Genomic DNA, 133,136 nt, shown 5'->3' with positions numbered 1-133,136 from the left:
AACCTGGCTTACTGAATGGTGGTCCTCTTCTTTGCTGTTTTTATGTTTTGTTCTGTTGGATTTTCCGGATTTCGTTTGAGTGACTCAAACGATTAAGATCGAATCGGTCTCCTTATATTTCAGTAGAAAAACAATATCAAGGCTTGACCGTTACAAGGAACTGGGATTACATAATGGGAGCAACATATGCACACATTTGATAATTTCACTCATATAAAATTCATCGTATCGCGATACGAAGAAACTGAATTGAAAAAATTGCATGGTGTAATAACAAATAACAGTCATTGAAAATAGATAGATAATATTCAAAATCGAAATCAATATAGCAAAAGTTCGTTTCGTCTTCACATTGCAAACATTTTCATGAAATGAATTATATCGAGCAAACTACGTCTTGAGAACTTAATGGTAAGTGCTTGCACATAAAATCTGCTATAACTCTGCGAATGTGTTGCGGAAAATAATGAATATACTTTGTAACCATTTCTTTATTTATTAAAAAGATAGTGTGGATGCTGGAATTGATACACATCTTGGAAAGCTTTTCATAATTGATATTCTAAATTGTTGCTTTTTCCATATTAATTATTTTGATATTATCAAATCAACATCTGCGAATAGATTGGAACTTATAATTTCGCAAAGATAATTGATGCTTTCAACGTAATCATCACTCCTGCTAGTGGAGAGATGATAATAATAACGCACAGCATCCTCCCTGTATAATATTTGAAACAATTTAGTTTCAGTTTTTTAGTGCCTAAAGAATATAGTGCCAATCAGAATAATTCGACCTTGAAATAACGTTGATAGGGAGAAAAAAAAAGAAAGGAAAAAAAGGGTTATTTTCTCTGGGAATGAGAGTTGAGTTTGGTTATCTTCTCTAGAGCAAATATTTTGAGCTCATCACATTGTGGATTTGAAGAAACCAAAATATTCAATACGGGAATAATTATATTTGTGTTATCTAAAGGAATAACTCACACAATATTCCTTTCAAAGAAGATCATAGGCTTCCTTGAAATTTTTATCTCCATTGGAGAAACTATTACTTCATGCCAACACCGCCATGTTCCACAATAGAATCACATTTTTTTTTAACGAAGAAATCAAATTTCTTGGCCTTTCAATGGCACCATTCGTTTCATTATATTATTGCGAAGATGAACTGTTTTGAATTAAGAAAATATAATATCATCTCAAGTTCTACCACGTATTTGAAGAGAAAAATGAAGTGTTTCAAATGGAGAGCAATATCAACTTGATCTGAAAACATATTGTTTGTTTGAATTCAAAACTGTATCCTTTCAAATAACTCAATTCGTTTATGTGCCAGTTTGTGTTGGAAAGTGGCGTTGGTGTGTTGTGATTTTGAGTAGGAAGTGTTTTATGTGTCTGTAGGTGGTACAACTCTTTTCCGATTATTTTGTATCTACCATAATGGAACAGATTTTACAAGACTGGGGTCTTACACAGTTGGAAGATATTTTCATGGGTAAGTATTCAAATTGTATAAAATTGAGGTGCTTGGGTTACTTGAGAAAGAAACTCCGCTATATTAGTAAGTACTGCGTTGTATACCTAGTACCGAAGAGAAAGTGGTAAACTTTAACAGCAACTCTTAATTTTGCCGTCATTATATCAATGCTTGGTAATATTTCACACATGCATTATTACATTTGCCGAGCTCTGCAAGTGTGTATTTATTTGAACTGAAAAATCCTCCACGTTGATTCAAATTCGCCAATCTCTTGTTTTGAACAATTATTTTACTTGTTTTAAATAAGTGCATTTTCTCTGAATAAAATTTTATTTTCTCTTAGACCGAATTCATTTTTTATTGAACGGGAGAGGTAATTATTGTTTCAACAATAAATTATAATACAAATAATCCGAAAATAGGCACCAGTAGGTGTAAAAAGCACCTACATATGACAGCTATTTTATGATTTCAACATGTAAATGTTTGTTGAATCCGAAATGTCTTTGCTTTCTGTAATTACTACCCTACTTAGCCTGAAATAATTTAATATATTTCCTTTAGGAGTGTAAGAAATAGGTAAAAAACATTACCTCACTAGAGAAGAAATCAGAATTTCCGAAAACAGTGAATGTTTTTATAGTTTCATAGTTTTACCTTTCTAGATATTTGAAATAGTGGCTAACGATGATGTGCTGATTTCTTCTTTCGTTTCAGAATCCAAGTGATGTTCCGGCAATTGTGGATAAACAAAAGCAGAATGCAGAACTTGATAGACGATAGTAATTTTTTTAATGTTATTTACCAGAATGGCATCGTATTTTAAAAACTTCATTTGTGTAAAATTACTAATAAATTAATTAATTTTGTTGTCTGAGTTGTAATGTTGTTTATAGGCTTCGATTTTATTTTATTTGTTGATTTGAAATTTTTCAAGAATATGTCACTTTTTTATATATGTTTTCGGATTGAATATTTATTTATGTTATTTGTATAACTGTATGATCTCTCAAAAGTGAGCGGATGGAATATGATATTTAAGCAAAGGTTAGCAAAGAAAATTTAGTTCTCTATTACGTTTTGTAATAGATGTAATAGATAATAAACCAATCATAATATATAATGTATTATTTAATTTCTTCCCTTACTACTTATAGCTGTTCATATTACAGGTTACCTCGTTCACAGGCAGATGGGGCGACGACAAACCTGTTGTTTGTTGTATGCTTCAGCTTAGTTCGAGGAATGATACTCTGACGGAATTCGATTTTCAATTATCGGAAATCATCGACTTCATGTTGATGATATACACTGCCTTGCACTGACGAGTGGCCAAACAGCCCGAAACCGGTCTGCAAATGTGTTCCAATAATTGAAAATCTATTGCGGCAGTTGTATCGCCAACAGCATATGCAGGAATAACTTCAGTGAAGAATCCTGCACTGACACCTGTCGGATATAAACCAACGCCCTTCGTGGTATTAGCCAGGGGAGTTGTTTTCTGATAGGTGTCAGTCCACTGGCCTGAACGAATTATTCTCAGATAATTTGATTTATATAATGTGTTATTATTATGAATATAATTAAAAAAATTCGATGGATAATTTTTAATTCAAGTATTTTAATTGTATTTGTGTGTGTGTGATTGTGTGTACGAAACATTTAATTATCATATCAAATTAGACATTTTTTTTACAAGTTGTCGAGGTCCGGAATACATTTTTTTATCAATAATGAGTAGTTATCATAAAAAAATTTGCGGTGCACAATATCGTAAAAGAAAAGCAGAAGAATCTTAAAAAAAAAGTTTACTAAAAAAAATCCCAAAAATATCTAATTTTATGACAAGTTCAACGAAATTTACAAGTAATGATAACGATCAACATGCATCAGGTTCATCTATCGTAAGTATTTTGATGCAATTGTTGATGCTTTTGCTCGGACAAAAGCCAAAAAGAAGAGATTTACAAATTGAGTAATAGATTATTATTATTTGAGAAAAATGTTTATTATTATCATTTATCATGTTAAAGTTTAATAAAATTTGTTTTGTATTATATATTAATTATATTTGAATGAAATAAAACATTTATTTAATAACAATTGTGAATCAAGATATATATAATTTTGTTGTTCAAAAGGGGCGGCGTATTAGACGGGGCCTAGGGCGGCAAAATGCTTGATCCGCCACTGGTTGCACAGGTGCTTGATGGTTTTACTTCAATTCTCTGCGCGGCATTAGCTGGGTTAGTTGTTGTTCATCACAGAACTTACAGTTTGTGTACTGTTTAGATACCACAAAACTGAACTGTCACTAATGTCAGGAATCAGGATCATGCTGATTTTCAACCACGACACTCAGTAGATGGTACCTAATTTCCTAAATTTACAGCAGTTAAGTTTTGAAAGTTGCCGTCTCGATCAAATATTTCTTAGCTTGTAATAATGATTTTGAAAATTAAAAAGAAATATCAATTTGTTCTCGTACGTATAGTCATACTGAGCTCTTGAACGATCATTCACGACAGGTCTAATCCATCCTTTCAAGTTGGAATCAGACAACCGATGTTGAGAAAAAGTTTGTTTTCAAGATGTTTGTTTTTTTTAACATGTCCCGTTCCCGTCAATTACAACTGCGGCAGCTCTTTCGCTCGAGCTACAATCAGATGAACTATCTTCCTTTTCCACTGAAATTTGTTCCACATAATTCATAATACTCGAGACAGTCGAGACTTTTAGTTCCAAGATATTGGAGATTATATAGTTTATGATAGTAATGAAAATATCAAAACTTATTCTTCTTCTCTTTCATCGTGTAATGGCTTCGGCTACTAAGACTATAATGAATTGACTGTGCATTCAATTATTCAATTGTCAGCTGTCAGCTTCGAGTGCTGTGCACTGCCTCTTCTTCTTCTTCCATATTTTTTTTGTTCAAATCCGCTACGCCGCTACCGTCGAGTAAATTCCGCCACGGTAGCGGAATTCCGCTACGGTTGGCAACTCTGCCCACTCTTACCACCGACTGAGCAGGAATATCACATCAAGCAGCAAACACCGTCAAATTCTTGTAACCAGAAATCGAGATAAATGTCTTCGGCCCAATCTTTCGAACTATAATGACTTGTATTTCTGAAGTTAATTTTAAAGGAATTTCAGCACCTTGTGAAATTGAAAATAACAGGCGTAGTTATGTTACATAAACAAACTATCAACCGGTCTGTAGTAAATGACCTGATTACGACCCACTCAAGTTCGAAACACTTACTCGCTAAAGAAACAAGCCATAAATAAAGCCAACTTTTCCAGTACCTGCCAAACGGAGAAGTTACATTTCATTAAAGTTATTTAAGATTCATGAACATGAACTCTTTCCAGCAAACTTCTCCGGAGTAGGCTCGTAATAATAAATTTTGTTTTATATTCACTTCACTAAGTACTGAAACACAGTTTCAAACAAAAAACTTTAATTCGAAACGAATACAATCAACTTGACAGGGCCGCCTTCAGGGAGTGACTGGGTGACATTTGTTCTCGAATATATTAGGGACTTGTTTGTTTCACATCATTGGAATTTGTATTTTATTACATTTCGATTGATGATTCTTTTTAACCTCCATCAGATGAGAGCAGAATAATTTTAAAATGAATTATGGCATCTTAACAATTATATAATAATCTTGAACTAACAGAACTACGTCTGAAGGCAAAATGCACTGACTTGAACTCTGCAATGTTCAAAAAAGAGGTTGACGATACAAATCTGCCAAAAATATCGCTGCTGTCTGTGAGAGTGTGCAGGAGAATTTGATGCAGTCGATTTAGCGTCGCTCACAAGAAGTAGTTCTTTCGCAGACTACAACTTGATAATTTTGCGTCGTAACTTGGGCGTGCAACCGTACAAAATTCAAGTGACCCAGGAACTGAAGGTAAACGACCATAGACCTTCATCTTTATCACATAGGTCGATGATTACCAACTTCTTCTGGCCTGACCTCGTTTAAATTTTTATTGTGGCAAATATGGAACGGCGTTTTACTTTTTATTGTCACAAATATTCATTCCCCAATTTATTCAACTAACAATTTATTTGTTTGAATTTAATTGATTCATGCATTTGTTCGACACATTAAAAACGATTGTTCGCAAAATTTGTTCTATTTTAAATGACACTTGATTTAAAATGTTACATGAATTAATCTGTTTGATGAAAAGTTGCGAACAGTTATAATAAAGATTCATTGTTTGAAATTTTTGGAAGTAAATGTTTGTCATATATATGTACTTTTTTTGTAACTATCGAATAATTTACTACAATAATTTCTGCGAAACATGAATAAAATTGTTTGTTGATAATTATAGTTACATGAATTAAAACGATTGTTGATAATGTTAATTCGGCGCCAGCGCCGAGCGGATTCTTGCATAAGCTGAATTTTTAAATCTGGTAACATGATAGTCTAGTGATAGTAACACAATATTCCGTCCGACCGCAGCGCCGAATAAAAATTATCAACAATAAATTTAATTCATGTAATGTATCACCTAAAAGCAACAATCAAAACAATTCATTTTTACAAAATGCCAATAGAAAGTAAAACGGCGTGCCACGCCGTTTTACGGCAATATTAATAAAAGTAAAATGGCGTGCCACGCCGTTTTACTTTTTATTAATATTCCTTTGAAATGAGCTGATTTATTTTGTTTGTTGAATTTCAGTGATACATGAATTAAATTGATTGTTGATAATTTTCATTCGACGCCACGATTGAACTGTATTTTGTCGTACTATAAATGAACTTAGCATGTTGTTACATATGTTGCCATATGTGACACTTGAAGTTCTTGATAAATCCGCTCGATACCAGCGCCGAATTAAAATTATCAACATTGGTTTTAAATGTATCTTTCAAATTCAACAAACGTTTTAAATCATCGAAAAATTCAACTCTTTGTCAGAAATTGGATTTTTAAAATATTGATGAAATAAAATGATACTTGCTTGAGAATGTTTTGCACAAAAGTTGTAACCAAATTCTAAAATGAATGCATTAGAGTAAATATTGGAAATATTCAACACTTTTAATAAAATTGAAATTTAACAATCTTTATTATTCATTGAAAAATATTTAGTATGGAAAGTTAATTTGCTATATTTTCAAACAAACGAAAGTCTATTTTTATTACCAACAATGTTTCGTGGGAAAACTTTGACAGTCATTCAAATATATATTGAATTTTATTCCCAAACTTACCTTTGGAAAGTGAATTTGAAGTTTCATTATAATTCAACAGTCATATAAATAACTAACATTTTATTCAAATGTCAAAATTATATGCGTAATTGAAATATTTGTTGAATTTACTCGAATAATACATTCTATTGACTGTAGAATAAAAATGTTTGTTCATTGCTGAGCTGAACTATATGTATATAGATTATTTTTCAGCATAATATATAGTAAATTGGCGTTCCATTTTCCAATACTCTGAATCAATATTTTTTTTCGGAATCAATAAAAGCTTCAAGTTATTTCATTAGTCTTTTTTATTCATGTAACATTTTGAATGAAGTGTCATTTAAAATAGAACAAATTTTGCGAACAATCGTTTTTGATGTGTCGAACAAATGCATGAATCAATTAAATTCAAACAAATAAATTGTTAGTTGAATAAATTGAGGAATGAATTGTGACGATAAAAAGTAAAACGGCGTTCCATACATTTTGTTTTATTTGAATTCAAAAATAGAAAGAGCTTAATGGAAGATTTCAACTCTGTACCTCCTGTAATCCAATCCATCATATTCGCATAAAACAAGATCCCTTGGAGTTCTGGTGAATCAGCTCACCGTTTTTCTCTCACAGTCCCTTTATAAAAAATTTCCCGGATATATTTTCAAGTGAATTTTTTCCAGTACTCTTTATGTTCCTTATTATTGGCCCATTTCTTAATTTCATTCCCTTATTTCATTCCATAAATTTTCGTTTCCCAAGAACACATTCAAGGACCGTATGCGTGTATGAAGTTGATATTTCCAACATTTCGTTGAGGCCGCAAATAAATATTTCTTGATACTGCAAGACTGCATACACATACGCCGAGCGTATAACTGTTACCTACAGTACATTCCACCTCTCATCCAATGATTGATTTAGGATACATTGATTCATGGAGCATTTGGTCTGAGTGATATGTTCCACAATTTCAATTTGGCTAGTTCCTCTCAACTGTGTGAATTTTCAGGTCTGATTTTGCCCGCTTTTGCTGCCTCAGCTATCACCACTGCTATTGGTACAGTTCCCATTGCTCTTGTATTTCCCAACAAAGCAAGACTTTCGGACCTGCGTAGTTTGTTAATGGTAGTAACTTGTGTCATTTTTGTTTATAAAACAGACATGTTTCATCATTGGGTATATTCAAAACATATTGTCTAGCTTCAGCCACCATATCTTGTCGTACGTGCTTGTGGCAAACCTCAATGTTACTTCAACCTTTTCTTGTTATCCTGCCTAAATATTGGTTCTAGATTAGTCTAGGATCTAGTATCACTCCAAAAAACCTAATGTCTTCTTACTGTTGTATCTTTTTGCCTAATTGTTTCAGAGAGGTCCTAACTAGTCCTTCTATCGTGATCCACTTGGCTATTACGGTAGATTTGAATAGGCTTTTGTTGAGCCCTTATTACCCGATCCATCTTGTTAAAATATTCAGGTATGCACTTCCCAACTGTATTATCATATTTGCTTCGAACTAGGACGGCCAACTCGTCTCCGCAGTCTAGTACCTTTCAGAAGACGTAGTAACTCATTCTACAAGCTTCCATAACAGAGGGGATGGTCTTTTCCTCTTCATATCAATCGTGTAACCTTGCAGCTTGAATTACTTTTTTCATTTTTCTTTTTCCGTGTCCCGACATGACACACCTAGCTCAGGGGTACCACAAGGCTCGAACTTGGGACCTCTTTCAGTTCTCAAAGTTTTATTTTAAAATATATTCTCACTAGAACCTTTTAACTGTGATCACTTTTTCTTTTCGCTTCTTGTGATATATTGCTATTTCTACTTATTTTTCTTTTAGTTGTAGCAATCTTTTTTTTTTAAATAATTATACTGTTTTGCATATATTTTCATCAACACCTTTGTACATTTCCTGTAACTGGGTGAATGCCTGTTGGAAATGAAGTGCTGTCAATCAATCAATCAATGAAGAGGTTCAAGGTCACATACTTGACCTTCACTTATGTTGGTCTATCATTCTTAGTTGTCACTACTATACTATCGATCATATCTATGAATTAACTAGATCAAAGAATCGTGTATCCTGTGTAAGGGCAAAATATTGGTTTTCAGTAAACTTGTACACTGTTCAAAAAATAGTATACAGAATATGATTTCACGAAGAAATTCACCATCATGATGAGAAGATTCTGAAGAGTATGTATGATCTGACGATCATAGATACTCATGTTTGAGTTGCTTATTTCCTCCTTTTGCTAGAAATATTTGTCGCATCTGCCAAACTCGTTACTTTGGAGGAAAGAAGGTCTTCGTTCTTTACGTTATCTTGTATTCGTCTATGGCTAAAAATGGCAGGTGTTGAAGGACATCTGCTTCATATTCCATGATGAATACCTCTTGACCCAAGAAAGATGCTGAAATAAACTTGATAAAGAATACCTAATTCCTTAGATTCCTCATATGCCATCAACTGGGTCTGCAGGTTCTTCACAGAGATGATGTTCCCCAACGTCGGTTCCTAATACATCTCCCATATATCTTCTACCACCTTTTGTTACTGACGTGGATAGGCTTCCCTTGAGTTTTTTCTGATGAAAACATTTTATATGATTTTCAACTCTCAAGAACTTGCAGATGCCGAACTTTCATGTTCAAGATTTCTAATTTTGCTTGAATGTTTTTGTTTTTATTGCTCCACACAGTGTCAAAAAAAACGTTTCATGTCAAGAAAAAATCACATTTAATTCCTTAGAGCCGTTCTCAGAAATGTATAGAAAAAATATGAGTATATTAATATTCTGCATGGAAAATAAATTCAAAATATTTTTCAGGAGTCCTGAAGAAGGTGAAATAATAGTGTTAGCGTTAAGTAGATATCTTGGAATGTATCTCACAATCTTTCAATCAATCAACCAAAGTTTTCCTCAATGGGCAGATATGTTCCGGTTGCAAAGTGTGCACCTCTCCGAAACTGAAATCTTTAGCCATAGCTCTGGTGGTGAGAGAACAAAACGTAGCACTTTCAATAATCGCTCGATGTTTTTCGGTCCGGAAATCGAAGGCTGTTTCTCGGTTAATCACTTGTGAATCCAAAGCCACTGCACTCTTGGACTCAGGTCTGGCAAGCCTGTTGGCCGGAGGCCCCCTTTTCCTTCTGAAGTTAACGACTAATGGTCTTCTGTTCTCCTGAAAGTTCGCCATTTCGGCTTCTAGATATCGTAGTGATCGATGGCTCTGGGTACATGAGTCGGAGCTATGGCTGTTCATCTGGGAGGATCGGGCTGAAATTGCGGAGTAGAACTTGCAACCAGCCGATGTGCTCCTTTTCGAGAAGCAATGCTTGTATGTGTTCTGGAAAGAGAGCGCAAACTAGATGATGAAATTGAAGATAACTGAAGCACCAAACTGATTCAAAACGAAAACTCATAATTTTAGGAGATGGTCTGATAAATTTCCGACCTAACAAAGATAAAAGATATTTTTTAAGATGTCTTTTTATGTTTCCTCTCAACTCTATACCCTTCTCCCAACGATGCTCCTATTTCTGTAAGCCGTCCAAATAGTACCTACTAGGCGTTATTCTCTGCAAAATAATTGTTCACAAAGGTGATTGCCTCTTCATTTAACATAAATCGCTATCCTCCGTGCAATTTCCAGATGAGGGAACAAAAAGAAGTCCATGAGGCTAGATCTGATGAGTAAGGAGGATTGTCAAGCAGTTCAAAACGTTGTCTTGTTGAAACAGGATTTTCTTTCTTCTTCTGCAAATGTCACAGTTTTTTCGTCAGTTCTGCTTCCAGCTTGTCAAGTAATTATGCGTAGTATGCCTCTTTGATGTTTTTTTGAAGCGCGGACAGCTTTCTCATGCCTAAATATGTGACAAACACATTCTTTTGATGTGCTATCTCTGCTATCTCTTTCATTTTGATTCAGCGGTCGCCTATCACCATTTGGTGTATTGTTTTTCGAAACAAATATTTGATGACAGCTCGATACTAGATTTTACTCATTTTGCTTTTGTTTGCGAGTGCTGCTAAGTTCATGTTAATTTCGGAAACTTTTCAGACCACCCAGTTATTCTATTATTACTCACTCTGAAAGCTTCTCTAAATTTGTTCGACATTATATGGTAGAGTACAGGATTCACTGTTGTTGAAAGGTAGTAGAGAACTCCACTGACGTAGGTCAAGATTTTGAAAGCCTTTATCATGTGAGCTGTTGTCGGTTCCCCATAGATTGCTAGAAGCCTCTGAGCATGAAAGGGGGCCCAGCATATGAAGAAGGCAACCACAACTGCAACTGAAAATGATTGGTCAGGACATCAAGAAGTAATATTGATCACGAAATTTTTTATGATGAAATGAATACATATGTAATTATAATTTAATAATGTCGCAAATTGTCAAATTACTTGCATTTCTTGAATTCAAACCATTATGAAGAAGTAGCTTTCAATTATTCGCAGGATATCTTGTATAATACGGATGATGACAGATCTTGAAAAACTGTTGTGTAATGTTGGGAAACATATTATAATTACAATGTATGCATATACTTTTCGCAAAAAATAAAAGTTCAGTATAAAATAAATTCAGTTCAATTTGTAAGTTTCGCAGGAAAACACTTCGAAGTGTCATGGCGTCGCTAGTAACGTCATGTTCGAGTAGACTACATGTACACACTAAAAGCTCTTCCATAAATTTGGTGATAACTATCATTAAATATGAATTCAAAAGTATATCGGTGGTGTGAGTTCATTCAGTATAATAATGAATCAACAAAAACTCCGAACAAGTTTTTTGCATTCGTCCCATACAAAAAAAAACAACACGAAATAAGTGGCCCGAATTCGCAAGACGAGATTCAACGAGAATATGGACCAGTGCTCAGCGTTATTTTTGTTGAAATCACTTCAACGTGAGTACTAAGCTATATTTGTGGATTATAAACCAGTATTATCTTCGTCGAGTATTAAAATCTATAATAAACAAACTTTTTTGAGGTTAGGTTCCATCCCTCGTATCTGTCACTCTTGCTATGTTATGTGATGTATGTATTCAAAAGTTATACATATCTGAATTGAAGGGGTTATATTTTTAGGAGTGATTAATTTTTAGGAAAGAAAGTTTTTGGCTTTCTACTACTCCATCTGATACTACATATCATAATGAACTCATCAGTAATAGTTGAGATGTATTTCCTACGTTTCCATTTAGTTACTTTGAACTTTCCAAGAGATTTATCTCTTAGTTCAATCATTTCCTTGATGTTAACGGTAAGCCATGAAGCGAGCGGTTTTTTTGTTCTTATAGACCTAACTGGGGCATGGACATTGAAAAGAATTGATGTGTTTGTGGTGAAAAACTCTAATATTGCATCTACTGTTTCGAAGTAAAAGATTCTATCCCAATCAAAGATGTGGAGATCATTGAAAAAATCATCTTGGTTGAAATTTCGGAAATCTCGGTAGCAAACTGTTTTGTATTTTGATGTTGTTTCCAGTGATATAATTTCACAAGTAATTGCAAGATGATCGGAGATACCAATATCTAAAACTTCAACTAACTGTATATCATCCTTTTATGATGTTACCAAGATATCAATAAGGGTATGAGTATTAGCTGTTATTCTTGTAGGGACTTCTATCCGTTGAGACAGATTATAACTTTGAAGAAAGTTTAGAAAGAATTCTACAGAATTATTCATTCCTAAGAGGTTAATATTCATATTTGCCGCCAAGTTCAAGGAATCGCAGTTCATTAAAAAATTTGACAACATATCTTCGAGTACGGCGATGGAAAATGATACATTAGCTTTCGGTGGTCGGTATACAACTCCGAATATGTATTTTTTGCCAAATTCACTCCCCAATATCCAGATATGTTCAAGATATTGGTTAATCTCAGAAAAAATTACTCGAAATTGTATTGAGTTTTTAATGTAGAAGCACACTCCTCACATTTTATCTTCAATCAAGGACCACCTCACCGGTACTGACGATGCCCAGCAGGCTGAAACAGCTGTCCACCGGTGGCTCTAAAATTGAAATCAATATGAAAATGATCAGAATAGTACTTATTTATTCATCTTTTGATTTTCATGGAATTATTTTTCAGCAGCTTGACTGCATTAACCTATTTCTATTTCATATATCCAAAAATGGTCCAAAAATGTATCCCTGAGGGACTCTGAACCAAACTGGTAAAGAATTCGGTGATCTGCTGTCCATACAAACAATTTGTCCTCAATTTTGTAGGTAACTTTTCAACATTTCAGCGATTTTTTATCGAATCTTTTGGAAAAAAAAATTAATTGTTCACTTTTTGTAGGAATATTTCATACTTTGGATCCATTGAGCTGAAAGGAGCAATTTTTTGAAGCAATACGAAGTCAGGGGTGTATGATCTCAGTCTTGTAATTTCCAGGACCGAGACCTTTCATTTTCATTGAAACAACCCCATTCAACCAATAATTTATGTATTGTATGTACTACATAAGATTCAGTAGCATATGTCCAATATTGCGAAAAATTGGTGAAAGTGACTGTTATTATGAATGGACGGTTTTGGTTTTCTCCTTCTTTTTACAAAAAAATGTGGGAATTTTTTCAGTATACAATTGGGGATGTAGAAAGCCAAAACCCTTTTTTCTCAAACATTAATTTCTCTTAAAAATATAATACCCCTTCCAATTTAAACATGGCTGTATTGATTTGACATTAAACTTGTCGTTACTTTTCCGTACTCGGTAAGTTTTATTTATGAAAAATCAATTTTTGAACCATTAAATGCCTCATAATTCCTCAAAATGGAACTGGAAAAGTAAACGAGTGGGTTATATTTTTCACTTTTGCGTGGGTGGAATGCCAAAAGACCCGAAAGCGTTGAGTTGTGTCTCGCGCCGTTTGTGGCTTTTATTGAAGCCGTAAAGGAATTGCTACTGAAAGCTTCAAACATAAATTGCAAGTTTTGAATTAGTTATTTACTTTTTTGTCATAACTGAAACACCAATAATGTAAGAAATTTTGTTTGAATTGATAAATCAATTTATTCATCGGTTGGGATGCGAGTTAAAAAACATTTAGCATCTTGGTTTTCATCAAGTATTTTCTCATAAATGAAGTTGATGAATATAATTGCTCTATTAACATTGAACTTATAAATAGGCAGCATTTAGCTATTTTTTAAATTATATTAAAAAAATGTATTTATTATTATTAGTTCGAAAAAAAAGTTATTGATTATTTGAAATTTTTTATATTATAGATAGATATTTAAGGTATTATTGATATAGATGTAATTTCTTGAGAACATAGTGAATGTCATATCCATTATAACTTGTAACGAATATTTTATAAATATTGCTGAGTTAGTAAACAAGTATTCGAAAGAATCATGTCATCTCACATTAAACGGTTTAACGTGTTAGGAATCACACGTTAAAAGGTCTTCACGTCGTGAGTTAGAACAGTCTATTGCAGACTTTGAAAACAATAATAAACTGTACAAGTTCATACGATCTAACCTGAACACCAAAATAAGCATTCCGCTCCTACGAAAACCTGACGGTTCCTTGTGTTCTACAGACATCGAATCAACAGAGATTTTAGACGATTCTTTCACAAGCTAATTACCAAAAATTATAGCAGAACGACTACGTGATAATCTGACTAATGTGACGTTTACTTCGGAAAAAATTAAAAATCATTTATTGAACATAAATCGAATTCATCTCCTGATTTAGATGGAATGAGCCCCTTTTTTCTCGAAAAGTTTGCCGAAACTCTCTGCTCTCCGTTGTCAACAATCATGTCAGTCTCTTTCGCAAAATCTCGCATCCCACGGGCTTGGAAGAAGGCATCTGTCACCGCTATTTTCAAAAAAGGCGATAAACTCAATCCAACCCATTAGTCTTTTATCCGTACCTTCCAAAGTAATGAAATTCACCATCGTAGAAGATATGTCAGAATTTTTAACAAAAAACGCAATCATACCACCAGAACAAAATGGTTTCGTCAAAGGTAGATCAACCACCAGCAATCTACTACAGTGTATGAACGATTGGACGACAGCTTATAATAGGAAAATACCGACAGATATCGTTTATCTTGACTTTGCCACTGGCTGAGGCACAAACTTGACACATACGGTATTCGAGGCCAACTAAACCTATGGATTGAAAATTACATGACAGATAGAACTTTCACAGTCAAAGTGGGTCACTCTTTTTCTCCGCACAGACAAGTCACAAGTGGAGTTCCCTAGGGATCTGTTCTCTGCCCGCTCCTCTTCGTTGTTCATGCAAGTGATCTTGCTTTTCACATAAAGTCCAGCAAGTCGTTTTATGCCGACTTTTTATGTATGGAAATGCCTTGGTCGAACATTATTCCCTTCAAGAAGACCTCAACTCGATTAGTTAGTGGTGGCTTCTACCTCTTAACATCGACAAATGCGTCGTACTTCATCAAGGAAAAAACAATCCACTCCATACGTACACGAAAAGCGGTCAATTGTTACGTACAGTGTCCTCGCATGCAGACTTGGGACTGACTATTAATACTGACTTAACTTGGTCCGAACATATAATATCCACATGCAAACGCACAAACACACTGATTCACCTCATCCGCAACACGGTCCCCCATCTATATTATTCCATAAAGTTCCATAAAACTCTACAAAACCTACGTTCGTCCAATCATGGAGTATGCAGATCCAGTGTGGTGTCCTGTTCTGGTACGCGATCGGGACTTGTTGGAAAGTGTACAGCGTCGAGCCACACGTATGACTTTTGGTGAAGTGCGTCCAACTTATCCCGAAAGACTGAGGATGGCACAACTGCTGGCTTTTGACCAACGTCGACTCCGTGGGGACCTCATCATATCTTTCCGTATAGCTAAGTATAACTATGCTAATCAGAAAGAACTTTTTGTTTTCAACAATTTGCAGTTACGTCGTCACACACTCAAATCAAAAGAGGAAAAATTCGCAACGAGGCAGAGACAATATTTTTTGGTGAATCGTATTTTCGAAACATGGAATAACTTACCCAACGATGTTATGAATTCCGACTCAGTGAACAGTTTCAAAAACAAATTAGACATTGGCTTATTTGCTTAATCGCCTCTATGCATATATTAATTATTTTTCTTTTCTTTTTGCATGCATTGTATTAACTTGTTGATATCCTTCGTTTTTAGGCTTACACAGGACTTTGTCCTCAGTCTTTATTTATATGTAATAGTAATAATAAAGATAAATGTCTCCAAACCGGATATAATAATGTCTGGTCAGACAATTCCGCTTTCTGCTCCGATAAGTTTGTTGGGGGTTGGCTGTAGAGAAGCAGCCTTTGAATGCAAAGGCTGCTTCTCAAAAGCTTGGAACACTGTTCCGAACCAGGAAACTGTACACACCTCAGCAACTTTTGATGCTTGATAAAGCTCAGATCAGACCTTCTTTGGAGTGTTGTTCTCATGTATGGAGCTCTGCCCCCAAACATACCCTGTAGTTGCTGGATTTTATCCAGAAATGAGCCATCCGCCTGATTGTAAACGCGAACATCACGTGCAACTTTGATAGCCTGGATCATCGAAGAGAAGTTGGAGATTTGTATCTCTTCCATAGATATTTTCACGGCAAGAGTTCAAGTGACTTGGCACATTAGATTCTACCAAGAGGCGTACATATCATAAATACGCGACAGACTGTGGCTGCTCATCGTTTTGAGGTTCAACTCAGTAAACTTCCTGAGAACGTTTTTCAAAATGGATTTGATCTCCAGCGATCCAAATCCAATGTGATCGATAATTTAGTACAGGCACCGCTCCGAGAGCGGCTCAAGGATTTTCCTGTAGTGCTTGTGTTTTGTCCTCAAAAAAATTAGAGTCCTCAAATGAAATAATTCATACTGATGTCAACGTATTTAGGAAATGGTGTAGCCCAAATAAGCTTCATTTCAATGTCACAAAGACCAATGTTGTCACTTTCAGATTTACTAGGAGATGAATCAATTGAGAACAAACGCCATACAAAATTCCTGGGGTTTCTAATTGATAGCAGCTGAATTTTGATAATTATTTTGAGGTTTTCAGAAGTGAATCAGCATTTGGATGTTATTTAGCTCGTGTTATATCCATAAACTAGGTCTGTCCAACGCAAAAATTGTGCATTATTCAATGCAGAGACCAGCGACAAGACCTGGGGATTAGGCAGATTGGGACTCCGGGGTCAAGTCACAAAACCCTTAGAGCAAGGGTCTTCAACGTACGGCCCGCGGCAGCTTCCTTGGCGGCCCGGCATTACTTTACTCAAAATGAGGTTCATATGTATAGAAATTGTTTTTATGTATTTATTTCTATTATATAATTCAAAAATATATGTTATTTTATTTATTTTATGCATCAGATAGGTTAAATAAAACGCGCGTAGTCCAAAACTGATTTCCGCGCTCGCGCTTGGCAGGTAGGGGCTCACGGTGCGGTGTGCGGGTGGAGGAAGTCGCCGAAACGCAGTGGCGCGCGCGGCCGGCAAGCAATGTCAGTCAGGTTTGCATCTCACAGAACTTCGGACGCGTTTATCTCATTCGCTCGTTCAGTGCGTTAAAACAAGTTGTAACTTGATTTAGTAATATCAAATTATTGTGATGGCAGCAAGTTCAAGTAGAAAACGCAAGGTCGTTGATGAACACAGAGTTTTTCAAGATAAATGGATGAATTTATATCTTTTCGTCTGTGTCGGGGAAAAACCCATTTGCCTCGTATGTAATGAATCAGTTTCTGTGGTGAAAGAATACAATATCAAGCGTCATTATGAGTCAAAACATTCTAGTAAGTTTGCATATCTTCAAGGACAATTACGAATTGATAAGGTGGAGACTCTGAAGAAACAACTTAAAAAACAACAGAATTCTTTTCACAAACAAAATGAAGATAGTGAAGCAAGTGTAAGAGTTAGCTACATAATTTCGGAGAAAAAGTCAAAACCATTTACCGACGGTGAATTCATAAACGAATGTATGGAGGCCGCAGCAGAAGTTTTATGTCCCTCGCAAAAGCAACTTTTTTCCAAAATAAGTCTCTCCGGCGTTACAGTCGCAAGGAGGGTAGAAGAATTGGCTAATGATATCGAACGATCATTAAAGGAACGCGTGTCGCAATTTGTTTACTACTCCATTGCACTCGACGAAAGTACCGACATAACTGACACCGCTCAACTGGCAGTGTTCATTCGCGGCATTGACGTTAATTTTGTCGTTACCGAAGAAATGGCTGCTCTTTTTCCTATGAAAGGCAGTACAAGAGGATGTGATGTGTTGGAATCGTTTAATTCCGTCATAGATAGATATGGACTCAAATTATCAAATTTGGCTGGAATTTGCACAGACGGCGCACCATCTATGGTTGGAAAAAACGAAGGACTTGTTGTTTTAATAAAGAAAAATAATCCTGATGTCTCTTTAATACAGTACCACTGTATCATACATCAAGAGAATTTAAGTGCTAAGTCAGTTAATATTCAAGACGTTATGAGTGTTGTGGTAAAAACCGTTAACTTCATCAAATCTCGAGGTCTTAACCACAGGCAATTTCAGGAGTTTTTAAAAGAACAAGACGCCGAATATGGTGACATTACCTATTTCTGTGATGTTCGTTGGCTTAGCAGAGGAAAAGTGTTAAAAAGGGTGTTCGATTTGCGAAAAGAAATTGCAGCATTTATGCTTAATAAGGATAAAGCTATTCCACAGTTTGGTGATGAAGCATGGCTAAGTGATTTTGGATTTCTTGTTGATATAACACACATCTCAATGATTTAAATAAGAAATTGAAAGGAAAAGATAATATGGTTCATGAACTATTTGACGCTTTAAAAGCGTTTGAAGTGTAGTTGGAGTTGTGGATCAGTTAAAAAATAATATGACCACACATTTTCCACATTTATCGTCATGTCGAATTCTCAACATGGACAAATATATTACCGCGCTGCTGGATCTGAAAACACAATTCGAGTCGCGTTTTACCGATTTCCGAAAACATGAAAAAAGCTTGAATTTGTTTGCTCGCCCATTCAATGTTTCTGTCGAAGATATCCCTGATGATGTTCAGATGGAGTTGATAGAATTACAATGCAACTCTTCTTTGAAAGACAAATTCAACTTAGGATTGTTCGAGTTCTATTCAAAATACATCACTACTACACATTTTCCTAAGATAAGAGACCATGCAATGAAAATGACATCTCTGTTTGGTATCGCATACCTGTGCGAGCAGTTATTTTCTCGGATGAAAAACGTTAAGTCGAAGACAAGGAGTAGAATCGCCGATATTCACCTTGAAAACAGTTTGAGGATTTCAACGACCACCATAGGGACTGATATTGATGAGCTAGTTAAGAATAAACAATGTCAAACGTCTCATTGATTTCAATTTCAATTACTTTCAGTACTGTAAAATCAAGTAATAAATATTATTGTTAGTTTTTATTTCAACATTCTTACTGGAACTGAAAAAAAGCAGATGAAACCGCGGAGCGCAGCTAGTAATAAAAAGTTTTTGTTTTATTGCGGCCCACCGAACAAATATCAAAGTATAGTTGGCCCTTGGCTTCATGAACGTTGAAGACCCTTGCCTTAGAGCGTGTCACTACCTGAAGAGTAGGCAGATTGAGACCTCAATACCCATACCTTCAACTTGCCGAAACGTCAAACAACTGAAAACACCAGACACGGTTCGACACGGACTTCAGATTATCATACAGCGTGTAAAAGCCAAATGAAATAAATTCATTATTTCGGTTACGGTACATATTTTAACAAAATCAACAAAAAATGCTACCCCTACCTTCAACCCCTGTCGAATGACAGGTACAACCCCCAATTTTTCAAATGGAAAGTAACGATATATCTAACGTTTGAAAGGTCTATTCACTCTCTATTCAACAACGTTTATTGCAACAATTAAGATAAAATAAATTAAAATCATGTGGTTACCGAAATTCGATAAAATACACACAAAACTTATTGCAGTATACTCAAAACTTATTCCGTGTTGAGGTACTGATAATAAAGTGAGCAAAAACCATAGCAATGTTCGTTTTAGATGGCATCCTTTAAAAAACTGTAAATAATTTCCGTGGCGACGTTAGTTCAAAACGCCTTGTTAACTTGTCTTGTATGTTACAACATTAGTTGTCAGTATTTTAATTTAAGTTTGAAGTTCGTTAATTTCAAGTCTGACAAATGGTTAGGTTAACGGAAATGTATAAAATAACAATTTTACAAATATTGGTTACGGAGATAAAACTCGAACACAACAGGAAGTACCTCGCCTATTTCATGAAAAATTTCCTAATTTACCGCCCATATCTCAAGAAACAATGAGAAAAACTTGGAAGCAGTTTCGCGAGCTTAGTCATGTGGGGCAGATAAAAAAAGCAGCTGCCAATGCAATGAGTGATGAACTCAAATTAGATGTGATGCTTAAGTTTGAGGAAAACCCACATACATCCAGTAGACAGGCATCAACTACATTCGATGATACCTACTCAGGAGCTCATGGAAGACGATGATTTTGATAGAAGAACTTATTTTTGTGGGCAAATGATGGACATGTTGGATAACAATATCATCCAATTAGAATACGTTATGTTTTCGGATAAGTGTACTTTTTCTCTTGATGGTCATGCTAATCGACAAAATTGCCGCTACTGATCAATGGAAAATGCTCACTGGATGAGAGAAGAACACACGCAATACCCTCAAAAGGTTAATGTTTGGGCAGGGATTGTAGGAAACCATATCATTGGTCCCTTTTTCATTGAGGGCAACTTAAATGGCGATAATTATTTGGCGCTACTTCAAAATGATGTCATTCCAAGTTTAGCAAATTTATATTCTGAGAGGATAAGCAGAATTGGTTCCAAGTACAACATCAGAACCTGCTTCAGATCCAGTAACACTATCCGTACCAGCCTCACGAAAACCAGGCCACCAAACGCGGACTGCGATTCCAAGAATTGCATTTACCGGATTCCCTGTGAGTGCAGAAAATCCTAAATTGGTGAAACTAAGAGGCCACTGAATTTTCGCATTGCCTAGCACAAGAAACACACACAGCGAGGGGGAAACCAGCAAATCAGGAATAGCAGACCATGTTTGGACCCATCAGCACAACATCGAGTGGTTCCAAGCAGAGATTTTACACAGAGAGAAACATTGGTTTAGGAGAAAATTCAAGGAAGCCGCATACATGTTGTCCAACAACGTATTCAGCCAAGCCAGCGTAGAAATACGCAACATATGGAAACCCATCATCAAGCGAAAAATGGCCAACTCCCGCCAAAACGGTTATCTTCCACGGAACCAGTGAAGCAGAAAATGGAAAGCGGGGATAAGTGAAAGTACTCGAACGACCTATAAATAGTCATCTCTCAGAGGAATCAGTCCAGTCATCACCCGAAGACGATTGTAGATACTAACAATCGAAACGTCAAAAACTAACGTGACTTGGAATCTCTCCACTTTTTATTTTTATTTTCTTTCCTTTATTTTTTTATTTATTCAATTGTTCTATTTTTACTTGTATTTTATTTCAGGTTTATTTTGCTTAATATAATTTTTATTTTCAGCTATTCATTTTTAATTATTCTTTTTTAGTTGTTTCAGTATCTACAATCGAAGACGATTGTAGATACTAACAATCGAAACGACGTGAACTAACGTGGCTTGGAATCTCTCAACTTTTTATTTTTATTTTCTCTTCCATTTCTTTATTTTTATTTATTTTTTGTTCTATTTTTACTTGTATTTTATTTCACTATTATTTCATTTCAGGTTTTTTGTTTAATATAATTGTTATTTTCAGCTATTCATTTTTAACTCTTCTTTTCAGTTGTTTCAGGGATTTCAAATCATTTTATATAGTAGACAATGGAAGTCCGAACTAGTGAAATTGAAATAATGAATTTTTTCCATTTGGCTTTTACACACTGTATGTATACCTATGTACTCAAGAAACTGTATCATTGCCAAGTCAATTTGAGATTTTCACTAGACACTTTTACAAAATGCAACAAGTGTGGATAAGTTTATCGAACGCAATTGGATGATCACAACAAGTTTTTGAACTTTTAAGAGTGAATGTAGAAAAAATTCATAAACTCACCCAGCATTTCGACAACATGCTTCGCTGCCTGACAATTCCTGGAAAAATTCTTCCTCCCCTCCTCCTCTAACACTTCGCACTCCTGCAAATGTGTCTGAGTCTTTTTGGAAACAACAGTCCTTGCGGACTTATAAACCTTGCGCTTCATCCTGACACTACCCCCTCGAGCATTTCGCAGGGAAGTTTCGCGCAATTGCACTCCAATCAGGATATACAAAACAGTTATCAGAGTCATCGGCGCCACGAAAAACAAAACGGTGGATATTTCGAAAGCGTGTGGTATCAAAGTTCTCTTCACCATGCAGATGCAGTGTTCTGCCACCACTTGGTCGTTGAATACTTCGCAGACGACACCAAAAGATATGGCCTGCGGGATGGCCAGACATGTGGCTACTATCCATATGTAGACGATGTATTTGATGGCTCGGTTGAGTTTGGACAGTTTATGTGAGAGGAACGGGAAGCAAATGGCGACGTATCTTTCGATGGTGAAGGCTGTTATGGTTAGGACAGTTGCGTTGGCTGATGTTTCGGCTGCCAGGCCCTGGAAAGGAAAGAAAACTGAAAAAATTCAGAAAATTAATCTAATTTCATATTTGATCAGTTGCAGTTGGGGTACCTCAGGGGTCTATCCTAGAACCGATATTGTTTATGTCATGTAAACGCTGTCTTAAAAAAGTGCATTTTCAGTTTTCTCAAAAAATATTCATCTATTTATCAATTTCTATTTTGTCCTCGTATACGAAATTTTACGTGTAACTTCACTTCTACACTCAGTCTATTATCAATTATGTTAAATGAAAACAAGTCCATCATTTATCACAAATGCCTCTGCAATTTTCTATTTTTTCCTATCAATAAATGATGCTAACTAGATATGAAATTGATATCAAAAATCGCAGTAGAAACATTTTCAAGAAATCGATCTGAACATGAATATTCGAATACATATATTTGGATTCTGTCTGTTGACGAACAAACACCAAACAAAAGAAACGAGTTTTTTATTCGAACTTCTGTATTCAGCGAAATTTCATACTTCTGAAGCCATGAAACAGAAGAACTTTTCATATCTGACGTATGTTCCATTATTTACTTTTCACACGAACATTCATAAGAATTGTTCGTGACAGGTTTCAGTTTGGAATTAGAAATGTCTACGCATGGAGTAAACAAAGTGGGAATTTCAACAATCATCCTAGTTTTCTGTTATTGACGTAAAATACCTAGTTGGCGGGAAACGATAAAAATTACAAATTTCTATAATATATTCTAATTTTCATGTATTCTTCGTGTATAATTTGATGTTCGTATAAAATTCGTTGTTTCAAAAGTACTTATTCTTTCGTGTGATTCGATGTTTATATGAAAGAAGTTGTTTCCAGAGGGCTCTTCTATGCACTATGTCTTCGTAAGTAGTTCATTTTGAGATTTTTTTTCTCTGAAATTTTCCACAACTTCTTGTACAAGTATGAAGAAGTGGAAACTAGAAATCTTTTTTTCCTAAAACTAATCTTTCCAAAAAATACTCCTTTCAATACCCAGCCATATAAAGAAAAAAGAATCAGCATATAAAAACTATAAGAAATATAAAACAGCATTTTATCAAAATCAATTCTCGAATCTGAGAACTGTCAAAACTAAAATAAAAGCAGCATATAGTCAATTTACAAACTTAGCTGAAAATAATATTTTATCTGACAGCTCGACTTTCTGGTGTTTCATACACAGTAAAAAAGGTCATTCGCGTATACCGGGTATAATGAAACTTGATGATGAGGTATTTTATATGCCTGGGGATATTGTCAATGGATTCGCCAAGTAGGTACTTCAGAAGTGTATACTTGGTTTCCGACGGGAATATGCTTCGTGAAAATTATCATGATTCTGATTTAGATACATTAAACATCCCTGCCTTCTCTAAAATCGATATTGTTACTGCTTCAAAAACAAGTAGATGTTGTTTATTTAGACTTTCAAAAAGCCGTCGATCAAATAGACCATTATGTTTTTCTCAGCAAATTGACAAAATTGGGATTCTCTAACTGATTGAATCATATCTAGTTAACAGAAAACAATTCGTCGTATACGAATCTTTCAAATCGGCTCAGTACGTAGTTACATCTGGGGTACCACAAGGTTCTAATCTTGGACCTCTTTTATTTTTGATTTTTATTAATGACTTGGCAATCTCTTTGAATATTCCTTGCTTACTATCTGCAGACGACCTGAAACTATATTATAAAATCGACGACATTACTGACTGTCGACGTGTACAACATGAATTAGATGTAATCAAACTTTGGTGTAATAATAATCGTCTACAACTGAACGTATCCAAATGTAAAATAATATCATTTACAACAAAAAAGCGAAGTTTAATGTACGATTATTCAATCAACAAAACTATAATCAACCGCGTACATGAGATAAAAGGTCTTGGTATTACATACGATGCTAAATTAACATTTACAACACATATAAGGAATATGATTGCTGATGTGAATAGTATGCTTGGATTCATTCACAGAAATGGCAAAAACTTCAAAAGTATTGCCACATTAAAATTACTATATTTTGCGTATGCCAGATCTAAGTTAGAGTATGGCTTTGTGTTATGGAATCCAGTTTACGACTACCAAAAAACATCAATTGAGAGCGTGCAAAGAATGTTCCTAAAATACTTATGTCTTATGCTTATGCGATATTCATTTCGACTCTCTGATCGCTTTGGTATCATGTATCCACAATCACTTTTAATAATACTATAAATAACATTTGTGTCAGTACTGTTACATCGCATGATTTGTAAATTTTTGTGTTATATACTCAATTTTTCATTCCTCTTTTGAAATTCTACTTAAACGAATATTTTATATATACTTTGTTTTAGAATTTATAATAATAATAATAATAATATCCCCCGAAGTCCCGAATGTATCGGGGCTTCGGGGGATAGGGCCTGACCAGCGCACACTACGGTGAAAAAAAAAATAATAATAATAAACGGAAACACAAGGATAAGCCAATGCATGGGGTCTTCTTCTATAACATTGGAGACATTGGCTTATCAAAGCGCCTGACCTTCGCTTTTCTCAGGTGGAGTGGGCTGAAGTTGGAAACTAAGGGGTTCATCATGGCTTGCCAGGATGGTGTCTTCAACACCTTAGTCTACCGCAGTCGCGTGATGGGTATAGAGGTTCCTGACACAAAGTGCAGGGCCTGCTGCGAGGCGCCCGAGACCCTAATGCACTTGCTATCAGCATGTCCAGCATATGCGGTCTCGGCCTATATCCATCGACATAACGCGGCCCTAAGAGTGCTATACTACCATCTACGACACTCTTACGGTATTGACGAGACACCGGTGTTGCCCTACGCTCCGGGGGATATTGAATCCGTTGTGGGGAACGAGAAGTGCCGAATTTATTGGAACTATTCGTTCCCCACCTTCAGGCTCATACAAGCTAATAATCCTGATGTAGTCCTTCTCGACCACCAGACCAAGACGATATTTGTCGTGGAGTTTTCAGCTCCTGGCGAGATGAATATCGTCAGTAAAGAGGAGGAAAAACGGATAAAATATCGAGATTTTCTCTTCGAACTCCGCAGACTCTATCCAGATCACTCTGTCAAGATGGTTGTTCTGATTATTGGAGTCCTTGGTGGAATGATGTCCTCTCTACTCTCGAATCTTAAAATCATACCGGCTTGCCGCACTAAGGCAGAAATCTTAGCCGCACAGATGCAGAAGGCTGTCATTCTTGGCTCACTGCGTTTGCTCAGGGCACATGATTCTCGGACCCAATGATCAGTTACCCCACGGTTTGGTGAGTGGTCATTGGTTGATAATGCTGGCGCGCCCTCCCGAATGTATCGGGGCTTCGGGGGATAGGACCTGACCACCACACACTACGGTGAAAAAAAAAATAATGATTTATTAAATCCTTCATGATCACAAGTTGATATAGGATACGACGTTATACATACATAAAAATCTTTACAAAACGTGAGATACAACAAATAAATACATGAAAGTGTCACACAAACACAAGGAAAAAAATCCATTATTTTTAATATTTATTTCATATATACCCTGTAATAATAGCATTTCCTGTAACTGGATACTGTTGGAAATAAATCGTTTTTTTTTCAGTCATTTTTGTTTTGTATCATGTACTGTATCATATATTGTATGATGAATAAACATTATTATTATTGATGATATAATTTGGTGAAGCCATTTATGGAAATGAATGACCAAATTAACGATATTCTCAAATTGTTGATAGTTCACAGTTATTCCAGTCGGATCAATTTTTTAATTAGTTCAATTATCCTCAATGCATTATCAATATTCCATCAAAGAATTATGACAATTTTCCTCAATATTGGGAAGTTCAAAATGTTTACAAGATAAATTCGTAGTTATCGTTCTTTCCAAATGATTCAATGTTTCTATTTATCACTGATTTTTTGTTGACAGATTTTACAGTTCAATAAATGTATTAGATGGGCTGAAAACTTCATTGGCTGACACACAGATGGTGCTATTAGTATTAAATCCATATGATTTTTAGTCGACCCTAACCCTCAAAAGACACGTGTACAAATTTTACAGCTGTCGGACTATTAGTTTGTCAGATAGAACATTTTGAGTGAAGCAACTTTTCTTTGTTTAAAGACAATGGATTAAAAGAAGTTCGTGTGTAAATGAAGCATTGCATTTTGGCGAAGAAATATTGTTGAAGTCAAGGCTTGGCTTGATAAATATGATTCGGTTGGTACATTGCGTTATTGTAGCGTTTGAAGAACGAAATCGGGAAAAATGGCCCCATTTGAGGGAAAAGTAAGTACTGACAGTAACACCGTGTCACAAATCAATGAAAACGATGGCAAAATTGCATGAATTGGAATTCGAATTGCTTTCAAATCCACCATATTCTTCAGATCTGATCCCTAGCGACTTTTTCTCAGGCCTCAAGAAAATACTCGCTGAAAAAAATTCAGCCCTGATAAAGAGGTATTCGTCGAAACTGAGAGACCTATTTCGAAGCTAAAGATAACTCGTACTATCTAATGTTATTAAAAATTGTATGACCGCTATAATCGTTGTACTGTTCTTGAAGGTAACGATATTGAATAGTAAATTGTTAGCCTACGAATTTTTCAGCTTAACTCTCATGTACCTGTAATATGCAAAATTCCTCTCCAAAGACATACGGATACTTGGACCAGATTGAGTAAATTTCCAGAGGCAATCCAGAAGTCAGCAGCAAAAGGTCACTGATGGCCAAACTGAAGAGATAGTAGTTGGTGGCTGTATGCATACACTTATTTTTGGCAATCACAATGCAAGTGCTGATATTGCCAAGTACCCCACTGAAGAAAATGACAATGTAAATGGTGGTTATCGGCAGTACAATGTAAAGTGGATCTCTTTTAGGTCCCCAGTCCTCCGTAGGAGTAACTGAGAAGCTAGTTGTGGTGAAGATTGAAGATATATTGTGGAAGAAGTTTCGGCTTTGGTTCAAGTGGAGGCTGCTTTGCATTCTGGACGGTTTATAAGCCCATGGCGGTGGGAAGTTGAAGGCTAGAATAAAAAAAAGAAACGTATACAATTGTTCATGATGGCTCAAAATATTATTCAACCCGGCCATGAAGAAACCAGTTCATCTTTACTGATGTTTGACCAGGACCTAACAATATAACCTAATTTGCAGTATTATTTTGCTTCACCCGTAAAAACTGCTTCTCCATGGATTCTCCGTATATATCAAAATTTTACTATTCCAAAAGAAGTATATGTTTATAAACTATGAAAACAGTAAAATTGCATGAAAAATTGTCTCAATTCATATTTTGGTCTCTGTTAATAATCTCCTGTATACTCAATTCATTCCTAAAAACAGCAAAAAAATTATTATGATTGGAAGAAAAACATGAAACAATTCACATTTTGTTTCTTATTATGAGTTTTAACTGTTCTTTTCTGAAATAAAACTGAACGTTTCATGGTCCTTTAATAAATTACCAAACTTGAAAACTTATAATAAAAACTTTCCACTTTTCGAAATCAAAGGACGTGTAATAAGCAACAAGTCGAGGTGAAAACTATATGAACACTTATTCAGTAAATCTTCAACTTTTTATATTCCTGTGAAAATTAATTTTTTAGTTAGTATAAGTGTTTCCAAATACATTAAAATTGCGAATAAAACTCCCTTGAAAATGAAAATTTCAAATATTATCAAAGAGTAGATCCAAGTTTTTTTGCTAAGAGTTATTTATAAAATGGAATCAAATTAGGCCAGGCTTCCACAATACGAATCGTTTGGTAACTAAAATTTCATCGATAATTCTCCATTGTTTTAACGAAAACTTTGTTATTCATCATTACCACGAGAGCATCCAGTATCATAAAACCACAATTCACTGAGTCGAGTGGATTTGTTTATCACTGATTGTTCCATTGGTATTGTTCAAAAATAACAAAGTTTGAGTTTCATAGTGGACATTTGACTAAGAAAATGTTTACGTCGGGACATATAAGTAAAGATTGGTTCCTGAAATATTCTCAGCTGAATGCAATTCTCAATTTTTTCATTACCTGGATAATAAGAGATTTCAACAAGAATATGTTTGAAAGTACAATCATGAAAGACACAAAGTTCAAATATATGAATGACTCAACTCGGGCTCAAATAGGAGTTTATTGTTGAAATCTATCGTGTCTTGACAAGAGACCGCAGAGCCAGCAGCCGGATCACCCGACTCACTTGACGCGCATACATGCATCACCAGTACGCCGTGTATTCTTTTCGATTCCAATGAAATTCAGAATGAAGTTTCCATTCAAATTGAAATGTCTTACTATACGAATAAGTTTTTATTATGATTTCTGGAAAACATATGAATTTTATGAAGGCTATTTTCCAGGTTTGCTGGCCGTGGTCTGCAGATTTTTATGCCTGACGTTTCGTCTACTGCTGTGGCAGACATTTTCAAAGGCGACGTGTTAACGGTTGTAATACCCGAGCTGGTGCTCTGGTTCTTGTTCCTGTTGTATCCAACACAATAACTACTATTTCCGTACTGGTCGCTCTATTTATATCATTTATATATCTATTAATTGTCTCTTCTTTTCTATTGAAATTATTCCAATAGAGATTTATAGCCCTATTGCCTCTATATATATTCTTGAGTAGTAATTTTGGATACTGTTGAGTATTACTGTGTCTTCGAATGAGATAATGTACATGATACTAAAACAAATTCAATTCAGACAACCTCAAATACAAACCAAGAAAACCAAGATTCAAACAAAAAATTCCGTAGCCTTCCATACTTCAAGATTTGATTTCAAAATTGATTAATTTTCTAAAGAAAACAAATCTCAGAATTTCTCATAATAATGTTGAAACAACAAATCAATTCTTTTCAAAACTAAAAACACCTGTTAATATTGATTAAAATTATAATATAGTTTATAAAATACCTTACAAAGATTGTGATACAGTGTATATGGGACAGACCTCAAGACTCCTAAAAGGTGGAATTACCTCTCATAAAAGTGACTGCAGAAGAAATGTTTTATCATGTGCATTATCAGAACATGTAAATTCATTAGACTACCAAATAAACTATACTAATGCTAGTATTTTAGAAATTGAACAACATTCCTACAAACGTTCTCTTCTAGAAATGATACATTTAAATAAAGAATTGAAATTCATGAATAAAAAAACTGACTTAAATAATCTCAGTCAAATTTATACTTATTTATTTAAATTAGATAATGATAGTCGAAGAAGAAATAGTAATGCTGATTCATCCAGTATGTAACTGACTGATTGTAAAACAAATCATTATTTTTATGTTATCAACAAATAATTGTCATTTATTGATTATGTCAAAATAAACTTTTGAATTATTTTTCTTTCGATTTGCTGCTAATTTTTTATATTAATCTCATGTTGAGTAAGTTATATCTGTAACGTTTTATACATATATTTTCACAATCACCTTTTCAGTTGTCCTGAAGAAGGAAATAAACATTGCCGGAAGCTTGACAAACTAGCAGAGTTTTCATCCTTGACCTTGACTGCAACCTGCACTCATCAGTTTGAGTAGTGCCTAGATGATGGCAGTACGACCAGCTGTCGAAAGCGCTCGCAGATAATTAATAGAAGATATAAAGCTTCAAATCCTATATATCAAATCCTATATATATATATATATATATATATATATATATATATACCGGGTGTCCCACATTTTATGTGACAGGCAATATCTGGTTTGTTGAAGGAGATACACAAAAATATTTCATACAAAAGTTTTAGGAGTTCATGAGAGCTATATTTTGATATTATTTTTAAATATACAGGGTGTTTGGTGTAGGTGCTACAGACCAAAATTCCATTTTTTAAAATAGAACGCCCTGTATATCATTACATATTCAGATGCTACGTTAAATTCTGATATCATTTCATGTTTGGTTTTTGAAATTCGGTTACGGCGTTGTTGAGTTATTGGCTTAAAATGTAAAGTCTTGAGAACGACTATTATTTTTAAAAATATCTCATACAATTATTCTCTCTGCATCAGATCACATGAAAATTAGTCAAAATTTTGGGTGTTCGAAGTAATGATTTCAATTTTGAGTTGTGGAATTCAGTCAGGAATCATTTTGAATATGAAACAATTGCGAAATTGAAAGAGGTGTATTCGAAAACAAATCTTTAATTAATAACAATGTAAATAATATAACTTGATAAATAATTTCATAAGAATGGTAGATACCTAGAAATAAGTCATAAAAATTGTTCAAAGTGATGCCCATTAGATATTATACAGGCTTCGAAACGTCGAATCACTTCTCTCGTACAAGTCGCTCTTATAATATCAGGCGTAATATCACTGCACGCTAGTCGAATTTTCATTTTCAGATCATCCACATTCAAAGGGGGAGTAGTGAAAACAATATCTTTTAAATAACCCCATAGGAAAAAATCAAGCGGTGATAAATCTGGGGAACGAGCCGGCCACCGAATTGGACCCTTATTACCAATCCATCTATTTGGGTACGTTCTATCCAGATATTCAGTAACAACCTGTGAATTGTGAGGAGGAGCACCATCTTGTTGCCACCAAATTCCTTGTCGTTCTGCTATGGGAATATCTTCCATCAACTGGATCAAATCATTTTCTAGAAAATGTAAATATCGCAATCCATTGAGATTTACATTGAAAAAGTAAGGTCCTATGATGCGGCCATTGAACAATCCACACCATACATTAATACCCCAAGTAGTTTGAAAATTACTTTCGCGGACCCAGTGGGGATTTTCTTGAGACCAATAGTGACTGTTATGTCGATTCACAACTCCATTATTGTGGAATCGCGATTCATCGCTCCACAAAATTTGACTGAATATGTTAGGACTTTCATGTAATATTACCTGAATACAAGCAATGAATTCAAGTCGTCGTTCAAAGTCCGTGGGTTTCAAACCTTGTACCTACTGAATTTTGAATGGGTGATATTTATTTTCTTTCAGAATTCTCTGTACATTAGATTTACTCACACCGACTTCTTCTGCAAGAGTACGGATAGAAACATGTGGATGAATAATAATATAAGCCAACACATTGATCCCTAAATCTTCAGTTCTAACAGATCTCGTATGATGACGATGCTTTATAGTAGAAGGAAATGACCCAGTTCGCAATTTTTCTACAACTCTCGAAAAAGTCATTCGTGACGGAATGGGTCTGTCTGGAAAACGTTCTTGGTATAGACGTTGTGCTTGACGGCAGTTTTTCTGACATTCCCCAAAAATTAATAACATATCAATGCAATCACTTGGACTAAACACGAAAGGCATACTGGAGTTTTCGCACAAAGAACACAGTTACTGTTTTGCAAAGAATCACTGAATCGAACTGACAAGTAGATACAATCCAACAACATTTGTTACTATGGCATCAACAAGCATAAGCTACTTGATGAAATTGTGCAATATAAAGCAATTCACCCTCAAGTTAGTCACATTTTCAAGAATTTCAATATTATATTCAACTGATATCGATATCGTATGGTAGAGGTGAGAATAAAGGTTTGTATCCAGTAGTAGTCTAGTTCAATTTAATAAGAGATATAGACTGGATTCGTGTACGAGTAAATAAGTTTTTTTGAAACTTTATATTTAAGGAAAAGTGCAATAACTCAACAACGCCGGAACCGAATTTCAAAAACCAAACATGAAATGATATCAGAATTTAACGTAGCATCTGAATATGTAATGATATACAGGGCGTTCTATTTTAAAAAATGGAATTTTGGTCTGTAGCACCTACACCAAACACCCTGTATATTTAAAAATAATACCAAAATATAGCTCTCATGAACTCCTAAAACTTTTGTATGAAACATTTTTGTGTATCTCCTTCAACAAACCAGATATTGCCTGTCACATAAAATGTGGGACACCCGGTATATATATCCGTATATAAATAGAGCGCCCAGTACGGAAATAGTAGTTAGTGTGTTGAATACAATAGGAACAGGAACCAGAGCACTAGCTCGTGAATTGCGACCTTTTTTGTCACAACGCCTTTGAACATGTCTACCGCAGCTGTAGACGAAACGTCAGGCATGAAAATCTGCAGGCCACGACCAGAAAATCTGGAAAATAGCCTTCATACAGTTATATCCGGCCGTGCAAGTTTAGATTCTTCCATATATGAATTGTTGATACTGAAGGTGAAGTTTTTTAATGGTCTTTTTACAACTGTATGAAGTTCTCCGTTACAAATTATATTCGTTCAATAAGAAGAGCTTATCACTGGAAAGCCAAATTTAAAAAAAGCACACTGTTCGAAGGAAATTTCATGATAATTGAAAACAGTAATAACGTGTTTTATCATAGATACTATCGATAGTTCGGAGATTTTAGGAAACACAATTTGGAAACTTTGATTACGACTAAATAAAACCTTTACCCTCAAATTTGCTGGAACTCTTCAGAAAATATTCTGTACTATAAAACAAAAGTCTATCAAAAAATTCAATTGACCACAACTCCATCACCAAATTGGCCTCTGTAGCGGCTAATAGTCTCGTACTCACTGCAAATTACAAACTCACCTTGAAAAACCGCTCCTTTCAAAACTCAAAACGCACGAGACTTCCGTATCACATTACTCGCCATCCGAAATAACCGAATCAAGAGGACTTTCGGCATGGACTGACGGAGCGTTAATATCCGGTGAAAAAACGCGCAAGCTCCTCTTTTATTCATCAAAGTTGAAAAAGCGTGCACGCGTTTTGATCTTATTTCGCACGAATTTCTTGAGAGGATGTAATCCGAAAACATGAGTTGTAATAAGAATTCACAGAGCACCTCTTCAGTCTATCAACGTTCCGTATTAGAATCGTAAAAAACTCGGTAGAATTTTTATGAAAGGCTTCTCCAATTATACGTTTTAAATAGTCTCTTGGAATAATACTCAAAGCAAACTTAGCGGTGTGCCAATAAAGGAATGTGATATCATGTCAATTTATATCAAAATTTAATTTTGGAAGATGTTAGAGTTCGAAGGGGAGCAGAAATACACAGTGATCATTTCCTATTGACAATAAAAATCAAAGGAGAAGCAACAGAAAAGAAACAAGAAACGGTGACTGAGAAAGGTGAACACATCACGATCAGATCATATAAAATGAGAGACACAACTGTAGCTACTAGATACAAAGATATTACCAACGAAAAACTTGAAAACAAATACAACGACATTAAGAAAGCAGAACTACAAGAAGCGTGGAACATTTTTAGAAATGTTATCATAGAAACAGCTATCAGTACATGTGGCACCTACAAAACAAATAATAATAGAAAACAGACATTATGGTGGAACGATGACATAAAGGAGGCTATAAAAGAAAAAAAACACAATGGAAGAAATACTTGAACAATAATACAACAGAACAGTATGAAATATATAAAAACCGAAGAAAACAAATAAAAACATTAGTTAATAAAGCAAAATAAATGTCATATATTGTATTCGGTAATAAACTAGAAGAAGACAGTAAAAGTAACCAAAAACTATTCTACAAAGCACTAAAATCCATGAGATCAGATAAACCCGTAAAAGACATACAAATCAAGATGGAAAGAATATTTCCAGACACTACTAGGAAAAGGAAATGAAGAAGGATCAATAGAAACAACAGAAAGGAACCAGTTAAACGAAAGCAAACCATTGATAGAAATGCAGGAATTAGATGAAGTAATTAAAACATTGAAGAATGGGAAAGCACCAGGAGAGGACAAAATAACATCAGAAATGATGAAAAACTTAGGAGAAACTGGAAGAAAGAGCCTACTAGAAATAATCAATAAGGCATGGAAAAAAGAAACTATATTAGAGGAATGGAGAACAGCTCTAATAACACCGATACATAAAAAAGGAGACTACGAAAATTGCAATAATTATAGAGGGATTACGCAACTGAATACCATAACAAAAATAATAGAAAGAATAATTAACAGCAAACTCAGGAATAAAATAGAGTCACAACTCTTAGAACCACAAAGTGGGTTCAGGCCCGGAAGAAGCACAAAAGACCACATCTTCACAATAAAAGAAATAATAGAAAAGAAAAGATCAGAAAACCAAAATAAATATTTGGCATTCATAGACCTAGAAAAAGCTTTCGACATGGTACCAAGAACAGAATTATGGGAGAGTCTGAAAAATAGAAATATCGATGAAAAAACCATAAATATGATTGAAAACATATATAGAAATAATAGAAATTATGTTATCAAGAACAACATGAAATCAGAAGGTTTCAAAACAAAAGAGGGTTTGAGACAAGGTGGATCATTGAGCCCAACGCTTTTTAACATTTTCATGGACGACATCATCAAGGAATGTGATAGAAATAGCAAAAAAATGTGCATTGGATACAAAAATATGCAAAGAGTAGAGATAGCTGAGGGAGCATTTGCCGATGACATAATACTGATAGCTGAAAATGAAGAACGATTACAACATAATATAAAAATATGGAATGAAACACAAAAATGAGAATAAACAAAGATAAAACCAAGGTGATGACCACAGGAGGAGAAGAAATAAATATAATGATAGATGATAAAAAAATAGAACAAGTAAAATATTTCAAATATCTAGGCGTAACAATAGACGAAAAAGGAAGACAAAAAGCAGAAATTAACAACAGAATCGAGAAAATCATAAAATTGTACTATACAATGAATAAGAACTTCATCAATAAAAGAGAAATTTCAAGACAGACAAAACTACAAATATTCAAAACAATATATAGGCCAGTATTAACATATGGATGTGAATCTTGGATATTAACAAAAAAAATCAAAAGTAGAATACAAGCAACAGAAATGAAATACCTGAGGAGAATTATAGGAGTGACAAGGAGAGATAAGATAAGAAATACACGAATAAGAGAAGAACTAGATATAGAAGACATTATTTCATTTATAGAACAAAAACAATTAGGATGGTGGGGACACATACAGAAAATGCCAAACAATAGACCTGTGAAACAAATCTATGAAGCGAAAACACAAAACAAAAGAAGAAGAGAAAGACCTGAAAAAACCTGGAACGACATGATAGGAAAGATTCTACAAGGAAGAAATAAACAATGTAACGAAGTAAAGACACTGACTAGAGATAGAAACGAATGAAAAAAGTTCATAAAGAAACAATAAAATGATAACCCAACACCCTGAGGGTAAAAAGCCCGCTCACACTGGGCTTGTCAGCAGCGCGGCTGGCAAAGGATATGCCACCGTCGTAATGAGCACCAATGATTATGATGAGAAAATTGTCGCCTTTTTCGATCCAGGGGCGTATTGTAGCCGTTAGGTTATCTTGCTATTCTGTATCTGTAGAGTTGGAAGGGTGAGTGTACGCTCACAGCACTCAGGTCACATGTCACCCATTGTACATGTTTCCGAGGAGTTGTCCTCCTAGATCATCGTCCATCCTGTCCTTTCCAGGAAGATGGACAGAACACTTGGATACATCTCCTTTATATCAGCAGGTGTAGGCCAAGACTCGCCGAACACACACTCTCTTATTGACGATAACTCTGGACTCTCGCATAGGACATGCCTGACAGTCTCATCTTCCTGTTCACACATCCTGTATAGAGGTGTGTCTACGAGCCCTATATTATGGAGGTGTTTCTTAAGTTGACAGTGGCCAGTCAGAAATCCTACTGTTATGCGTAGACTTTTCCTGGTCATTCACCAGATATTTCTTCGGCGCCAGCTTCCCAGCGTTGCCCAGGGTGATCCTGGCAAGATTGCATCTTTTGATTCCATCTCATCTCTTTAGGGATTGGGCATGGGTGTAACATTTGGCTGGTTTCGCAATTGTCGAAGTCATCAGGCCGTAGATGCCACTGGATCCTAAAATTCTTAGTCCAGCCGCTTTCTTGGCTAAAGAGTCAGCAATGCGATTACCTTTACTCCTGTCGTGCCCTTTAACCCACCTCAGGATAATGTTATTATCTACCGAGGGTTTGACTAAATCTTGGTGGAACTCTAGTACTAGCCCCGATGTAACACGTTGTCTGTTCAAGGCTGATAGGGCTTGTCTGCTGTCAGTGCAGATTGTTACGTTTTCGCCAGAAATTCCTTTCCTGGTTATTTCTTTTGTGGCGATTGAGATACCAGCCAGTTCTGTTTGAACCACGCTGGTATGTTTTCCCATTCCCCACTTAATCCTTAGGCTAAGTGATCTGGAGTACACTCCACCGTCGTGATGAGCACCAATTATTATGATGAGAAAATTATCTTATCGCCTTATTCGATCCAGGGACATATTGTAGCGTTTAGTTTATCTTGCTATTATTTTCTATAGTTATTGGAATGAATTCAGATGAAGCCACAGCTTATACCAGGACACCATTCAAACACCTATGTGATATGGTTAATTGCCAGCTCGCAATTTATGCGGATTTTTAAATCTTTTTCATTTTTCCGATGACTGAGGTGTATTTCATTCGATTGGTCGAACCAAGCACGTTTATTTTCAAGGATAAGGCTTTAAATAATAATACTAAAGTTTTTTCACAACACCAAACTGTTGTTTTAACACTTCGACACGTGTTTCGATCACCAAGTGATCATCTTCAAGAAGAAGATCAGTTTGATCTCCCCCTTGATCTTCGTAACACATGTCGAGGTGTTAAAATAACGGTTTGGTTTTGTGAAAAAACTCCAGTAATATTCATTACTATACCAAAGGTTCCAAACAGTGCATCACAAGTAGATGAGGCTTCAGTTGGATATTTGTTTTCTGCGAAGGCAGATGTACCAAAGTGATTGTGAAGGACCACAATTTTTTTGATTTCAATTCTTCTTCCTGTTGAAGTTGATAATTGCTCTTTCTGAATTGAGTGGAAATAATATTGTGGCTATCTTGTAAATTAGCACTGGAAATTTCAGTTTTTCGCTTAATCATACCGCGAGGTATGATTAAGCGGTTTTTGATAGGTAAACCGTTCCCTACCCTCTTCAGACGTAAGTCTTTAAGAAAGCCCCAGAAATTGGATAATCCTCTAGATAGCTCGTTTGTGTTAAGTTTGATTTCATTTGAATTAATTTTAAGGGTTGTAGGATAATAATAGACGAAGAGGTAGTTTAATCTGGAGAAAGTGAAACTAATCACCTCACTATCGCATAGGCTTGTAAGTTCATCTCGGCTGAAAGTACAGATCTTTCTGATCGTTTCCTTTTCTTCAATGATGAAGAAACATCCTACTCTAGAAACTTAAACTACGTGTTCTTTAAAACGAATTCTCACATATCTTTCGGTCTGTCCAACATACTTTATGTCGCTGTTCTTGTAATTTCCTAAATCTCATACTTCTCAATTTTTTTCATTCATCAAACCCTGAAACCAGAAGAAACATAAAAAGTGATAGTTCTAACAAAATATTTGGATTTTAATCTTTCCATACACGTAATAAGTTTTCTTTCCAAAAACCACCCAGAGTAGAACATCGTCACTCTGAATTACAAAATAATATGTGTTTTCAATTACAGGTCTGTCAACTTTGAGAAATAAAATTTCATTAGAATATCAAACAGAGAGAGAAAGATCTGCCAATCCGCCATGAAACACGTATGTATATTTTCATACACGTACTGATGAACGTTTCAATACGAAAGTGTCTTGTCTACTTTTTCGAACCTACAGTCGTAGGAGGCTGTGAAATCACTGGTGAAGAAGTAAGCCAATATTTTCATTGTATTGTGAACTTTTTAAAAAATAAGGTGAATGTTCAAATTTCGCGGGCTACGTATATTCGATTAGCGTTTTTTTACGTTGGTACACTCGTCTCGAACATATGTTCATAGTTTCAATTGTTCAGCATATTTAGTTTTTCGGTGAGACGCATTGCCGACTCTTTAGCCAATGAAGCGGCTGGACTAAGAATTTTAGGACCCAGTGGCACCCACGTCCTGATGACAGCGACAATTGCGGAGCTAGTCAAACGTCACATCCATGCTCAATCCCTAAAGACATGGGATGAAATCAAAGGATGCAGTCTTGCCAGGATCATCCTGGGCAACCCTGGGAAGCTGGCGCAGAAGAAATATCTGGCGATGACCAGGAAAAACCTTCGCTTACAGTAGGATTTCTGACTGGCCACTGTCAACTAAGGAAACACCTCCATGTTAGTGCTAGTGGACACACCTCTATGCTATATACAATCGCCTTCAGGTGACGCGAACCAATGAATTGCACAACGAAACATTGTCAACCACCTTCAAACAGGCTGACTTATGTAGTTTTCAAATTTCAAATTGGAGTCCAATATAAAAACTAAACTTTTGGCTTCACTTACGTTTTGAAGTCCTTCATTTTTCATTACAATATTTATACTATCAGAAATCTCATTTCGATTGTTTCTGTTGCCAAAAAGAATAACATATGGTTATGACATTTTTTGAACAGACAGCGTGATTGATATTGATGATTTTAGATTGTTTTGTCAAAAAATATCTAAATTTCCTTATATTGAGATAAAAGGCAGGGTCGGGTGAACAACTTCTTAACTTTTGTAAAAAATAATAAAAAATAAGTGAAAATCTAAATTATTTTCTTTTTCAGACCTTCGATTTGAGCAGCACTTTCCAACTCGACAAATTTCACTTGACACTAGGAGGATTCTACCCTCTGGAGAAAGTTAAGTACAAATACCTATACTATTCTGCCAGAGTTTTCATTCATTTAATCTCCTGGAGCCATCTACTTGGCATGCTAACTTTTTCTCTGGTTCAAGTATCCAACTTGGCTCAGCTTGCGGACACACTCACTTGGAACATGACCCAAATTCCTTATTTGTGTAAATTGGTGAACTTTCATATCCAGATGAACACCGTTTTAAAGCTGGAAGCATGGTTGCGGAGACCGTCTTTCACATGGATCACTGCTGAAGAAGAAACAGCTATCAAGAGCACGATGAGAGGTATGTAGTAAACGGACTTAGGGGGCTAATTTGTATGTATAGGGTCTTCAATTAGGCGCTTCCTGTCACAAAACAAAGTGTGTGTGAGATATTGAAAATTTTTATTTTTCTGAAAGACCTAATGGTGCCATTATGTGTGAAATATAATATCGCATCCGAAACGTCAAATTTTCCATGACTCTGTTTATGGCTGTTTCGCAAACACCTGCGACTTAAGAAAACCCCACAAGGTGTCGTCAACATATCTGAACCAGACTCGAGGTTTCTTGTGGGCTTCTTCAGTGGCCAGAGTTTCAAACCCCTCCATATATATGTTGGCTATGACTGGTGAAGGTGACGATCGCATTGGCAGTCTCTCATTTTGTGTAAAGAATTCGTCCTTCAGGTGGAAATAACAGTTTTGTACACAGCATCCTAGTAATTCCATAAATACTTCTATAGGTAGATTCGTTCTCTCTTTCAGGTTCCCGTCTTCGGATAGCTTTCACTGTATGATTCTGTATTCTTAGACGTTTTGGTGAAGAGGACCGACACTAAGTGGGAAATATCTGTATACCCACTCATTCGGGACAGTACCTGTACCACGAATCCAACCACCATCAATCGACTAAAAGAGGAATCATCAAGACTCTATTAGACCGTACTTTTGGGCTCTGTAATACGAAGGAAGGTCTCGAGAAGGAATTAGACATCATCAAAATTGATCTTCAACGGAATGGCTACTCCAAAGCGATGGTAAAAAATACTTTGGCTAAAAGACAGCAGGAGCCTCGAAAGGAAGAGAAGTCGTCACAACCACTGCTTGCACTTCCCTACATCAGAGGATTCTCGGAGAGGATAAGAAGAATCGGTTCCAAATACAACATCAGAACCTGCTTCAGATCCGGTAACACTATCCGTAGCAACCTCACGAAAACCAGGCCACCAAACGCGGACTGCGATTCTAAGAATTGCATTTATCGGATACCCTGTGAGTGCGGAAAATCATATATTGGTGAAACTAAGAGACCATTGAATGTTCGCATTGCCGAGCACAAGAAACACACACAGCGAGGGTAAACCAGCAAATCAGGAATAGCAGACCATGTTTGGACCCATCAACACAACATCGAGTGGTCCCAATCTAAGATCTTGCACAGAGAGGAACATTGGCTAAGGAGAAAATTCAAGGAAGCCAGCGTAGAAATACGCAACATATGGAAACCCATCATCAAGCGAAAAATGGCCAACTCCCGCCAAACGGTCATCTCCCACGGAACCAGTGAAGCGGAAAATGGAAAGCGGGGATAAGTGAAAGTACTCGAACGACCTATAAATAGTCATCTCTCGGAGGAATCAGTCCAGACATCACCCGAAAACGATTGTAGACACTAACAATCGAAACGTCGTGAACTAACGTGACTTGGAATCTCTCAACTTTTTATTTTCATTTTCTTTTTTCATTTCTTTATTTTTTTATTCAAAGAAACTGTTTGAATCTGTTTAAAATCTGTTTTTCCGTAAATCAGCTGTCGCCCCCATACGAACGACAACTGTCAGAAGTTGAGAAACTTGTGCGAGCTAAGGACTAACGAGGTCTTACCTTTTATTATACGTACGTATTTTATTATACGTATAAATATACGTACCATTGTATGATCATGAAGATACTTTATCATATCGTAAGCATTAATTGGAAAACAAAAATGGTCCATATATGGATCCTTGAGGAACACTTTGTTCTATTGTTATTGATTGTCTTTGCACATATTGAACATTGACTTATTGCTGTGTATTTTGTAGATATGACTTTAGCAAATTCCTCGCATTCCAAGTCAAATTCGTGATCTACATAATCGAACGCTGTTGAAAAATTAATGAATAAATCACATATGTGAAATTTGCAGCCAAGAAAAAGTTATTTAAGTCACAGGTACAAACTGGGAGAAAAAGCCCCCTTTCAAGTTAATCTTTTCTTTTTTAAGTACAGCCCTTATACATACCCAATAAAAACTGAAATTTGATTTGTTATACCGGGTGTTACAGGTGCCAGAATACTCACTACTATCTACAGGTCTTTATGCGTCACCATCGTAAGCTTATTCGCAATCTTCCCGCTGATTGACAAAAACTCTGGAGAGGGAAAGAAGTTGCCGCTGCCAATGTGGTTCCCTTTCGATGTTCAAAACCATTATCATGCGGTATGGTCTTATGAGGTTTTCGGCATTTGCATTTCAGCATGGGCGAATACAAATCTTGATTCGTTGAGTGTCATGCTTATCACCTTGACCGTCTGCCAGTTTCGAATGTTGACGAAGAGGCTGAGAAATGTAGGGAAAGGAACTGAAGACGTGGTGAGGGACGAGGTGGTTCAAAAGGAGCTGAAGGAATGTATCATTCTTTACAACGATATTACAAGGTAAATTGAAAAAATTGTCAAACAAATCGCTATCAACAATAGTTATGAGACTATTATTGACTTCATTCTCTCTAAACAAGTGAAGAAATGAGTTTGGAACAAGGTCTATCCAACCTCAAGAGACGAGGTTAGTCGTCTTAGGAAACAAGTCTATTTTAGTGAACCCAAAAATGATTATTGAACATTTTTCGACAAAAAATATATGATGTAGCTTACAGAACAAACAATTTGAGTAAATTTATTGAAAACAATGAAGACAAAAACATCTATTTTTGTTCCAAATTTCACGTTGTTCAAACGTGGTGAACTGTATAAGAACATAAGCTCTCATGGCCGGACTTCAGAATCTCTATCACACAAACACGAACACTTACTCAATCACTTGCTAACTCTTTCGCTCGCCCTTTTGCTCACTCACCCACTCGCTCTTTTGTTCGTCCGATCGCTCGCCTGCTCATTCCCCACTCACTAACTCATTCAGTAACTCACTCAATGATTCACTAACTCATTCACTCCCTCATTCAATAACTCACTCATTCAGACACCTACTCATTCACTCACCCTTTTTCTTATTCACTCACTATTCACCCACTCATTCCCCCACTTTCTTGCTTACTCACTCACTCTTTCAGTAACTCACACCTTTTCCTCCTCGTTCACTCAATATTTTACTTATTCACTCACTGATTTCACTCTTTCAGTCACTAACGCACTCATTCACTCGGTCTCTTACTTACTCACTCACTGATTCAGTAACTGACTCAGTCACCCACGCATTCACTCACTTTATTACTTATTCACTCACTATTCACTCACTCATTCCCTCATTAACAAAGTCACTTTCCGCTGTCTGTCCCTATGTATGCCTAGATCTTTAAAACTACGCAACGGATTTAAATGCGGGTTTTTTAATAGATAGAGTGATTCAAGAGGAAGGTTTATATGTATATAACATACATAATATAATAGAGAAACACTGGTAATTTTAGAGGTTTCTAATGAGATTTAAATATTCACATTTTTCTGTGCTTACATTGCAAACGCTGGCAGAACCTTAGGAGATAGATCAAAATAATGTAGTACAGTATTGTACACTTTAAAGAGGTCTACAAAAAAGTACACGATGGTATATGTATATCTCTTAGGGATAACTCACAATAACCATTTTTTATCCTTTACTTCTTTACGAAGCGATTGTAAGCAATACAGTGTTAATTCTAATCCAATGAGGTACCTTAAATATATATTACATTCAATATAGATGAATATTTTCAAAGATATCACAGATTTGAAATGCAGGGACATAGTGGTTGCGGCGGTACCGGTCGGGGGCTGTCGGCGCGTTTAGTATAAATGTCACAATAAAGTATTATTGAACACGACATATTATTTGTTACATTCTGCAGTGATTTCATTTCACTGTTGATTCATAATGAGCGTTCAAAAAATCATACAACTTGTTTTTTCATTTTCCAGATTGGTGGAACTTATGGAAACAACATTTTCGAATGGAATTTTTGTACAGTTCATTTGCGGTGTTTTCGTTATTTGCATGACTGGATTTCGAATGATGGTCGTAAGTTAATTAAGATACCTACATATAAATTTAAGATGATATCAATAACTTATTATTCAAATGGAAACTTTTCACGCTCACCCAACTCAAATTTTTTGAAGGAACTGATTTCAAATGAGACTATGTCGAATATTTTTCAACAACTTTTCAAAATGTTTCTTTACAGTGAGAACTATTGCGATTAAATTCTTATAGTATCCCATTATCGCCTGTTGTGTTTACCTTTTCTTTTCCAATTCCAAAGGACAGTACTCATTCAACTTGCGACTAGAAGTCATGTTTGATCATTGAGTTTTTTAGTTGAATTGTTCTAGTGAGAAATGTATTTAAAATGTGTTACGGTTTCAAAATCACTACCTCAATTTTTATTTAACCCTCAGTAAATTTTATAATGGAGAAAGGGAACGTCTATAAAATTACACATACCTAGCTTATATTGTACTTCAGATATAACAAAAACATTTCATTTCGTATTACGATTCATTATAACCTTGTATATGCCAGGAATATGAAACGAGTATTCCTATCATTGTTGGAATCGGCATATTCACAAAGTTTATTTATAAGATATCGTTTTTTTTACAAATAATTCATCTGTCTTTTATGACAGTTCATATCATTCGACATTTCAAGACTTTATAAAAACGTCTCTTCCTTCTTTTTTGGTTTTTGGACCAAACACAAGAAAAGTATCGCGATTTTGCGGATTTAAAAGAATGTTCCAAAGTATTCCTGAATCGAAAATTGATTTATCTCAAGGAAGATAATCAATTATCTACTGTCGTAGGATTTATGTTGGATTTACTCGATACTTTCTTATTGAAGTTTACCTTGTCGAAGAACTCGGACTTCTCAAAGACCACACTCCATCCCAGGTATGAACAAATATTTTGTGTTTTATTGATCAACATGCTTACAAGAAATTATGTTCAGACATGTGTGAATTTTTAGGCCTTCTTTTTACATTTGCCTGTTCGTTGCTAACTGATAACGCCTTTAAAATCTACCCAACTTTGAGAATAGCGGTTGGCGAATCTCCACTTCTTGAACATCTAGAGTACTCACTCAGTGACGGCTCGTGCATTGGAGAACAGGGGAGGCTAAAGTCATAAAGACTATATACACATAGAAAAGCCCGCTGGAGGCGCGAAAATGTTTATGTTGTTTTACGCTTATCTTAATACTAAAGTTAGGGCATGGGCATGACAATGCTTAAAAAGTGCATGAGTAGCATGAGGAGCTATAAACTTTATTTTAGTTTGTAAACCATTTAAATGGCCGGCCATGACCGCAGCCCCATCATAGGTTTGTGCAATTAACTTTTGCCCAAAATTATAGGTGTCACACATACGAATGTGCGAATAGTAAATAATATATGCCCCATAACATTAAAAGTTCCTTGTAATTGCCGCGATTAATCGAATCTTCGGTTTCATCGTGTCCGCGAAAAGCTAATTCTTGGGAACTCAAATAAATCGTAATATCTTTTTAAATTCGACCGATTTTCCCTAACCTGATAATTAAAAGAAATTATGGCCTCTTTTTGAGCTGTATCTAAAGCTGTTGCTATATTTTGTTTTCTAAACAATTTTAATTAACAAAACGAAAATATATGCTCCTTAGATTCAAAATATCTTTCTGTAAAGAGGTAAATTTTTTAAATCGGAGTATCCTATTTTAGACCACGTTTGGTATTCGGTTTGTACGGAAAATAAAACACAGGGCCAATAAAAAAGTTTTTCTCGTTTAATGGAACCGGTTAACCAATCGCATTTATCGTACCAACTAATATTAAATCCTCGATTTTGTCGATTATCTGATGCTTTGATTGAAATCAAATTTGGTTGAGGCCTTCCCAGAGTTTTAATTATGTGAAATTTATTATCATAAAATGAAGACTGAAAATTATTTGTCAGCAACCAATCGACTATATCGTCAGATTTTTTAATTTCGTCCAACTCATCCATAATAAATGAAAAAAAAACTTACCAAAAAAGTGAAAACCTGAAAACACCTTGAAATTGAAAGAAAACACTTTAAAAACACATTGAAAATATTACCAAAAAGCACTGCTATAATACAATACTGCCTGTTTTATACACAAATAAATACACGGTAAATCTTTCAAGAAACACTAGAAAGATTTACCGAAATATTTTTCAGTCCCGGTCCGTCACGGCATCCCTTCCGAATAATTAAATAAAAAACAAACGCAGTCGTACACTATGGAGACCAACTGGAGGCTAGCCTCCTCTAACGCTATAATTTCTGCCACTGAAATTACAAATCGGGACGTATGTCACTGATTGGATCGGTCTCGTGGAGCCTATGTTTTTTAAAGCGGTCGGAGGCTTGGCTCCCTTGCAACGTATGGCATTTAATATTTTGGGTTGATGGTTTATTCGTTATTCGTTCATGGGCGGTACGTTTGAGTTTTGTTGATGAAGGATACAGTGTGGTAAGTACTACGTAGTGAGTGATAGTGTTTTTTCGGGCATATTATGTATTTATATTAAAAATTAATGATAAAGTAATGATACCCAAACATTTTTAGAAAAAAATAATCATAATTATTTGTCAATATCTTTTGATTCATTGCGATGAATAGCCTCAAATTGTATAGGGAGGCTGAGCCCCCCTTGCCTCCTCTGACGAGCCGCCGCTGGACTCACTGTTGGTAGCGACATAAGAGCTGATGATTGTAAGCCTCATGTCTCAAAGAAGGTAATATTGTTCCTTTTTATTGTTCATTTGGGTCTGAACGGGACGCATTGGCATCACAGGAGTAACATTACCAAAACTGTCAGCGCTACTGCGTAACCCACTTCACCTAGTTATAAAGTACTTTTACTTAGTTTCGATTATATTAGTTTAGTGTGTTGTATTGAAATTTCAAAACCTTTTCTTAGCTACCTTTGAACAATTGTAAACCGATGGTATGCATACTAGAGGGTAGATAATTCATCAGTTGAATTAGACAACGAGGATATCATTGTGACAAAATCCTTCATTTTAATATTATTTATTTTTCCTTGTGAACAAATCAAATTTTTTAGATTGGTTACGGAAGTTAGAACTGACAATTTTCGTTACAATTTTTCTTTGTTAAAAAAAGTAACTGTCTTTATATTTGACCGACGCTCTCCCACAACTTTCATCAATAAAAAATTCGCAAATTAATTTACTCCTTTCTTCTTTCTTTATATCCACTCCCGTCTCCACTGTTGAAAAGCTGGTAGGGCATTTGAGGAGGTAATAAATGTAGTGATAGCGATACTTGTCGTTGAACTGAACTTCGTTAAAATCAATTCGAAATTTTGAAGTCGAAATTAAGGTAGCCCCTGAGTTGACATGGAGTATGGTCAATTTTCATACAGTGCATTAAAAAATGTGAACATCAGTTTCTTTTGACATCATGCAAAGAAATACCAAAGCAAATCGATGTATTTAAACAGAGAATATAAAAAAGTTATGAAATTATTTATGTGAATATAAAATTCCTTAAATTATTCCAACATTTTATATTTTTTTGAGTCGACTATGTTTCAGGTAAACTTGAAGAGCATACAATTTTTTCATCTGCTGGCATTTTTCTTCGGTCAAATATGTCAAATATTGATGTACTGTTGGTATGGACAAACTTTGATGGAAAGTGTAAGTGGAAATGTCGTTGCTGTTTAGAGTTGGGTCAATTTCTAACCTAGAACTGACAATTGATGTGGTTTTATCAATATTCAAAATGAGATCATCTAAAAGAACAATTCGTTCAGGCCAGTCTCTACTCCCTACACTGTAGATTAATGGACTGACAACTATCAGAAAACTAATCCTCTGGCTACTCCCACGAAGGGCGTTGGATTATATCCGACAGGTGTCAGTGCAGCATTCTTCCCTGAACTTATTCCTGCATATGCTGTTGGCGATACAACTGCCGCCATAGATTTTCAAAATAGGAAAGATTTAGATCGAACTGACTTTTTCTGCTTTTAAGTCTCATTCGAATAATTTTCATTGTCTCTGTCGATCAATAATCTAACCGAAGTCAGATTTGAATCCTCAGATTTGATAATTTTCAGAGTGACTCTATCAGCGAAGCCTGCTACTTCTCAGATTGGTTCAAATGTAGTAATCAAACTCAAAAATATTTTCTCATAATCATGGAAAGATCCAAACGACCGGTAATTATGATGGCCGGAAAGTTTTTCTTTCTCCACTTGGATACTTTAATGGCAGTAAGTAGCTTTTAAAATTATATGCATACATGTCGTCATTTGAATAGGCTTCATTTCCAATTGTTTGATTTGAACCTTTTGTCATTCCAGATTTTGAAGTCTTCTTATTCATACTTCGCAGTACTTCAACAAATCTACAGTGACAAATAAGAAATCTCAACTGTATTTTGTTCTAATAGCTTCACTATATAGACAGAATTTCATTTGGTATAAACTCATGATATTGAACTCAACGTGTTTGCAAAAGTGAAATTCTGTTTCATCCAACACCTATACATGCATTAATTTTTGCACAGACACATAGTGAATAGTAAATAGCATCAAGTTCAATGAAGGGTGTTTTTTTAATCTCCTCTAACATAAAAGTAATGTTACATTTTCCCCGTGAGTTTGAGAATAATTGACTACACTATACAATTAAATTCAACTTTATTTCACTTGCTACACTGCAATACAACAAACACTTCAACTGAAACTTAGACTAATATTCAAATGTCAATCGCCATCAGTGTTGGTAGTGTTATGGATAATGCTACACTGCAATACAACAAACACTTCAACTGAAACTTAGACTAATATTCAAATGTCAATCGCCATTAGTGTTGGTAGTGTTATGGATAATGCTACACTGCAATACAACAAACACTTCAACTGAAACTTAGACTAATATTCAAATGTCAATCGCCATCAGTGTTGGTAGTGTTATGGATAATGCTACACTGCAATACAACAAACACTTCAACTGAAACTTAGACTAATATTCAAATGTCAATCGCCATTAGTGTTGGTAGTGTTATGGATAATGCTACACTGCAATACAACAAACACTTCAACTGAAACTTAGACTAATATTCAAATGTCAATCGCCATTAGTGTTGGTAGTGTTATGGATAATGCTACACTGCAATACAACAAACACTTCAACTGAAACTTAGACTAAAATATTCAAATGTCAATCGCCATTAGTGTTGGTAGTGTTATGGATAATGCTACACTGCAATACAACAAACACTTCAACTGAAACTTAGACTAATATTCAAATGTCAATCGCCATTAGTGTTGGTAGTGTTATGGATAATGCTACACTGCAATACAACAAACACTTCAACTGAAACTTAGACTAATATTCAAATGTCAATCGCCATTAGTGTTGGTAGTGTTATGGATAATGGAAGTCTCTGGTAGCCGATAGGAAAGTCGCTAGAAGTGTTTCGAAGCGACTCGGTATATAGAACAATTGCGAAGCGCAAGTCGAGTTGAATGCTATCTTGGCCAAGTCACAATCGATTCACGATGACCAGCGGCGGCCGACGATACTTTTTTCGTGGGATAATTTACAACACTAAAAAAATCTATTTTCATTATGGAGTTCATTGAAGTTTACATCTAGCTCATTGACTTTTGCATCTTCTCTGTCAATTATATCTTAATAATATTGTTTGAACAAGGTAATTTTCACTATTTTCTGAAGTGTAAAATTACTGTAATAACTGAATAAATAACTGTTGCTTATGTAATATCTTTCTTCTTCATTTGAATTTCACTGGTAATGGCGAATGATTTGGCAATTAGATGAACTCAAGATCAACGGATGTTAGTGAATATTACCATCTGTGAGTACGATGAAGCTTCCTTATCTACAGTGTCCGCGTACAACAGTATTTGTAAGACGGATATAATGTGCCCTGTTTGTCAATTCCTTATTAGAGGATTGAATGTTTGATAGAAAGAAAAAAGAGGTGATATATCCCGTTGACTAGAGATTGTTGAGATAATTTTGAACATGTCAGTCTTGATAAAGAAATAATAAAAGTTTCAGTCTCTCATACACAGAGGTGCTTAGTACCTACACTTAAAAGTGACACGGCTTGACAATATCAAATTAGTACTTCAATTTTCAATGCTATTTATATTTGAAAATAAATTAATATCAAGTAAAAGATTTTTTTATATTATCGTCCATAAATTAAATATCTGAATAGAATACGAGCCACAGATTTAGATTTTTGCTTCATCTATCAACATGTTCACAAAATTGAGTCAAAATCATTTCTCGTGTCGAGAGATTCTCACAAAAGATGATTGTTGAAAACACCAAGGCCTCTGTGACTAGGGTTCCAGAAGGTCATCTTCAATTCGTTCAGGTTTGGAGTCCAGCTCCCCTACCCTTTCGACTGATTGTTGGTCTCGAGAAGGACCAATGGGTTCATGACTGATTGTATGACGGCATGAAGTCCTTAGACATCAGTGCCGCCCTTCACGGGATACCCCTACCTGGCTGGGGTGGGATGGATGAGAAAGTTGTTCATCCGTTAACGGGGGACATGAGGGCCTCATTTGACAAAGTGTCGGTGCCTTCTATATCGGGAGGGGTCGTCTACAGCATAATCTGTGGCTTCCCTAACCAACGGGTTTTCATGAGTTTCCGTTCTTTCAAAAACTCTCTCATTCCTCGACTGGATGCACTGCCGAATGGAAGGCAACTGCAAATCTCTGCGGATGGCTTCATTCCGCACGAACCAAGGAGCATTCACAATCATCCTAATTAACTTATTTTGCAACCTTTCCAAAATGGAAATGTTGGACGGAACCGCTTGTCCCCAGACGCCTGAAGCATACATGATGACAGGCTAGAACATCGTGTTATAGATTATGATTTCGTTTTTCGTGCTCATTTTTGATTTTCTGTTGATCAGAGGGTACCGACTGGCTATCCGATCCTCGATCTTAGACTTGACGCACATGATGTGCGGGTTCCAAGTGAGCCTGCGGTCTATTAGAAGGCCTAGGTACTTTACCTGCGCTTGCCAGTCAATCTGACACTGGTTAGGTGCCTGCCAGCGCAATTAAGCAATTGCGCTGGCAGTGACCAAAGCGCTGACATCGGTAGCACTGACCCACCGAAGTTTTTGCGTGCTGGGGTTCAACCTGAACCTTCACAGTTAAGAGATCTTTGACCTCAAATATATGCTTCTGGTCTCTGTTTACCAGTACAAGGACCAGAGGCATAGGTTTGCCAGCGCGCTTCACGCGCGTGACGCTGGTGAGGTCAAAGCCCTTTGCTTCGAGCTCCTCATGCACATCGTCGACTGCCAAGTGCTCTGGCACTCCCCTGAAAACGGCTCGTATTTGCCGTTCGTCAGGGAGCGAGTAAGTATGATGAAGGATTTTCTCCTTCACCAAGAGTCTTGACAGTCGCCGATAGTCATCAGGAGATTCCGGCTGAACTTTTATGCCATCATGTAGATTGACGGCTTTTGAGAACTTGATATTCTCTTGGGCCGTCAATTTTAACAGCGATACCCATTTGTCCTTTGTCCTTCTGTCGGACAACAATGGGCGGAATTTTGGTCCAGGTGATCAGAGTTTCTATATATCTTGCCTTTATATATAGAGTCCATATACCAAGACATTGTCTAAAGATCTTGCTTTGTAACTTCAAACAAGGTCATCTATGTGCCAGTAGTTGAATTAAACCAGGTAGTTAACTTGAACAAATGTGACTAATTTTTTTTTTCATATTTATGCCTAATATACCGGTAACGTAAAATTGTTTCAGGTCTTGACTCGCATGAATATATTCGATACAATACTAACTTGGATTTTAATGCTATTAACATTGCAATGGTTATCACCTTTATGTGAAACGGCTGATTGAAAAACACAATAATAATATAGTCACATTTAGAATAAAATACAGATTAACAAAAAAATCATCAATTATGTGACAATTTATTGTTGAATGAGTAGCTGAAATGACACTTATAACTCAAACCTTCGAACCAATTACAGTCGGCTAAATTCATAACTCACCACTACAGGCCAATCACACATGAATACATTTATAACGTTATAGTTGTGTTTCAATAATTTCCAACTGCAAGTGAGCCTCGAAATTTTCCTACGTCAAACTCATTATACTCATATTGAACTGAACATTTGTTTTGAAATATATAGTTTCTAACGTAAAACAAATTAAACATGTTTCGGAAAGTTAAAACGTGTGTATCCTACCAGAAAGTTTTAAATTGCATGAAAGAAAAATATAAATGAAAATATTCGTGATATGTCATAAAAAAAGTAGTATTCTACTCCCGAGAAATTATTTTTGGTCTGCACTTTCATGTTTACAACGACTTTTTTTTCTCACGAGTAGTGTCTACATTTCTTATTCGTTGAATAATTATCATTTTCAATAGCAGCAATATTTTATTGTTATGATTTTAAAACTAGATTTCTCGTTTTCAGGTTAGCAAATACTTAGCATACATTATTTACTTACTACATGTCGCAAAAGATATAGAATGCAGGCGTGACAGTTCTGAGTTCTTGGGTTGATATATTTCCTATTCCTTTAATTCGTTGTGCAAGACACAATTTCTATTTTCGGATTGCCCGGTTGGCGGAGGAAATGATGTTAAAGATACGTTGCTTTTGGGCGGGATAACAGACACTTTATATTTTGTTTTGTTTTATGATGTGAATATGTGAATCATGGTTTGAATTGATAAATATTAAATATTGTTCACGAATGAAAGATAAAAACACATATTACACTTTTGATTATGAAAGAAATACATGTCATAAGGTCAACAGAGATATCCAGAAGTTTAAGTTATTCAAATATTAATAGAATTAATATACCTAAATTTGTTTGATCTTTAATTAAATATATAGGTGGAATTTATAATGTCTCTCAATGTCCTGAGAAAATTATTTGGAAGAATTGGGGAAAATACATGTATAAGTATCCTTTTCAATCAAGAGAAAACTACATCCTACAAATTACAATAAAATCGAATTTTACTGTGGCCAGTTTTACAGTTCTAGTGAATATATTCACCCTATACCATAGATTACTTATTTTATATAATAATAATTACACAGTTATGAAATATTTTCCTTAATTATCTTCACACTAGGATTACTTTCTCAAAAAACCTCCAGTGGTGAGTTGCATTCAATTTCATAAACACAAATTTCTCGATAGTAGAAAAAAATAAATATTACAATTTGTTATAAATATTTTCATAAACTTTAATGAAGTTAATTTGTAGCAGTGCCATTCAACTGGCAAGATCCTCTTAATTTGGAGTCCCTTCTCACTGAAGATGAAAAACTTCTCAGGGACCAATTTAGAACGTATTGCCAAGAAAAATTACTCACCAGGGTTATAGAAGCCAACAGACATGAAAGTAAGAATTTTTCGTTATTATTCAAGTTAGTAATATCTCTAAAGCTGATACAAAGTTTCTATTACAAAAAAAAGAAATTGTCTGTTAGTGCTGCAACATTTGGCTTGATTTTCAGTTTTCCATCGAGAAATTATGAACGAAGTTGGTGAACTTGGTGTTTTGGGTTGCACCATAAAAGATTACGGATGTGCTGGGGTATCGAATGTAGGTTATGGGTTGCTTACTAGAGAGGTCGAAAGAATTGACAGTTCTTACAGGTCAGCAGTTAGTGTCCAGTCTTCCTTGGTTATGGGGGCCATTCATGATTATGGAAGTCCAGAGCAGAAGCAGCAATATCTGCCACTTTTGGGTAAATCTTTCTTCTGATTTTGACATGTAGAGACAGTTTTCCGAATTATTACAGATGTCAAAAGGACAAAAATCTTCTTAGTTGGTTGTGACATTTTTGATAACAGAAAAGGATACAAGAATCGATAATTTCATCATTTGAATAATGTGCTCCTTAGAGGAAATGAAAGTTTTCCTATAGTCCATTTTCAAAAGGCTTGTAGTAATAAATCACTCAACACATATGTGGAAAGCGAAGAAAAATAATGAAAATAACCACATTTCAAATTTTTGTCATATATTCAATTTGGGTAAATTTATGTGAATACTTTTCTAGCAAAAGGTGAATATATTGGATGTTTCGGCCTGACAGAACCGAATCATGGAAGCGACATTGGAAGAATGGAAACTAAAGCTACATATGATGCTCCCTCAAAAACATACACATTGAATGGAAGTAAAACATGGTGAGAAAAAGCATTCAGTGTAATTATTTATTCAAGATCCTCAAAGTGTTTTCATTTATTTATATTCCAAATAGGATAACGAACTCTCCAGTATCGGATATTTTCATAGTTTGGGCCAGATGTGAGGATTCAAAAGTTAGGGGTTTTATTATTAATAAAAAAGAACACGGGAAAGGTTTGGAAGCTCCCAAAATCGAAGGAAAATTTTCGCTGAGAGCTTCAGCAACAGGCAAGTTTTACATTTTATAATATTCATTAAACTAAAAAGTTATTTTAAATGATTGTTTGATGCCATGAGAATTGTTTAAATAAAAAACCTTGGTGGCAGAACAGTGTTTTCACCTGAACTTGGAGCGTGTCATACGCACCTCCCTACCTCTCCGAAATAATAATTATATATATGTTTGTATAACATTTATGTCCTAAAGGTATGATCCTGATGGATAACGTGAAAGTTCCCGAAGACCATCTCCTTCCCAACGTGGTGGGCATGAGTGGCCCCTTTGGCTGCCTCAACAATGCCCGATATGGTATCGCCTGGGGAGCACTTGGTGCTGCCGAGACCTGTCTTGAAATTGCTCGAAACTACACTTTGGACAGGCATCAGTTCAAAAAACCTCTAGCCGCCACCCAACTCATTCAGAAAAAGATGGCTGACATGATGACGGACATTTCTCTAGGGCTAATGGGATGCTATCAGGTCGGGAGATTAAAGGATAATAAGATGTGGGTAAACGTACCAAGTAGATGTCTTTTGTTAGTATTGCCTGTTATTTCATTTTGAAAACTTTTACTCCTCAGGCATACCCCCGAAATGATTTCACTTCTGAAAAGAAACAATACCGGAAAAGCCTTGGAAATTGCTCGAGTGGCAAGGGATATGCTAGGCGGAAATGGTATTTCTGACGAGTACCATATCATAAGACACTGTATGAATTTGGAAGCAGTAAACACATATGAAGGTAGTTGAATTTGAGAATTCATCTTTATATTCAATGTATTTATTGATAAGTGTCAAATCTGAAGTCAAAATTTGTAACTTCAATCTACTTCAAACAGTTTTGAAAGTAAAAACTAAATTTTTGTGCCCATGTCCAAGCTAATATAGTTGATTTTTAATTTTTTATCAAAGTTATTTACTTAGGGTCAGTAAAAAAAAGTAAAAAGTAATACTGAAATAACATATAATTTTAATTTTCCTATAATGGTATTAAAATTTTGCAATCCTAGAATAAGTATGTCACAATCACGTGACAAATGATGTTATAAAAACTTGTACAATATTCTATTCTGTTTCTCTCTGCTGCAAGACCAGTTTCAATGTATTTTCGCAAACTGCAGTTAGACTAATGATGAAAGTACCCGTAATTCAAACTTTTGTTTGACACACTGCTCAAGCCCTCCTTATGTAAGAGGTTAATTATATTTTTGTTTTAGGTACCCATGACGTGCATGCTTTGATACTGGGTCGTGCAATTACAGGGATTGCAGCTTTTTAAATTTTGGATATGAATCGACTAATGGTGCTATTTTATTGTTTTATCTTGTATAAATGAATTCAATTTTTAATTATTTGTTTTATTGAAAAGTATTACCGCTTTCCGGAGAACTCAATAAGTTTTTGTAACTTTGAGTGGTAGAATCTTAGGCTTGGTGTATAAATTAATGTACAAAACTCTGACTAGTAATATACATTTCGAATATTTGAGTTATTTTTGAACAGAATGTTTTTGTATGATTTTCAGAATTTTGATACACGTGTAGTCACTTCAGCTCTACCAGTTTTCAAGCTTGCAGATGCTTTCAAGTCATATTTTTTTCCCGAAAATCTAATGAAAATGTTCATTCCGATTCACTGCTTGATCCATAATCGCCAACTAAACTTGTTTTTGGCTTCTTAATATCTTGATTTGTCACCATTTCTGAACTACTCCTCTTTGGCATGATTCCCAAGTCCTTCTTACTGGAATTCAAAATTTTCATAGCTTTTTCTTCTTTGTGTCGGGAGAAGTTACTTGTCGGTAAAGATGACTGCAATATTATTTCTTTCCTTATATCTTCTGTAAGTTCCAATATGCTTTTGGATGGTGTGAGTTTCATACTAAGTAAGGATGCATATTTTTTATCCTCTTCTCTCTCTGACAATAAAGGAATGTCCAGACTAGATTTTTTTAGAAGTAATTTGTCCTTCAGTGTCTTTTGGTTCAGTTCACAATTTGTTTTCTGCAATGAAAAAGGTTTTTTTGAAAAATTGAACATGAAATGCTAAAATACTGTTGAAAAAATCTGCTCAAAATCTGTTTTTCGTTAACCAGCTGTCGCACCCCAACGAACAACAATCCTCAGAAGTGGAAACTTGTGCGAGCTAAGGATTAACGAGGTCTTACCTTTTAACGTGTGATTCCTAATACTTCAAAAAATGTTGGGCAATTTGAGAGAAAATAACAGAAATGGAAAAGTCTGGGTTTTACAAAATAAGCTGTGATGATTCCACCAAAAAGTATGTTGGTCAAAATAAGCGGACTATAATAACTTGTTTCAAATGCAACGTGTTCCTTGAAACAAGTTATTTGGTTTTGTGAACCATGAAATTTTAGTTACGCTCAGGCTTTAGACAATAAATGGGAAATACTTGAAATTGTTGAGACAGTACATAACAGGTTTTTAGATGCCTTTGGAATGAGATATATAACAAAAGTCCCATTCCAAACAGCTAGTTGTTTACTCTCTTACAATTAACCAGGAAAGTGTTTTCATGAAAATTAATTGCCCGTTTTTTACTGTTGAGTAAACCAGGACATACCCTGAATTCTGCTCTAAGTTTTTGATTTGCGGTATATGAATCTGCCCAAAGATCTTCGTTCCTGTTGAATAATTTTGCCAGCCTGGGTTTCGCACTATTTGCTATATTTTGATCCTCTTCCCCGTGTTCAAGTTTGAACATGGAGTCATCAAACAACCGTTTTTGGGTTTCTTTAGTTTCTGGGACAACTTGTCCATTTTTGGTAGGGTCCCATCGATTCTCTTGTCGTCTTGCTCCAGATTGTATAACATAATCAAGGTTCTGAAAGAAAACAAATTTTCAAACCTCTTGAAGTATAGATTGAATCTCATGTACTTACAGCTGGATCAGCTCTTATAACAAAGTGATTATCACAGAGATGGCATTTCATCTTGAATTCGTATACGGGGGTGGTATAGTACATTCCAACTTTAGTCTTTTCGGCATTGTAGCGCACACCCATTCCAATGTGATTTTTGCATCCCTCGCACCAAATATTGTAAGGCATTTCGAAACGTATTATTATAATACCTTTATCTATTTTCCTCGCTCTTTCTCTTAGAGCATGGGTCCCCAAAAATTTATTCAATCCCCCGGCCCTAGGGTCGTAGTCCGGGGGATAATACTTATTAACGCCTTTTCTCTCACCCATTTTCAGTTACTGCAGATTGCTTCCAATTACTTTATCCCAGATTTCAAAATGCTAAGAGTTGATGTGTTAACCTAATTTTTGTGACATTTCTATTTTTCATTATTCTTTTTTTTTTAATTTCCTTACATTTGGCATTTTCTGTCGGGTGCATTCAACCAATATATATCTATTTTCAATATTTACCCCTATCAGCTAAACGCTTCATTCGAGTTGACACCCAATGATGAAGGCAGACTTTATGTTATTGACACAGTATTCCATGAGCCTTACTGCAATTACAAATGCTATCAATATGACAGGATGCCATTGGAATGGCATCTTATCACAAAGTTTTTTTCATGTCTTGAAAACGCGCGTCTAAAAGATTACTTCAGTTTTGGTCTTTAGAAAGAATGCTTATTTTGTAAAATATTTCAGCATTGACTGATAATATATAATATAAATATTATATATTAATCTTAAGTGTTCCCCATCAAATCTACGGAATTTGGAGATCTGAACTTATAAAGAAAATATTTGTTTTTTTTAGGTTTGTTTGTAGTAGATAAATTCAAAAAATACTCAGCAGATTTCAAACATTCTGCATTAGGAGTCAACAACAATTCATAGAGAAGAATAGATATCATTCGAAAACTATAATAATATTTGAAAAAAGTCTGTTGAAATAAATTTTTTATCGACCAGTTGTTACCACCTGATGAACGACAAACCCCCAAAAGTCTGAACTGGTATCAGTTCCTATCTTTCAACGTGCGATTCCTAGTACAAGTCAGGAGATATGCAGTGAAATTGAAAAATCCTATAGTTGAATTCGAATCACTCTTCACACATTGCTTAATTAAATTAGTAGAATGAACCTCTCATGCTAATCAACTGAGTACAGACTGATACTTGAGACATCAAAAATTTGCATAAAAAAGTATTGGCTTGGAGCTGATCGCTAGCTAGAAATGTTGACTAACTTTTAATGAAAAAATACATAAAAATTAAAAGAGAACTCTTGAAAAAGTATTCAATTTCGGAACTAATGGTGATTCTTTTGGATACCTCGTATGAAAGTCAAAGAAATTCTCGAGAACATCCATAACAAGTCCATAGGAAAATATCCATAGCTGATTCGAGCATCAGAATGCAAAACATAAGGTGGTACTTATTTATGATGTACTGTTTGGAACCTTTGGTGTAGTAATGAATATTACTGGAGTTTTTTTCCCAACACCAAATCGTTATTTTTACATCTCGACACGTGTTTCGATCACCAAGTGATCATCTTCAAGAGGAAGATAAAACTTATTGGTACTTATTGTTTTAGGGTTTTCTGTGTTTTGAGTTGTTTATTTGCACATTTCTAGGAGTAGCTTCTGATATTCTTAATAGGCTGATTTCTGGATGATGAACCTCCCTATCTTACGGAAGTCCATTTCACAAAGCCCTACAAAAATTTCATGGCCTGATCTTGAGAAGAAATCAAAACAGAAATGGTTGTTTGGCATATGAATATGAAATTCTTTCAATTCTATATAGTTAGTTGAATAATAATCTTATTGCATAACGTTTTTTGTAGAGTAATGATATTTGTAACTCAAATTTCAACATATTGTCAGTCAGTATCCCAAGAAGTTTGTTGCTAAATGCAGTCGCATCTAAATAACATGGGGTAATGTCAATAATAGTCTTTGGTAATGTCACCCACACTAAAAAATGGTTTTTAGAATATGACAAAACCATACATCAAAGTATATTGTGGTTTAAATTTTATGTATTCATGTCATGAAAAAGTATCTTTTTCTCTGGAAACACTATAGATTCATCATTCATTTTGATAATATGGGTAATTCTCAGTGCCTATTATCCTTGGCAGTTTTCAGGGCGTGATAAGCTCCGCCACTGCCCTGAAGCAAGAAAAGTTTTTTCCTACCGCACAATAACACCTAAGCTCGCAATTAGTGACCTAGGTCCATGCACCAGAAACGGAGTAAGTCACAAAAAATGTATGATAATAAGAAGACGATATTGTGAATTTAGAGGTTAGGATTTGGGATTTGTTTATTTATGGAAAGATCATAGATATAATTCATAAAGTCTATGGGAAATATTTAAGGCAAATAATTATTTATGAAATAAAACTATATCACAAGCATATTAAAACATGATAGGTGTTCGTGTGAGTGCTTTTAATGAAAATGGATTAGGCGAACCTGACCAAGATGCTAATTCTGCTCTAACAGAATTGGATAAAGGTTACTTTCTAACAGTATAAGCTTTTCCAGAATTACACTATCGTTTTTTTCAGGGCTGAGGTCAGCAAAAGTAGGAGAGCAGTGCGAGGCGATTGTGCGATTTCCAAAACTATTTGAGAAATTTCCATTTCCTATATTGATCAATGCTTCACTTCTAAGACTATCCGATGTGTTTCGAATAGGGTAAGACTCTCAACCAAAGTTCATCTTTTCATGTTCAATAACGTCCATTTTTTAGCAATAATTTTCTACGATTGTGTGTTCTGCGAGTTTGTATCCAGAGTGAAAAACATCTGGATAAAATTTCAAACGTTGACGAATTTGTGAAAAGAGTATATAGCGTTATACACAGTAATGATCCAATTGCGAGGGCTGTCACCTTGAGAATATTTGGTGCTGTGGCTGCTATTATTCCAGAGAGACAACAAATACATCACTGCATAAGAAGTAGCTTAGACTCTCATGATAGTGTCGAAGTTGAGGCTGCTGTATACGCGGCAATACAGTTTGCTGCACAGTCTAAGTAATGTCGAAAAATAGTGTATTTAGAAAGATACTTTCATTTAATTGTTTTCAGATTATTTGCAATCAGTATGTGCAACAAAGTTTCAGATATGATTCAGGGACAGTCTACTCCAGCAAATATGAAATTGCAGCTGATCCCAATTCTTCAGTACATGCATCATGATACAAACACAGCTGCCATGGTCAGATCACTTTGTATTGAACTTCTTCCAGGTGAGTTGAATATTTGCATAAATAATATAATATGGTATTTTGCAGAAAGTTAATTGGGCTTTATTTGAAAGTATAAAAAAGTTTTTCAGAAGAAGAGTAAACAGGTTGTTCAACCTTTGTTGGATGTGTGGAACCTTCAACATACATAATATATTTCAAATTATTTTGTTCAACATATCTCTTGGACATTCAGATAATGGCTGTGCTGTGTGAATGCTTATTTTTCATTATTCAAGTTCTCTTTAAAGAACATTTCCATAGGATTATTGCATTTAAAGATGTTGATACTTATCAACTCCATAAACCATATAGAGTAACTTGAAGATTACTTGCTATTCTAAGAGTACCATCTAATGCATTCAATAGTGTTTGAAGTTTGTAGGGACAAAAGAAAATCCTTCCTGTTTTATATATGAATGCTTGGTCCTCATGAAGAAATTTCCAAAGGTAGTACGATCAGAAATGAGGAAATACATACTTCACACTAGAAAGAAAACTGACATTAGATTACCTAAACCGAGAATAAATCTAAACACTCTTCTAGATATGTGACAATAAACTTTTACCATGCTCACCCATATGATTTGGATGATGAAAAAAATTCTAATTGCACAAAGTTTCTACTCTTTAGAGGAATACTCAGATTTCTTTTCGTATTCAATTAAGTTATTTAATTAAGTTATTCTCATCTTATGAAGTCTTAAAAATGTCATGTTGTTCATTACCCTAGCGTCTACTTATTCTATTTTATATATTTAATTTCATATTCAATTTTTTATCTACATATACCTAGTATTGTTTTTCAATTAACATGTATAACAACGCTCATTTTGAGATATTTTATCATAATATATGTTTTCAACATATTTATTTTTATTTATTTATTTATTTATTTGCCACTGAGGTACAGTATGTACATATGGTATGTCAATAACTTAAAATTAATATATATATATAGAACATAATAACAGTGTGATACGAATAAAATAGGTAGGTATTTCATTTATCATATATGTGTATATACATATATGCATATATATACACATACACATATATACACACATACACACCCCCACATATATAAAAATACACACATACATACACATATATAGACAAGACACGTATATAAATTCCTTAGTAAAAATATGGAACAGGCGTCGAAGATAACACTAAATAATAGTAAGAGGAAAAAAAAATAAGTAAAATCATTGCTCAACGGAAATCATCTTCCAGGAATTCATCACAACTATAGTAACATTTTTGCAGCAGCAATTGCTTTACTCTACCATGAAACACTTTATCAGAGGTAATTTGTTTGATCTGCTCTGGTAATTTATTATACAGATTTATGGCATTATACAAGGGGGACTTTTTATATTTCGTTGACTTATGACTTGGAATACGCAAAACATCACCATGACGTGTGTTGTAACTGTGCACCGTTGCGTTTGTTTCTAGTTCATGGATGTTAGATCTAGCAAATCCTGTACATTTAAGAATATATATGGAGGGAGCCGGTAATAATTTTCCCCTAACGAATACTGGTTTACAGCTGTCTCGGTGTTCAATGCTGAAAATTAGTCTAACAATGCGCTTTTGTGATATGAATACTCTGATGAATTCATTACTGCAACCCCATGCTATGATATTGAGGGATATATGTGAATATGCCATAGCAAAATAGATTTCTAGTAGACCTGCTGTGTCCATGCATGATTTCATTTGCCTTAAAGCAAAGAATGTCTTGTTTAATTTGTTGCAGACATCTTTTATTTGCAGATCCCATGATAAGCTTTCATCCAAGTAAGTTCCTAAAAATTTTATTTCGCTACTAATCTTCATTTCGTCAATAGTTTGTAGGTCATCTGGAACATTATTTTTCCTATTATAGAAATTTACTATTACAGTTTTTGTGGAGTTTAATATTAATCTGTTTCGCTGACACCAGGAGCTAAAACTATCGATTATGCATTTTACCTTACTAAGCAGTACATCAATATTTCCCCCTGTAACTGTGATAGTGGTATCATCCGCAAACATGGTAAGGTGGCAATCTTTCAGATATTCTGACAAATCATTTGCATACAACAAAAAAGCGATGGTCCAAGCACTGACCCCTGTGGCACTCCAAGCTTAACGTCGTTGCACCTTGATCTAACATTTTCACATTTTACAGTCATGGTACGCCCTTTGAGGTAAGATTCAATCCACTGTAACAAGTTATTCGTAACCTAAGTTGGGTCAGTTTTGCAACTAGAAATTCAGGAGACACTGTGTCAAATGCTTTTGTTAGATCAAAAAATAAAGACATCACAAAATTATTCGAATCCACTTCTTTGTAGATATAATTCAGTAAGTGATATGTTGCAGTTTCAATTGATTTACTCTTTCTGAATCCATGTTGATCTTTGCACAGTATATTATTTTCTGACAAATAATGCGTAATCCTATTTGCGACTATTTTTTCAAATAATTTAGACAGTGAGCAGAGCAAAGAGATTTGCCTATAATTTTCTACTACCGAGCGATCGCCTTTTTTGAAAAGAGGTATTACTAATGCCTTTTTGAATTCTTCGGGAAAGTATCCTTGCAAAAAAGACTGATTAAATAAATAAGTCAAAGGGGTAATCACCACATCGATTAATTTTTTATTGTTTCTATTGACATCTCATCCAATCCAGTAGACTTTTTATTTTTTAATATTTTTAGTGTGCTTAGCACCTCAGATTCGCTTATAGGATCATTTTGGAAAGGATAAATTATATGGTGATTCCTTGAGACTGTACAAGGCAGTGACATATTTTGACCAAAGTTTGTATAACAGTTATTGTATAACAGCATGATTGAAATATCTATATGTATATCTATTACCACATCATCAAACTATAAAAATAATGTGACTCTACAGTATTTGCAGTTCAAAAATCATCCCATGACAAAATTTCTCTGAACAGCTAAACAATTACTTTTCACAGGGTTTAATCATAGCATTGAGAAAATTATATCTGATTATAGTATTAATAATATAGAGATACCTTAACTGAATATATTCTTCTTTTTAGGCTATCCTGCTCAAGAATTTGTTCTAGTCACTCTCAATACCTTGACAAAACTTGCAGCTACAACTTTGGTGGATATCCCCAGTCAGATACATTTGCTACTGAAGTATTTGAAGAACGACCCGCGATGGGAGGTAAAGTCAAAAGCTCTGCAGCATTTGTACGAGTTGGCCAAGCCAGGGGCACATTTGTGGCCACCGGGGTCAGTTGAGGATATCATCGATTACGTCTTGAGCTCGAATCAGAAAAAAATACTGTTGCCAGCTTTAAGTGAGTGCAGGATAATTTAACATATTTCAATTTCTGAGGCTTTCTATTTTAATTTCATTCCGCTAATGTATTTTACTTGAAAATAAGTTCATGGTTTTGGATAATTTGAACAATATATATATATATATATATATATATATATATATATATATATATATATATATATATATATATATATATATAGATATATTCATATGGATGTTCCAATTCCAAAGTAATCAAGTATGAATTTGTTTTATGGCTTATGTGCTAAAAGTAATCCAGACCCGAAGGAGCTGAGTGCCAACCTTTTTCTTTTAGGCGCTAAAAACTATGTATATTGATTTTATTGCACTTCAAAACAATCTAAGTCTATATTCATCTCATCAAATATTGTAAACTTGTGCAACAAACACTCTAAGAAATAATTAAAGTCAAAAAAATTAAATACAAGTGTATGTTATGAATTCTTTCAAGGTGTTAAACAACTTTCACACATATTGCATAGAATCTGCATAGAATCTAGTGTAATCTTTATTATTATAGGATACATCCTAATCTTACAAGACATAATAACTAATTAATAATTTAAATTTCCACAGTGCCAAAAATATTAATAAAATTCAAATATGTATATAGATAATAACAATAATGAAGATAAACTAAATAAGAAGATAATAATAAAAAATATACAATTTATAACACCCAATGTTGAAAACCAATATTGATATAGTAACTATATATAATATACATATTTTTCAACTAACTAACGCTCTAGGTATTCCAATAATTTACTTTTAAACCCTCTTACAGTATTTTCCTCTTTAATGGCATTTGGTAAATTGTTAAATTCCCGTAGTCCCTTGTAGAATAAGTTTTTAGTTCCGCCACCAGTGTTGGTTCTATATATATGAAAATTATTATAAGATCTTGTCTCATGTTCATGTATTTGATTATTAAAAACCAAAAATTCATTAAAATATGTTGGTTGGAGACTTTTGGTTATTTTAAATATAAAAACCATTGTTAAAAAGAATAATCGATTTGAAATCGACAGCCATTGTAGTATATTTAACATGTGATCAATGGAAGTATAACGACTGCATCTTAATATAATTCTCATGCTCCTATTTTGGAGTTTTTGAAATTGGGAAAGCCTATTTTGGTTTATTAAATGCATTAAAGTTGGACAGTACTCAAAATGAGGTTTAATTATACAATTATATGTTAATATTCTGGAGTTAATAGTCAAATTATTTGCTATCCTAGAAAAAAAATATAATTTTTTTGAAATTTTTTTTATAACGTATTCAGCATGACTGTTCAAACTCAAAGTGTTATCTACAATAACTCTCAGATACTTTATTTCAGACACAATCGAGTATTGATTACTTTTGAATAAATAAAGTGCTTCAACGAATTCCTTCTTGTTGTCAAACCATAATTCAATGAAAACCTTGATATCTGATTTGACTTTTTGGTGTCAAGGAGTTTTGCAGGTCTTGGTTGAGTCTCCTAGAATGTGCCACGAACATCGTTCATCGGGATCAAAACTCAGAGAACTGTGCAGCAACCATTGTTACTCCCCCGAACCTGGTGTGGCAGCCCAATCGATACAAATACTTACGCAGATACTCTGCTATTGGTGAGAATCATCGGATAGTTATTTTCAAAAACGCTTGATCTGATAGGCCGGTACATTCCGTTTATTTTAGTTACAAAGAAAACTTGGAGACTGATGGCGTTGACGAAGTGATTGCGGCTTTGGAGACGCTGGTTCTGATGCTGACTTTCATCAGCGATAAACATCCAACGCAGCTGAAATTAGTTTTGAAGTGTGCTGTGAGACTGTGCGAAGCTAGACAGCAGTATTGCGAGGTTTTCGTTGAGCTTTTAGGAACCAGACTTGACAATATTGACAGTAAGTTGTATATATCCAAATACAAGTTTTGTATTGCATTGTAGCCATTTTGATTTCATACTTTGTCATTGTGATAAAACATTTCCGACAAACTATATTTTGGTTTATCAGTTTGGAAAAATATTAGGGGTTTATACTGTTACGTTTTTTTCCGTGGGTTGACCAATAATTGACTACACTAAAAAGTAATCCAACTTGACTTTATTTCACTTTGAATACAACAAACACTTCAACTAAGGCTTCAACTATTATTCGAATACCTATCGCCACAATTCTAAAATAATCAGTTTGATATTATATCTAGCACTTTAATGTTAATAGTAAACAACTCTGTAATGAGTGGAACATTCCCAAATGCACTAAAAATCACAAAGTCGATTCCTATATCCAAAAAAGGGGATACACAGTGTGTTGAAAATTATAGGATGATTTGCCTCCTCAGCTGTTTCTCCAAAATAATGGAAACAGCAGTGTACAACCAAATAATCAACTATTTAAACAAATGTAATACTATTACTTCATCTCAGCATGGATTTCGACCTAACCACTCAGTGGAGACAGCATCTGTTGATTTGACACAATATACCGGGTGTCCCACAGCTTTTAGGCCAGCAGATATCTCAGTCACCTGCAGAAAAAAAATTGAAAAAAAATATGTATATCATAGAAGACCACCAGCACTTTCATGTAGCAGAGCAAAATCCACCCCCTCGCGAGCAACCCCTGCGAAACCACCCCTAACTTTTGTTTTTCAAATGGCAACCCCATGTTGTTTGTCGTTCAACTGACAGCTCTTGTTATTTCTCAACCAACGATATATCATAATTGTTCGAGAAAATTGAATACGTTAGTGGGTACTATTAACTGGACTGATCGAATTGTTCTGCATTGTAGACACCAGAAAAAGTGGACACTACGCAGAAAAAGAGGCGTTAAAATGTTAGAACTTTTTGTGCTTCCTTTCATTCCTCTGATATCTGGATGACACATTGCCATCAGTCGTGATATTGTTGTTGTATATCAAAATGCCTTTTACCTTCACTCCCAACGAATACGTTGATATGCTTTTAATTTTTGGTGAATGCCGAAAGAATAAACGTGCTGCGGAGAGGCTGTATGGGCAGCGCTTTCCTGATCGTCGACAACCAGGTCGTAATACGTTTTCGTATGTAGAAAATACCATGCGAACGGGATCATTTCCAGGAAAAACAGATCAAGTACATCCTACTCCCGTGCGAACTGAGGAAAATTGCATAAATGTGTTGGCCTACGCCGAAGCACATCCTCATATTTCGGTTCGTGCATTGGCGGTAGAGATTGGGATCAGTAAGTCATCTGTGCAAAGAATTTTCAAACAGTACAAGTATCATCCCTTCAAAATTCATTTACACCAAGGACTCAGACCTACCGATTTCGAAAGATGAACGGCATTCATTGCTCACATTCAAGTTTTAGTCCATGACAATCTAAACATCCTCAATCAAATCTTGTGGAGTGACGAATCCCGCTTCCATAATAATGGTACTGTTAATCGACATAACATGCACTATTGGTCACAGGACAACCCTCACTGGATTAGAGAAACCAATTTCCAAACAATGTGGGGTGTGAACGTGTGGTGTGGTTTACATAATGGACGACTCATCGGGCCCCATTTTTTCCAAGACACTTTGACGGGCCACCGATATTTACATTTCTTGGAAAATTGTTTACCTGCCCTCCTGGAAGATATTCCACTTGAAGAACGACAACAAATGTGGTGGCAACAAGATGGTGCTCCTGCACATAACCATAATGTAGTTACTACATTCCTCAATGATACTTTTCGAGACCGTTGGATTGGAAATAGTGGACCTGTGCGATGGCCTGCACGTTCTCCAGATCTCACGCCACTGGACTTTTTCCTGTGGGGATATCTGAAACGAGTTGCCTTCGAAACACAACCAATGAATATTGACGATTTAACCCAAAAAATTTTAGAGGCTTGTCATACCGTTACTCCGGAAATGATTAGGGCTTCCTGTACTCGCGCGCTGATTCGGCGACTTGAAGCATGTGTGGCAAGTGCTGGCCAACATTTTGAACATTTTCTGTAGTATCATGTATCAAAATACAGTACTGCATGTCATTCTACCTACCATGATACATCATTGACCGAGAAATGAAAAAGACTGTAAGTTGAACCAAAACAAACATGGGCGTGCCATTTGAAAAACAAAAGTTAGGGGTGGTTTATTGGGGGTTGTTTACCAGGGGGTGGATTTTGCTATGCTGCATAAAAGTGCTTGTGTTCTCCTATGATACATATTTTTGTTTTAATTTTTGTTCTGCAGGTAACTGAGATATCTGCTGGCCTAAAAGCTGTGGGACACCCGGTATATATGATAATGTCAATGAAAACAAAGTTGTAGGAGGACTTTTCTTTGACCTGTCGTGTGCATTCGACACCATAAAGCACGAGTATTTACCAACCAAATTAGAGGCAATAGGTATACGAGGCCCAGTTCAGCAGTGGATCCTATCATATATATCTGGGAGGACGCTTAAGGTGCAGATTGAGGACGAGTTCTCTGATAACTTTGACATTACAATTGGCACTCCCCAAGGTGGTGTCTTAGGCCCCTTGCTATTTTTGCTTTATGTGAATGATTTACCCACTCACATTAAGCATGGACAAACCTTTACCTATGCGGATGATACCACATTATTGTTGTGGCTGACACCGCTACTGAATTCGAAAAGAAAATTAAATTGATTACAGAGGAATTTGCGCACTGGTGTGAGGTGAATCATCTAATTAACAATACAGACAAAATGGTGTTCATAGAGTTTACAAGTCCCCTTAGGCGAACACACAATCTTACAATAAATATTGATGATATTGAAATGAACACATCAGAGTCAGCACGATACTTAGGTATGGAACTAGACTACAAGTTCTTATTTAACAAACAAATAGATTCTATTTGCAAAAAACTAAATAAACTATTTTATGCTTTTTATACACTCAAGTCAAATTTTCATAGACCTTACTTGATTAATTTATATTATGCACTGGTATATAGCACCATCAGCTGCAACATCATAGTATGGGGAAGGTCCACAGAAACATCCAGAGTCTTTGGAATACAAAAAAAGTTCATCAGAATGATATATGATTTAAACTACAGAGAATCGTGTATGAACACCTTCACAAATAACAATATTTTAACATTCACATCTATTTATTTGTATACATTACTGACGTATACCTTTTTAAATAAAGGAAAACTAAACAAAAACAGTGAGTACTACAGATACGATACGAGAAAGAAAAATGACTTTCACTCACATCCCATACTCAGATCACATCACAAAAAATCACCTCTGTATGCAGGGGCATATTTATTCAACTTATTGCCTGAAAGCATGAAATCGGAAACAAAAATAAAAACTTTTAAACTACACTGAAAAAGTTCTTAATCCAAGGAGCATTTTATACTTGGTATACATGGTAAACCATGTCTTTGTGTTTTTGTCGATCTGGCCAAAGCTTTTGATACGGTTTCACATAAGAAATTAATAAAGGTAATGGAAAACATCGGTTTCAGAGGGACATCGCTGAAATTATTTGAAAGCTATCTCTCTGATAGGAAACAGTGCGTCAAAATAAATGAAACACTTAGTTCTTACCGTACCATAAAATATGGAGTCCCCAAAGGAACGGTATTGGGGCCTCTCCTATTTAATATCTACTTGAATGATTTGTTTAGGGTCAATTCAGAAGGTACCATTATTAGTTTCGCTGATGACACAGCCGTACTATATCGCGCTGAAACTTGGAATGAATTGAAGGACAAGGTTGAGGGAGATTTTATAAAAATTGTCAGTTGGTTTGAGAGCAGGTTGCTGACAATTAACACAAAAAAAACTCACTTTGTACCTTTCTCTTATTTCAACAACAAATTGCCAAATTATACCTCGTTGGAAATCGATAATGACAATGACACAATGACTATAAATATGAAAGAACATATAAAATATCTTGGCATAATAATAGATAAAAATGTAAGATGGAGTAAGCACACAGAATATGTTGCGAATAAAATAAGGTTTCTACTGAACAAATTTAAGTTTTTCAAAAATATTTTTGACATAGCACAGCTACGAACATTATATTTCAGTCTAGTACAGTCCCATATCAACTATGGAATAATTGTGTGGGGAGGTATTACTGATGATCATCTCAGGGTTATAAATGTCACTCAAAAATTTCTCATTAAAATTATTTTCAATAGAGATTATACCTATCCGTCTGAAATACTTTTCGCAGAATCTAAATTTTTTACATGTAGACATCTATATTTTCAAAGTCTCGCTATGTATCATAGGAAATATGAAACAAAATTATTGTCTGTGGATCACTTGCACGATACCAGATTCAAGCACAAAACCTCAAGAATTCCTAAAGTAAGTACATCTCGAAGTCAAAGATTTCTCACATACTTGTGCCCTATTGCCTATGCAGAAGTTCCATTCGAAATTAAGTCTATTACAAGTGATAACAGATTTAAAAAAGAACTGAAATTATGGCTAACGAATATAACAATAGGTAAGATAAATGAAATATTGGAACGAAAAAAAAGAAGTAGTGATACAGAAAGAAAAATCACATGTTCTCACAAAAAATAATGTAAATATTTAAAGTATAAATGGAAATAATTTCACAATTCATGATATACACCAGCTTTATACTTATATTTGAACTTTTATTCATATGTTCTAATCCACATCTGTCATTATTGTTCACCATATTCTGTACTGTCGCAATCTTTCTGAACAAGGACTTACCTTATAGAATAGACAGCGACTCTACAGAAGTGCAGTGAACAAGGACCATATCAAGAACAGAACAGTGAATGAAATATAAGATATATGACTTTCATTTGCTATATGTATATGGTGTATGAATGATGAATGTTATGACCGATAGTTTAGTTTGTAATGTTTGTTCACTGATTCATGTTCATGATATCTTTATTTATTTTTCCCTTTCAATTGACATCACACACAAAACGTGTCAACTTAATTTATTGTTTCATTTTAATTTCTTCATTTTTTTGTCATACACAAGCTCTATGAGCTTCAGTGGCTTGCCATGTTTATTTCTGCATTTTTTTTTGTTTATATGTAAATGTATTCAATCTTATAAAATAAACATTATTATTATTATGTACTGTTTTTAATATGTATCCATCCAATATGTTTTAACTTTTATGTGAAATTGACTACTGTTAATGTGTTTGTACTTGTTGTTTGTTTTTCATTTTTTTTTGACATATCTCATGTTGTAAGAACAACCTAAAGAGACAAATATATTATCTATCTATCTAGATCGCTTCCCATGCCGCACTGTAACTTCCACTTGCCGTGGCTAGCGTTTATATTTTGTATATTTAGAAACTTGAGATTCTGCAAGCGCTTTCGACAGCTGGTCGTTCTGTAGTTTTTTTCGGGTATTTCAATTTGGATGGTTGTCCTTGAGCTCTTTCCCTAGGTCTGATAGTCTCTCCTTTATAGCTTTCACTTTTGTAGTGAGTGTTTGGAGATTTTTTAATGCAGGATTAGGACAACTTGAATAAATTACATATGCATATTCGAGAAGTGGACGACAGATCATTTTATATATTTTAGCTGCAGTTTTAGTGTTGATTCCTTTTTTTTAAATATCAGACTTCGAAAGTGTTTTCCTCTATTGATGCATTTCTTTTTAATCATTTTTTTATGGCTGTTCAAGTTGATTTTGTGGTCAATGTTAACTCTCAAGTATTTTACTGTAATTTATTAATATTATATAGTTGTACATTATATTTTAGCAGAAAAATGTTTATCGACAAGATGTATTTCTTATGACATTAAACGTATATGTATCTCTCTCTTTCTCTCAGGCGACTACACAATCACAGTATGTGAAGCTCTTGGTGCCATCGGAAGCCTCAAACCTGAAACCGTACTTCCCCTCGTGGACCCCATCCTCAACTTGCTCACCGCCCTTTCGGAAGTTCCAAATCCGACCCAACATCAGACACACACGAAAACCATGCTGTGCACTCTGATTTTCCAAACCCTGTCCGGTTATAAATGGAATGAGGTTACTTTCAATACCATCCTTAAAGTCGTCTCCAGCAACAACCTGTGGGCCAACTATTGCATCGCCAGGGCTGCGGTAAGGTACGGACATCATCGGGTTGCTCATCATATTTTCTCCGGGCTCACCGAACAAGTTAGCTCCGAGCATTTTCACTTTTGGCTGGTTTGCTTGAAGGAGATGTCTCAAGCAGAGGCCCAGCTGTATAGCGAAGAGACTGAGAGCCTTGTCAGTAGACTGGATAAGGCTATTTTCCACTATAATAAGGCGATAGCTGCTTTGAAGGTAATTTTATATTTTGTTTCCGAAGTAATAGTTCTCAATCGTAATGAGCTAAAAGGAGGCAAAAAATTAAAAATTGAGCTACAAAAACCCATGACATTAAACAGATAACTTTTGAAACAACCTATTATATAATAGAAAAATATTTTTAGAAAATAAAAATTTTCTTCAAATTAAATATCTTCTCATGAAATACTCCTGGAGGAGATCATTTTTCTGCTTCCTAATCCACTACAATCGATCCTAAATAATTTTGATTCGAAGAAGAGGTGTATATGACATGCTGAAGTTTAGGTTAAAATACCAAACCCTTGCCTCTCATGTGAACCTACGACTTCGTAGGTACGTGTGGCAGATATCCAATGAAAAAACAGCTAACCTAGCTAATGTCGAACAGAAATCTGTATTAAAACTATCAGGCACGTCTTCCATTTGGAGAATCTCCTAAGGCAGATAACAAAAAAAATTGACTAATACACTCCACAAATTATGCATATGACACTTCTATTCTGATATCTGACAAAGCAAATGCAGCTTCAGAAACACAATCTAATATTATATTGTCAAATCTTTATGAGTGGTTCTGCAGTACATTTTTATCAAATTGAAAAGGTATCATGTGTGAAATTTTTGGGCCTTCATGTTGATGAGTGTCTTGACTGGAAGAGACATTGTGAGGCAGTCATTTCAAATATGAATTCTGTAATTTATATGCTTCGTAATCCTAGATGTGTTCTCACTCATGTCTGGTTAACTATGCTGTACTTTGGTCAGACAGAATCTCGCTTGAGATATGACATTGTCTTCTGGGCAATGTCATCAAAATTTAAGAAGTTTTCATCTCCCAGAAAAACATAATTCGTTGTATTGCTAGTGCATCAAGTACAACCAGTGTAAGAATTATTTTAAAGAATTTAAAATCTGCTATGTCTGTTTGTTTTTGAAGTCTGTATATTTGTATATTGTAATAAAAACATTTAAAAACGAATGCAGTCAACACAAAACAATGTAATGATCTATATGTACCTTTTTCAAAAAAAAATGTCAAGTTTTTTATTCTGTAGATGAATATTTTTTGCACTGATTTTAGACTTTATATATATATATATATATATATATATATATATATATATATATATATATATAAATATATATATATTTATGTTCCTCTTTTATTTTCACTCCTGGAGAACCTGTACACCAATCTTAATCAAAGAGAATCTGTGGCGGACATGTTTTGTGACCTAACCAAGGCCTTCGCTTGTGTAGACCACATGCTACTTCTTCGCAAGCTAGAAGTTTACGGATTTAGACGATCTGCATTACTTTGGTATCTTTCTCATCGGCGGCAGAATGTTCTATTAGATGGAATTTCATCAGAGGCAGTGGGGTCCCACAAGGTTCCGTTTTGGGACCGGTGTTGTTTCTCATTTATGTCAATGACTTAGTCCATGTTGACATAAGTAGTAAATTCACATGTTTCGCTGACGACACCACTATCCTCTGGCATAGCAATACCGCCTCAAATTTACTTGATGAAATCGTCGTCGACATAAGAAGGGTGAAAGAGTGGTGTGATTCCAATCATTTATCATTCAACATCGACAAAACAAATGTGATCACGTTTAGATGTAACATAGGGGAAGTACACTTGAAAAATGTAAAAATTGAAAATTTGAAGAAAAACAAATTTTTAGGGCTCTTCATCGATGAAAATCTAAAATTTGATTCCCATGTCGACTACTTATGTTAAAGACTAGCAGCAGGATGTCATGCATGAGAGTTGTTTCAAGAGAGTTAGACACTACTATTACAAGATCAGTTTATTTTGCACAAAATGAGTCCTATTTTACGTCATGGAATTTGTTTCTGGGGAAATTGTGCACAATTTCGTTTCAATACGGTATCCTCTCTACAAAAAAGATCCATCAAATATTTATGCAAGGCTAGCTACAGGGATTCATGCCGCCCCTTATTTGTGAAGCAAAAAATTCTGACCTTAGTATGTCTTTTAATTTTGGAAACAGTGTGTCTTATCCACAAAAAATATAAAAATCAATTTAATACCATCTCAACTTATAGTAAACGTCAGTCTTACTTCATTTCCTTTCCAAAACCTACTCTAACCCTTACACAAAATTCTATTATTTTCAATAGCAAGAAGTTATTTAATTACCTTCCCATTAATTTAAGGCGAATATATAATGAAAAGAAATTCAGAAAGAAACAAAATTCCTCGTTGGGAGGCCCTATTATAGTGTGGACGAATTCTACCAAGGCATGTAGCTTTGTGTAAACAAGTTATTGAAATCAACACGAAATGGATATCAATGTTCATTACGTAGCATTTTATATTTACATTTACTCAATATTCATATATTCATGTACTTATATTTGTATCTGTTCAGCTGTGCTTAATATTGTCTCTAAGCATTATTTTGTAGTTTATATTTATTAATTTAATGTCCCATATACACGTTTTACTTTACTAGACTTTGCCCAATAAGATGTTCAGATCTTGGGTAATGAAGCATAATTTGATTTGATTTGTAATGTGAATGTTGTAGACTTAAATTTAGGCTAGGTATTATTTCAACTTTTAGGACATAGACTAATCCTTTACAGATTATTTTGTCATAAGGGAAATAAAGTCCTCCTAACTTATTAACAATGCATTTCAAATTGAGGGAATCGTTGATTAACGCCCAATATGGGCCTCACCGTTAGTCAGAATTCAACAATATTTGTAACAGCAATTGAGATGAATTCGTCAACCCTCCAGGCAGCAGGGCATACTTAACATCGACATCATAGGGATCAATAGGCAAATCCATCAACCTATTTTCATGAAACCTGCATTAATCCCTAAGCTAGAGTATTTCTTTGCACGAAAAATTTGATTCAAAATGTATATCAACATTTATATCATTTTCTATGGCAAGAATGGCCGAATTTGTTAATCTCGAGATAGACATAGTGAGGTTGTTGCCACTTCGTCTGCATTTGACTCCACTTCTCTCGACGCGTCTCTTTCGCACACTTACTTACCCTTGCGTTTGGCACGTACGTAACATTGCGCGCGATTTCGAATGACTAATTTTTTTTACATTTTCCAAAATAACAAATTGGCGCTTCTTGCCGCCCCCTTTCGTATGCCGCCTGGAGACGTGGTCCCCCGCTGTCCCGCCACTGTACTTGTTGATAATTCACTTGAACGTTGAAGTTTAGTTTAGTTTTAGTTTTTTTATTGGTCACAAGTACACCATGGTGTCTGGACAAGTCACATAAAATACACATATATGACATATATAAAATTGTAAATTATAAAGCATTTACATTGTAAAATTACAACATGATTACTAACACATGACATATGAAATAAAATTTAAAAGTGAAACATAAACATATTAAGGTCCATATAGATTATTAACAAATCTGTAAGTCATATTTATAAATAAGAGTTAGGAGTATTATGTAATAATTTGAAACAAATTTAACCAAAAGAATGAAAAAATAACAGGAATTGTAATTCAAATTAACTTGGGACAATTCGAAATCATTTACTTCGTAGTAGGCTTTCCTCAACAGAATACTCTTCAATTTCTTTTTGAATATTTCCAGGTGTGTATCTTTCATTTCAATAGTTAATTTATTGAACAGTCTCATTCCTAGATAATTGCGACTAGTACTTGCTAATTTATGTTGTGGAATCAGCAGGTTGTCTCTATTTCTTGTATTATAATTATGATTATCACTAAGTGTCTGATAGTTGCTGATATTTTTTTTTATGAATACCAAGTTAGTATATATGACTGATGAAGGTAACGTCAAAATACCTAGCTGTACAAACCACGGCTTACAACTTTCCAATCTGTTTAAACCTACAATTGCTCTAATTGCTCTTTTTTGGAGTAAAAAAATAGGCTGTAAGTAGATAGAGTGTCCCCAATTTAATAATCCATATGTCATAACATTATGAAATAGTGAATGGTATGTCATGATAGCCGCTTCCCTACCTAAATTAATTTTAACTTGTCTAATAGCATAAATGGCCTTAGATAACCTACTCGAAAGATTGTCTGTGTGAGTTTTCCACAACAAGTTGCTGTCCAAGTGGATTCCTAAAAACTTTAACGACTGAGCATCATTGACTTGGTTTGAGAATATCATAGAAGCTGTTTTCGCTTTATTGATTTGTAATTTATTTGCATTGAACCAATCATTAGCTGACTCAGTTATGTCCTGGATAACGGACAGGAAGTTTCAAATGTTAAATATTTGTTTCGAATATTTGTAATGGGACTATATAATTTTTTGTGACTTTTAAACCTTGTGTCATGTTATTTACTCTACTTTTTTTTCTTGTTCAATATTTCATTCTGTGTTTCTTGGAATGAAAGCAACTCCACTCAAAAAATCTTTTCTATAAGAATCGTTTCAGAACCGAGCTTCAAGATGATCATTCATTATTTCAGGCCGCCAGCACGCCCCAACATAACCTCACATTCCAGGCTGAATATATGAAAATTAGGACAGAATTCCTTCAGTGTCTTCTCCAGCTAATATACACCTGTAATATATTATGCATAGTACCACCACCAGCCATTGCATCTACGATCGTACAAAATACCAGGGACGAATACCAGAGACACGGTTACATCACGAACCAGCTGAGAAAATCAGTCAAGGAGTTCAAGAATTGTGGAGACATGCATTGGAAGTTGTACCAGACGACTTTCGATGCAGATCCCGCGACTTTGGAGAATATGCAAATGTAGGAGCAGCAGGAATATAATCCAAACTAGACCTAAAGAACATTTTGTTTTAGATTGCAACAGATCTGCGTTTTGATGGAGAAATGCGTGGAGAGCCTTTGTGTCAGCGGTGCTAAAGTTAAAGACGAACCGATAGAATTCGGTTCGAAGAATATCAGGTTGGAATGCCAACAGCTTGTTAAAGCCTGTGAAACCTCTTTAAAAATCGCGCAAGGTATCGTAGAAGACTCTACGAGCTGCACGATTACGCATCACGTAAGTGAATTCTTTGTAACATTTTGGGTTTGGGATTTTTTTATCAGTGGGTGATTATTTCAGCAAGTGGAGATCCTGAAAAAAATCGTTGAGCTATTAGCAAACGCATCTTTGCCGATTCCAAAGTATTTCTTCCAAGTTCTTCAGTCGACCAGTGTAAAACTAGCAATTTCTCCCCAACCTCGGGTTTTGGGCGAATTCATCAGCGTCCAGGCTGGATCGCAGTTGGCTGTTAAAGTCGAGGGAGTAATACAGCACGGTATGAAGCCCGGATTGTTCAGGAGGATAGAAGAAGTTGTTATTACTGTCACCTCGCAGCTGCAGAACAATCCAAAAAATAAGGAGGTTCTGGATCCCAAGGTAAATTTTATATTTGCACTAATAAAAAATTGCATGGCATGAGCCAAACGATATGCCGACCCTCAGTAACTTCTGTAACGGTGATTTGACGGTTCTCAATAACAATTCTCTTCACTTTCTCTATATTTTCTTCAGTTGTACCACTTGTAAACATTTTTCTGACTCAGAGTACAATCACCATATGCCACTGTCAACATTTCAAATGTTTAAAGCACTTCATTACACAAAATTTAATGCAAATTCTTTGAACCATTTCTTTGATAGCAGAAAATCGTCGAACTTTTATGCCTTTCACCAACTAATTTAACATGCTAAACAGCTGAAACAGTGAACATATGGTTGAGACGAGTGTAGCAACATAAAACATTTGAAAAAATCGCTAATCGAATGTACATAGCCGACGAAATTTGAACATTCCCCTCATTCTCTGAACAGTCCACGTATAATAGCCATATCGATCCAGGAAACTTGAGTTTCCTGGATCAGGATATCAATTTGCTAAACTTGAAATGAAAATTATCGTCATTCAAGTTGCCCTCAATGAAAAAGGGACTAATGATATGGTTTCATACAATCCCTGCCCAAACATTCTAATTGAATGATATTGTTATCCAACATTTCCATCATTTGCTCCCAAAAATAAGTTCTTCTATCAAAATCGTTTTCCATGAGCTCCCGAGTAGGTATCATTTTATAGGGATGCATTTTATTTTCTTTCAATATGTTTACTGTCAATGTATGGCTAACTTTGAATGTAATGGATGCCTGTCTACTTGATGTATGAGGGTTTTCCTCAATCTCAAGCATCACATCTAATTTGAGTTCATCACTAATTGCATTGGCGCCTGCTTTTTTTATCTGCCCCACATGACCAAGCTCGCCAAACGGCTTCTCTATTTCACTTATGGTTCCTTGAGTGGTAAATTTCTCATATAATAGGCGAGCTAGTTCCTGTTGTGTTCGGGTTTTATCTCCGTAACCAATCATTTGTAAAACTGTTATTTTATGCATTTCCGTTAATCTAACCATTTGTCAGACTTGGAAGCTAACGAACTTTAAACTCAAATTAAAATACTGATAACTAATGTAATATACAAAACAAGTTTACTAGGCGTTTGAAAGTAACGTTTCCACTGAAATTATTCATAGTTTTTAAAGGATACCATCTAAAAAGAACATTGCTATGGTTTTTGCTAACTTTCTTATTATCAATACCTCAACATGAAATAAGTTTTGAGTATATTGCAATAAGTTTTGAGTGTATTTTATCGAATTTCGGTAACCACATGATTTTAATTTATTTTATCTTAATTGTTGCAATAAATTTGAAAGCGATAACATATTTGAATTGAGAATAGTGTCCAACCGAAACTGGTTTTTACGACCGAAACCGAATTTCGGCAACGGTCTCAGTTTCGGCCGAAACCGAAACTTCTTTACAAGGATGTTTTGAGGGAAAAATAAAGAAAAGGTTATTTTAATCAGTTAGTCTTTATTTTTTTATCTTTAAATCACAACGTTATGCAGTCTTCGACATTTTTACTTATTGATAATCCATAAAAAAAAACCTTTTTTAAGAAAAAATATTAATGGCACCTTTAAAATACTTGAAATAGGTGAGGTATTTATTTGAGTAGGTGTAGATCCTTCTTTTGAATATTATTGATGGGTTTTCAGAAATATTAAACATACAATTACTTATTTGAGTTGCTACCTAACATGGACATGACCGATCACAGCGCGGGAACTCCCGAATGCAGTTTCGGCAGGTTTGCCGTCGAAACCGAAACTAAAGCAAAACCCTTTTTTTGCCGAAACTCCACCGAAACCAAACTTTCGGTCGGACACTAATTGAGAATGAAGAGACCTTTCAAATGATAAATCAAAAGCCTATACTTCCCATTTGTACCTGTCATTCGACGTGGGTTGAAGGTAGGGGTAGCATTTTTCCGTTGAAGTATGTCAAATTGTAATTAAAATTTGACCTGTTTCGGGATTTTGTTAAAATATGTACTGTAACTTAAATAATGAATTTACTCTATTTGGCTTTTACACACTGTATACTGAACACTAGAAAAGAGAAATCTGCTTTGGCATAATGACAGTTGATGAAAATAATCTTGCAACTCCTTAGAGTTCGTTTTGTACTATAAAAAATCTAGATCTGTTGTACCATATTTGGAGTTGAATTGAAACAAAATAGTGGTTGACACAGCATTTTCTAATCAGATACATTTCAGTTTTTATTTTGAATACCATTTTTCAAATGATAAATAAAACTTGCTGTTTTTTACCACTTTTATTTGTAACTAACGTTACTGCAGGTTCGTCCTATACGGATATTTTCAAACTAATACAATAAACTCATTTTTTAAGTCTTTCTGAAAGATGAAGAATCTACAGCAAAATAATGAAAATATAAAATGCGGTGGAGTATATTATTTATCTGATACTGTAGAATGAAAAAAGGACTGCTTTGAAATTTGCTTTTTTTTTTCTGAAAAAGAAAATCTTGGTTGTATTTCCAGAGACTTGAAAATCAATGTCGAAATTGAAAAACAAAACAAAAACCAAAATACCTATATAATAAATTGATGAGGTGAATTGAATTTCTTCTCAGTTTCCTCGAAAATTAATTGAACCTTTTTTACTTTCTACTAGAATTTTCATTTATATTGTTATAATATCACCATATATAAATTGGTGAAAACAACTTCTGCACTGATACTTTTTCAAAATATCATTTTGAGATAAAGGTACCGTAGGAGTTGTTTTTGAAAGCATCAGATAGTTCACTTGAAGTGATACAAATTCATTTCATTGTTAGACAACATACCTTATGAATTACTGTACCAAACTTGAATAATACTATTTCCAGCTCCTGGAACAAGTATCTGTCTTGACTCAAACGGTGACGCCCCACAAGGACTTCTTCAGAGCCCAATTTTTGCTAGCGTTTCCAAGAGGAGGGCAGTACCTCTTGGTAGTAGAGGCGTCAGTGATTGATGAACGAAGTAACACTTGGAAAACGGGTCCCAGGTCGACTTTGACCGTTAAAGTTCCCGAAGAAACTAAACTTGCGCCTATAGCAGTACCAGGCATGGCCAGCAATGCCAACGTGTAAGTTTACATAAAAACAGCCTTTTTATTATTGAAAAAACATTCTTAGTTCAGTTGTGGAAGGTTGGAATTGGCAGTCATCTCCGAATTCTTTGAACCTTCCATTTTTTTGGTATGGAATTGAGCTCTTTTTTCCTTCAACTTCTACACTAACTAACCCTTTGTGAAACAAGAGGATGGATGCCGAATCAAGTAATTCATGGATTCATATCCTATTTGTACCCTGTATCATGACTTTTATGAAGTATCGCCACTTTTCACCATTTAAAAACAATTTTTTATTGTTTAATTACAAAAAAAGACAAAATTGCATTTTTTCTGATTATACTTTTGTTATCTTGGACACGGTAAATTTTACCAGGTTGGTCAAATTAGATAAAAGTGGCCTGCCGGGTAAACTACGGGTGGAACATTTTTTAACCCAAAATTTGCCTCTTTCATGTCAGTCGGTCAAGGTTCAAAGAATTCGGAGCGGAAAACTCTTGAGAGTGAAATATTTGTCGAGTTTTCAAATAAACAATAATTCGTCTTTTTATTTTCAGAATTCTTATGCCTGAGGACAGTTTATTTGTTCGACCCCAACAGAAAAAGTCTACCTAGAAATAAACACTCAATTTTTGTAAATATTTATTGTTAATTTTTATATTGTAAAATTACAAAAATATTTTGTTTCAACAACCATATGTATTGAATTATACAAAAAATAAAATTTCAATAATAACAATTTGTAGAAATTCAGCCTGACAAATGCCCGCCGAAGCCTTGCAAATGATACAAATCCATAGAGAAATCATAACACGAGAGGGTACAGTTATGAACCAGTAACATTTGCTGGAATTACTGCATTTTCAGAATAGAATTTCACATTAATAATTAGATGTAAAACAAAAACAACAAACCATGTCCATAAACGTAATTTTGAATCGAATTGACCCAATAACAAATGTCTTGTTCAAAACGCTGTTCTCAGCTACACCTATAGAAAAAAGTTTGCTCTCATTAATTTTGTCACTTTAGTAAGGTGTCCATTTGCGGAAATAGTAAATTTTGAATTGACGTAAACTGATTACAATTCGGTATGGCATCACAAAAAAGCAAAAAAAAAAATATTAATAAGCAAATCTTCACAATCTCTCCCCTAAAAATATATAAAGCTGCATAAGTAACCTGGTTCAAAGTAAAATTGAAATTTCGAACCCAAACAAGCATCCCAAAACATTCAACTTCTAGTGGAGAATCATTTTCAGTCTTTTTCATTTTCAGATTCCGAAATAGTAACCTCAGATTTTTTAGAATAGAAGGTGTTTACGGTCTTTTAGTCATATATTAGAGATAGAACATTTATATTTCATTTTGATATTTGAATCCTGATTCAGCCAAACGAATTACATAGTCTGTGTCATTTTACTATGTGACAAGTGGGCACGTCTACCGAACCCATTCAGATGGTTCACAATTGGTCAGGTTTTCGAATGGGAATTCGCCGATGTTTCTCAGTTATGAAAAAGTGTACCAAAAATCTGCTACATTTGAGATGCTCTTGATTTGTATAATCATATGCTTGCTTTCGTCTTCTATATGTGGTTATGATTGTTTTACTTTCATGCTTACATAAAGAATTTCAACAAAATATAAGTATTGCAAATACTGAATTAATATTTTGAAGAAACAGAAATCAAACCATATTAAGATGCGAACAAAATCACTTGTATCCCCACACAAGTAGCTTACCTATCACTGTTATCATTCTTACAATCATAATCCTTGGTAATTTTTTTTTTTCAAACAAAAAATTGTATTAAGATTTTTCTATTCTTCACCTGAATATATATGTGGAATTGGCGTAAAGACCGTAAACACCCTTTATAAAGTTTTGGATAAATTTCAAAGATACACTTTTCAAATATACTATAAATTAAAGTTTTCACATTCTGAAGCAAATGTTCCAACCAATATTATTCGAGATATTATTATATTTCATGATTTAAAGTCATCATTGATAGGGATGCTGACTATATTCAAATAAAGATATAATTTTGCTGTGAACCGGTAGTTTCCATAATAGAAATCTTTAAAGTTGAAAAGCTTTTCAAATTTTTTAAAGAATTTGATCTTATATTTAACAATTCAAATGTGTCAGCATCAAAGTGCATGACATCACTGGTTCACAAACAATTCTGCCAGTTTGAAAATGATTCCAAGGAGTTTTCCTAGGATGAAAAGTGAATTTAAGACAAATAGTATGAATTTATCGAGAATTAACTGTTTTACGGTGACTAATTTCTTCACAACAAACAATAACTTCTGCTTTCCACAATTTTGTTATGTGAAGAACTTGTTACATCACTTTGAGCATGTAATGTCATGGCGGTTACATGAAAGAATTATCTTTTTGGAAACACATTTAAATGATTGTTAAAGTAAAAGTTGTACTTGAAAAACTGTTTTAAATATTTTAGGGCCATATTCGATATTTCCAAGAATAGTCAGTATCCCTTTCATTCTAATATCTAATATTTTCCACTTGTAACAATTCTCCCATATCACAATATCAATAGTAAATTTCACTTCCATCATGTCATCTATTATTATATTTTCGTGAACGTTCAAATTTCCATTCACCAGAACATACAATGAGTACACATAACCTATAAATTGAATTGAATAATGTTTTTAGGAACAATTGTCTCATAAACTCCAATCAACTACCTATGGCGAAAATATCCATACCAAATGTATAATTAGCTTTCACGAATTAGTACGCTTTATATTTGCAGATAATTTTTCTTTTGAAGGTTGGTAGTTCTGCTTCAAAATGAAAACACGTCAGCTGTCTGGTGCTACCAACTAAAAAAATCCACTCATACGAGCTTAAAATTCTATGCACCGCAAATTATGCGTTGAGGGGGTCCTTGAAATGCATTGTTTCTAATGAGACAAAGCAGACAATTGGCCGTATATGTGGAATTTTATAGTTTGTAGAATAAGAAGGAAGAGATTTTTTCATTTTGAAGCAGAACTACCAACCTCCAGGTCTTAGTGTTGTTTGGGGAAAGAACATCCTTGCTGTTAACATGTATTTTTAGTGCAGTAAATGTATTAGCAACCCTCTTGCCCTTTATGCTTGTTTGGTTCTTTTCGCGATTTTTTTGTTACATTTAGACTAGATAAAACAGATTTAAAAATGGCACAACTAGCGAATAATTTTTGATTGAGCAATCTGAAGTAACTAACGATGCCACATTACGATGTATAACAATTTTTTTTTTCAACTTCTAACAAAATATCAACAAGGTTTTATGAGACCAATATTCAGATACCAACAGTCAGATAATATCACTAGGGACAATGTGCGTATAACAGAAAATACTCATATTCAGTATTCGCCTGGAGTTAATCTCACGCTTTTATAACTGACATAAAAAGGTTATATAATCACAGATTACGAAACTACTGTAAAAAAATATAGATTAAATGCCGTTAAACGTTAACATATCTACCACACAACCCACCCCCTTCACGCTAAAACCACTACAAGACACCTACCACGGGCGTAAACCTATTGGTAGTAGGCCCCCGCTTATAATCCCTCAGAATGATCTCCTCCCGAGCGTAATCTCCGCTCTTACCGCCAGTCTTGCTTACCAAACGAATATCGCTTATGACTATGGCCTTGCTTACTGCTTTACACATGTCGTAGACTGTCAAAGCAGCAACGCTAACAGCTGTGAGCGCCTCCATTTCCACGCCGGTTTTTCCTTCACAGTTCACTGTGGCTTCTATCTCAACGGCTTGTTTCGTTACATCCAAGTGAGCTTTGATTTTGACGCTAGAAATGGTGATGTTATGACAGAGGGGGATGATTTCAGATGTCTTCTTCGCGCCTATTAGCCCTGCTATTTCGGCCATGGTGAGAACATCGCCTTTTTTAATGGAATTTTCGTGTATGAGTGTTGTTATTTGGGATCCGACCTGTACTGTGGCTGCTGCCGTGGCAGAGCGCTTGGTGATTGCCTTATCGGCCACGTCCACCATCTTGGCTTTCCCTTCTTCATCAGTGTGGGTCAATACTTCTGGGACATTTTGGTTAGTTGAATAGTGCCTTAGGGAATGAAGAGGTTGCTTCAAGGCATGCAAATGGAAAAGGGTTTGATGAATTGTTTTGGGGAAGGGTGATTTTTGGTGTGCTGAATGGACTGGTTGAGCATCTGCAAAAAAAAAACAATGATGAAGGAATCGTTAAACAATGTTTCTTTTTATTTCTCCCGCAAAGCGAACCCCTATTCAAAAACGTAGAATCCTAGATGCTAAAGTCCTTGACATATAGTTCATTCAACCAGGCGCCCTAAAAGTGAATAATCAACGGGAAGTGGCGATGAGAAATGTCACAAGTAAAGTTGTGTTTCAATAGCAAATCAAAAATTTTGATATCAATATCAACTTTAAATGATGGCTACTTGAAAGAACTATCTAAAACTTTCAAATAATTGACTTTTGGATAAGTTGAAGATATATTCTCCAAAACAGTAATTTCTGGGGATATTTAGTTCCAAAGTTGATAACCAAATGAATCAACAAACTTGTATGTCAGTGTTATATCAGCTTTCTGTCACTTGTCAGTCATTATTGGCATTGCCGAATGTATTTTCTATGAATGAGGGCGAATCAACTTTGTCCACCACGAGTAGTGCTATAAATTTTATGAAAAGCTTAGAAAACAATTCTCAATTTCCCTTTGGCATTGAACAAAAGTCATTTTTTTGTGGAGGAATCAGAGTTTTTATTGACCTTTTCTGGGACTCATTTCCCAATGTAAAAAAATAAAATAACTCCTAGTTTATCCTGATAAGTCACTGTGTGAAAAATCATGATAACAATATTCTGGTAAGCTTTGATGTTGAAAGCCTTTTTACCCCCCGTTGTCCTCATATTGCATCTGAAGTTTTTCAATTACAGTTACGACGGTTGCACGAAGATTATCAAGGCTTTGGAGTTTGGATTCGACTTGGAAAGTGATTCAATATTGGTATCGTAGAAGACACAGTATCCAGAAGAGAAGCAGTACAAACTATTAGCCGTGGTATGGCGGGTTGGCTGTCCTTGTACCTCATTCACTGCCTGAACCACTGTGCATGCTGTTTTTGGCGAATGCATTGTCTTGGGATGCCTGCTTCCACGTAGCCCCGCTGGATACGGGAATGACAGATATACTTGTGGCTCTGTTATTCCTTAACTGAATGGCACCCCAACGATGACTTAATCCTAAGGTGTGTGTATCCGTGCCTAGAGGATGAATGACACTGAGCCTATTAGCTGTCTCTAAGGAACCTTCGAAATACCGGGCGCCCTATCGTCGTAGCATCGCCTTGTCACGGTAATGCGGGGCTCTGCTGTGATTGACCTTCTTTCCATAGCTACTCGTGGGACTTTTATGGACAGAGTAAACTCAAAAATTCTTTCTGACGCTGATTCTATAGAGGAGATGGATGTCGAGTTTACGACTCCAACTGACCTCCCTGTAAATTCAGATCAGGAACGAGTCTACAGAAGAGATGGATGTCGAATTTACGACTCCAACTGACCTCCCTGTAAATTTAGTTCAGGAGCGAGTCTAAAAAGGAGATGGATGTCGAATTTACGATTCCAACGGACTTTCCTGTAAATTTAGTTCAGGATCGAGTCTACAGAGGAGATGGATGTCGAGTTTACGACTCCAACTAACCTCCCTGTAAATTCAGTTCAGGAACGAGAGCTTCTCAACTCCCCAACTCCTGATCCAATAACTGAACCATAAAAGAAAAGGTTGCTTGGTGCAGCCAGGAAACGACCGAGTCGTCTCCTCAAGAGCGGGGTAACTTATAAAACTGCCTTGCACCAAATTCTTGAGCGGCGTACACAGAATCTGTCTCAGGTGGAGGAACAAACCCCCCCATGAGCAGGTTAGCAAACGTTTGCGCTCAAGTTATGATTCACCAAAACCAGAGGCGAAAAAGCCCTGCATTGTTGAATCTAAGGCATCGGCAGGTGTCGCTGACGTGCAAAAACCCTCATATGGGAAGGTTGTCGCGGGTATCAAGGTGGGAATCTTGCACCTTGACTATCCGATTACCTCATTAACGATGGAACAGCAGAGCATATACTTTGTGCCTGCCCTGTTGGGACCGAATCAGGTTTCTCAGGTTCTGCAGAGCCGTACTTTTACAACCTGACCTGAAAGACCACTCACCGTACAAACTAATCGGCTTCGTTAAGAAGCTGGATTTATTTGGTTGAGTGTGAATAGGTGTGAGCCACAATAAACCCTTGCGGGTTGCGGTGGAGGGTCGAATAGACCCACTGACTTTGGACCTAACCTAACCAGTATTTAGCAGACTTTTCAACCTGTCGTATAAGGAAGGGGTTTTTCTTTCTAGCAAAGAAGTAGCTTTCAGACATAAACTGAAAGAAAAACAACAAATTTCATGTAATCATTGAATTTTACCAAAAATTATTCTCTCCCAAAAAAATACCCTTTTCAATTCAAACATCAAAAATACAGTAAATGGTGAAGAAACACAAAACAATTAATAAAACTTTTCAGCATCATTTTCTCTTTTACCCACCGGGTTTCACAAAATCAAAGGTACATTGCAGCCTGATGATATTCTATGTCTAAATAAAGTGAAGGCAAATGTGAGTTTGTAGTAAAGTTACTGTTGCAAGGTAAGCATAAGAAAAAAGCTGGTTATGAACCCAATCAAGTCAAGTTAAAACGGAACAGGAGAAAGTCGAGCGCATCTACAATTTTAAGTAACAATGAAATAGGTTAGATATATGGTATTGATGGAGTTAGTTATCTTGTTGACAAAAACATGGATTCAAATGATCTTAAAACAGTTAATTTAGGTTCATGCTTCAATACTGAATCTAACACACTAGTGATGATCGGAATGATAAACGTTCACAAATTGTAATGTACTAGATATCCCTTATCCGATTTACGTCAGAAAACAATCACAAAATGTTGACATTTGATCCAGAAAAGATATGAAATTTCATAACACACGCCAACGCTGCTATCAATTTTTTTTGGTTATTCAATAGAACTTAATATGATTAAATATTGATTAAGTCAATATAACAAGCATCAGAAAGATGGTTATTATATTGTGATACTTGATGAAAATCACTAGTTTATTCAAGTAACGCTTATTCATTATTATTCATCTGATAGAGCAGTGAACACAGTCTCCTTAAAAAGTCAGATTCAGAGTTTTGCCCCTCGATTCATGGGTCATGCGTATCAAGACGCCCATGAGTTCCTTCGTTATCTTTTAGAAGGTTAACATGATGACGTTAATAGAATTATCGAGAAAGCTAAACCGACTTAGACGAAGATTGACGAAAAATTGAGCGACAGCGAAAAAGCGCAAGAGTCATGGCTGATTTATTTGAGTACATATAACTCCAGGATTGTAAATAATTTCGTTGGTCAATTAAAATCCACGATGAAGTGCACACATTGTGGAGACTCATCTTTAACCTTCGATCCTTTCTGGGATTTTTCACTCCCCATACCACAAAGAACTGGCCAATTGAATTTATCACAGTGCTTGGATTTCTTCACAAGAGAGGAAACTTTGGATGAACATGAAAAACCGACGTGTTCAAATTGCAAGGAAAGAAGAAAATGCACAAAGTCTCTATCGATCCATAAGTTTCCCCGTATTTTAGTAATTCATTTTGAAATATTTTCTCAAACAGAAAGATTTAGAGGCAAGTTAAATGTTGCCATCGAATTTCCTCTAGATGGATTAGACATGAACAATTATGCAGTAGAAAATGTGACTCATTGTCGTTATAATCTATATGCACTTTCGAATCACAGTGGGTCTACCTACAGCGGATATTATACAGCATTCTGCAGACTTTCTTATGCTGACACGTGGTACAAATACAATGATTCACACGTGTTACCAATTTCACCAAAATCGCTTGTGAGTGGAGATGCATACATCCTCTTTTATGAAAAGGAGGAAACAAGTTCGCACCTTTGAGCGTTTTGAAATGTTATTTTTGTACTGTTGTTTTTAATGTTATAATGAATTAGTCATTTAAGATTTATGTTATATTATATGTAAAGTATTTTTAACACTTATTGTTAGAAATCAAAAGTGAAAACTATCAAGGAGGGAGACATACGAATAATGAAAATAAATATTTTGAAATAATAATCTCTCCCAACCACCTACACTGTAGGGTCTGGTAAACGTCTGTCGGACGTTCGCGGAACCTTCGCCAATCAGGACTTCATGGAATCCCGGGAAAACAATTTTTATGCTGACGGTATTTACAGACTTGTGTTACGTTGGAAAGGGTGCACTGATTCAATTGACATTTATTTTGATTGAATTGAACAAGTATTTACTGAGGCATTACAGTTTTAGACTCATGAAAACGGACAACACTATTGAAACAGCATAATAATAAAATACGTGCTATTATCTATATTGAGTTTGGTTCAACACTTTCAAGATTTATATTGAAATAATCGTCTTATTACTCAAACATTTTCTAAAAGAGTGAAATTTTGAAACTATTCAGTAATAATGAAAGTGAATAATAATATTCAACATTTGCTTTACATTTCATGAAAGAGAAAAAATAAACGGGGATATCTAGTAAGTTGATACATGATTGCTTACTCTACCTTGAGTAAAAACTATTTCTCATCCACCTATTAGAATCATTGGTCGATTTGCCATTTGTGAAATGTTCATCATGCCTGTAAAAATAGTATATTAACACATACAATTTTTACCCTAAGTAGGCACTCACAATATGAGAAACTGAAGAAGAATGAACATTGTTATTTACATACATCATTGATAAGACAAATAAAAAGATATAACACAAGCGTTAAGTCACTTAAATGCTATTTTATACACAATCTTTACTTTATGTACTGAAATTACTGTCTTTAAATCTGTCTCTTCGTTAGTGTTTTATTTTCTGTATTGTTGAGTATCAATTAAATAAATGAATAAATAAAAATTAATCGAAGCTACTATTCTAAAATTTCTTTTGATTTTCTATGGTAATTTTCCAAAAGGTAAACAGTAAACACATTTTTCAATGATAATATGACATTCAATCCATTCTCTGAGCTTTACAGCCCGGCTTTACGAGAGCCTTGCCTGTGTGAATGAAGCAACTTCCCTTGGATTCAAATCGCTGCATGGAGACTGTTCAAAAAATAAGGCGAATGTTTATACATTCGACTAACGATTTTTCAAATTTTTTTTATGCTGGTACATTTGTCTCTGGATCCCTCGGGAGAAGGAGCAGAGCGGATAGTTGTGGGTTCACAGATGGATCAAAAACCCTTCCGGTTCTGGTGGAGGTGTTTTCAGTTGCAGACCCAGGACAGAGATATCAACCTGCCTAGGAATCTATGCGACTGTATATCAAGCGGAAATTTACGCTATCGAATTGTGTGCGGAGAGATTGAAAGAATCCAACCTCATACACAAGTCAATGAAAATATTCTAGAGCAGTCAAGCGGTGTTGGAAGCTCCTGGCTCCTACTGAGCAACGTCTAAACTGGTAGCATATTGCCAAAAACGGATTCCGATAGGAAGACTTAACAGATTTTCTCTGGTCTGGATGCCAGCAGCCTAGATGCCTTCCAGGCTATACTGGCCTGAAAGGCAATGAGGCTGCTGACTCCCTTGCAAAGGAGGGTGCTGCAAGCAGCTTCATCGGACCAGAATCTGTCATTGGCATCGCTTTAGGCTTTGCCAAACAAAGATTGAACACCTGGATGGCAAGAAGAGTTATGGACTTCTCGCAGAATCTTCCAGGATTGGCTCACTTCAAGGCGTTTATTTACCCTTCGAAGCTTGATATCAAACAGTTGTTGGACTTCAGCAGGGATGAACTACGATGCCTAACAGGCCTTCTTACAGGTCACTGTCATTTGAATCATCAAATGCAGAAACTCGGACTGTCGGAAGGCAGTGTGTGTCGCCTCTGTTTGGAAAATGATGAAACAGCAGAGCACATACTTTGCGCCTGCCCAGCTGGGCACCGAATCAGGATTTTAGAGTTCGACAGAGCCGTACTCTTACCATCTGACCTGAAAGACCACTCTCCATACGAACTAATCGGCTTCGTAAAGAAGTTGGTTTTTTTAGTTGAGTGTGAATAGGTGTGAGCCACAATAAACCCTTGCGGATTGTGGTGGGGGGTCGAATATACCCACTCACTTTGAACCTAACCTAACCTAACATTTGTCTCGAACATATGTTGTATTTATTTTTTATTTTTCAAGTAGGCAAGCCTAATATACAAAAAAAGAAAAATTACAAATTCATAAATATCTCACGACATTAACTAAGTAAATATAGTAACATTTTAAAGTACCTTTCAAGGACAACCAAATATACATACATATCTATAGATTATTAGGTTAGTTCACATTAAAAAATAAAAAAAAATTACAAATATCATAATGAGCTGTCACTAATATACTTCTTTAATGATGACTTAAATTGGTTTATTGAATTAGATTCTTTTACAAATTGTGGTAGTTTATTAAATTCGTTTAAGCCTTTATGAAATATACTATTCATTCCAAATTTAGTGTTAGTTTTATTAATGTAAAAATTGTTATTTCTTCTCGTATTGTAATCATGAACTTCATTATTTCTCAATAAGAATTTTTGAAAGTAATTGGGTAGCAATCCTTTATGCAGCTTAAATATAAAGATCATAGTCATATATAATATACGTTCTTCAACTGAAAACCAGTTTAGACACTGTAACATCGATTCAATTGCTGAGTAACGGCTACATCTCAATATTAATCGCATGCCCCGATTTTAAAGCTTTTGCAATTGCGCTATTTTATTTTTACCAAGTAGAAAAAGTAATGTTGTACAATAATCAAAATGAGGTTGTATTAGGCTTTTAAAAATAGTCAACCTAGCATACATAGACACTTTTTTACATATACGAGAGAGAAAAAAAAGTTTTTTAGATATTTTTTTACAAATAAAATCAGCATGACTATTTAGTTTTAGATTTTTATCAATTATAAAACCCAAATATTTTATTTCAGTCACAATTTCAATGCTAACATTATTAATTTTTATAACAGCATTTGCCTAAACAATTTGATCATACTTATAAGATGATGTCAAAATCATACTTTTTGTTTTATTGACATTTAGTTTCAGTTTATTAATAAATAAATACGTTTCAATGCTATTTAAAGACCTATTCATTTCAACAATTGCCTGATCCAAATTTTCATGTATACAATAAACCAATGTATCATCTGCAAAAAGATTTATACAGTGTGATCCAGATATGTGATTGATATCATTTAGGTAAATAATAAAAAGCAATGGACCTAACACACTACCCTGGGGTATGCCACTCTCAATTATAAGTTCATCTGACAATTCTTTTCCAAATTTAGTTCCAAAAAATATGTTTTTCCGTTAACCAACTATCGCACCCCTACGAACGACAACCCTCAGAAGTCGAAACTTGTGCGAGCTAAGGACTAACGAGGTCTTACCTTTTAACGTGTGATTCCTAACACGGGTTGGACGGTAGCAAATGAAAATCGATCGTTCAGCCTGCGGCTTGAACAGACACATCGACCGATTGACTGAGTCAACAAAGCACCCACGTCGAACCGCCTGGCTACCGACCGCCAGTTTCAGCTGTTTAGCATGCCCTAGTTTGTTGGTGATAGGCATGAAAGATAGAAGTGTTCGGCGATTTTCTGCTACCGAAAAAAGGGTTTGGCGGCAAAGTTAGTTCCAAAATTGCTGAATTTCGACCAAAAAAACCGTAGCATGAGCATCGCTCATGACTTCAACGGCGATCCAGATTTGCTTAAAAGGGTCATAACTGGTGACGAATCATGGGTTTAGGGTTATGACATCGAATCCAAAGTCCTATCGTCCCAATGGAAGAGCTCAAGAGAGCCAATACCAAAAAAAGCTCGCAAAGTTCAACCTGATGTCAGGGTTTTGCTCACCGTTTTCTTTAATTAACGTGGTGTATAGCAAAGAGTTCTTGTCACTTGGCTTTTGCATCACGATAATGCACCTGCTCATTCGTCATTGCTTGTTCGTTGGCCAAAAACAATATCACAATCATGCTTCAGGCACCGTATTCACCAGATTTCGTCCTCTGCGACTTTTTCCTGTTCCCACGGTTGAAGAGACTCATGAAAGGACGGTGTTTTGCGACGATTGAAGTGATAAAAACCGAATCGCTGAGAGAGCTGAAGGATATACCAAAAAGTGCATATTAGAACTGCTTTAAGGATTGGGAAAACCGCCGGAACAAGTGTGTGTTATATCTGGGAAGACTACTTCGAAGGGGATAGAATAGTGTTATGTTTTTCCCCGTTGGTTCAACACTAATTGAGTACACTGGATAATCAAACTTAACTTTATTTCACTTTAGATACTTCAACTATTATTTGCAACGTGGATTGTATGGTCTCCTTCCTGAACGACAACATTCTTAATATTTTTGAAAAACACGCCCCTTCTCAAACGAAGAGAGTAACTAAACCTCCTGCACCTTGGTTAACTTACACTATAAAATTGATGATTGCACTCCAAAACCGAGCTCTGAGTAAATACAAGAAATCTTTATCTATCGCTGATTGGAATAGCTATAAGGACCTCAGAAATTATACATGTAGTGCGATGCGACGTGAGAAAAAAACATATCTGGACTTTGTTTTAAGAAATAAAAATTCCAAAGCAACTTGGAATACCTTAAGATATCTTGAGGAACAACAAAAAATCAGATATCCCTGATGAATTAAAAGACGTCAATCTCATTAACCAGCACTTCAATTCTATACCTCAACCTATCAGATCTGCTCACCAATTGTCCTTATTAGATCGATATGTTAATTCGGAAGAAACTGAAAACTACTTTCACTTCACCTCAGTCACCTATGAGATTGTGCGAAGTTCACTGAGACGCATCAAGAGCAACGCTTTGGGTTCTGACGGGATATCCCTCAAAATGATCAATCTCATTGATTCTTTTTTGATAAATCACTTCACCTTTCTCATAAAATTTATCATTACCAGTTGCCAATTTCCAAAATGTTGAAAGGATGGATTGGTTATCCCTCTGGCTAAGTATAACTCACCTACTGTCTTTTCTGACTTAAGACCAATTACAATTCTACTGTATCTCTCTAAAGTAGTGGAATCGATTCTGAAAAATCAGATTAATGAGTACGTCAATAAAAATCATATTATAACATCTGTACAATCAGGATTCAGCATAGTACCACCACAGCTCTTCTGTCAATTACTGACGATATTTTTCAAGCTGCAGATGAACAAAATTTGACCTGTTTAATACTTCTAGATTTCAGCAAGGCATTTGGCACTCTAGATCATGAGATATTGTGTGACAAACTTGTCCACTTCGGTTTTTTTCGGAAGCAGTGCTTCTCTTAGAAAACTATCTGAAGAATCGTACTCAAAGAGTTGTTGTGAATGAAGTTATTTCAGATGCTCTGCCGGTATTGAAGGGAGTGCCACAAGGATCTATCCTTGGGCCCTTGCTTTTTAGCTTGTATATTTGTGACTTTTATCTGTCCGTGAAAAAATGCAATATACATCACTATGCAGACGACACGCAGTTATATTTCTCTTTTTCGCCTGACGAGTCTACATCTGCACTGTCGAATATTAATAACGATCTCCAAGCCATCTTTGATATTTCTACTGCCCATAAGCTCAAGCTCAATTCAGACAAATCCGCAATAATGATGTTCGGAGCTAAGAAGAACAGAGAGCTCACCAACTCTACCTTTCAAGTTCGCATCGAAAACGATATACTTCCCTCTGTGGACGAGATAAAAAATTTAGGATTGCAGTTTGATCTTGGGTCTTCGCTTTACTAAACATGTCAGCTATCCGAACCAATCTTCTTATAACGTTCTCAGACAGCTTTTTCCTAATCGTGATTTGCTCAACACAAACATATATAGACTATGCGAGTCTCTGATTATGTCAAAAATTTCCTATTGCGACAGTATTTATGGACCTGCTTTAAAACAATTGGATGCTCTCCGACTACAGCGTATTCAGAATAGCTGTCTACGTTTCTCGTTTGCAAGAATCAGGATGGTTAAATGTTGAGAAACTTAGAACTCTACACCTTCTTACCAACACACATAAAGTTTTGATTTCTCGACAACCTGATTACTTACTGAAGAAGCTCAAAACATTCTCTACGATTAACAGCTGTACTACAAGGAATAGTTCAGTTCTAGTCATCCCCAAACACAAATCTTCCATCTTCACCCGCTGCTTCTCGTATAATGCACTCAAATATTATAATCAACTACCCTGCGAATTTCGATCATACACCATCGTAAAGTTTAAAAAAAAGACTGAAGACTTATTTATCTCATTAGCCTCTTGTCCGTTCCCGACCTTCTAAAGTAATAACTAAAATTTTTTGATATTGTTAACTCGACTTGTGTTCATATTATTTATTTATAGTTTCTCCCAGGTTGAGTTGAAAAACAGCCTTGGCTGATACTCCGCCTATTCACCATATACTGGAAGTTTTTTTCTTTGTTTTTGTTATTGTTCTTGTATACTGTTTTATTTTATTTTTGTCTATTCCATTTGTATTTTTATAGTGTATAAAGACGTATTATTATTATTATCATTATTTAAATATCTATCGCCTTACGAGATCACTTCGCGTACCGCACTGTAACGTCCACTTGACTGTCCCGATATCCTCGTGGCTAGCCTTTAAATATCGTAATCGAATGTTGTCGAAATTTTTCCGAAGTTCTGTCGAAGTCGGTAACATTGTTCTCGCTGTTTCTCGATTGGTGGGGAATCGTCGATGCAACCGCGCGCTCTTAACCACGTCACGCCTGTTTTATGGCTACCAGCAGCGGCCGGCGTTATTTTCTTTCGGGCATGATTTAGAATGATAGAAATTGAAGAATACACAAATATTTTGTGAGAAAAGTGAAAATTCGCCTTACTTTTTGAACAGAGATCGTATTTGCAGTTTCCACAATTTCGTTGTCTGTTGGTGAAAACAAACACACTATGCAGGTAAGCATAGCAATATGGTCGTGAAACTTTGGAAGTTCAGTAATTTTACTAGCATAGTTAATACCCAAATCACTGAAAAATATATTGAATTCATCAGTCATATTTTTTTATCTGACACACATATATTTGTCTAGGGCGGTTTTTAAATCTTTGTTTCAGTTCTTTATTTGCCAGATATACTATTGATGCATGTTCATAATTTGTTTGAAGATCTTTCGTTGTATTGTAGAAGCAAATTGTAAGACTTTTTTTTATTTCAATTATGTAGAGTTCTCTCTTAAATCAAATGTTGGACATCAAAAACAATAGAAGTAAAAGAGGGACAAGGGATCTTTCAAATGATATACTCACCCTCCTGCTGATCGCAAGGGGGTGTTAATCTGATATATTGGTCATCTGCCCCTTTAACTTTTATATGAATGACGATTATATCACTTTATGAATTCTAATTATATAATATTTGTATGTAAAGTTACCATTGGATACATTTTCAATGGAAAAACCTCTAATAGGTGACTTCCTTCATTGTATTTTTCCAAACAGTTCAAGTGAAATATGAGACAAAGTATACCTGCATGTTGCTTCTTCTTCCTCTTTACTGCAGCACTGATCAAAGCTAACAAATCATCCTCAGAACAATTATTTCTTATAGCATCTCTCAAGGACACCTCTGTGTTTCCAAAAAGACACACTTTCAAGTTTCCATCAGCAGTTATTCTTAACCTATTACACGTTCCACAAAAGTGCTCGCTCATCGACGTTATGAACCCCACTTGCCCCTTATAATCAGGTACTTTCCATGCCTTTAAACAAGACGAGATTTATGAAACTACAAAAATGATTTATTAGAATAGTTCAATTTTTCGTAACCCAGCTAGTTGGACTCCTTCAGTCTTCAAATATTTATAAGGAATACGACTCCTCTGGATAATTTCTTTACCTTTGATGTGTCATTAGGGCCATTTTTGAGAGGAGTGAAATCATTCCATTTTTCTTTTATCTTGTTGACCATTTCTTTATAGGAAACCAGTTTATCTACCTCCCACTTATTACCTGTGAAGGGCATGTATTCAATGAATCTAATATCCACATTTCTGTCTTTTGTCAGCTCAACAAAATCCAATATTTCATCATCATTGAAACCTGAAGTAAAACTTGCTGAGGAACTTTGTAATTCTGATATTAAGTTACCAACCCTTCATAACAACACAGTTAACTTTTACGGGTTTATACCCCAATTGTAATGCTAAATCAATACCCATCATAACTCTATTCCAACCCTTTCTTCTTGATATGAATTCATAACGATCAGCCTTCAAGGTATCCAGACTTATATTCAGTATATCTAGACCAGCCTTCTGCAACGCTATTAATTGCTTGGTCAGAACTAGACCATTTGTAGTCATAGCTACGACTTCTAAGCCTTTTAGTTTCTTTAAGTTATCTGAAACCGTAACGATGGTTAACGTCCAGTGATATGATTTTTATGTTAGCTATAAGGTTGGTTGAGTTTACCAGGGTAATTGTTCCACTCATCCAAATAAAGAAGAATAATTTTCCCAACGATTGTTGTTTCAATTTTTGAAATTAAAAAATACATAATAACACATGTACCTCCGCAAAATTACTTGGCAATACACAAAAATATGCCCTTTTCAGTTTGAGGGTACTTTACTCTTGAATTTTCAATTTTTGCCGTTTATATAATTTTGTATGTATTTTTTTGATTTGACAATCATATTTTTTTAGACATTTTCCATTGCCCTTGATTTCAGTTGAATAAGACCCTGATACTCCTCTTTTATCCATATTTAAACTATTCTGGATGAATAAAACTTACAAATTATATCTACCAGATCTTTCCTCACAGTTGGTTCGCCTCCAGTGAGTCTTATTTTGTTTACTCCTTCTTTGACAAAAAGCTCGGCTATTTTGACTACTTCGTCTGCAGTTAACAACTTTGATTTTTCAGAGAGTTGAACACCCTCAGCTGGCATGCAATACTGACCTGAAATATTACCTTTAGAGTTTCTACTCAACCAATTAATAAGCTTGTCTTACATCTAAGGTTACATTTTTCTGTTAAGGATATCCTTAGGTATTTGTGATGTCTTCCAAAAAGATCTGTTAGTGGGCTCTCAATTTTTGGGTTTGCCTAGAAAGCAACATTATAATTAAACGATCAATGCTATCTATTACCAACTACTTTTGCAATCTGTGCAGCTTCCAAGGAGAACTGTCGTTTTCCTATCGCATAAAAAACATGATAGACTGATCTGTACATTGTTTCAACAAAAAATTATGAGTTCGGTCTTTGGTCCTAGTCTACAAAAAACCGGAAAAAACTTTTTAAATGGAAAATTGAAGAGTGTACGCAAATTAAAACATATCAACCTATTGTGTAATATCTTGTTACATTCTTTGGTAAATTTTCGTTATCTGGACACCCGGCGATTTTGAAAAAATTTTTGACTGTACTTACGTATTTTGATGCGTAGATTACGAATCCGAAAGAAAAAAGCGGCGCTCTCCCTTATTTAAAAAGTTATGGCCCTTCAAAGTTCAGAAAAGGGCAACTTTTCAGCCTTCTTTTTCACTAAATAAACTATTTAAAAACACAAGCATTTATTCACTAGGTCACCTTTACACCTTATTCCTCCTTCTTTAACACTTTTCACTTCAATAATCAACATTTTTCTTATAAAAATATTAAAAAATGTACGGAGCTGCTTTTTGGTTACATATCACTGTATTTTACGTTTTTAAGGTTAATGATATGGTTGGTACGACTGATGCAGTCCATATTCCTGAAGTAAAGTTTTTCATAAGAAAAATGTTGATTATTGAAGTGAAAAGTGTTAAAGAAGGAGGAATAAGGTGTAAAGGTGACTTAGTGAATAAATGCTTGTGTTTTCAAATAGTTTTTTTTAGTGAAAAAGAAGGCTGAAAAGTTGCCCTTTTCTGAACTTTGAAGGGCCGTAACTTTTTAAATAAGGGAGAGCGCCGCTTTTTTCTTTCGGATTCGTAATCTACGCATCAAAATACGTAAGTACAGTCAAAAATTTTTTCAAAATCGCCGGGTGTCCACATAACGAAAATTTACCCATTCTTTACTATCTAGACATGCTTGCTTACACTTTACAGCTTATTAAGAATCACGCAGATCACAGAATAAACTGAGTGTATTTACCAACTCTTCGTAAAATTAAAAAAAATGGATGAGACTGTCGACAAATTACGCTGTGACTATACTCTCGGTCTCACGGTTCCGTTAGAGTTATCTGTCAAATACCACTAATAATTAGTGATTTATTGTGCTTTATTTACTTCTCTATAGTTATTGTGCAATCTTGTTGATATGAATATGATAAATCATTTGATATCGAAAATGATTCCATTCACCAGTACCTATATTTTAGAAGATAATTGGTGCATTCTCCAAGGAAGACAAAGGTTTGTCAAAAGTGATCTTTTATCTATTTTTTTTCGAAAAATTTAATTTGTAAAACAACAAAAAGTTTCTCAAAATTCCAGTAGCGAATGTGATATTTGGAGATTGGCCTACAAAGTTCAATGATCAAATTCACTCCTGACGAAGTGAAACGATTTTGGTGTCTCCAGCGAATCAAGTGGGAGATATGTAATTTTGAAGCATGCCAGATTCATTTATACAATTCATCGTCATAAAGAACTTTTATTATTTAACTATTAGGAACTGCGAGTGAAAACTTTCTGGATTACATACATAAATTATAGACACAATATGGAGTGAAATTATCTATGCCGAAGTATAAACACAAATATTTTTGACTGATTTACCGATTCTAAGAAAAGTTTTTTACTTATTCGTTAGCTTTGGAAGTCAGATAAAGAATATCCATGTACATATTCTCTGATAACTTGATGATTATCACATTGGTTCATCAAACAATAACTTTTGGATTCACTAGAATCGTTATGAAGAATTGTCTTTCAAACGTCTATATTTGAATGTTTGTGACTAAGATTCCTCAAGTCAATAACAAATATTTTCCTTATGCCAGACATTCGAATCACGTTACTTAGATTTCGCCACTCTGTTGTCTTAAAAAAATACAGTGTCTTGAATTAACATTTTGTGAAGTTCCGTATACACCATGTATGCTTGGGTCAGTCTAGTACCCAAGCACCCAGCTAACGATACAAATACAGTACTTTTGAAACGCATTCATTTTTATGAAACGTTCACGACAGCTGGGATCCTAAGCACTTCAAAATAAACGTCAGATGAGTGATGGGTTTGATAGTTCAGGACTTATTGCGAGCCGTTTCAGTGGAAAATTGAACTAGACAGAATTTATTGTTTTTCTCTATGTTTATTTCAGGGAAAAACGAAGATAGTGAAAAACCTCATTTCTATAGGTAATATGAATCACAACTTGGACCACGCATGTGCGGCATGCTTTCAAGTCGTGCAAAAAATCAGAAAATACTCATACATTCATTCATTTTTATGTAATATTTTCAAATCTATTCAATCCAATCATACTACTTATTAGCTGCTCTACGGTTATAAAAGATGATATTCGAAGCTGAAGTTAGTACGAGAGCTGAAAGCGTCTCTGACGTTTGTAAACTCGCGAAAAATCATTGATTTCGTCCTCCTCTACTACCTCGAACCTATTTGAAGGTGCCCCTGGCCATAATGCAGTTCAAAAAAGTAACTCACGTTATATTCGATATGGATGGACTCTTGATTGGTGAGCAGTTTCCCAATTTGTTTGCAAATTTTGAAAATTTAAATAAATGTTCTGTACCTATATTATCAAAGAGATTGTGAGGTCAAAATATGTTTAATATTTGGCAAAATTTAATCTTTGTTGTTATAGGACAAATTTTTCTTTGATCAACCGGCACAAAAATAACCACAGTCATTGTCTGCAAAATAAAGTTCTCATTAATTGCTCCTTGCAAATATCGAATCTTTACCTACCTAGGTCTTTCAATTTCAAATATTGGTTTTCATCCTAGTCAGTGCTTCTTTGTGTTCTGCCATCAATTCAACAAAAATCAAAATATGTAATAAAATCTAGTATATGTGCACTCTAACATATGTATGCATATTTTAGAGAACGTGTGTTTTCTCTGTGCTGTCACAGGATTTTTGAAGGACTCTGATCGGATTAGAGTATTCTGACCTTGACCTTGATGCTTCCATTCGAGGAAATAACTCCTTACACATGGATTAAAGTCTTTTGTTTCAAATGAAATGTTTTCAGACTGAAAAGTCTTGAAAAAATTAGGTAATATTTTCAGTATTGGGCGAGTCATTGATATGATTAAAAAATACATTATCGATAAGAATATGTATGAGCTTGAGATGAAAACCAAATACAAAATGAATAACAAAAAAATATATGAAATACTTAAATGTTGTTAGAGTAATTGACTGTGGAATAAAAAATAGTATAAATTTGAAATTTTCTCTACTCCTTGTATTCAGTTATGGTCACAAGGTTATTCAAAATGAAAAAAATTAGAAAGGGAGACCCCTTTAAAACATACCACTTGATCAAATCATATCTCATAAAAGAAAAAGTGGCTAGACTTGTAACCCTTATGACCAACAATAACTTTTCAATTATTTTGAAATGATGTATAATTCGTGGAAAATGCAAAATAATTTTTTTTGGAATTCTTAAAATTATTTAAGTACCTAAACATTCGGTATTTTGAATGGTATGAAAAATATTTACAAGAATATTCACTGAAAACTGAAAAAAACCTGTGTTTTCTTTGATAACTACAAAAAATGTAAAATATTGGAAATTACCAAGTTAATAAACTTATCAAATGAAATTAATGAATATTTCTCTAGCATTTTTGATATCATGATTTTTATTTTCTCTGTATCTTCTATAACAAAATATCGGAATGTCAACTCATTGATTATCGCAACAATTTGAACAAAACGTTTGCCACAATTTAGGGAAAGACAATGAAAAATGAAAATATATTAAATTAATAAAATGAAACCAAAAATTTGAGAAAATAGGTACCTACTTTCGAAACTAGGTATCCCAAAGAATTCCAGAAAAACTTCCTCTTTTGTAGGTAGAGCGGAAATTTCAGGAAATATCAAAGAAAATTTTCAGAAAATTCTGAAATAAGTATAATTTTGTTAAACTAAATTATTTACAGCAAATAGTATAGCCGATTAAAATTTTGTTTTCTTGAATAATTTCTGAAAATACGGAAAAAAAGGTAACGAAATTTTCTGTTTTCCTTCTAAACAAAAACAAAAAAGTTTTTTATAGTTCCAGAGTCTTACAGTTGAGAAAAATTATTAAATTAAAAGGGTGAACTTTTTGGGAGGAATTAATTTTTGGGAAAGGTTTTGACTTTCTACTTCTGTTTAAAATCTGTTTTTCCGTTAACCAGCTGTCGCACCCCTACAAACGACAACCCTCAGAAGTCGAAACTTGTGCTAGCTAAGGATTAACGAGGTCCTACGTTTTAATGTGTGATTCTTAACATAAAATAAAAAATGTGGGAATTTTTCAGAGAAAGGAAAGGAGCAATCAATTTAAAAAAAGTTACTCTATACAAAGATTTGTAGGTCATGCAAAGAAGTCATTCACAGGATTGCTATACAATAACCAAAACAACGATAAGGATCAGATGGTTCCATGTAACAGTTGGCAAAAGTGAAGTTGAAAATGATGAAAAAGTTGATACGATCTAGAAATCTTTGTAAAGAGTTCATTGTGAACTTATTTTTTTCCTTCTTTTATAGACGGAGAAGTATACACTCAGAAATCCTTTTTCCAAAAAACTAAACTATTCTAAAATATGTTTCCTTTGCAATTTATGAAAAAGTGGATAAGTAAAATAACATATCTTCAAAAAAGAGTTTGTCTTTTCTCTAGAATTTGACGACCCAACCAAAATTGTTTGAAACACTGTTTTATGTTAAATATAGAATCATCCAATCAAATGGTACCAGTGTATTGAAAATATATCGATACCATAGCTCTGAAATTACAATACAAAACTTTCAAGTGTGAAAACTTCTCTCGGGGTAATACCACGCTGGATATTGAATTATATCCGATCTACATTTATGCAAGATACCCTAAAAAGATTAGTCTCGCAGATGTCTGTCGGATATAATTAAATATCTAGCATGGTATTAGCTCGGAAAATAGTTGTTTTCCTGCAGGATTGACCACAACCTACTGTGTTGGTAGTTGGGAAAGATGAATATTTCGGGATTTCATTTCGAAATATTCATCTTCTTATACGTATATACAGTGCATTTCTTTAATGTCCCCCCTCCTTTTATTTTATGAACGGGTCAACTCAAAAAATAGAAATTTGGGATAATGAAATTGATGCATGAATACTTCATTTTGAAGTGAAATTGACAGATGAAACTTTCAAGATGGCGACTGGACGCCATCTGAGAAAAAAAAAATAAATGGAAAGGGGGTTTTGTGACACATCTTTTTGAGACTCTTGACAAATGCTTCACAACCCTAGACTATAATGTCAATATACTACAAAATGGCGGAACTTTTAATAATTGCCTGAATACATTGGCATTTAACTACATAATATGAGGTAATAAGTTTGAGGTCAGTTCAGAAGATGCTCGAAATAGTTGCCTTGAACTTCTTAACATATGAACGCCTATCCGATATTTCACGTCGGACATTTTTGAACACAGTAACGTCAGTTACTTTACAAATATTTATTATTCTCTGCCGTATATCCAATATTGAAGCAGGTTCCGTTTAGTACACCTTCTGCTTCAAATAGCCCCATAAAAAAACTCCAGAGGTGTCAAAACTGGCGAGCGGGCTGGCCATTCTGTAGGACTTCGACGGCCAATCCAACGGCCTGGAAAAGTAGTATTCAATATGTTGGAATACAACATCCATATCGAATTCATTAGGATTCGCTTCGACGATTTCAGTGATGAGAGGGTCAACAGTAGTCTCTAGCATATTAAAATACAGTTCTTCTATTAAATTTTTATCAATAAATAGAGGTCCCACAAAATGGTTTCCCAATATTCCTGCCCAGAGGTTAATTTTTCTGGATATTGGGTATGTGTTTCCCGGAAAACGTGAGGATTGGTGTCACTCCAATAACGGTAATTTTGTCTGTGAACATTGCCGTTTGAAAAAAATGTACATTCGTCACTAAAACAAATATTGTGGAGATAGGTAGGATGCCTTGCAATGGTTTCCGTCATGATTTCGCAGAATTCTGTTTTTCAATCAGTTAATTGGTGAACCATTTTAATTTTGTAAGGATGATACCTATTTCTCTTCAAAAGTCTCCACACAGTAGAAGGAGACACCTCACAAATATTCGTGACGGAATAAGTAGATTGTTCAGAATTCACTACCATCTCACCAATTATTTGCACTTGCTGTTCTTCCGGAATGGACGAATGATCTGAGGGCTTTTTGTTATGTACACTACCGGTAGTTGTGAATTTGGATACAAGTTCCCTCAAATATTTTCCACAGATAGGACGATTCGGAAAACGTTCATCGAAAATCTTTTCGGTCTCGTGAAAATTACGCGTCGCACCGTAAATAAAAATTGCTTCAATTCTTTCTTCCAATGGACGAGAATTGCCATTTTAGAGATTGTTGACGTGGTACCTTTCTACTATATTTCAATTTTTTGAGTTGACATGTTCAAAAAATGAAAGGAAGGGAGGACATTAAAGAAAAGCACTGTATCTCTCCTCGATAGTCTTCACACACGATTTGATCTAGTGAAGCATGTTCAAGCAAATAGCGAACATGGACCATTTCCAAGACTTTTGAGCTTCCAAGTCTGATAGCCTTATAATGAAACATAACCGTCTAATCTGGTGCTCCAGAGCTACATCAGATTATTTCCCATAGTAACATATGAATTGGTGATCGCAATAATCAGTGTTTATATTGTTTAAAGTACCAATTGTTACCTTCAATAAAATCCCCTTGGAACGTGACTAACAAGTGAAATAACGGAATCAACCGATAACCAAAACATCGATAAGATGTTTATTCTCGTCTGATTAGAATCAGATAGCTTCATGGAACAGTTCCAAAAATTGAAGAAGAAAATGAAAACAAAATTGGTACAAAAACATTGTTAATGAAATGAGAAGTCTGGTTTCGAAAAGAAGATATGACGCATTCATCAAATTATTCAGTTAAAAGTTGAAAAAGACTAATGATAGGCGTTTTTCAATGAAAAAATTGGTTTGAAAGGTAAACTATATCCCAATTACAGGTTCAATAAATGTACAAGAAAGCAAGCGAATGTATTTTTTACCAGGGCCGTACTGAGGACAAGATATTATTGCATGGCAATTTCAATATATTTGAATTAGGAATTTCTGAAATATAAATTTGCAATAACTCAATACTAACGGATATTGGAATAAAATATATTAAAAATATTATCAAGGTGACACAATATACTATACCTACTTCAAGTGTGACCTTGGTTACATCTAGCTAGATAAAGGTTACATAAAGAGCCGTAACAATACCAAGATCGTAGGGGTGTTCATTGATAATAATTTGAAATTTGAAGAACATGCAATGAACTTAAATTAAAAACTGGCCTGAATATCAAAGCCTGAATATCAACTGTTTTAGATGTCCCCATACAATATACTTAAATTTATTTTCAGAGTATTATTTTATAAGACGAATAGTAAAATATACATAGAAACAGAAATAGTTTCATTCATCACTAAAATATTCACAAATACACAATTACAACATGAAATACATGAGAAAACTTATTGGACTAGTCAAAAATGTAGAACGTTAAAAGCTAAATACAAATGTTTGATCTTGAATAAATTTAAAAAACAAGACTACATTTATAAAAGAAACTATATCATTTATCTAAGCACTGAAAGCAAGAAATTCATCCATACTGTAGAAGCAGTTATCCAACATGAAACCATATAGTTCATTCCTCATTGCAGTTCTCCTTTTTTTTCTGATTTGATTCGGCCGTTACTTGATGAAGATCCATAGTAATTGAAAAACTAAACAAAGTTTGTGGACATCAAATCGTGAGGTGTAGTTTTTGAAAAGTTCTACTACTTTTATTGATCCCTATAAAAGTTGCTATTTTATTGAAGCGTTCAATACCCAAGTATTTTGGGGAAATCTGACTTACACTCAAGCGAGAGTAGGGGTGTTATAAAGTATCTTTACCCTGAGTAGCGTAATTATGTATATCAGAGTTTTTTGTATATAGGTGTTTATTATCATAGATGAATAACAACTAGCTGTAAAATGTTACCCCAGAAGATCAGTCCATACTATAGCCTTGATTGTACCAGTCCATGATATATGAGTTTTATAACTTCTGTAGAGACAGTGTCTCGCAGATTCCGAATTGCGTAGTTTGCACTACCAACCTTTACACAAACTGTCGATATGTGCCTCCCATGTTAGTTTTTGATTCAGAAGTATAACGAAAGTAGATAAATGTAAAAAATATAATATGATTATAATTTACCTTTTTATCCCGTTGAAAAACCATCAAAAATGACCGTCTCAAAGAAGTGACAGAATTATCAACCTAAATTCTTGGTTTGGTATGTTTTATCAATACTCTCTTTTCCATTGAACTATTTCATTTCTTTCTAAAAGCAAGCTACTTCTTCCTCTTTCGATATTTATCATTTAATGTTTTCAATAATCTATGAGTACAATGGGGAATTTCCTTAATTTGGGTTATTACAGCAAATGCAAATTTGAACAAAATGAAGCTTCATGAGTTTTTCAAATTCACTTCGAAAAGTATTGAAATTGATGTTTCAAATGTTGGGTTTTAATTTCTAAAGGGATTTGTTTCTAATTCACATATTGGAAATAGCGCCTATACCAAGTTAAAATAATTTATACGTACCTAGACATTCTACTTCAAAAAAGAAAATTATCTTTATAAATCAACAATTAGGCCAAATATAAATTATAGTTCAATACCACCTCCAAAAGCCATATAAACAACAGTTGTTTTGTTATTTATTTATATAGAGGAGGATAGGTTAGGTGCACAAATCGTCAAATGTCTGGGAACTCGGAACATAAGTAAACAGGTAACACATTCATTGTCCTTTATTAGCTATAACCGATGTGGCCAAATGGTGAAATAGAAACGAATCCCCTTAAATGTTGAATGCATTATTTCCTTCCTCTATTTTAAGTATTTAAATAATTTTTAAAGAAAAAGGTTGAAATGATGAGTTTAAAATGCGTTGTTTTAGAGCTCTTTTATGAAAACTACTTGATTTTCGTCAGGAGAAACATTCCCCATTGTACAATGTAGTGCGTTTGAAACTTCCCTAATCCGGAACTTCATTTATGTCTTCAAGTACCTTGTTAAGAGTAGGACATTCGTTTCTGGAGAAATATTGATGCACTATTTTTCTGATTTCACTTCTATAGAAGTCATCCACCAAATCTACAATTATTTTACGATTTTGGTTGTTTTTTGGCGCTGAAGATGTATGGTCAGTGGTATAATCTCTGATAATTTTGTAGGTGCTCACCTATAAATTATATAAATAACAGTGGCCTTGGTTTGAGTTTCGTAAATCATTTTCATCTCATCTATCAATAACAATTATCACATGATCTATGTGTAACATATCGATAAATATTTACAAAGGATCCTGAGAATATTGCGAATATCAGTGGATCCCCACAAATTTTAACATTTCACTTATGTATTTAACGGGTTTTCCAATTTCAGATTACTATTCTTATATAATCGATCAATATATGATGCTGCAAACATAAGGTAGTAGATGAATTCAAATGATAATACATTCTTTACCGCACATACATTATTTATCTGTGAGTATTCCCCAAATGAATATTCTGAATTTATGCTCAAAATGGTTAAATTTACAAGAAAATAATTAGATCTCTTTAAAAAACGTGTCTCGCGTAATATGTTATTTATTTTCAATAAAAAAATCGCTAATAAAAAATCCCGATTTTCGACTAAGAAAAAATATCGTAGTATGCCCTGGAACTTCAATAAACATTTCAAATTTTGTCCCAAGGTAGACCTTCTAGTACTTGATATAAAGAAAAATTATTAATATCGATTTACAACTCTTCAAATTTCAGGGGGGTGTTTCCATTAAAAATGGGTCACACTGTATATATATATATATATATATATATATATATATATATATATATATATATATATATATATATATATATATATATATATATATATATATCTTGAGGTTGCAGTCAAGGATGAAAACTCTTTGCTAGTTTGTCAAGCTTTCGGAAATATTTATTTCCTTCTTCAGGACAACTGAAATGATAATTGTAAAAATATATGTAAAAAACGTTACAGATATAACTTACTCAACATGAGATTAATATAAAAAATTTGCAGCAAATCGAACGAAAAATAATTTAAAAGTTAATTTTGACATGAATCAATTAATGACAGTTATTTGTTGATATCAAAAATAATAATTTGTTTTACATCAGTCAGTTACATATTGGATGAATCGGCATTACTATTTCTTCTTCGACTATCTGATGTAAAACAAATTATTATTTTTGTTATCAACAAATAACTGTCATTAATTGATTCATGTCAAAATTAACTTTTAAATTATTTTTCGTTCGATTTGCTGCTAATTTTTTATATTAATCTCATGTTGAGTAAGTTATATCAGTAACGTTTTATACATATATTTTTACAATTATCATTTCAGTTGTCCTGAAGAAGGAAATAAACATTTCCGACAGCTTGACAAACTAGCAAAGAGTTTTCATCCTTGACCCGGATATATATATATATATATATATATATATATATATATATATATATATATATATATATATATATATCCGGGTTGAACCGCGTCTGTAATTTTCATCGTTTCGACGTTTCGGCTCCTGCTTTGGAGCCATTTTCAAGAATCACCTATATTTGTACGTACATGACTCGAGGATGAGATCGTAATCTCCCTTGTCCCCAAGTCTCGTTACTAGTTATATGTTTGCTGTGTTCCACTGTAAGTTCAAGGCCCATATTTATGTTGTTGTAACAGGTATCCGGTTTGCCTGACCGGGTACCTGAGTTATTTCCAGGTATCTTGCGTGACAGCAATGTCCTCCATGTTTGTGGTAGTCTCAGCGAATCATCTCTGCTCTTGTTAAGCTTGTTAAGCTTAACAAGCTTAACAAGAATCAAAGTGTGAAGTATTAACACCCAGTGTGAAACATTTCACTTTAACCTACCGGTTCAAATTCACGAATAATGGAAAAGTTGCAAAACTCAGACATTCAACTTTTTTTTCAGATTCTGAATCGATCTATGACGAAATAATCAGCGAAATTTTAGCTCAATTCGGAAAAGAGTACACAGACGACTGCAAATTGAAAGTTCTTGGCACAACACAGATTGATACTGCAAAAATCGTATTAAAGGAATCGCAAATTCCTTTAACACTTGAGGAATTCCTGAAGCAGTTCAGAAAAGCAACCCAAATTGCCCTTCAGAACCCTGTGATGATGCCTGGAGCTCGTGAATTGGTCAAGCACCTTTACAAAAACGAAATTCCTATAGCAGTAGCTACTTCTTCCTCACAAGAGTTGATGGAACTAAAAACAAAACCACACCAGGATGTTTTTAAACTGTTCCATCATATAGTTTGTGGTAGTACGGACAAAGAGGTGAAGAATGGAAAGCCTGCTCCAGATATATTCCTAATTTGTGCCTCGAGATTTCCGGAAAATCCAGATCCAGCAAATGTGAGTATACATCTTGTGAAAGGGGAAGTTTTTAATGGAATTTTGTTTGATTTTTTTGTCGAAAATTCCATAGTTCAAAAGTCAATGCTATCTCTTTTTCTTATCGAGAGTGGTAGAGAATTTTCAACAGAATCGTGCTCCTATGACAAAAATAATTGAATAACCTCTACGATCACCAGATTTGAGGCTTTTTTTCCTTCGTTTTATTTCTCGATTATTTTCGATTCAACGAAAAACTTAATTTATCCAGCGAAGTGTTGATAATGGAAAAGCCATTGACATTAAGTAAATTCACCACGGAAAATCCAGATCCAGCAAATGTGAGTATACATCTTGTGAAAGGGGAAGTTTTTAATGTAATCTTGCTTGATTTTTTTGTCGAAACTTTCATAGTTCAAAACTCAATGCTATCTCTTTTTCCTATCTAGAGTGGTAGAAAATGTTCAACAGAATCGTGCTCCTATGACAAAAATAATTGAATGACCTCCACGATCACCAGATCTGATGCTTTTTTTTCTTTGTTTTATTTCTTGATTATTTTCGATTCAACAAAAAGTTTAAGTGTTGATAATGGAAAAGCCATTGACATTAAGTAAATTCACCACGAAAAATCCAGATCCAGCAAATGTGAGTAATACATCTTGTGGAAGGTGAAAGAGGGAGTTTTCAATGGTATTGCTTGATTTTTTTGCTGACACTTTCATAGTTTAAAAGTATATCCTTTCCTTATCATACACTTAATACAAAAATTCAAAGTAGAACTCATGTGAATGATATCTGATTCTTATTCCTCAACAAATGTTCGATATACAAACTGAATAGAGAAAAGTATCTTCTGTATAATTCAGTGTTCATATAGAAGTATTTGTTTCGAAAGAATTTTGTTTCTTTCGTGTAATTGAATGTTTATATGAAAGTAGCTGTTTCAGGAGGACTTTCTTTCAGTTTGTGTCTGAAAGTTACTTCTTTGCATGATCTACACATCCATGTATAGAGTTACTTATTTTCAAATTGATTACTTCCTTCCTTTCTTTGGAAGATTCTCTCATCCATTTTTTTGTATCAGATGGAGTAGTAGAAAGCCAAAAACTTTCTTTCCCAAAAAAAAAATAACAATTTTTGAATGCAATGGAATTATGTTGAGAAATTCAGACTATCGTGAGCCTTTCACGGAATTTTTCAAAAACGTTTAATTCTTTCATTTCAATTTTTCTGCTCTGCTGTCTTCATTATACAGAATGTGAAAAAAAGTATGATTTTTTTGACTGAACTTCATGAATACTACAATATGCACTCATTTGTTTTTCATTCGACGTTTCGTTTACTTAGGAACACCCTCGTCAATGTGTTTCCTGGATACGAAAAAATATTCTAAATTATCGAATAAACAGGGGGCATAATATTTTATCTTGTTTTTTTTCAGTGTTTGGTTTTTGAGGATGCTCCAAACGGAGTTAAAGGAGCTTCTAGAGCCGGTATGCAATCTGTGATGGTGCCTGCTCCCTATATACCCCAGGAACTGCGGAAAAACGCAACGGTAGTCCTTGATTCATTGAAAGAGTTCAAACCAGAACTGTTTGGTTTACCTGAAAGAGAATGAACTTTCTTTCATTAGTACAATTCATTTATTTTTGATAATATAGAACACTTTCTCTATTTTCAGCAGTATTAAGCTTCAAAGTATTAGCCTGGGTTGATTGTTTTACTTTAATATATATTTTTTTCATTATAAACAATTTCGAGGGTAAATCTGTATAATTTTCTGTAATTCTACATTCGAAGTTCACGCAATGGCACACATACGTATTCATGTAAAAATATTATTAAAATTTCAGTGAAGTACTATGTTTATTACTGTTTGAGATTTGTCACGTAAAAAAAAAACTGAAGACGTAAAACTACTTTAATGTTTTAATTAGTTTTTCAGTATCAGTCTCAGTTTTCAAAAACCCTTCACGAATTTTTCGGAACATGTGAGAAAAAAAATACAAATGAGATCCAGTTTTGAATTAATATTACAATTTTGTTGAATTTGATGAGATAAATATTTATATTTCAACTGGAAAACATTAGTTTCCACTGAATTATAACTTTCAAGAAAGAAGGGTTAATAAAAACTAATATTTTTAAAAACAAGTCCTGAAAAATATGAGAAAATAAAATAAAATATATTTTCAAAAATTCAATTGATTGGTGAGTGAATTTCGTTGGTTCGGACTTCCATTGTCTAATATTAAAAAATGATTTGAAATCCCTAAAAGAAACAATACAAATGGAAAATTAAAATCAATAGCTGAAAATAACAATTATATTGAACAAAAAAAACAAAAAAAAATTAAAAATCAAAGAGATTCTAAGCCAAGTTACAGATGAAGTAACTTGGCTTGAAATCTCTTAATTTTTTCTTTTTTTTTATTTTTTTGTTTAATTTTTCTATTTTTACTTGTATTTTATTTCACTGTAATATCATTTCAGCGTTTTTTTGCTTGATGTAATTGAGCTATTGTTTTCAATTTTTCATTTGTATTGTTTCTTACTTATTCAATTCAATCCGGATTGGCGAAGGTTCTACCAGTGAAAAAGTAATTGAAGTGCTTGAAAAATGTTAGTCGATTGGCGATGGGTCTGGGGAGTATGGTGTGTGGGGCAGAACTTCGACGCTCGATTCGTTTGATTTTTGGACGGTGATTTGTGAAAAGTGCGGGTGGACGTTGTCCTTGAACAAAATCGGACCAGTATAATGGGACTCTATCATATTCATGATGATAATTTGATAGGAGATAAATGTTAACTTCATTAGAGGAAAAGGTCATGCATTTTGGACGTGTGAAAAAAATGCTTATTTGACATGATGAGACTTAGCGTTTTTTAGCTCCATACTAGTGGGTTTGAGTCTTTGCAGCGAGGTGAATGACGAGACAAAGTTTCAAGTAACTTTATTAGGTTTCTTCCTGTCCTGCGACAATGACACAAGTGCGTTCCAAAGTCATCACTATTACCAGTTATACTTGGTCTTAATTACTATTTCAACTGAATTACTTCACATGACATTCAAACTCCTTATTTGACAATGAAATTTTACTGGAATATTTATATATTGAATCAATGAATCTAAGATATAAGCAATGCACTTCGTTCAAAAATCACTCTAATCAGTCAAAGACCGGAGTGTTCCTACTATCTTATTCTCTAGATGAAATATATGATCAAGGATATACGGTAGTACAGCGAAAAAAACACCAAAAGCAAAATGACTGGAAGCAAAGATCAAAACTAGGTAAAGCCAAGGATGATGTCTTTGTTGGAGAAGAGTCAAAAATCTGGATGTATGTATACAGGGTTCAACAAAAAGTGACAGAGGAAGATATCACTAAATATTTAAAAGGAAAACTTGGAGGAAACGAGGATTGTACAGTGAAGGACATAAGCAGTGAAACAAATAAACTGAGATGCTTCATGGTTGGAGTTAATTTAATACATAAAGAAAATATTTACCAGCCTGAACTGTGGCCAAGGGGAGTAGGGTTTAAACGATTCGACTTTCAAAAGTATAGAGACTTTCAAAAGCGAAGGGTAAACAATCAAAGGCCAGACAATTTTTTATAAATGGAAGTGAATCTTATTCCAAAACCATTACAAACTTCAATGAACTGATTAATGGTAATGACGCAGTGAGCATATTTCACATACGTCACGACGTCCAAGACACAAGGAGGGACGGGTCCGAACTTGACAAGTTAAATGCATATCATGACACTAATAAGGTTAATAATACTAACATTATCAACAATAATTTCAGTATTTTCCATATAAACACACAATGTCTCTCAAACAAGGTAGATAATTTTTGTACATTTTTATATGACTTCACTTTCGACGTCATTTGTTTGTCAAAGCACTGGCTACACAGTGACCACTTGCAAACTATCAATATTCAAAACTATCAACTTGCTGCCTATTTCACTAGAAATGTTCACCAACATGGTGGGGTTGCAATATATTGTAAAAATGATTTGGATTTCAATATTTTGAACTTGGGCGACTTCAGCGTGGAATGCCATTCGGAGTTTTGTGGCATACTTTTAAAACCTCAGAATCTTCTGTTATTTTGCATATACAGACCCTGTACAGGGGACATTAACTTATTCCTGAGCAATCTCGAAGGTTTATTATTTAAATACTCCAAACCAAAAATGAAAATTATTTTATTAGGTGACTTTAACATAAATTTCCTGTCCAATACACCATCACTACAACTTTTGAATAATTTAATAGAATCCTATGGCTTATCTATAAAAATTTTGAATTATACCAGAATTACAACTTTATCCTCATCTTGCATAGATAATATAATCACTGACCTGAACGATCAAATTCTAGAGGTAGGTACACTTGATCCCTGTCTTTCTGATCATAACGGCCAATTCATAGTCTTAAATCAGAGTGTGTGTCACGCAAATGATATTATGCAGACAGTTCGTTTTACAAAATCTGGGATGGACCGTTTCAAAAGCAAGTTATCTAAGACAAATTGGGATGTGATTTCACCCAATGGTGTCGATACAAACTACTATTGCGATTTTCTCATAGAGACTCTTCAAACTTATATTAGAGAATCTTTTCCCCTGAAGAGAAATTCACCTAGTGAGAATCTCTTCCAAATTAAATGGTTCAATGACACTTTAAAATCTATGAGAAATAACTTAGAAGCTGTCAGAATTGTCTCCGAGGCAACTAGAAGTCCTGTCGATGTTAGAGCCTATAAACTCATGAAGAAACAATACAGTGCTGAATTATTGCGACAAAAAAAATATGCCCATGATGCATATATAATAAACTCTCAGAATACATCACAGGCATGTTGGAATATAATAAACTCTGAAAGAAATAAGATATCACGCAAAAAACTGACTACTGACTTTTCTGAAAATGATTTTAACACCTTTTTCTGTACCGTTGCTGAGAATACTATCAGGTCTCTCCCAAGTATTGACCCAGAAAACTCTTATAATTTTAGAAATTTTCCTTCTCCTGTAAATTCTTTCTTTTTAGATCCAGTTTGTCCTCAAGAAGTACTAACTGCAATAAATAAATTGAGCAACTCTAGCTCTCGAGACGTTCATGACCTAAATAGCAAGTTGTTTAAGACCTCTGCTGAATTTATTTTAAATCCTTTGACTTACTTAATTAATATAATTTTTTCCAGTGGCATCTTTCCTGATACTTTGAAAATATCTAAGGTGATTCCACTCTTTAAAAAGGGCGATAAATCCCAAATGGACAATTATCGTCCAATTAGTATCATTCCATTGATTGGCAAAATAATTGAAATTATCCTAAAAGATAGGCTTTACTCTTTTTTTGAAAACAAACTTTATTTCAGCGAATCACAGCTTGGTTTCCGGAAAAACAAAAATACTACCCACGCTGCTTTCAAGGTTGTTGCCGAGATAGTGGAAGGCCTTGATCAGGGCAGGCATACTTCTCTGACATTATGCGACTTGACCAAGGCCTTCGATTGCGTTTCACATTCCCTACTTATTGAAAAACTAAGTTATTATGGCATAAGGGGCACTACCCTGGAACTCCTTCGTTCATATCTTACAAACAGATTTCAGTGTGTTGAGCTGAACAATGTAAAATCTGATTTGAAAAAAATCGAGCATGGCGTCCCTCAAGGTTCAATCTTGGGACCTTTCTTATTTATTGTGTATATAAATGACTTATGCCACGCCATTGCACCTACTAAATGTTTTCTATTCGCTGACGACACAACAATTATTTGCTCAAGCAAGTCTTACACTAACTTGAAAGAAAATGTCATCACAGTACAAAACTCAGCTAAGCTTTGGTTCACGAAGAATAAACTCAAATTGAATGAAAGAAAAATCCAAAATTTGATTGTCTCCACAAACACTAATTATCGTGAGGGGGCAAATGTATCGTTTTTAGGCATTACGATTGATGACAAATTAAGCTGGAAAAATCATCTTGACCTTGCTGTTCGCAAATTATCTTGTGCTCTTTTCGTTCTGAAAAGGTTAAAACATGTAACGAACCCTTATATTATGAGAATATCTTACTTTTCCCTTTTTCATTCTGTACTTTCGTACGGTGTTCTCCTTTGGGGAAACTCTACTAACGCAATTGCTGCTTTCAGATGCCAGAAAAAAGCCATACGCATCTTGGCTAACCTGGGATACAGAGACCACTGCCATCAATTTTTTATTCGTCTGGGTATTATGCCTCTGCCTACTTTATATATTTATACTGTTCTGCTAGAAATACATCGCAATAAAGATACTTTACTAAAAAACTCCGACATCCATAACCACAATACCAGATCAGCTGACTTACTAAATACTCGTTATCACAGGTTATCTGTAAGCCGCAGAAACTCCCTAAATCTGAATCTATATAACATTCTCCACCACTCTATCATAAGTATGGTTAACCATGATCTTTTATTGTATTTTAAAATATATTGCTCATGTCTAAATTTTAAATCTTATACTATATATTGATAATCTGTTACTAGACGTTAATTGTTCTTTTAATTATATTTTTATATATTTTTTAATTTTGATTTGACTAATATGACTGTGAATTTACTGTGACTTGCCATAAGTGTATAAACTACATAATCTGGTCAAATAAACTACTACTACTACTACTACTACTACTATAGATGAATCCCCGAATGAATTCGTCTTATCTTAATATAAAATGGGATAAACCATATATCTGTTAATAGCACATTGGCTTTTGTTGCGGACTAATCTGATGTACCCGTTTTCTCCAAAAGAGGGTCCATAAGAATTCTTGATCAACCAATAATCCGTTCCATTCTCACTTCCATATCCAACAACCAGAACAGCATGATTGTAGTATAAACTGTTGCATTCTGGGTGATCAAAAATTCCACCTCCGTAAAGTTGCCAAAAAGTAGTACGAACTGCGACGGAAATTGGACCAATAGTAGCTGCAATTCATTAATGTTATTTTTATTAATCCGCAAAATGAAATATTCGAAATTGATGAAAATAACTCTTGAACAGATCGATCTTTACTTTGGTCAAGATGAATTGGATCTATACAAATCAGTTTCGGAAAAATATATATACATGAAACATGATTTGGAATCATTTTTCAAATCGTCTTTGTCGGACTACAGTAGGGATTTTGCATCGCAGTCCTTACATTCAATTTCGTGAATTCCAGACTTTTCCAGACGAATTTTCGCCTTCCAAAAGGCTCTGTAGTGTATGACCTGTTTTAAAAACCACCTTCATACCTAGTTCCTTGAAAATCTTTCCAAAGTTCTTCGTAATATACGAAGAACTGAGATGTATTTATCTTGATTTTTGTCCTTTCTGAAAGTCGAGATTTCGTTCATTCTCAACCTAAACTTCTTCCTTATTATGTCATCTACAATATCCCTCGAGAAACCGTTAGTGACTGCTATTTCCGGTATTGTACGTCTTTCTATTGTGAACCTATCATGTGTTAGAGAGAAAGATCACTTGGTGATCGAAACACGTGTCGGGGTGTTGAAAATAACGATTTGGTGTTGGGGAAAAAACTTCAGTAATATTTAAATCACCCTTCTGTGACTATATTCTGATTGACAGATTTCAATAATTGATGAACAAATATAAATTCAAACTTATACTTGATATCTGATAATTCTCTTAGAGACAGAATATGCTTTCTTTAATTGAAGACCCATTCGATGAAACGTCTTTGGAATCAACGAACTTTCACAATGAAATCGGGATAATTGCATAGGTGAACACTACCTGTACGTCGTTTCATATTTTTAATTTTGTTTGCAATCGTGAGGTCACTAACGTTTGATATGGACTTGGCAACATCGTGAAACTTGTTGAAATGAAGAGAGCCCAAACAACGTATTTGTGATTCAACACCAGATAACGCTGTATGAACCGGTTGGTGTATGAATTAGAAACTAGGAAAAATGAGAATTACTATTATCCAATTGAATCGCCTATAACTCCGCAACCGGTTATCCAAATTGAAAACAGTCGAAGTCGTCGTATAAGGAATTGAAATACCTTTACAACTAAATGAGTATTGATACAGCTCTGAAGTTTATAACGACAGGTTACACAAGTAAATGAACCAATCCATTCGAAGATGAGGCGAATTTTTGTTTCGAATCCGAATTCGGATTTTTTTGTGACCGACTTTGTAGATAACTTTCCTCTGGAAAAAATATAGACGGCCGCCGCTGGTCTACGTCAATCGATTGTGACATGGCCAAGGTCACGCTCAATTCGAAGCGCGCTTCTTGATCATTCCCTGTCAGCTTCCAGAGACTTGCAGATGGAGCAAGCCTAGTTGAAACTGTGGTACGAGGTGAACCCAGAATTTCGAAATATGCAGGTAGGTTCTCTGTATAACCAGACGATAAATAGGGGTTCGAAGATTATATTGAATTTCGTCAGTTTTCGAAGTTAGAAACCTGAAAAACCAGTCACGAAACTAAATGTGACAAACCAAATTCTACGCTGGCGAAGTCGCGGGCAACAGCTAATCGAAAATAAAAAAGTGGGGGTCGTTCATAGACAATTGAAATACCTTTGATTCGAGATGTTACAAGACCCTCTCTTCTATTTGAACAAAAAGTTCATAGCTATCTGTTGGCGGCAAGTGATGTCACACTGTTGCTTTTCTTATCAAAAAAAGATGATTTTTTTTACAAAAATTCTATTCGACACTAATATCTTGCCTATTTTCGAAGTTTATAGGGGCGGAGATTATTTACATTTGCACTGTATACAGTGAGCACCATTTTGAAGATAAACCCTGAAACACGTCGAATTATGTATTCGAAAAGACACTTTATGACATTAAAAAAAGCCCCCCTTCTCCACCCCCCGTAACGTGACAGCCACTCTCCCAATTTTTTTAAATGCAAAAGGGGGTCAAGTGATATCTCATCTTGAAGGGTATTCAATTTTCTGTACAGCCATATCTTTATCCTTTAATTAGTCATTTGTTTCCTTAACAATAATAAAGGCGTTGCTGACAGTTATCAACAACATTTTGAATGATTTCGGGAGTGATACGTTCTCTTTATTCTCTAATTTTGATTTGCAAACTTTCAATATTGTTTGGTCTATTGACGTATACTTTGGATTTTTGGTAACCCCACAAAAAGTAGTCAAGCTGTGTCATGTCGGGAGAACCTGCTGGCCACTCTATGGCACTTCGTCTACCAATCCATCTGTTGGAAAAAACTTCATTCAGATATGCACGAACATCAGCTGCAAAATGTGGTGGAGCATCATCTTGCTGATACCAGATACTCCTATCTATTTTATTCGGATTATCATTATCTGGAAAAAGTCTTTTCAGGGTTGGAACTAAAAAAATAGTCAAAAACTACAAATAACGTTCACCGGTTAATGTTTGGGCAGGGATTATTCATAATCCCTGCCCAAACATGAACGTTTCTGGGATATTGAGTGCGAGCCTCCATCATCCAATGGGGATTTTCTCGGCTCCAATATCGACAGTTGTGTCTGTTGACGGTTAAATTAAAAAAAAGGTGGAAGGATCCCGCAGACACCTGGCTTCCATTTTTTCGCAAAACTCAGTTCTGCGATCTGGATCGATTTCGTTGAGTTCATGTGCCAATTGTACTTCATAAAGGTGATACTTTTCACTTTTAAAAATACGCAATATCAAACTTTGACTTATATCGTAATCGGCGGCAAGTTGTCGGGTAGGTTTATGTGGATTCTCCTCGATATCTATCAAAATATCCAATTTCTTCCCATCGTCAATCAATACACTCCTGCTTTGTTTTGAAATATATTTGACAGTCCCGAATTCACGAAATTTCGTGTCTATTCTACTAACGGTAGATTGAAAAATGTGATGATCAGGATATTTATTATTGAACATTTCACTTACATTCTTCACTTACATTATTCGGATTATCATTATCTGGAAAAAGTCTTTTCAGGGTTGGAACTAAAAAAATAGTCAAAAACTACAAATAACGTTCACCGGTTAATGTTTGGGCAGGGATTATTCATAATCCCTGCCCAAACATGAACGTTTCTGGGATATTGAGTGCGAGCCTCCATCATCCAATGGGGATTTTCTCGGCTCCAATATCGACAGTTGTGTCTGTTGACGGTTAAATTAAAAAAAAGGTGGAAGGATCCCGCAGACACCTGGCTTCCATTTTTTCGCAAAACTCAGTTCTGCGATCTGGATCGATTTCGTTGAGTTCATGTGCCAATTGTACTTCATAAAGGTGATACTTTTCACTTTTAAAAATACGCAATATCAAACTTTGACTTATATCGTAATCGGCGGCAAGTTGTCGGGTAGGTTTATGTGGATTCTCCTCGATATCTATCAAAATATCCAATTTCTTCCCATCGTCAATCAATACACTCCTGCTTTGTTTTGAAATATATTTGACAGTCCCGAATTCACGAAATTTCGTGTCTATTCTACTAACGGTAGATTGAAAAATGTGATGATCAGGATATTTATTATTGAACATTTCACTTACATTCTTCTGGGTTTTAGTTTTGTCCCCACATCCTAGTAGTATTAACACTTCTACTCTTTGACGTTCAGTCAAATGAGACATTGCTAGAACTTTTAGCCTATTGTCTGAAAGTAATACTGAACAAGAAACACAAACAACAACTGCAAAACTGTTTCTCTTCACCAAGTTCACAGAAAACACAATTTTTTACTCAACCGTCACGGCTGACAAACAACGGTTGGTGAAAACAAAAAAAAATTGAAGGTGCATGGCATATTGTACAGCGGACGGATTCAATGAAATACCTACGTGATAGCTTTCAACACTTTGAATTTTTTGTTTTATTATGACGCTTGCACGAAATTAAAAAATAAAGATATGGCTGTACAGAAAATTGAATACCCTTCAAAATGAGGTATCACTTGACCCCCTTTTGCATTTAAAAAAATTGGGGGGGGGTGGCTGTCACGTTGAGGGGTTTGAAGGAGGGGGTGAAGGAGAGGAGTTTGAAGGAGGGGGTGAAGGAGAGGGGATTTTTTATGTCACAGAGTGTCTTTTCGAATACATAATTCGACGTGTTTCAGGGTTTTCCTTGAAAATGGCTAATAACGTAGAAAATGAATTTATCCGTTACGTATGGTGCACACTGTATAGATCATTCTTGCTCGAGGTTTAAAAAACAGTTTTTCCTGAATTTCTCACAGTAAACTGTTTCAGTTATAATTTTTTTATTCCAAATGACGAAACATCTTCAATACGATGTTATTGCTAATTAAACTTACCCACAGCATATTTGAGGTCATCCTCAGTACCTCTGAACATCACGACACCTCTGACTGTTGCCACAGTTTCTACTTTTTTGCATTCTCCATCAATTCCTCTGTATGGATAGTCTGATTCAGATCCTATGCCATTCTGTTTAATGTAGAGGAATGCTTCATCCATTATTCCTCCGTTACAACCATAATTTGATTTCGAACAATCTACCAGTTGCTGTTCGCTCAGAGATAGTGATTTGTTGTATTTCAAGAGGTAGTGGCTTTCTAAACATCCTACCTGAAATTGGCAGTGATCATGATAAGAGGTGGACTCAAAGATCACAAGGTATCAATTTAAAAACTTCTCACTTGTAATACATTATACTTTTTACTGGTTCGGAGTATTTTGGAATATAATAGTGTTGTTTGATATCCTCTTTATGCTTGTCAAAAAGAGAGACTTGAAAAAGTGCAAAATCGCTTTTCTAAATATATAATTTGGAAACTTGGCCTACCCTACTTTGGATTTACCTCGCAAATGAGGCTGTCTGTATTAGATTTATTATCACTTGAGGACAGACGTAAACTTGCAATGGTTCTATTCCTTTATAAAATAATAAACTTCCACTACAAATATTCAGCTATTTCAGTTATTTACCTTTCTGTTAACTCGAGATCCTTAAGAAGCAATCACATTTTTTCTTTTGGGTGTCGATTCCACAAGACTAACTATGGCTCGATGGCAATAAGTTGTAGGCTTCAAAAAAATTACTTGTTGGGTATATAACTGAACTCTAATGCTTGACTGGTTTCCACAATCGAAACTTTCTTGAAGTACCATTTGGAATTTTATAATAATTCTGTAGTGTACTTGACCGATAAATAAATAAATACTCTCATAATAATTTCGGTTAGATGTGATCATTTTCAAGAGAAAGATTAAACAGTATAATTTTCCTCTTGAAGATAATCACTTGGTGATTGAAACACATGTCGAGGTGTTGAAAGTTCCGGCATTTCCAACTGCTTCAATATTCATACTATGGCACAACAAAATCCTCATTCTATTGTGGAGCAGAGAAGTCAAGGAAGATTCGAATTCAGTATGTGGACAATCTTACATCTCAGAGGTATTTAGAAATCGCAAGGCAAAACATCGAACCCCTTGTTGTTGAACCCCTAATGGAGCTCATAAAAATATATTATTTCAAACAAGATGGGGCTTTGCTTTATGATACCGCAATTGTAACCAATTTTTTTGCTGCAAATTTTGGTAATAATGGGGAATGTTCCTCAATTTGGGTTATTACAGCAAATGCAAGTTTGAACAAAATAAAGCTGAGTTCAATTCATGAATTTTTCAAATTCACTTCGAAAAGTATTCAAATTGATGTTTCAAATGTTGGGTTTTAATTTTTAAAGGGATTTGTTTCTAATTCACATATTGGCAACAGCGCCTATATCAAGTTGAAATAATTTATACGTACCCAGATATTCTACTTTAAAAAAGGAAAGTTATCTTTATAAATCAACAATTGAGGCAAAATATAAATTATAGTTCAATACCACCTCCACAAGCCTAAGTGGCTATGTGGCAACAACATTTGTTTTGTTATTTATTTATATAGAGGAAGATAGGTTAGGTGCACAAAATGTCATATGTCACAGAATGTCTCGAAACTCGGAATATAAGTAAACAGAACAGCACGCCTCTGAAATATGTCATCTTTATTTGTCTCATACAGGTAATAGATTCATTATCCTTTATTAGCTATAACCGATGTTGCTGAATGATGAAATAGAAACGAACCCCTTTAAATGTTGAATGCATTATTTTATTCCGCTTTTTTAGGTATTTAAATAATTTTTTAAAGAAAAAGGTTGAAATGATAAGTTTAAAATGCGTTGTTTTAGAGCTCCTTTATGAAAACTACTTGATTTTCGTCAGGAGGAACATTCCCCATTGCAGCTAAATGGTTCGAATCATATCTTTCCGATAGAAGTCAGTTTGTCCAAATTTGTTTCAAAGAAGTTGACGGATCTATTAGAAAGCACTGCTCAGATGCCTCGCAACTGGAGCTGGGAGTTCCACAGGCTAGTATTTTGGCCCCAATACTATTTTCTTTATTCATTGCTGACATAGTGGAATTTTTACCTGAGTATAACATCACGCTGCATGCCGATGACTCATCTTTTCTTGTCTTCCAGGAATGCAGTGAAATGAATGAACCAGCTTGTAACCATTTTCTTGGTAAACTAGGATTATGGTTTTTAGTCGATCAACTACATTTCAATATAGAAAAAACTGAGTATCTAATCTTTTACACCAGACAAAGAATAATAAACAATCAACTCTCAATCAAACTGAATGATTTAAATATTATCAGAAAATCAACAACAAAATTCTTGGGAATAAACCTGGAGGACGTACTCAGCTGGAATGAGCATATCATAGCAACTATAAATAAATTAAATACAAAAATATATCAAATTCGATGTATGTAGAATGTGGAACACCCTAAAATTTTAAATGGAAAGAGAAGTCGAGTGATATATCATTTGAAAGGGCACAAAATTATCTTTCCAATGATACCTAATTTGTTGTATTTCACTTAAACATGTAGGTATTATGAAGAAAAACAACTACAACCCAGTACTTTGAAATGTGTAATTGATTTAGTGCTGAAAATGTGACCCATTTGCTTCCATACAATAATACAGATTTTGTTCAAATCTATTCCTAACATTCTGTAGCATATCAGGTGTTATACTTCTGCACTCTGCTGTAATTCGTTGGCGAAGATCTTCTATGGATTCGGGCTGCGTAGCAAAACATTTATTTTTCAAGTGTCCCCAAAAAAAAAATCTAAAGGCGATAAATCAGGTGACCTGGCAGGCCATTCGATGGGGCCTCTCCTTCCAATCCACCGTCCAGGAAACCGGTCATCTAAAAACTCTCTTACCGGCTGGAAATGAAGCCGATCATCATTATGATTTTGTTCATTTTCAATTATTTCTGTTATGAGAGGATCAATTGTGTCTTCGAGCATGTTTAGGTAGACCTCACCACTTTAAATTCCCAGGAATAAAAAGTGGCCCTACGATATGACTACCTAATATGCCGCACCAGACATTGATTTTTTGAGGGTACTAGGTATGGACCTATCGGAATAAGTGTGGGTTACTGTCATCCAAGTAACAGCAATTATGCCTATTCACAGCTCCATTCAAAAAAACTGCACTCTCATCGGAAAAGCACATGTTGAATGATAGGTGCGGATCATCAATTAGTAGCTGGCTCAGTTGATCACAAAATTGCAGCCTTCTATCAGGATCATCTTCATTGAGTTCTTGTACTAATTTAATTTTGTACGGATGAAATTTATAGGCTTTTAATATCCGTATTATGGACGAACAGGAGACACCTGAGGCTGCAGCAAGCTGACAGGTAATTTGAGTATGATACAATTCAACATGTCCCAACACAGCGACTTCCACTGCTTCATTTCGGATCGGTTTCCGTGGCTGGTGTTTCACATTACAGACAGATCCGGTATCGACAAACCTTTGGACTAACTTGGCAACGTACGAATCATTCACATTTTTCCGGGATGACTGTTATTAAAGAGGCGAGCAGTAAGTCTAGCACAACTATTTTATTTTGATAATGAAGTGTAACAATTTCAACTCGTTCAGGAATGGAATAAACCATTTTTACAGTAAAGTTGAAATAATTTCAAAAGCAACCGAACTGAATCAATGAACGATTGCCTAAATTCGTTTTGTACACTTATCTGCTGTTGTTATTTGAACCAAAAAACGCACGAGAGAAATTGAAGAATGTAGTAGTGATAAAATTGCCGTTTTTTTTCGCATTTTCATTAACACCAAAAATATCGAGTAAATGTTCTTGCTTTTTTTATAACTATTCAAGTAAATACAACAAATTAGGTATCATTGGAAAGAGAATTTTGTGCCCTTTCAAATGATATATCACTCGACTTTCCATTTAAAATTTTAGGGTTGTTACACTCGCTAGGGTGTTGAAGGCATAGGTAGAAAAATACATCTAAAATGTGTCCCCCTCAAAATTGACCTGTCCGAGCATTTTTGCGTTAAGTTACAAAAAAAGGAGAAAAGCAAGGTGCATACTTTTCGTTGGACCACTCGATATACATGTACTAAGACATTATTATATCATGACAGGTTCTATACCCTAATGGGTACTTTGAATGAATGAACTGATTCGATTTGATTTTTGATTTATTATTAATACTCACTGTACTGAAGGCCCAACAGCTTCCGCATTCTTCCCCTTGATTTTTCACTGGCGTAACCACTCCCTTTTCATACCAATTGATGGATTCTGGGACGGGGACATTCATATCTTTGTTGAAAGGAGTTTGTAGGTACTCAGGTTTTATTTTGAGGTTTTTCGCATGCCTGTCGGCAAATTCTTTGTTTGTAATATCTGCGAATTGGTTGATCCTCAGAAAGTATGATACTTCTCCGTTCTCGTATCTGGCATTGTGCGATTCGATTTCACGAAGATTTTGTTTGAAAACATCAAATCGGATTTTTTCCTCCCTCAAACTTCTGTAGGTTTTAGCGTATTTGCCCTGAATTGAAAAGTAGATTTTTCATATTATTATCAGGTATGATTTTTCAAATATTTCAATAAAATAAATAATGGAGTACCAATTTATTTTTCATTTCTGACAACAGTTATCACCCGAAGACTATTGTGTATACTAACAATCGAAACGTCGTGACATAACTTGGTTTGAAATCTTTTAATTTTTATTTTTTCATTTTTTATCAATAATATTTTCAATTTTTTAATTTTCAGCTTTTATTAATATATCAATTTTTATTTGTTTGGTTGTTGCTTGTATGTTATTTCTTTGTAATTTCAGTTTTTTATTTGATAAAATTGTTATTTTTGGTTAATATTTTTATTTTTTTTTCAGGGTTGTCAGATCAATTTATATTAGACAATGGAAGTCCGAAGTGATTAAATAAGTCGGTACAAATTAGGAAATGAGTTGCAGGTGTCATGCAAATCTTCTGTGTATCGTTCCAATTTTGGTATATGTACCGCCGAAGAGAGTACAAACACCCCTGTATTTGAGTCATTTTTGAAAGCAGTGATTTGATTTTTGGTACAGGCGTTGACCTTCATTGGCCGCACTTTTTGCAATACGCTGCCCAAAATGAAAACCTTAAACCTAGCCTACTGGGATTCCGCGAAAAGAGCAAATTCTCGATATTTTGCTACAGAAATGATAAAATAGCCAAAATCGATGAAATAAATGTATTTATGACAAAATATTTATTTTATTCATGACAAAATATTATTTTACCTACAATTTCAACGAAATTGTTGGGATTGTCAAAATAATGTAGGGCATGACATTATTTTGACAATCCCAACAATTTCGTTGAAATTGTAGGTAAAATAATTTTGGGTATATTTTTGAGCTAATCAAAGCTCAATTATTTACGAGCGGGGTGATGTTTTCTACTCACACAATTACGGTACATTTGATCAAGTTATAAAAGTTCGTTGCAATAACTTCTGTTGTCAAAATCATCGATGATGTCTTCATAAGTAATCTTCTTCATTAATTCTGAATCTATGCAAAAAATAGCAAAGGCGTTCAATTTTTCTTGGCTCAAGGTGGATCTCAGATAATTTTTTAGCCTTTTCAGACAAAAACAGCTTCTCTCGCTCAAACAATTCGTTAGAGGAGGAAAGCCATCGGCAAAATTTGTTGCAGACTTTTATCTGTAAGACATCAGATAACCGTCATGCTATAATGCCCAATTCCAAGATGTAGCAAAAAAACCGTTCCCCAAATTTGCCGCCCCAGAAATCTGCCGCCCTAGGCTCAAGCCTACCCAGCCTGCTGGTAAATCCGTCACTGATTCATGATGAATATTAGCTTCTTATTCCTACATTATACCGAATTTATTATTCTCTAAGCTTCCTATTTAGAACAATCAATTGAAAATCGGATTCAAAGTCAGAAATTCGAAATTTGCGTTGAAATTCAGTATGTAGGTTCAATATCGATTTCTATGCAACTTTCTCAAATAACTCTTTTCAGAATCATCAACGCGAAGCAAAATATCGATTAGGCTGGGTTTAAGGCTGTTACTCGGGCTAAGTGCGGCCATGCATGTACCGAAAATCAAATCTCTGCTTTAGAAAATGACTGAGATATATCTTCAGTATGTCACAGAGTACCTATATATAAATTATTGCAAATAAAATAAATATCTAAAAAGCCAAAATATTGGCCGCAGTATGAAAATTATGACCAAGTTGAAAGCCACAAAATAGAAATGGTCTATTGAAATGATGATTCAAAATGAATTAACTTTTCTATTAATTCGTCCAGATTTTTTTTGACGTATCGACAATAGAAATACATATATTCATAATGAAGGATTGTAATGTATAGCTCACTAGTGAAACAGATTAAAAAAATTACAAAGAATCGAGAAATATTGATCGTTGTTTGATAATATCTATAAAGTCTCAGGAATAATCTGAGATGTGATTTTTTTCATTAATTCATTGAAAAGTTATGAACAATAATACTTTAAAAATGTTTTTCTACCAAAATTAATTTTTCGGTTTGAAGTTTTTGAAAATATACTCACAAAAGCGTGTTCCATATGAAATTATCAAAAAAAATTGGAATAAAAAATAATTCTGATAATTTTTTTTTATAAAAATACTAATGTTCACAACTTTTCAATTGATTGATTGATTGATTTGAAACGTTAATTGCAAATGTCTTTTCTTCTATTGCAAATACGTCAAAAATGATTCAAGGCGATTTTATAGAAAATTTTAATACTACATTTTTTGTTTCTACCTTCCTTTCATATCTTTCCAAATAAGTGATTTTTGGGAAAGTTTTCAATTATTTTCTGGAATTTAACATTCCTCAACGTTTGCCTTCGGATTGTAACTTGAATCCTCATTTCATTGTACTAAAAAATCAAGTGATAGTACATAGTAGAAGTATAAAAGTATATTTAAAAGTATGCCTAAAGCTAGTCTTTTGAGAATATAATGTTGGAAGTTAGAAGTTTTGAAGACAAAAAGATTGTTCGTATACAGTGTCACACATAAAGTCCGCATCAAATGGGATTTTTTTTGTTCAACTCTTCAAGCAACTTTTGATATCTCCATTAGGTTGTGCTTTGAAAATGATGCCAAATGACATGCATATGACCGATCAAGTGATTTTTCTTCCCTGTCAAATTTGACATTTTTTCCAAAAAATGTTCAGAAAAGCAGTTATTGCTTGAAATTTCGAAAATCGGTAAAGAGAAAAGAAGATTGTTTTTTCATTTTTTACCCATATACCAATTTTTAGCTCTCTAGTACAAATTTAGTTTTTTACAAAAACCTGCAGTTTTGCGAGCTCACAACGCCATTTGAAGAGAAGGTCGCTTCATCTGTCCATAAAATTTGATAAGATAATTTTCTTCTTTTTCCCCTTGAAACCAAAAAAAAAAATACAAGCGCATATCGAAGTCCCTTTCTTTTAATGTATTGATAAATTTCGGTTTATAAGGCGTAAATTTATTTTTGTGTAAAATACGTCGTACACTCTCTCGGTTAACATATGTTCTATCTGCAATATTTTGAATACTTGTTTTTTTATGTTCTACGACATCCAAACATATTTCAAATTCCACTTCTTCAGTATGTCTAGAAGGCTGATGTGCTTTTCTAAAATTACTCTCAACCGAGCCAGTAGATTTAAACTTAGCTATTATCCCTAACTGTTGACTGATGAATATTTCTTGCAGGATGTCTGGCATTGAAAATATCAGCTACTTGTCGGTGACCGGTATTCTCGCCGCATATTAAAACGATTTCAATTTTCTCTTGAAGATTCAGCATTTTCAACAACACACTAGACAACGAATAAACTATTTTAAATCCAAAACTGATAAACACTATTTTGAGTAATTCAACAAATGTCATATGACAATAAAATATTTTGCTTATTCAGTTCAGTTCAATTGTTTCCACAGTACCCTTAGTTCAATTTCGTTGTAATTTTTCGTAATTAGTAAATCAAAGTTTAACTGTTTGAGAAAAGTGCAGTAAAGAATAAATTATTGACTTTTCATTGATATTGTTTTTTAATTATGCTTATGTATCAAGCTATTTCGCAAAAAGTAGAAATAAACTGAAATATTTATCTGTTTTTAAAAACTGTATCAACTTTGCATCATTTTTGGCATAATTTTTTCTGGTGTTTTGAATTTTTGCGAAATAAGTTGTATTTAGAATTGAAATTGGTGATGAAAATGCGTTGGAAAGATAAGTTAGGCATAAAGCACTAACTTTGTTGAGGTTTGGCTAAATTTGAGAAATCGGCAAATGTCAAATTTTCAAAAAACTGTAAAAAAACTAAATTTGTACTAGAGAGGTAAAAATTGGTATATAGGTAAAAAATTAAAAAAACAATCATCTTTTCTCGTTACCGATTTTCGAAATTTCGAGCAATAACTGCTTTTCTGAACATTTTTTGGAAAAAATGTCAAATTGGACAGGGAAGAAAAATCACTTGATCGGTCATATGCATATCATTTGGTATCACTTTCAAAGCACAACCTAATGGAGATATCAAAAGTTGCTTGAAGAGATGAACAAAAAAAATCCCATTTGATGCGGACTTTATGTGTGACACTGTATAATCTTAATAGCGGAGAAAAAAAATTGTTGCGTTGAGTCGAGAATATTATATAATATAAATACTTGTGTATGATTTAATAATAAAAAAGATTGTTCAATTTGAATCGAAATAAGTTGCAAACATAATTTCTCATTTTCAAAAATTATATTTGATTTGGTAATATTCTTCAGCTGTAGTGAAATACTTTTGTATAGTCTAAGGCTCATGTAGTTTAAAGTTTTTTATACAACAGTTTTGTTCACTAGAAAGTTTGTATTTCAGTTACTTGCTTCTTGTATCCTAGCAGTGGTCGTTTCTTTACTGGATGATAACGAAAGTGTTGTCAGTTGTTTCAGGGGTAAGAATTAATAAATTCAGAACGCCCGTATAGTTTCTCGGAGCTGATATTTCTGATGAAAAATCAATTGAAAATCTATTTTGGTGTAGCTGAAAGTCAACTATGATTCAAAATGGTATCCTAGATAGTTTTTAGACCATTTGATAGTCAATTCAAATTATCTTTTCAATGATCCATTGTAAATGACCATTTTCCTTCAAAATTGTGCTTTTGGGGCTATTTCCACCAAATTGAAGACGCTGTTTGCTCCGTTTTCAAATGGAAATTCTAGAATTGAAATATTCATTTAATTTGCAAAACAACATACCTCTTACTCATTCTTTAATAGATTTGTAATTGTTCGTATTTCATTGCTGACCAATGTTTTGAATTATGATGAAATCAATAGTAGGTTTCAGGTAGAGAATTCCCAATAGACACCTACTTCTTACTGAATGTAAAATCATACCTTGAATTCGATCCACAGATCCTCATCTGTCGCGGCATTGATGGCAATAACCAATGAGATGAAAGCAATAATAAGTTTCATGTTGATTCTGGAAATTAGAAGAAGAAAAAATATAAATGAAAACACAACGTTCTGGGCAGATAAAGATAGATCGATAGTTTCGGTTGATAGCATTTCAATTAATTTTTCAGGAAAAATAGCAGAATATACCTACTAACAAGTTCTAGTGAAAAATATTTATGCTACTAGGAAAAATAATTAACCAATGTTTTGTTATATTTTTCAAATTTGGAATATAAAATATGGAAACACAAAAACGATCCACGAAATATGATTCAATAATTCTCTGCAAACTAATTCTCTGTAAAGTAGGTAGAAAATTCAGAATCTACCTAATTTTGATATAGATTTCACGATATTTGTAAAAAACATACCTCACCTGTATCGATGTTCAGTAACAATGTGAATTTGTAACTTATAAACTGATTTCAATATAATTCATTTTTCACTCTACGTCACCATCATTTCAATCCAATCACTTCAAATTCTTATCTACCAATTGAAAATAGGCTGATGAGGCACGCTGTTTTCGTAGACCTCAGGAAAGCTTTCGACACCGTCGACCACTCTATCTTACTGAATCATCTGGACGATATGGGAATTAGAGGTATAGCGAATAATATTTTCAAAAGTTATCTTTACAACATAGAGAAAAGGGTTAAACTGGGCAATCATATAAGCGGAGAGGAAATTATTACATGTGGTGTGACCCAGAGGACGGTTTTAGGACCAATCCTATTCAATATTTACTTGAATAACCTTTTTCTACAGGACATCAACTCCAATATTCCAAGTTTCGTCGATGACATTGTGCTGTTTTGCGAAGACGAAAACGGTTCTATTTGAAACAGAAATATGACCTTTATCAAATCAAATTGTGGTTCGACCACAGGCTCTTATCTATTAACTTTGAGAAAACCTATTACGTTCCATTCAGTAGTTATGACAACTCTCTACCAGAATATGACATCACAATCTCCAATACGGAAGTCATCAAACTCACAAAGAAAATGAAATATCTTGGAATAATTTTAGACAGCAATCTCAGATGGAACCAGCACATAGACCAGATAGTTGAAAAATTAAGTTGCATACTGTAAAAATTCAAACGGATAGCAAACATACTCAATTAAAAACAAAAAATTATGTTATATAAGAGTTTAGTAGAGTCCCCTCTGAGATATGGTATAATTGGTTGGGGTGGAGTATCGAAAACTCATCTACATTCCCTTGAGGTTATGCAGAAGAGATTTACCAGATGTTTCCTACGGAAAGGTTACGACTACCCTAGCGATCTACTTTATTCAAAACAAAACAAAACAGACAGCTGTTTTTTATAAATATTACTGCTACATTAAAACAAAAAAGAATTAACAATGAATCACCATAGTATCGGCATACCATCAATGCTCAAATCAGTTGGGCAGAAACCCTTTCGGTATGTAGGACCAAAACTTTACAGTTTTCTTCCTTTTTTATCTAGATTGAATGGTTTTATTTATTTATATTCAGTTCAAATGTAGCTATTTTGAGTTTATATCTTAGTACCTAATTTAATGCACGAATCTCATTCAATGTCAGATTCAGTATTCTCATTCCTTACACGCAGGTAGATCATTTTGCCTCGTAAGATGTATTTTATTTGTTCGCTGTTCATTTCTATATGTACATGTATACTTACTGTAAACAATTTTAAGAAAGTGAATAAAGACATATTATTATTATTAAAACAGTAATAATTATCCGTAATAGTTTTGTTTGAGAAAACTTGCTTTTAACATAATACTTTGGACTTTTTGTGAAGACGTTCATCTAATAAAAGGTGAAACTAGAACCTTTCACGTAGAATAAATCCAAAACAAGCATTTTTCCCAAACACCAGAGCTGAAATGCTCTTCTCGATGTGCGTTTAACCAGCAACTCAGCATACACAATTACGTGATATTGACATGAATGATAATGATGATAATGAATGATAATACGTCTTATGTAACTCTGTTACGTAAAACTTACATCCCTGTTATTGCGAAATGTTCGTCACAAATACAACCTGATTTTTACGTAACATTGATGTCATTACTTTACATATATTTTATATTATTTCACTGAGTAAATATGAACAAATATAACAATCGCTTGCAGAAAAACTTGGAATCATCAACTGGAAAGGCATCCTTCAAAAACCAAAACCTCCGGACCAAAACTCTGCCCAAACAGTTTTTTTTAATACTCATCAACAAAAAGACAAATCTCAATGTATCACAAACCAACATACAGTGCGGTTCATATGTATGGAATACATTCATTTTTAGCGTTATTATGTACTATGTGAAAAAACCTGAAACAGGTCGATTTTTATTCTCAAATTGACAATTTACAGTATGAAAATATTATCCCCCTCCAACACCCCTTCTGAATTATAAGCACCCCCTCGAAAATTTTAAATAGCAAGGGATTTCAGTCCTCTGATCAGCAATATAAAGTTTTTTAAGTTTGGTGCAATCATAACTGAGAAAATTAATTTTTATAATTGAATTAAATGTTCAAAATGACCACCATTATTCACTTCTTGACAATAACCTGATCTATTAAAGAGACCATCCCTGTAACACGCTCCTTACTAATCTTGAATCCTGGAAAAAATCTTTGAAGATACTAACATATTAGAGAAAAAGCCAAATAAACAATTGATAGGAATCTAGTGGGCTGCTGTCATTTAGGTATTTAAAGTTACTAAAAGACGTCAGTATAATATTTGTGGGCGTATTAAATTTAATTATGGCTCATTTGTCCAAGAGTCAAAGAATAGACATTTTAATTATGATTGGTTCTGGTAATAAAACAAGAACTCAAAAGAAGGTTTGTGAAATTTTCAATAATAAATACCCTGGTCAACACGTGTCGCAGTCAACAGTTAGCAAAATTGAAAAAAAGTTTCGTGAAACTGGACATGTAAAAAATATTGGAAAACCAGGTAGAAATGTTCAATTTACTGATGAAAAAAAGTTAGATGTACTTCTAGAGATTGAGGAAAATCCGCATAAGACAACTCGAGAACTTGCCGCCGACAATAATGTAAGTAAATCATCTATTTTGAGAGTTCTGCATAAAGAAAAATACCACCCTTACAAAGTTCAGTTAGTTCAGGAGTTAAATGAAGATGAT

The 133,136-nt window shown here is 34.6% G+C and overlaps 8 protein-coding genes, 1 long non-coding RNA gene and 1 pseudogene across 25 annotated transcripts; 5 read left to right on the top strand and 5 right to left on the bottom strand.

Moving 5' to 3' along the window:
* Positions 1-9,447: 9,447 nt before the first annotated feature.
* On the bottom strand, positions 9,448-45,642 carry LOC111515145 (pyrokinin-1 receptor). 4 transcript variants are annotated; one of them, XM_074177446.1, is made up of 6 exons: positions 45,549-45,642; positions 45,390-45,415; positions 27,074-27,477; positions 21,885-22,428; positions 10,818-11,023; positions 9,448-10,075 (listed from the first exon to the last, which is right to left on the bottom strand). In XM_074177446.1, exons 3-6 carry the CDS (start codon positions 27,434-27,436, stop codon positions 9,629-9,631), a joined length of 1,560 nt encoding a protein of 519 aa, XP_074033547.1. In that variant the 5' UTR covers positions 27,437-27,477; positions 45,390-45,415; positions 45,549-45,642; the 3' UTR covers positions 9,448-9,628. The 4 variants fall into 4 exon arrangements, with proteins under 4 accessions (XP_074033547.1, XP_074033549.1, XP_074033550.1 ...); XM_074177448.1 differs by lacking the exon at positions 45,390-45,415 and having other exon boundaries at positions 45,549-45,641; XM_074177449.1 differs by lacking the exons at positions 45,390-45,415; positions 45,549-45,642 and adding an exon at positions 41,468-41,578.
* Positions 37,584-47,962, top strand: LOC111515147 (odorant receptor Or1). Its single transcript, XM_074177452.1, has 7 exons — positions 37,584-38,075; positions 39,069-39,426; positions 41,452-41,824; positions 43,301-43,400; positions 46,950-47,054; positions 47,477-47,632; positions 47,723-47,962. The coding sequence occupies exons 1-7, from the start codon at positions 38,067-38,069 to the stop codon at positions 47,780-47,782; spliced, it is 1,161 nt and encodes a 386-aa protein (XP_074033553.1). The 5' UTR covers positions 37,584-38,066; the 3' UTR covers positions 47,783-47,962.
* Positions 47,963-52,164: 4,202 nt separating this feature from the next.
* On the top strand, positions 52,165-55,190 carry LOC111514135 (glutaryl-CoA dehydrogenase, mitochondrial). 2 transcript variants are annotated; one of them, XM_074177451.1, is made up of 9 exons: positions 52,165-52,379; positions 52,555-52,581; positions 52,693-52,827; positions 52,943-53,176; positions 53,492-53,621; positions 53,696-53,850; positions 54,050-54,347; positions 54,423-54,583; positions 55,059-55,190. In XM_074177451.1, the coding sequence occupies exons 1-9, from the start codon at positions 52,322-52,324 to the stop codon at positions 55,118-55,120; spliced, it is 1,260 nt and encodes a 419-aa protein (XP_074033552.1). In that variant the 5' UTR covers positions 52,165-52,321; the 3' UTR covers positions 55,121-55,190. The 2 variants fall into 2 exon arrangements, with proteins under 2 accessions (XP_074033552.1, XP_074033551.1); XM_074177450.1 differs by having other exon boundaries at positions 52,690-52,827.
* A 107-nt stretch (positions 55,191-55,297) lies between these two features.
* On the bottom strand, positions 55,298-57,147 carry LOC111514131 (coiled-coil domain-containing protein 130 homolog). Its single transcript, XM_023170364.2, has 3 exons — positions 56,744-57,147; positions 56,425-56,685; positions 55,298-55,844 (listed from the first exon to the last, which is right to left on the bottom strand). Exons 1-3 carry the CDS (start codon positions 57,053-57,055, stop codon positions 55,464-55,466), a joined length of 954 nt encoding a protein of 317 aa, XP_023026132.2. The 5' UTR covers positions 57,056-57,147; the 3' UTR covers positions 55,298-55,463.
* Positions 57,148-59,054: 1,907 nt separating this feature from the next.
* Positions 59,055-83,133, top strand: INTS7 (Integrator complex subunit 7). The gene is made up of 13 exons (XM_074177430.1): positions 59,055-59,295; positions 59,349-59,478; positions 59,534-59,818; positions 59,873-60,033; positions 63,096-63,362; positions 64,830-64,986; positions 65,057-65,262; positions 71,190-71,674; positions 76,147-76,445; positions 76,500-76,701; positions 76,765-77,061; positions 79,940-80,181; positions 80,724-83,133. The coding sequence occupies exons 1-13, from the start codon at positions 59,205-59,207 to the stop codon at positions 80,779-80,781; spliced, it is 2,880 nt and encodes a 959-aa protein (XP_074033531.1). The 5' UTR covers positions 59,055-59,204; the 3' UTR covers positions 80,782-83,133.
* Mocs1 (Molybdenum cofactor synthesis 1) lies at positions 80,796-100,419 on the bottom strand. Of its 12 annotated transcripts, none has more exons than XM_074177434.1 (9): positions 98,413-98,523; positions 97,695-97,723; positions 97,507-97,625; positions 97,362-97,455; positions 97,141-97,308; positions 96,496-96,744; positions 96,241-96,443; positions 95,872-96,103; positions 80,796-84,389 (listed from the first exon to the last, which is right to left on the bottom strand). In XM_074177434.1, exons 3-9 carry the CDS (start codon positions 97,582-97,584, stop codon positions 83,713-83,715), a joined length of 1,701 nt encoding a protein of 566 aa, XP_074033535.1. In that variant the 5' UTR covers positions 97,585-97,625; positions 97,695-97,723; positions 98,413-98,523; the 3' UTR covers positions 80,796-83,712. The 12 variants fall into 12 exon arrangements, with proteins under 12 accessions (XP_074033535.1, XP_074033534.1, XP_074033533.1 ...); XM_074177433.1 differs by having other exon boundaries at positions 97,507-97,645; positions 98,413-98,506; XM_074177432.1 differs by lacking the exon at positions 97,695-97,723 and having other exon boundaries at positions 98,436-98,572.
* On the top strand, positions 97,721-98,413 carry LOC141483112 (uncharacterized). The gene is made up of 2 exons (XR_012465914.1): positions 97,721-98,177; positions 98,232-98,413. It is a non-coding gene; the product is annotated as an uncharacterized lncRNA (long non-coding RNA).
* Positions 99,746-110,947, top strand: LOC111514134 (probable pseudouridine-5'-phosphatase). The gene is made up of 3 exons (XM_074177445.1): positions 99,746-100,039; positions 108,654-109,105; positions 110,529-110,947. The coding sequence occupies exons 1-3, from the start codon at positions 99,985-99,987 to the stop codon at positions 110,703-110,705; spliced, it is 684 nt and encodes a 227-aa protein (XP_074033546.1). The 5' UTR covers positions 99,746-99,984; the 3' UTR covers positions 110,706-110,947.
* A 1,079-nt stretch (positions 110,948-112,026) lies between these two features.
* On the bottom strand, positions 112,027-130,487 carry LOC141483111 (cathepsin L-like proteinase). Of its 2 annotated transcripts, none has more exons than XM_074177444.1 (5): positions 130,351-130,487; positions 129,912-129,999; positions 124,678-125,016; positions 120,422-120,695; positions 112,027-116,087 (listed from the first exon to the last, which is right to left on the bottom strand). In XM_074177444.1, exons 2-5 carry the CDS (start codon positions 129,990-129,992, stop codon positions 115,822-115,824), a joined length of 960 nt encoding a protein of 319 aa, XP_074033545.1. In that variant the 5' UTR covers positions 129,993-129,999; positions 130,351-130,487; the 3' UTR covers positions 112,027-115,821. The 2 variants fall into 2 exon arrangements, with proteins under 2 accessions (XP_074033545.1, XP_074033544.1); XM_074177443.1 differs by having other exon boundaries at positions 130,346-130,460.
* Positions 125,415-125,510, bottom strand: LOC111513729 (U6 spliceosomal RNA; annotated as a pseudogene).
* Positions 130,488-133,136: the final 2,649 nt, after the last annotated feature.

Source organism: Leptinotarsa decemlineata, unplaced genomic scaffold (genome assembly GCF_025532065.1).
Source record: "Leptinotarsa decemlineata unplaced genomic scaffold, Ldec_3_MD MMD2_tig00002974_RagTag_RagTag, whole genome shotgun sequence".
In the NCBI taxonomy this organism is placed as follows: Eukaryota; Metazoa; Arthropoda; class Insecta; order Coleoptera; family Chrysomelidae; genus Leptinotarsa; species Leptinotarsa decemlineata.
Note: the sequence above shows the minus strand (reverse complement) of the source record. Positions and strands in the feature narration are given on the sequence as shown.

Bases quoted from the DNA above. Each gene is read 5' to 3' on its own strand.
- Mocs1 (XM_074177432.1), bottom strand. From the start codon at position 97,584: ATGTACAGATCAGTCTATCATGTTTTTTATGCGATAGGAAAACGACAG. The intron at 96,104-96,240 runs GTAAAGAAATTA...TCTTGTTTAAAG, and splicing joins GCCCTAATGACACATCAAAG to GCATGGAAAGTACCTGATTA. The intron at 84,390-95,871 runs GTATACTTTGTC...TTTTTTTTGCAG, and splicing joins GAAGAAGAAGCAACATGCAG to ATGCTCAACCAGTCCATTCA.
- LOC111514131 (XM_023170364.2), bottom strand. From the start codon at position 57,055: ATGGGTGAGAGAAAAGGCGTTAATAAGTATTATCCCCCGGACTACGAC. The intron at 56,686-56,743 runs GTAAGTACATGA...GTTTTCTTTCAG, and splicing joins TTATAAGAGCTGATCCAGCT to AACCTTGATTATGTTATACA. The intron at 55,845-56,424 runs GTATGTCCTGGT...TTTTCATTGCAG, and splicing joins AACTTAGAGCAGAATTCAGG to AAAACAAATTGTGAACTGAA.
- INTS7 (XM_074177430.1), top strand. From the start codon at position 59,205: ATGATAGGTGTTCGTGTGAGTGCTTTTAATGAAAATGGATTAGGCGAA. The intron at 65,263-71,189 runs GTAAGTTGTATA...TCTTTCTCTCAG, and splicing joins CAGACTTGACAATATTGACA to GCGACTACACAATCACAGTA. The intron at 76,702-76,764 runs GTAAGTGAATTC...TGATTATTTCAG, and splicing joins GCTGCACGATTACGCATCAC to CAAGTGGAGATCCTGAAAAA.
- LOC141483111 (XM_074177444.1), bottom strand. From the start codon at position 129,992: ATGAAACTTATTATTGCTTTCATCTCATTGGTTATTGCCATCAATGCC. The intron at 125,017-129,911 runs GTATGATTTTAC...TTTTCAATTCAG, and splicing joins ATCTGTGGATCGAATTCAAG to GGCAAATACGCTAAAACCTA. The intron at 120,696-124,677 runs GTGAGTATTAAT...TGCCAATTTCAG, and splicing joins GCTGTTGGGCCTTCAGTACA to GTAGGATGTTTAGAAAGCCA.
- LOC111514134 (XM_074177445.1), top strand. From the start codon at position 99,985: ATGCAGTTCAAAAAAGTAACTCACGTTATATTCGATATGGATGGACTC. The intron at 100,040-108,653 runs GTGAGCAGTTTC...CTTTTTTTTCAG, and splicing joins TATGGATGGACTCTTGATTG to ATTCTGAATCGATCTATGAC. The intron at 109,106-110,528 runs GTGAGTATACAT...GTTTTTTTTCAG, and splicing joins AAAATCCAGATCCAGCAAAT to TGTTTGGTTTTTGAGGATGC.
- LOC111515145 (XM_074177446.1), bottom strand. From the start codon at position 27,436: ATGCAAAGCAGCCTCCACTTGAACCAAAGCCGAAACTTCTTCCACAAT. The intron at 11,024-21,884 runs GTGAGTTTATGA...AATCATTTTCAG, and splicing joins GCATGTTGTCGAAATGCTGG to TTGCAGTTGTGGTTGCCTTC. The intron at 10,076-10,817 runs GTGAGTAATAAT...CTCTCTTTCCAG, and splicing joins AATTTAGAGAAGCTTTCAGA to AACACATACAAGCATTGCTT.
- LOC111515147 (XM_074177452.1), top strand. The intron at 43,401-46,949 runs GTAAGTTAATTA...ACTATGTTTCAG, and splicing joins CTGGATTTCGAATGATGGTC to GTAAACTTGAAGAGCATACA. The intron at 47,633-47,722 runs GTAAGTAGCTTT...TTGTCATTCCAG, and splicing joins ACTTGGATACTTTAATGGCA to ATTTTGAAGTCTTCTTATTC.
- LOC111514135 (XM_074177450.1), top strand. From the start codon at position 52,322: ATGTCTCTCAATGTCCTGAGAAAATTATTTGGAAGAATTGGGGAAAAT. The intron at 53,622-53,695 runs GTGAGAAAAAGC...TATTCCAAATAG, and splicing joins TTGAATGGAAGTAAAACATG to GATAACGAACTCTCCAGTAT. The intron at 53,851-54,049 runs GCAAGTTTTACA...TATGTCCTAAAG, and splicing joins GCTGAGAGCTTCAGCAACAG to GTATGATCCTGATGGATAAC.